The sequence below is a fragment of the Phasianus colchicus genome, chromosome 1 (genome assembly GCF_987193195.1).
Source record: "Phasianus colchicus chromosome 1, bPhaCol1.hap1.1, whole genome shotgun sequence".
Taxonomy (NCBI): domain Eukaryota; kingdom Metazoa; phylum Chordata; class Aves; order Galliformes; family Phasianidae; genus Phasianus; species Phasianus colchicus.
The window spans coordinates 152,895,863-153,040,041 of record NC_143436.1 but is presented as its reverse complement, the minus strand read 5'-3'; the positions used below and the strand labels follow the sequence as shown (position 1 = coordinate 153,040,041).

Genomic DNA, 144,179 nt, shown 5'->3' with positions numbered 1-144,179 from the left:
TTTTAAGATGTATGAGGTTTAGTAGAATAACTAAATGAATATCACTAGTGTATTCTCTTTGCCTTTACTGATTATGCAAAGAATGTTTGCATTCATTTGTTTGTTATTGTTTATTGTATATTGTTTGTTTTATGTATTTTAGGTAGATTCTATACATTGTGTCAATAATTTCAGACACATCTGCAGCAATGACTCTAAGATCTGCTGACCTGTGAGTGCTAGCATTTTTAGTACTGCATACATTGTTTAGATAATATTTTTTTCCTAAAAGCATTATCTTAAATCTTTTTCTTTAACTTCAGACACATGTTCAGTTACACACATAGTTTCTGAGATCTTCTGTATGCCTTTTTGGGTGAAAAATAAAGTTATTAATTTTTAATTCATTAAGCAAAATAATTTTTACTGCCATTTTATATTTTTTAAAGAGATGCAGAGGGTTATCCACTTTAATTAAATCATTTTACAGTTAATATCTGGGGACCCTCATTACTTTCTTAAATCATTGCTCCAAAAGTAATCTTTATTAAAACAAACAAACTAAAAAACCCAAAACAATAAAAAGCCAACTTCCTGTTACATTCACCTTTTCTTTACTTCACTATGCCTTGGAAACTTATGACGTGTCAGCTTGCTATCTTTTTCCTTACTCATGCTTCATCTGGAAAAACAAAATCTAAATTATTTGCTACTTGACAAATAATATTGAATTTTGCTTCTTTACACATTAGTTCAACCTGTCATGATGAAAGGAAACAAAAAGTTAACCAATTAAATCTAATAAAACTTCTAGCCCTACTTGTCTTTTTTTTTTTTTTTTTTTTTTTTAGCTTGTGAATACTTTATGTAGTGCTACCAATAACCTTTTAAGCATTATGCACTTTATTCTATTATAAAATATCTCAAATACATTTTCCTTCTCCTTCTGTGTATTTTCTAGCTTATCTAAACACCTATATAAAATTGTACAATTCTGCATACCACAGTATGGTTTGAACAACCTTATTCTTACATTTTTTCTTATACTTCTCATTTGTTTGCTTCCTATGCTTTTGCTGTTGTAAATACATGTTACTGCTAAACTTAATGAGCAATATAGATATTACATCTACTACTGTATCCCAAACTTAAAGGAATTTAGCTTTTTCTTAGTACTAGCAATCTGCAAAATTGATATGTAATGTACAGGCGTAATTTTTCTGTTCCTTTACATTCAATGCAAATAAAGTCTTCCCCCCCTTTTTTTTAAGAAAGACTTTTAATACTTTTAATATAAGACTAACTTAAACGTACTTAGGGATATTAAGAGCACAGTTTGACTTGGTAACTATTCAAGTAATACTTACAGTATCCGAATATTACAAGTAAAATTCACAAAACTGCTGACTACTTTTGTAGTTGGTTAAAGTCTTTCAGTGGAATAAATAATGAAAGACCAAAGTTTTAACTCATCTTCAATATGAAATGACAAGGATTTGTTCTCATCTTTACCACTAAAGCTTATCTCTCCCTAGAGACTGATTTTTTTGAGAATTTTTGCTAGTTGGAGCAACTCAAAACAGAAGCAGGGAAGGAGGTGGTGAAAATCAAGTGTGACCAAAACAAGGTCATGGGGCTGCGTGTCATTCTTACTATTTAAACTGTATAACATTTCTTGGTATGTTTTGTTCCATTCCAAGTAGCACTTGCTGATGCAGTGCTTGTAAGAATATTAGCAATGGCCATAGTCTGTTCTAGTAGGCAGAATGAATTAAGTCATGGGAAAAAAAAGGAAAAGGAGTTAATTCAAGCAGAATTGTGCCATTTCCTCTTTCATTTAAAGACTAGAACAAAAAACTATTTTTATTTACTGGTACCCTAGTGAAGCACATATGAGAGTATGTTTCTGAAAGAAAAAGAAAATCACACCTCCCACCAGATCATCATGTCCTGAAATTTTGTATGCATAATAAAAAATCAATAGCAATTTTCAAATGTAGAGAACAGCTACTTTTTCTTACCTTAGATGTCTTCCAGTAATGCTGTCCCATGAGTCTGAGAACAATTGGTTAGTAAAAACATATAACAGACAGTTGTTACAGTTCTGGCACAGTTCAGATCAGTTCCACGACTAACGGTTTGGAGGGACCCATGATCCCATGTCCCAGGAGAGGGGAAGAGGTTATGGAAAAAGCAGGGAGATGGGCCTAAAAAAAAAACAGCAATGAACTAAGGGAGAAAACTAATTTACAAAATATGATATAGGAATGCAAGACAACACAACATAATACAATATAATTGGAATTATAGCTAATAAATCAAGTAAATGAGAGTGCACAAAAACTAAAGGCCTTACTCTGATGCTGAAGGAGAGACAGCTATGGGGCACACACAGGAGAGACGAGCAGAAAGAGTATGTCCTGTGACTCGCAAGAAGTTTTGTCTTTCCCTCTGAACAGAAAACAGAAACAGAACAGTAAAAGTCTTCTGAGAGCTGTAGATTTTCTCCTGTGAGACAGGTGCCTGGAATGATCAACAATCCATAGGACTGCAGCATTAAATATTTAAATCCCAGTGTACTACACAGTGTTATGATGTGGAATACTGATAACAAAAATCATAGAAGTGTGATGATGACAGTTTACAGGAATCTTTATCTACTTGGCTTTAAGTATGGTGAGAACATTTTTAATTACCTTTGATTTAGCATGTGTGTCGTTATAAATTATATAGGAACTTAAACTATTTATGTTCATGTTATTAGTTAATTCTAAATTAAAAAATATTTGTTATGTCTTTAAAAACTATTTTTATATACAACACTAAGAAAACAGCAACCACGTGACAATATTATATGAAATATTAATACAAGTCTTTGATTAGAAATAGAGAGTTCTTATTTCAATTTCTAACAGCAGCTGGGAGTATTTCAATAGAATCACTGTTTATAAGTAATTTTAATTACAACAGCTGGGCTTCAAAACTTAACAAAACTTTAACCTGACATTAAATTCATGTTTATATCACATTTTATTTTATTATTAAGTTTGCTTATATAAAATTATGTATGAGCTTTATCACGTTTTTGTTTTAATCTTTGCATTTGAAAGAGATAATTAAAGAAGAGTGATGGTTATTAGACTTATAGATTAAAAAGAAAAATGTTTTTATTGCATCTCATTTATCTTATTCAAATTTGCAGGATAAATTTTGCATCTTATTTATTCTAATTTCAGGATAAGACACGAATTCTCTAATTTTAAATTGAATTATTCTAAACAGATAAGTGAACACATGAGTTCATACTTCAATTTTAGTATTTGCATTTGTGGCCATACCTTTCTTCTCCTTCTTCCTTGCCTTCCCTTTTGCTCTCTTCCCTTAATGCAAAGATTTTATCCTTTTGGTCTTCTATATGGGGAGAGAATGCATGTTTTTATTTCCTTCTCTCTGTTGAAAATGTCTTCTTTTGATTCCCCTGCATAGTCAAAGAGTTTTAAAATGATGATCCATTACTCACTTCACCTTTGCAAAAGGGGAATTTTCCCTGTAGATTTAACAATGCTTAAAATGGATTTTTGGATGCTGATGATAGTTTCAGAGTTTTATTATCAGAGATATTCTCAACTAATTTTTGACTTATTTCTTATACCTACCCTCTTCAATTAGCTAATCTGTTTTTATATATACCCAATTAGTGCAGTCTGTTAATTATATTGAAACATTGTCACAATTTTATTCCTATTTTATGTAATTTTGTTTGCTTCCTTCCCCCCTCCTCCCCCACTCCCACCCCCGTAGTATTTTTGTAATTTTTATCTTTTCCAATTTGTCACTTTTCTATGAAATTTCTTGGTGTACTCACTAAGCTTTCTTGTTATTACTCTTAACCTGGATTTTCATCCACTTTACCTCTACTATTTATTTAGCATTTTTTTTCAGCCTTTGAAAATCTGTTTTTGCATCTATAGTGCCTCATTTATCTACATACAGCTTGAAATGGAATATCAAGGTTTATAAGTTTTAAAGACATAATTTTACTCTCATTTGTTTCCATGTTAACTATGTGTATAATAAGAAATTAAATATTCATCTGATGAATGGCATAGAACAACCAAAGTCCATACTAGTCCAAAATTTTACTCCCTAAAGCAGGTGACCAAACATATACTGTTTATTGGGAATGCTGTCTAGTCATGCTAATTCATGCACTATCCCCAGGAATATTTTGGGAAAATAGCGCTTGTCATGGGAGTTGTCAGGGGCCAAAAGTATTTAAATATGCAGTTCATCTTTTATCAAATGAAGGAACTAAATTGGTTTCCTTCAGTATGTTTGCAAAAGCTCATATTCAACTTTCCTATCTATAGGAACTTCAAAGAAATTTAATGCAATTAATAATCTAAAATGGCATAATATCCCATTAAGATGTAAACCTCTGAGGATAGCAATGGTACAGTGCTTAAGACTTTCAGAAGATTAGAGGGCAAATTCCTATTATAAAAAATAGAAACTATCTGTGATAGCAGATCTTTTCTTAACGAGCTGCTCTGACTCCTACCTTGTCTCCTACCTTGTTCTGACCATGCCTAAGCATCATCCAGTGCAGCAGAGCAAAAAAATAAATCCCTGGGTATATTTTCAATTCATCAGTTTATGCTTTCAGCTTTCACTTGTCTTACATCTTTGATAAAGTATGTAATTTTTTTTTCTTGGTCCTTAAAAAATAAAATAGTTAATTCCCTTTCATAACTCTGCAAAGAAAATAAAATTGTCTTTGTTCCTTACATTTCTTCACTCATTGTAAAATAGAAACTGTCACAGAGTTAACTAGATCAATCAATGTCCGTGACAGAGAGGGCCTTGGGCCCCTGGGCCCCCGGGCCCCCCCAGCCCTACAAAATGGGAAGGACAAGGGAAAAGGGGTAGGGAGATGGGAGCTGGGCTCAAGGAAGGAAAAATACAATGGCAATGATCTATGGAGAAAAACTTATTTTACTAACTATGATATTGGAATTCAAAATAACAAAATAGAATTAAATCCAATTGAAATTGAAACTAATAAATCAAATAAAATAGGAGAGAGAGAGTTCTCAAGACCGAGTCAAACCTGAAAAGCTTGGTATGGCTAGGAAAACACCCTCCAACACCCACTGCAAGACAGTAAGAGACCACCCAACCAGGAAGGCCAGATCCCATGGCTTCCATGACGTACAGCGACAGGTACCTGGAATTGGAGCATTAACATTTTAACTCCCAGTGCAGTACATGATGTTATGATGTGGAATATCAAAAGCCAAAAAAATCACAAAGCCATGACAGAAAGGAAGACGGAAGTCCAGCTAGATGACAGGTCAGAGCAGGTCACATTGGACAAACTCCACTGCCAGAACTTTATCTGTATTCCATATAAAGAACCTTATTTTCTTAAGAGAACAAGAAAATTGTAACTGAGAGGACTGTTTTATCTACAGTGTTGATTTTCTTCATAGTGTCTGGTATGATTATTTCTTTATTTATTTTGTATGATTGATTTGAATTTGACTATCTTTGTCAAAACAAATGAACAACAAAAAAAATATATTATCTAGAATCTATATTCAGTGTGCTAATTTTGATGATTAAATTGGTAGAACAGAATTTTTAAGGATTCAAATCTATAATGATATATTTATATAATATTTTATATATATGATATTTATTATTTATTTATTATATTATTATTTATTATATATTTATTATATGTTTATATATAAGTATATATATGTATATATATAAATATATAATATTTATAATATATTATATTAATATATTATATTTACAAACTTCTGCACAATCAATCAATGTTTATATTGGCTACTGAATTCTGGCCTATTATTTTATGATTCCAGTCTACAGATTTTTTCACAATGTAACAAAATTTTCAAATGTCTGAGACAAATTTATACAGTTATGATGTATGAAAACTAGAGTTGGATCATAGAGGGCAAAATCCTGGGGGTATTTCACTGTTGAATGCACCTTGTAGAATTAATCAGTTTTCTTGAAGATCTATTACTCTTGGATATACAAAGTTTATTTCTCAAAATGGTGTCTTATTTTCCAAATTTGATTAGTTAGACTTGTTTTTTCAAAATAAGATAAATGTTATCAAGAATGAGGTTTATTAAAGATACATTTGTTCTGTAAATATGTACAAATATATCTTCTGAAAATATAAAAATAGTTTTATCTGAGAAAATGTTCAATCTGATTGGAAAAGTACTTTCTAATAATTATTTCTTTCCTTTTTATAGGAAGGATATTGAGAAATTTTGATTGTAATATCTGGGCAAAATAGTTTTCCTCAGGAAAAAAAAAAATGGTTTTGGATTTTTCTAATGCACTGAATATAGTTTTATTCAATATTTTAAAAATGAAAATAATGATAATAATATCCCAATAAAAATTGTGATTCTAATTCTTTTCAAGAATTTGCAGTGTCAAGCTTGTTTTAGATGACTTTTTTTTTTTTTTTCCCCTCTCCTTTCTCATTAATTAACAGATCAGCTTCAGAAAATCTATTATGAAAGATAATGTAACAACATAAAGGAAAATTATATTGATCACAACAAATCAACTTGTTTTCCAAAATTTCACATACTGGAATACAGTACATGACTTCTTCATTCATTAGTGGTAAGACAAGGAGGAAGGGCTTCAAACTAAAAGAAGGTTAAATGTTAGAAGGAAATTCTTTACTCAGAGGGTGGTGATTTTCTATTGCCCAGAGAAGCTATGGACCCCATCACTGGAGATGTTCAAGGCTAAGTTGTATAGAGCCCAGGACAATTTAGTGGGTTGCAAACCTGCTTATTATAGGGGAATTGGAACCTCATGACCAACATCGTTCTTTCCAACTCAAGCTATTCTATGATTCATAAAGCAGAATTATTTAGTTAAAGATAATAATTAATGAAAGATAGCTTTCAATCAGACTGAATTAATTTTAATAAGCATTTTGTTTTTTTCAGAGGGCAAAGATATATTTTCTAACCTGTTTTATTAACCCTAAATTGTTAATGCAAAATACAGTTTAATGTGAAACTGCTTTGGAACCACTCAGACTGTGCAGATAAATCCTTGAGGAAAATTACACGATGCTGCATATATGACCCGTGTAGCACTGAAAGGATATTAAAAGCTTTACAAAGGATATAAATTAATAATATAATAAATGATGTTAAAGGTCTGAATGAAGAAGGATAAAGGAATTACATATCGTAAAGTCAGTTGTTATCATTTCAATACTACTGGAATGGAGGTAATGATTTCCAGGAAAAATAGTTTCCTATAGAAACAGTCAGGTATTTAAACACTGATCAATTAAAGTGAAATTTCTGACAGTTACAAGTAGGTCCCTCATCTATTAAAGACAGATCTCTTTCATTAGAATGAATAAGGGTAGCAGGTGGAAGTGAAGGGCTCATAATTGCCTGTTCAGAAGTGAATTCCATGATTCTTTCCAAGAGTTTTCCTAAGTAATCTAATACAATTTAAGTTTTATATTTACTTTATTGCTTGTTGTTTGGATATATATCTTCAGAGATACATAGCTAAGAGAAACCAGAAAGTGGTTTTTTTCTCTTCAAAAGGAAGGAAAAGATCTGTAATGATACATCCATAGAAGCGTTAAAATAAGATAAATACTACATTAAGATTGATGTAGAATGTATTCTTCCACTTAGTAAGTAAGTAGTAAAGTACAGTAAAAGTAAAGTATCACAGTCATAATCATGGCTGTGACTCCAGTATATAACAAGAGAGGTAAAGAAAACCCAGAGTATTACAGACTTATCAGTTTGATTTCAGTCCGAGGAAGGTTATGATGCAAATGTCATCATATGGTACACAGAATCATAGAATGGCTTGGGTTGGAAGAGACCCCATCCAGTCTTGCCTTGAATGCCTCCAGGGACAGGGTATCCACAACAATTATGTGCAGCCATTTCCAGCACCTTTTGGTTTATCAGACGTTTTTCCAATGCTGAGTTAACTCTCATGCTTGTGGGCATAATAACAGTCCTGTTCATATCACTCTCCCTGAATGTAGTCCTGTACAGGAATAGTAAGCAGAAGGAGTCTCCTCCAGAACCAGAGAATGCTGACTGGCAGGGAATATGGAGAGGTCTAGGAAACATCTTAGAAGCATGGGGACCCGCAATGTCATGGGATTTCACTCTTGAGCACCTGTGGGATCCCCAGAAACTTAGCCAGTATTTGAAACAGGGGCAGTGCGGCTTAGGTAAATCTAATGAGGTACAACTTATCTGGGGAAAGGGATAATAGAGTTTATTGGACTGTGTGGATCCGATGGCCTGGCACATCAGAACCACTGAAATATAAGGCATAGGGAGGATACCGGTGCACAGTGCACTCTGATGCCCTCGACTTATGAAGGGACAGAATCAATCCATATTTCTGGAGTGACTGGGGGGCTCTCAAGAATTGACTGTGTTGGAGGCCGAGATAAGCCTCACTGGTAGGAACTGGCAAAAGCACCCTATTGTGACTGGTTTAGTCCTGTTTTAGGCACTATTCTCCCAGAGAAACTGGCTGCTCATGGTCGGGTATAAATTTCATGGAGTGAACCTTGGCCTGCATCAGAAATAATGTGGCAAGTAGGAGTAGGTAAAGGGACACTACGTAATTGAAAACACTCAAATACTGTATTCAGTTTTGGGCCTCTCACTATAATGAGTACATTGAGTTTCTCAAGCATATCCAGAGAAGAGCAATGGAGCTGGTGAGGAAATAAGAAAACAAGACATGTGAAGATTGAGGGAATTTCTATTTTGTATTCTGGAGATTCTCAGGTGAGATCAGGAGGGTGTCATTCTCTTTTCTCAGGTGACAAGTGATAGAATGCAATGAAGTCATCTCAAATTGCACCAGAGGAGTTTTCTGATGGACACTGAGAAGCACAGATGAGATCCCCTATAAGTACTCAAGAGATGTGTGGATATGGCACTAAGGAAAATGGTTTAGTGTAGGACTCTGTAAGTCAGATTTATGTTTGTATTTTGTGATCTGGAAGATATTTTCTAAAATAGATCATGCTATAATTCCAAGATTATGACTGTTTGAGACCTTGTCAAAGTAAGGATAGGAAACACTGGAACATGTACACCAAACTCTGGAGCAGTAGTTCAGGCCAACTTGTTTTCTCTCATATATTTTGCAAAATAAAATTCCTACTGTCCTTCACTCTATATTTCTAATCACTGCTAAAAATGTGCTGAAGTGTTTTAGGAAATCAGAGAGTAGGATTAATAAAGACCATCAGCCATAAAAGCAAAAACATTCTAAAATGTAGAGGTATGTGAGAATCCTTCTTTGTTTTTTGCCTCAAAGCTTCCTTCCTGAGGTATGTCTCGTAATAAGACTCTGACATATTGAGGAGGCAAGTGACAGGTGCTACTGTGTGACAATCAACATCACTTTGGGGACATCTGAAAGCACCTTCTTCCAGAGCTGCTTGCATCCAGAAGAGAGTGCTCAGGAGCGTTTACTGAGGAAGATCTGGCCTGTGACTAAATAGCTCCAGCTTGGAATGGGAAAATTGGGGAATGATACCATTATGTCCTGTGAAAAACAGGATGTAGATGGGCATCCCTGCTCCCTCTTATCTGCTGGCAAGGCCCGGAAGGTGGGAACAAAGGAGTTTCTGCTGAGATACAGAACCTGCCACTCCAAGGAGAGCTAACTCAACCACTTTGGATTTGAGCTATCACTCCAGAGAGAGCTGACTTGACCACTTTGGACTTATTTATAAGTTGTTAGTACCATTGAAAAGTTGGCATCATCACTGTGGTCATTGTTGTTATCAACGGAACAACAAAGCCTGATGACCCACCACTACTGAAGATCAATGACTGAACTACGAATCATGCTGATCCATGGTGGTGACTATCTCTCTCTTGCTAACTATAAAGACTCCTTGCTTCTTCTTTCTTGTCTTTTCTATCACCCTCCTTCCCTTCCCCGTTACCCTAATTCATAATAGTGTCCGTCCTCCCCTTCCCCATCTCCCTGATTAAGATTTGTAATAAACTGGTTGGGCCAAGATTTGAACCATTGTTTTTTAATCTCACACTAGGTATACAGATATCAAAGAACCTCCTCTCCCTCCTATAAACTGGAGCGAGACAAGGCACTGAAGGCCTTTTCTGTTCTGTTGAGACAGCCTTTTAGAATGTCTGTTCTGTTCTCAGTACAAACCTACTTGTTCAGGACACACAATGGATTTTACCCATTGTGATTAAAATGCTCCTTTAACAATTATTTCAGTTATTGAAAAATTACCTAAGTATACTATCTATGTTCATTAAATATATGCATATATATATATATTTTTTTTTTTAAAAAAGGACCTTTTTTGAAAGAATTTAATTGCAAATAGTATTGAAAGGAAAATGAAATATCACACACACACCAAAACAAAAACAAACAAACAAACAAACAAAAAAAACCACCAAAAAACAGTTTATTAAGGTCACTAATCTTTTATAGCTGTCACCCTGTCTTAAAATATGGTTTAAAAAAATAAAAAATGCAACTATACTTTACAAAATGCTACTAATATCAGTGTGTTCTCTCTACTGATATTAACTGATATTACTGATATTAACTGGTTGCTGATATTAGTCATAAGATCAGATCTTACCAATATTTCACAATATTCAATTGTGTAATGTTTGGTGTTAGTTTAGTTAAAAGGAAGTAAAAATAAATTGATTTTAATCCAAAATATATCATACTCCTGTTTGAATTAAATAAGTCCAACTGCATCACATTTATCTGAGTTAGAGCTACTAAGAATTTTGCTACCTGGTTTGATCATTATTAGCTTCAGAGCTTATTGATCACACTTCACTGATTTAGGTTCTCATGATCAACCTTCAGGTATAGGTATTTTCTCCATCTCCATATTATTGCAGGGAGCCATGGCTCAGATAATAAATTTTAACTCAGGACAGATGTGGTTTATTCATTTCCTGATGACACATAATTATCTGGTAGTGAGCCATACATTCAGAATTAATATCAGAAATGCAATAGATAACCACAATACTAGAAACAAAATGTAAAAAATGCATATACCTACTTTTCTGAATATCCATCAATAATTAAAATGAAGATATTCTACTTTCTTCCTCCCTTACCACTGCAAGAGATATTGATGCCTTACATCCACCTCTGAACAGAAAGTGCCTTAAATAAACCCCAGAGGTAAAGAGTTTACTGAAAATAAACTTTCTACTCAAGTCTCCCATGTCCCCAAAGACTGATTTTAGCTATTTTTTCTGCTAGTTCAGGGGCTTAAAAAGTTCTGACAAAGATTCAGTCTACAGTAGGAATGACTAACAACAAAAAAATTTTACCTGATATGAAGAAGTTTTTCTACAATAGCTTTATTTATTTATTTATTTTATTTATTTATTTAGGGAGGGGGAAAGGAGGGCTTATACATCTTAGAACTAAATAATCAAATAAGAGAGAAGTTTAAATATATTTCAACCTCATTAAGAATTAAGTATCAAATTGTCTTTAATAATATTTAGAAACCAAACAGTTCACAAACATTCTGATGTATATTGTAAAATATTGTATATTGTAAATTGTAAAAGTATTAGATTAAAAAAAATATATATATAAAGTTAAAAATGTTCTTTTTGTGTGTGTGTATGCATGTTTTGACTTGTTTTATGCACCCAAAATAAGTATTTTTTTATTGACATAATTTTTTTTTGTTATTAAATTTATGTAAATACTTATATAACCATAATGTAGGTTTTCTAAGTGTTTGAGAAATATTTTTTCTTGAATACTTCTGAAATCGAATGAGAGAGTTGATCTTTGAAGAAAATGCAGTGACTGTACTACTAATATTGGTAACATCTATGATTTATTTTTAGAAGTCTGAAAAAACTGGAATGTATAAAAAACAACATGATGAAAATTAAAATCTTCAGGTTGTTTTGAAGGGAAAAAGAACAGTAGACAGATTAAAAAGAAAAAAAAAAATAGAAAAGGAATACTTCACAAGGCTTTACTGTGTGTACATTTTAATAAACTACAGTAAAGTATTGTAATAATTACTGTTTTTGAAAATGTGGTAAGTGTAGTATATTGTACCCTGTGCTACTGTTATGTTATGATATATACTGTCAGCAGCTTATGGGCTGGTTTGGTCCAGTTCCGTGACTAGCGGGGCAGGGGGATTTGTGAATCCACACCTCCAGAAAGGGGAAACAGGGGACCCCAAAATAATAAAAAACAACAGCAACGATCTGAGGAGAAACAAGCTAATTTACTAAATATGGTATCAGAATACATGAAAACACACTATAATACAATATAATTAGAATTGAAGCTAATAAATCAAATATAATGAGAGAAAGAGTATCCCAAAACGGAAAGGCCTTACACTAATGCTGAGGCGAAGCATGAGGTCGGGACGAGCAGCAGGGAGGAGAGCTGAAAAAGGGAAAAGACCATGTCAGGTGATATAGCAAGGCCTTATATCTGTTCCCCCTGAGCAGAAATGATAACAGAATGGGTAACAGTCTTCTGGGAAATGTAGTACTTCTCTTCTGGTACCTGGACCTGGAGCATTAACTCTTTAACTCCCAGTGCACTACATGATGTTATGATGTGGAATACCGATAACCAAAAATCATAAAAGCATGACATTCACAAACTGCATTTTGTCAGTGTTCAAAATTCAAAATGATTTATTTTAAAAGATATCATGTTTCAATCTGTAAAAGCTGCCTTGATTTCAGATATGCAAGATGAGAAGTTACAAAAACAAAGTTAATTTTTCAACTGTTTTACGTATCAAAATTTTCAGAATAAGAAAACATGATTGCTCTACTGTAAATTCTACTTTTTCCAAAGGGATTAAACTAATTCATTTTTCAGACTCTAGAATAATAATAATAATTAAAAACAACAACAACAACAAAAAGTGTAGTTTAAAATAATGAATCCTTTTTCTCAGATGTGTAAAAGCAGTAGTGTTCTCCTAGATTAAACCTAAGTAAAGAATAAAAATGACACCCTGGAGCAACCTGACTGTTTCATTCATCATAAAAGTACTATCACTTACGAAAGTGCAATCAGATATTCTCTGGTACAAGAATATATTTAACTTACTTTATACTTTTTCTAGCTAGGCAATAGGTTGAAGTATACATACAAACTGTTTGGGACATAGAACAGATTTTTGATCATTTATGCCAGCTGTTAGAACCTGATCATTATAGTTTCCTACATCTTGGAGCTCTCAACATACTTGACTTTGTATCCCCTCAGTATTAATTTGAACAATATGCACACTAAGATTTTTAGACTGGGTCAGTACTCTGCAGCTGTGTTTTGATAAGAATTTCTGTCTAGATATCACTATTTTAAAAGCTGTAAGGAGCAGGAGTGGGAGTTTCATGGGAGACCACACATCTCTCTCTCATTTCAAAATTATAGACAAAAAACTCTATTATTTAATTAATCTGAATAACAGCAACAATAATTTGTTGTTGTTTTCTTTGGGTTTTTGTTTTGTTTGTTTGTTTGGTTGGTTTGTTTTGTTTTTTGCTTTTTTTTGTTTGCTTCAGCTTTCAGCTGTGAGAGATCTGAGAAAGGCAAAGCAAAGTAGCTGTATGACATTAGCATGTTAAGGATGTCAGGAATGCAAGTACATTAAGAAGCTTCTCTTAGCTTTGTCAGTCATCATATAACCATTGTCAAAGCTTCATAGCTGCGATCAGCTATCACAACAATATGATTATCTTGGGGACGAGGATAAGGTAGTTCAGATGAAGACTTGTGCTCAGGTCTGGGAAATGGCTGTACAGGCACAAGCCCTGGCTATTAAATAAATTCACTGGTGATTTATGATTTCCTGTGAAAATGCTAAGGCCTATGCAGAAAAATGTAACATATATAAAGGCTAGAAATGTGGAATATGATACTGATCTGTAATGCTAACTAGGAAAACAGTTTCCTGCCTGTGATGAAAAATGCAGAAAATAAGAATGGATTTTCGAGCGGGAAAATCGTGGAAACATTCCTTTCTCATTCTTGCTCTTCTGTTGACATATGACAAACACTCTAAACATCCAAGAGCCTATCTTTTACTTTCATATTACTTCATGTTTATTTAATACAGATATCTCTGTTTTCAATAACTATAGCTTTTTTTTCTTTTTTCTTTTTTCTTCTTTTTTTTTTTTTCTCATCTCATGCCATCATGCCTTCCCATGCTTGCTGCTTGAAAGGAATGCTTGCTCAATCTGTTACTTTTCTGTGTAATTGCCTTTGGCACACTTCCTTTATTAGCGGCTATTAAAGAGGATCTGAGAGTAAGGTACCACTTAGAGAAATGAATAGCTTGAAAAGGTCATCATCCACTTTATACAGTTTCTAAAAAAAGCAAAAGCATTTTCATTGCATAGAGGAAATGACTAGAACATTGTTCTCAGTATTGGAAGGCTTTTTTTCTTTTCTTTTCTTTTCTTTTCTTTTCTTTTCTTTTCTTTTCTTTTCTTTTCTTTTCTTTTCTTTTCTTTTCTTTTCTTTTCTTTTCTTTTCTTTTCTTTTCTTTTCTTTTCTTTTCTTTTCTTTTCTTTTCCTTTTTTTTTTTTTTTTTTTTTTTTTCCCATAATGGAATCTTATCCTGCTTTTTTCTGTCACTTCTATTAAATGAATTAAAAAGAATGGAAAAGTACTGACTGGAAAATTCATTCTGCCCTTTACCAGAAATGCTGTCTACAACTGTAAGCCTTCAAATACTTGTGTATCTGTGATGTTCCTATTTACTATCCACATGTTGCAAATCATGTCATCTGAGAAAATTGTTTATCTGATCAGAATGACAAACATACATGGTATTCACAACTGTGAAGGTGCAAAGTTTTGGTAGCAGAGTGAATGGGTTGCAGGCACAGCCTCTATACTAATTAGATTCAGTGAGAACATAATTAAATAAAATTATTATAAATTATATTTATTATTAATAAAATTCAAAATTATTAGGAAATTTCCTCTATTTTTGTATTCTTTTCCATTTCACATTCCTTAGTGCTGCATTATTTATCTTTAGATGAATACTGCACAATCAATATTAAAACATTAGATCACAGTCATGCTGTCCCATGTTCATGAAATCCCAACAAGAATTTACATTCTAAGCAAACATATAATTTCAATTTTTACTTTTGGATGAGTAAGCAGAAATTATGACTCTCTTTTTTTTTTTTTTTCATGAGAACATTTGAGAGATTGTATATAATAAGCAAAGTAATTGAAATCTGTGCACCATAGAGCTTTGGAAAAATTCACTTCTTCAAACTTCTGCTCAAATAAAAACAGTCTTGGGAAAATCTGATTTATTATTATTTCTTTCCATTGTAAATCCTGACAGTCTAAAGTTGAGTGTCCGCAACAGATCAGTAAATTAACATTTTGGATCATCTGAGTGTATGATGCTTAGTTGATAAAAGCAAATAGAGGATATGAGCAAGGTTTCATCCATCTAACATAGCAGTTAGTTCAGTAGCCAATTTTTTGTTTGTTTGTTTGTTTGTTTGTTTGTTTTTAAGTTTGGTTATTTTGTTTTGTTTTTCAGTAATGAAGTACAAAACCCCAAAACTTCAAGTATACTTTTCTATCTGTTAGTCTACACCTCAGTGGACACTTTTTCTGCAAAGGCATTTGTTTTTGTAACCTCTGGTATGTATACCTGCAGACATTTTTGTATATATATATGTATGCATATATGCATACATATATATACATACATACATATATATACACATACCGATTAAAAGGTTGTCACCTGGATTTTTATGACTAAGAAAGATCAGTGATCATTGCCACCGATGCTAAGTGAAAGCTTGAGTTCTCTTGTATTGCATGCTCATAGCTAATTTAGGAAAACTTGTTAAGTGCTATCTATTTTCTGTATGTATTGATAATACTTGATAGTGATTAAGAAGTAGCAAATTACAATTACACGTTGTTAAAAATTTTCAGTCCATCAAAGGATTGCTTTCAAGGTTGGAACAGCCAGATTTATCAGCCCTTTAAACAGTGTCCTCATGACTATTTCTAGTTCCCTAATTGGTGTACTGATCTGCAACCAGCTCTGTGGATCTTTGTATTCACTTCAACTATGTATTTGTTGAAGTATTTCAGTAGGCAGTGGGAGAGAATGCATACTTTATAAACTTCATTAAAACAGCACATAGGAATGTAATTTCTGATCTATTTGTCATCTATACATATGCTTATAAAGTGCTTATAATGTGCTTATGTTTAATTAACCATCCAGTGTCATGATAAATTTTTCCTATTTGTGCAAACTGTTCCAGTTTTTCACTATATTTACCATAAAAAAACCTTTTTTAAAATATCAAATCTGAATCTTCCTTCTTGAAGTTTGAAACCATTTTCCCTTGTTCTTCTGCTAGAGTCTATTCCTTTCTTTTTTTTCTATCGCCAGTCAATATTGCTGACTGACAAATATTTTAGTGACTACAGTGTTATGTTTGATTTATGTGTTTTGTAATTATCACATTAAATTGCAAACCATTTACGCTAAGAACACTAAATTTGTATTGAATTTTTTGTAGGGAATATGTAGAGCCATAAGCTTTTCAAATATAAGAAGCATGATTCTGATTGTGCAATATTTCTAAGGGAAAAAAAAAAAAAAAAAAAAAAAAAAGTCCTCCTAAATTATATTTTTAATTAAGGATGACATATTACAAATATTTCCTTTGCCTCTTATTTTGCTGTTCTATAAAATGCCATCTCTTGACTAAGATATGCCACAGGGTTAGAAAACTGGGGAATCAGAAGTATTGACTGACCACAAGAACTGCCTGATGTGCACAGAAGAAAAAGAGCTTGGAAAATCAGAAAAAAATAATCTGTGTTTTCAAACCAGAAGACTATGGCCAATTAAATATAAATTGTCAGGATAGCCATGCCCAATCACTTGCTTATTTTCAGATCAACATAGCTAATTCAGTATTACAATTATTACAGCTCTCTGCTGAACAGCAATTTCAACATATTAGCAGATGCTTATCACTGAATGAGATACCTTGTTGATATCCACTTAATATAAAAAAGTTGTTGGAGATACTAAAGGTTTTCTAAGACTTGACAGCATTTTTATTTTTTTTTTTCTTGGATTACAATTTATCATTTTGGATTTAAATTGAGGATCAGAAGGGCTTTATAACACTGCTCCACATTGAACTGGTGTTGTCTTGAAAAGACAATATAGATATAGCTCACTCTATTAATCAATTAATAATTGTCACGGAATTAACTAGATCAGTTTAATTAAGGCCCGTGCTGAGTAACTGAAGAGTTTCAGAAGCACATTCAGAAGGCTATAACAAAATATTCAAAGAAGTAAAAATTTCAGTTACCAGAACTACAAGGGGTAACTTGATTGCAATCTGTATACTTATTTCTTCAATATAGAAAGCTCTTCAATCTATCAACAAGAGCAACAGTGAAAGATTTAGGTATTTACAATTATAAAATGTGATAAAAACAGACTAAGACCAAAAGCTTGCCAACTTGTTCTAATTATATTGTCAGCTGACATTACATCTCATTACATCTTAACATATTTTATTTTATGAGATTATAAAAACAATAATGACAGTGAAATTTTAATAGCAAAATCAGTTAAATATTAAAATACTTAAATAAGAAGAATTGATTATCATCTAATGAGCATTTGAGAGGGAAAAAAAAAAAAATAAATGTGTTTTATGTTTTCCATAACTTAATTTTTACTCTAAATAAGTTAAATGATGTTTCACAAATTTGTGTCTTTTGTAGGTTAACTCAAGTGGACAAGAACCTCACAGCCATTTCCTCACACATTCCTGCAGCAAGACAGGAGAAAGAGAAAAGTAAAATTGAGAGAATTTCTGGGTAAAGACAACTTAATAGACAAAGCAAAACTGCAAGGAAAATAAGGAATTCTTTCACTAATTCCAATTGGCAAATAGATATCTACCAGTTTCCAGGAAAGTTGGCCTCATCACACATATTGTTTTTTTTGAGAAAACAAACTTCATGACTCCAAATATTCCTCTTTCCTCCAGTTTTTATTGCTGAACATGAAACCATGTGGTATGGAAGAAAACCTTCTTCTCAGAAGAAGAAAAGGTAGCAAGCTGTCTGACTGAATTGATTGGTGTTATTCAAATTGTGACATAATTAAGATTCCAAGATTTTTTCCTTATTGAAAAAAAAAAAAAAAAAAAAAAGAATCAATGCTGTTTTTTCTAGACAGATCAAAAATTGAAAATATAAATTCTGTTAAACTGGCATTATCTTTAGTATTTTTTGACAGGTGAGTAGGTAATCAGAAATGACTGCCTAAACAGTTACTTAGTATTGTATTAGAAATACAGAAGAATCCTTGAAAACTTAGAAATCCAGAGATGGAATATTTTCACCCAAGAAAAGGCCAAGAAAATTATCACCATTCACAAGCAAAAAATTCAAATTACATATTTTTTTAAAACATTAATTATAAAGTTACAAAATTGCATGCTTGTTTATCAATCAATTGGCTACTGTACATTAAGGAACTGATTTATGCAATATTCAATATTTTTTTCTTGCATAAGTGTAGTTTAGATTACCTCAAATTTATCCAGTTACAACTTCAACAGAAAGTAAGATTAAAAATAAATAAATAAAGAGAGAGAGAGAGAGAAACTAATAGTTAATTCATAGGGTTGTTTTTTTTTTTTTTTTTTTTTTCTTTCCTCTTTCAGATTATAGCTTAAGTACACAGGCATTAATTTTGTCATCTGTCACTGTGTTAGAACTGCAATTTCTACTCAGTAGAGAAAAGTATGACATCTGTTAAAATTTCTTTTGAAGAAAAAATATTTTTGCTTGTGAATAAAAAATAGTTGGGTAATGAACATATAAAATAGGGATTAGATTTATGGGCTCTGCCATAGATACATGTTCATTTGTTCCTTGGTTCAAACCAATAAAACAAACAAACAAACAAACAAACAAAAAGAAAACTGGAAAAAGGATATGCCTAGTCTTTAATATGCATCTGGGGATTCAAGATCTCTGATAGAATTTGCACATACAAATAGTAGCAAAGTTGTGCATGTATTCATTCACACAGGGATATAAAAACATAGACAGACAGACAGACAGACAGATAGATAGATAGATAGATAGATAGAAGCTATATTGAGACAGAAACTATGTTTTGAATCGACATTTCATAGTTGACAAGAGATGACAAGAATTCTAATACTACATCAGTAAATGGACTCCAGTTAATACAATTTTATTAATTTATGCAGTGTAGTTTTGAATGTCTAGATTATCATTTCAAGGTTTCTTACTTTTATAAAGCAACTCAGTCAATAACTAATTGCCTGTCATTTCTGAAATAATTCTCATTTAATCGTGAGTAGAACAAAGAAGTGAAAAGCTTCACGTTCTGTCATCTACTAATACAATTTATTACTGATAAGAAATTTTTTAGATAAAATCAGTGTTTAATTCTTGTGCTATAAATAGATACAATAAATTTCATTTATTTTAATTGAACTGCATGAAGTAGGATTGTTTTATTTGCTCAATTAACAGAATATTTATTTAAGAAAATAACAAGATCAAACTGTTCACTTAATTTGAATTCCTCATGCATTTTAATTAATTACTACCTTGGTAGTTCTTACAAACTGTGAAATTTATACACATCTACCTGATAATTTACTTTCCTACAAAAGTGTGATTACAACTGAATCTTTTCAAGGTGTGCTAAAATATGGAATATGCTATAATTTTAAGCTAGTAGCGTGACACACAAAGAAAGTTTCTGAAGACTTTAAACAGCAACTTGGTGCTGCTAGAAATATATAATTGCCAATATAATTGCCAAAATAACCTAAATTAGAAAATTCAGGGTTGTTTTTTTTTTTTTTTTTTTTTTTTTTACTACAGCTTTCTGTTTTGTTTCCTGAATTCATTCCACTTCTGAAAGAGTTCTATAAAAATTTAAGTGTTGAACTTAGTTGAATATTCTTTGATTAAGGTGCTTGTTCTATTTGGAGGTATATAGGAATATGTTGCTGGAAGATGTTATATATCATCTACACCCCTAAACTCTTCACCACATTGTGAGAACAAAAGATTCCCCAAAAAACATTCCACTTCCTGGAAATGTCCACTTTGAGTTCTGCCTGCTACATCTCCCATTTACTGCCTTTACCTTAACATGCACATTTCATCATATTTTATCTGCCTGTACTGTTGACAGGGAGAATGAAAGAGTGACTGGATAAGCATCTGGAAACCAGCCAAGGTCAACCTATTGCTGTAGGACAGTTTTATTTTCAGCAGGCAATGAAGTGAAATAATTAACAATGAATTAGCTGTCTTTTAGCATTGTTCTTTTTGTTTGTTTCCTTTCTTGTTCTTTAGATGAAAATTAATGGATAAGCAAATAAATAATATTCACTGGTGATTGTCTTGCATAAAGGTTAATTTTCAGAAATTCAGCCTCAGATCTGGTAGTTGTTGCACCTTCAGTTACAAAGTGTAATAAGGCTTATTTCATGATAGCAGTTCTAAGTTCCCTAAGACTTACAGCTTCTTTGACTGATGGAGACTGTCAACAATGCTCTTATTAAATGAATTAATGATCCTAAAATTGCTTGAATAGACTTATATCTAAACATGTATTTTTATTTGTCTTTCCATTAGATTTATGTGTACTGCTTTCATCTATTTCAGCAGGGTTTGCACACACATAGCTAATGGGATAACAGAACCCCAATTCATAACCACATTGCTTACACCAGAAACAACTATTTTTCTCCTCTAATCAAGAAATCTTCAACTTATATGGTTGCTGAATTAATCATATTCAAAATCACTTGCTGTAAATCAATGCAGTGGTAAATATAAACTTAATTTCTTCTTTTATTATTGACTGTGAAGCTATGCATGTTTGGGAAGGTTATGTGTCATGTTTTCAAGCATAAACAGAAACTATTTAAAGATTTTGACTTATAAACCTAATGGAAATAAATCTTTGCTGTTTCATTTTATGTATTAGATCTTCTCCAAGGTCAGACCTCCATAAGGAAGAGAAAAATGAGTCATTTGATTATATGAAGAAGTTGAATATAAAAGTAATAATAAAAAAAAGAGCTGCCTTGACATTTCTTTATGCTTGTAAACAAATTCTATATTTAGTCATCTTCATGTTAGTAGAGTTAGGTATATATTCTTAATTTAATATGGAAAACAAGTAGGCATTAAAAAGATAACACAAAATACAATTTTAAATAATACTGGATATCTAGTCAAAATCCATCCTCTTTCCGTTTAAAACCGTTACCTCTTGTCCTATCACTCTGCTCTCTGATAAAGAGATCCTCCCCATCTTTCCTGTAGACTCTGCATATTGTAAGACATTTCTTCTCTAGGTGAAACAATCTTCACCCTTTCCTCAAATGACAGATGTGCCAACTCTCTGATTATCTTCCTGGGGATTCACTCCAACAGATCTATGTTTTCTATATGCTGCAGACCAAAAGCTGAATGTAGTGCTCCAGGTGGGACCCAATAAGAGTATATTAGAACAGGAGAGTCAAATTCCTCAGCCTCCTGGTCACACTTCTTTTGATGCAGCCCAGGATATGATTGGTTTTCTGGGCTGAAAGAGTATATTGCTGGCTCCTATTTCGTTCTTCATCAACACCCCCAAATTCTTCTTCTCTGGGCTTCTGTTGACCCATTCTCTTCCCAGCTTTAATCTGTGGTTTGTGACTGCCTCAACTCAAGTGAAGGATCTTGCACTTGGTGTTGCTGATCTTTGTACGGTACTCATAGATCCATCTTTCAGGCCTGTGAGGGTCCTACTAGATGACAGTCCTTACCTCCATTGTGTTGCCCAAACCATGCAGCTGATGTAATTGGCTAGCCTGCTGAGGGTGCACTCAATCCTACAGTCTATGTGACAACAAAAATATTAAATAGTGCCAATCTCAGTACTGATTGCTGAAGCAAGCAACTTGTCACCAGGCTCCACCTAGAGAAGAGATGTAGGTGATGCTAAAGAATTTCATGGATAATCTGTGCCCCATAGATGATTATTGCTTTGAAGCATCTCTCATACAAGGAAAGGCTGAGAGACCTGGGAGTCTTCAACCTGGCTAAGACCAAGAGGGGCCCCTATCAATGCTTGTAAGTATCTGAAGTGTGGGTGTCAAATGGATGGGGTCAGTATCTTTTCAATGGTGCTGTGCAACAGAGGAAGGGGTAATGCATGCGTACTGGAACAGAGGAAGTTCCATATGAACATTAGGAAAAAATTCTTTACCTCAAGGGTGACAGAGCACTGGAATAGCCTGCCACTGGAATCTCCTTCTCCATAGATACTCAAAACCTACCTGTTACTTTCCTGTGTAAACAACTGTAGGGAACCTGCTTTACCAGGGCATTGGACTAGATGACCTCCATAGATCCCTTCCAAATCCTACAATTCTGTGCCTCCGTGATAATAATTGGTCCCTCTTTCCCTTGTCTGCATACAGAAACAATAGAGATTTCTATAAGTCTGTAATAATTAACTGTCCGCACTGCATAGTAGTATCTGTCTGAGACTGGTAAGGAATGTCTCAAATTAACATGAGGCAATCAACATCGCTTTGTGGACAGTTTTACATTTGAAAGCATTTCTTTTATGGTCTGCCTTCAAATGAGAGAGCCCAGGAGTGTTTTATTGGCTGAACACTTGGCCTGAGAGCAAATGATTCCAGCTTGATAAAAGAGATTGAGAGAACTTACCATTGTATCCTGTGAAGGCTGGCATCTCTCTGCTTCCATTTATCTGCTGACTTAAATTTGCAATGCCTGGAAGATGGAAACAAATGAGTTCCTACTCAGATCCTAAAGCCAGAAGCTGTCACTCCAGAAAAGCAGGCTTGACCACTTTGGACTATAAGAGTTTGAAAAGTCATTCCTAGTTTTCAGCTGACCAACATAACCTCAGGTGACCCATCTTTACTGAAGATCAGCACCTGACACCAAGACACTGCTGGATCAAAGAGTGGTCTCTCCCCATTTTCTATCTTTTCTTTCTCTTCTTTTATTCTTTTACTCTTTGCAGTAGCTGTTGTCTAATATTATTTTTACCTGTAAAGCTTATTAATTGTAATTAGAAAATTAGACATTTTTACTTCCAAGTGGAGTATTAATTGTTGTTAAGAAAGCTCTCAATAAATTGATGTGTTATTCCTCTGAGCTTTGGATGACTCTATCACAATAAAGACTCCTGCTGACTGAGGGAGGAGTGTCTCAGGAGATAGAAAATTATTCACCTCCCTCAAAACCTACTGAATAGGATGAGACAGTATCTAATGACAGTGATAGCAACTTCTTTCAAAAATTGATAATTTTCAGTAATCTTCTGGCTGGAAGGAAAATGCAAAGCAACATTCAACAAAAACAGGTAAAAACCATGTAAAAGCTAATAGTTTCATGCTACTCATCAGTAGCCTTCTACAGGTTATTATATTTTACCCAGTGAACAGCATATCTATTAAATCTATGAGCATCTGGTTTCTTCAGAAAGTGGCTGTGAGAAACAGAATCCAATACCTTGCTAAAATCCAAGTAAAACACATTTACAGTGTTTTCCTCATCCACTAAGTGGGTAACCGTGTCACAGAAGGAGACCAGGTTACTCAAGAAAAACCTGCCTTTCCTACATATATGCTGACTAGGTCCAATCACTGTTTGTCCTATACTTGCCAGATGATGGTACTGCATATGATCTGCTCCATGTACCCAGCCCACAAGTACTCAGTGCATCCAAGGACATATTTTGAGATATAAATCAGGAGCTTAAAATGGCTTTATAAACAAGCATTTAATGAAGATAACTAACATAAATTGAGAAGATGTGCTGAGCTGACCCTGGCCAGTAACTAAGTTTCTATGCAGCCACTAACTCAGCATTTCCCTCCAAAATGTCCATTTGGTCTCTGAATAATGGCTACCTTGGATAACATCTTAGAAGACTGTATAGGAAACCGTTTTATACATTATTCTTATCTACATACAGTAGTAAATGCTATTCAACAACTTAAATAAGGTTTATAAATCATAGAATCATAGAATCATAGAATGGCCTGGGTTGGAAGGGACCACAAGGATCATAAAGCTCCAATCTCCCTGCCGCAGGCAAGGCCATCAAAAAAATTAAGCATGATAACTCATTAAAGTTCAGAAAACTCTAGTGAGGAAACAAATATAACTATTAATGCATGGAGAGTTCTTTAGTGTTGGAAAACCATTCATGGGTAAGCTGGTAAAAAATACAGGATTTGTGATACTATATTTATTTTCTTTGCCTTAGAACACAACTTGTGTTCTAGGTAGCTCTCCTGAGAAGGTCATCAAAAATTAAGCATTGGTGTGGGGAAAGATGTAACTGTGAGTGAGTCACCAAAGAGCTTATCAGACTCTTGATGGACCCTATCACTGTGAAGGCTTGGGAGACTGGAGTGTAAGACAGAGAGCAAACAGTGTCTGTTTACATCTTAGGATAAACAGGAGGTTTTTTTTGTATGCATTGTTAATCTTGTTACACTTAAGAAACCTTTCATCCTTTATCACTGTTGTTTGGGAGAAGCTAGGGCCAATTAACTGATTAGAGGAACTGTTAGAGAAACAGGAATTTATTGTTTGTAAGTGAATAGTGTATAAGATGTATGTTGAACACAATAAAGGAGGACTATTCTGATGCTACAAGAAACTGTGAAAGCTCTCTAACTAGACTGAGCACTGACACTGATATAACTTCAAGTTTATACAAGATCAAAATGAAAAGTTCATCTGATTTGTAGGATGTTTTTAACACCATTCATGTCATGTTATGTTGACAATGATAATCTTAATTCTGAGAAATGATAATAATGTACTCTTTTAACAAGACATAACAGTTTTGACAATCTGTACAAAATCCAAGTTTATGCAAGCTCTTAGACATTCATCTTCTAGTCAGGATAATTAGAGCTGTCAAATACTATGGTGCCAGGGGACCTGTGTCTAGAAGATTCTTTGTTTCTATTTTTCAATCTTTCATCTTTCGCAGTCAATATATACAAGCTGTCAATGCCAGTGTCAGAATATACGTCAGTATTTGGGGAAGACTAAACACCTGTAGTTTAATGTGCTTGTTTTATAGACAGTCAATCTTTTCACAGTTTTGAAATCTTAGGAGATTTTTCTAAAGTTTGTAATCCTAGTAACCCATCCTGAATATATACTGTATCCAAAGAAAAACAGTTTATTACACAACACGTTACACAGATTGTTAATTGCTTACAGATTTCAGATATGACCTGTGCTTACTGTATTCACATCATCTTTTTGTTATTAATGTAATTCAGTGGGAAAAAAAAAAAAAAAAAAAAAAAAAAAAAAAAATCTTGAATTTTCTAAGTCTTTTGATGTCATAGTAAAAATTAGAAATGAAGGATGCTGGAGAAAGGTTATTCAGATAAAATTGTGCAGAAATCAAACAAACAAAGAAACAAACAAAAAAACCTGACAGAACATTTGTTGTAGTGTATTAGAATCTTGAAGTATGTCAAAAAGAGTTCTACAGGACATTATCAGCCTAGTTCAGGCTGTCATTTATAATAATATATAACTAAGTTTCCACCAAGGTCAAATTTACTAAATTAATCAGCCTACACGTTTTAAATTTCTATATAAGACATATTTGTTACTTTTGGATTTTAAAAAGTTTCCATTATTATGATTAAGATCGTAAGATATAAACATTGTTGAATAATATCTGAAATGGAAAAAGGAAAAGAAGGAAAAGTTTTTGAGATTTTGCAAAGGTACAAAACTGTGTGTGAATTGAAATTTTCACTTCTGTTCAACCAAGAAGACAATTCAAGAGAGGAAGAATCAAAGAAAATGGACATGCAGAAGAGATAGTACAAGATGTTATCTTTCTCATTTGCACTGCTAGACAGAATTAACAACAACAACAATGCTATAATAAAAGTTATGTTTCAGGGTTAGGGTTAGAGTTAGGGCTACTTTTGGCAGTGACAGAAAAAAAAAAAAAATGTCAGACAAAATGTTACTTTTGCAAATACTTTATCCTTCTTGTCTTGCAATCTAAACTTAGCCCATGTAGCTGAATGACTGAGTTTTACAGTGTCTTTAAGAAATATGATTTTAGTATTAAATCTTTTCTCATTCTATTAAACATTGTGGTTTAGCCCTGACAAGCAGGTTAATGCCACACAATTGCTCACTCACTCTTCCCCAGGTAAGATGGGGGAGAGAATTAGAAATGAAAAAATTCAACAAAATGGAGGTTGAGATAAAGACACCTTACTAGGTAAAGCAAAAACTGTGCATGCAAGGAAGCAATTCATTCACTGCATCCTATCAATCCTATCATCCTACAGGCCATTTTGAAAAAGAGCAGAGATCATCATGCTTAATTGTTTCTTGGGATGACAACTGCCGTATCTCCAAAAATCCCTCCCTTCTCCTTTAAAACAGCTTTTATTGCCAAACATGACATATGGTATGAGATATCCGTTTGGGATCAGTTGGGATCAGTTGTGCTGGCTGTGTCTCCTCCTAACTTCACATGCATTCTTAGCATCCTTGCTGGCAGAGCAACATGGAAAGTAGTAAAGTCCTTGCCCCTGTAAGAAAGCCTCTGTAACAACTGAAAACATTAGTGTGTCATCATCACTATTTTCATAAAAATCCAACACACAGCATCATACAAGCTTTTATAATGAAGATTAACTATCACAGCCAAAACTATGACATTGTTACTGTTTAAGTACATTTTAATGCAATATTTGCATTATTCTACTGTTATCCACTAGATGTACCTGTAATTCATACTTCATGTACACAATATATGTGAAACTATATACACAACTTGATCCTTTTTGTGCCCTAGAGTGGAACACTTATTGGAGAACAAAAATAGAACGTGGCCTGGTACACTAAAGTTTTGCATGATATATATATATAATCAATTTAATTAGAACTGGAAATGTATCTATGAGAATATCAGTAGCCTTTCTCTTGTGTTTAATTAATTCTAACCTTTAAAGGACTATTTATTTATTTATTTATTTATAATTCAAAAATCCTCTTTCTCTGTGTCCTAGGCAATTTATTATTATTAAATTAATACTAATCACAGATTTTAAAGTATTTGACACTAATAAATTGTTAAGTTTTGAAATAGAAATATAACCAGACTTTTCAGCACTATTCTAAATGTTTTATTTCTGCAGAGACTGCCTTGTCTAACATTCTTCCTACTTACACCAAGAAATATAAGACCTTTTTCAATTTCTACTGATGTTTAATCTTATCCAAACTTTCCTTGTCGAATGAACAGAAGTTTACAGTTTTCCTTTTAGAAGTGTATTTTTATGATATTATGTTGGAGGAGTGGGAACAACAAGAAGAAAAAAAGACAGAAAAAAGAGAGAAAGGAAAAAGTTACTTTGTGTCATAGTACTGAGGTAAAACCTGAAATGTATCTGAGTTGTTGAACATTATTTTACTCCAGAAGATCTTAAAACAACGGCAAAAGAAGAAACTGAATGCAGATGTGCTACAACAGAGAAAGGGAAGAAATTTATGCAGAAAGAGGCTGATTGTCTCTCTAAACCAAGATGAATGCATCAGACACTGGATTCAAATCAGAGTTTTCTCAATAAAAGCTCTTAATAAAGACCTTCTTCCAGTCCAGAAGAAACAAAGAATTTCACGTATGCTCTTCTTGGCAATTCCCTCTGGTCAGCTCTGTTTCCCTTGTTTGATAATCTAGCCAGAGAGAACCTCACTGTCAGGAATCCAGAAGTTCCAAAGTATTGTACAAAAGTTCAGAGAGTCAATGTGAAAATCAAATATCTTTGAATACATAAAATATATGATTTTATGACACTAGAAAGAGGTTATGTCTATATAAATAAAGCTGCTCATTGCAATATCTGTGATTTAGTTTTGACCTTGAACAGCAATTCAGTATTATCAAAACATAGTCAAAGTTAGTGCTAGTGTAAATATTGGCAAACTCTGGTTGAAGATAATGTGTTTAAAAATATAAGAACCATTGGCTGTTTTGATATGTAAGTAAAGGCACACGACACTTGGCCTTAAAATCCCTTACAGATTTAGGCCATAGTAGCTACCATTTGCATAAGTGCATATATAATATACAATAACTAGTTTAAAATAATTTAATATTATCACTATGAAATACATAGAGGCAAAGAGTATTCTTATGATTAAGAAACTTAATTTAGCAAAACTGGATTCAACTCCGATCTCTGCTGTAAACTGTTTACATTCCCCTGATTGAGATATGTAACGCCAAATTTTCAAAGCTAATTGAGTAGATGGATATAAAAGGGATTTCTGTAAGTACCTGATGTATTTTTCTGGTTCTCAGTTTTGAACTATAAAATTATTTACTTTTTTAGACAGAGTGCTGTCTAAAATCTGAATCTTAACTACCTTATCCTCCACTATGTTCTCAGTTTAATTGTCTGTAAGCATATATAATATGCTTAGATGCACAGAGGTATGAAAATAAATGTATTAAGAATTTCATTATGCTCGGTATACAATATTGGAAGCTCTAGAAGCTACTTTATTTTATGCATAACTCACATTGGGCTACATACAGAAATTATTGTTTCAGTTTGCATGATCCTGCCCCTCACTTCTGTGTTGCTGAGATGTCAGCTGGAGTACTGTGTTCAGATATGGAGTCCTCAGTACAGGAGAGACAGATAGACCTGATGAGAGGAGGGCCTCAAAAATGGTCCAAGGGATGGAATACCTCCTCTACAAGGACAGGCTGAAGGACCTGGGGCCATTCAGCCTGCAGAAGAGAAGGTTCTGGGGAGGGCTGATAGCAGGGTAAGGAGGGGTCATAAGAAAGAAGGGGACAGACACTGTAGCAGGGTGTGTTGTGATTGAACAAGGGGAAATGGTTACAAGATAAAAGATAGGAGATTTAGATTGAATATAAGGAAGAATTTGTTTACAATAAGGGTGATGAGGCAGTGGTACATACAGAGAGGTGTAGATGCCCTGTCCTTAGAGACAGGTCATTTTGGATGTAACTCCAAGCAACACGATGTAGCTGTGGATATCTTTCTTCATTGCAAGGGATTTGCAAGGACTGGATTACCTTTAAAAGTCCCTTCTAACTAAAACAGCTTTGTTATACTATGAAAATATTGTGAATATAAGAAAGACTTTAGTTCATTTGAAAATATGATGATAGAATTCTACCATAAGTCTTTCTCTTTAGCTTATGTCTGGTGTGGAATTCCAGATGTACTTCGAATCTCTCTGCAGAAAAATCACAAAATATTGTTTAATATAATTATCTGTTAATTAAATAAATATTACTCAGGACAAATTAGGATCTTTATGTTTCTTTTTTTTCTTTTCCTTTCTTTTTCTTTTTTCTTTTTTCCTTTTCTTATTCTATTTCCTTTTCTATTTTTTTTTTCCTTCCCTCAATACTTGAAGATCCTGTGATGAAGATAATAACACCAATAATTTCTCTCTCCCACACAATTCTTTTCTCACAAAGGTAAGAAGTTGGACCCTTGGGCTGCAGAGATGCTTTTTGAATAGAGGATGACAGAAAGAAGATAAAGGTTATAATAAAAGCATAGCCTTAGAGAGTGATTCTCACTCTTGGAGGGGGAAGGGGGGGAAGTTTCAAATTTTATCAAAGCCTAAAATCTTAAGCTACCTTTGATCTATTTGAATGACTTGGAAACTAATTACTACTTCTTTCACAAGCTGATAAATTACATCAAAAGATATTGAGGACCTGATACTAAATGTGTGTTACATAAATATCCTTAAATATTTCAATAACATGTGCTTCAAAGATGTAGATTTGCACAGTTCATATCACTTTTTGTTATACAGAAGAAAAAAAAAAATAGCACAGTGAAGCTAGAAAGAAACAAATAATCAAGTGAAAAAAAAAGTATGCATTTCTCTATAAAATCTAGAACTGAGACAATATTTAATGACAATTGGAGGCTTTTTGAAATTATAAACAGTTTAACAAGTCTGGCATACTTGTTAATGCAAGGACTGCTCCAAAAGTTATAAACCCTATCTTATTATGTTGGCCTAAGACCTCAGAGGCAGAGGCTGGTGGTGTGATAGTAGAGGTTGAACCTTCCCACCAATATTTCTTTACATTTTGTTGCTGTGTGACAGATGGTAACAGAGGGGCTGATAAGAAAATATCTAATGTGGAAATACATATAAGACAATGGTGTAAAAATAAATTTTTCAATGTGAAAAAATAAAAAATAATAATAAAAAAAAGGCAGCTATTGGCATTTACTGATGTTTTCTGAACATTTATGGAGACCAAAAAGTGGATGTGAGCATGGTGAGGTGGTGGGTGGTACATTTCAACAGCAATGACAACAATAAGAAAGACAAGTTATGTTCTAGATGGCAATGTACAAATGTCACACCATGAAATGAAGGTTATCTTGAACAGCTCATCTGTGCAGATCAGCAGATTAGAATCAGGGAACTGTGTAGGAAGTTGTGTATCAGCTTCAATGAGTTGGAAGTCATGGTGGTAATACTGAAGCATCATGAAATTTGTTCCATGTTGGCCCCAGGAATGCTCACATAGGAACAGAAAGAACACTGTATGTGAGTTTGTCAGGACCTACTGTACAAATAGGAGGCTGGAGGTGAGAGCTTTTTGGATTACAACATTAGTGGGATAAGACGTGGCGTCAGCACTGTGAGGTCGAGTAAAAATGCCAGTTTTTGGAGTGGCAACATGTGAATTCCCCATTGAAGAATCTCAAGATATGGCCCTCAGTGGGTAAAATTATATGAACTGTGTTTTGGGGTAGGAAAGGGGTGATCTTTCTGGATTTCCTAGAACCATGACAACTGACATCAGTTACATCATGTCACTGACTAAGCTGAAGGCTCAAAGTTTCAGAATCGGGCCACAAAAGATGATGTTTTTTTTCTCTTTAAACAAAAAACTGCCAGGTCCCATACCAGTTTGAAGACTGTGAAGCACACTGACAATCTTAGTGGGACTGTCTTACCACTCCCATTGTATATTCTGATTTGGGCACCTTCTGACTTCCATCTCTTTGAGCTGATGAAAAATTAAATGTGGCCAGTATTTTCCTAACAACAACACCATCATAGCAGCTGTATTATAGTGGGTCACCTCCACCTCTGCAGATTTTTGTGAGCACTGTATACAGGCTCTTGTTCATCACTGGCAAAAATGTACAGCTAATGGTGGTGAGTGCGTTTAAAGTTAGTGTTTTGTATCTGAAAATTTGCACTATCAAACAGTGTTATTGATATTTTTATATCTGTCGTATATTCCAGGAAATAAATAGTAGACATTACTTCGAGAGTGACTTCTCTGTAATCTTTTTTTCTTTTTCCCCCTCATTAATATTTTAATAGTTTCATTTAAACAGTTAAAACATACATTTTGTAATTTTGTATAATAACAAGATTGCGTAGAAGGGAATAAGAATTTCCTGAACCAATCTCATAAATACTGTTAATACAGATACCTGTTTCTTTTGAGGCAACTCGCTCTGTCACACACATGTGTCTAGCACAATCTGAACTTTATCAGGGTCCTTTTGTGATATGTTTAGCCGCCAGAATGAAGTTGGTTACCTTACAGGTATATACAATATCATAGCCACCATAAAAGAAGTTTTATATTCCCTACATTATGAGTGAATAATAATGCATACTTAGGTATACATAATTAAATTGGGCTCAGAGTATCTATGCTTCCACTGTAAGTATGTTAGGACTTTGTTGATTTTTATAATTTTTGTGAGTATATCCATATCTGCATGTATATATCAAAGAAAGATAATCTCCAGAGACTTATCAGTATCTAGTTCTGTTTCATCTTAAATGATATTATGCACATAAGAGTTACAAGTCAATTGTCAATTGGCTGCCTAAACTTTATAGACCCTATATAGATGGGAAAAAAACAAAACAAAACAAAAACACATTTCTTGAATAATTTTAGACATTTGTTCAGACTAAATTACTCTGTAAACATTTTCTGGAAATTCAGAAGTTGGAGATTCCACCATAAGCTATCTAGAAAACACTCAACAGATCTCTGTTACTGTCACAGTTTAAACAAAGTAGTAATCTTATGCTAAAATGTTTTTTTTCTGTATTTCTTCTTATTGTCTCGTCTCATGACTGGGAACCAATAAAAAGAATCTGTCTCTATCTTCTTTAGCTTCCAGCCCTCAGTTCATCTTCTTGCTCCTTGTATAAATTCATGTAATGCCTCTGAGTATTCTATTTTAAAGGTTGAACAGCCACAGATTTCTCAATCTGTTTCAGTGTGACAGATCCTCCAGAAACTTAATTTTTTTTATGGACTTTTGCAGGACTCACTCAACTAAGTATATGCCTCTTTGCACTGAATTTTGGACACAGAAATTTATCTGTGACATCATCAGGGATGGATAGAGAAGAAGGATCACCTCCCTTGACCTTCTCACAAATGTCCTTTTAATGCAGCCCAGGATACTGTTAAACACCTTTACTGCAATTGTTCATTGCTATTTCATGGTCAATATATTATCTACCAGGACTCTTAGCTCTGTTTCAGTTGAACTCCTTTATAGATAGATGCTTCCCTACCCCTGGTGGAAGACCTGTTACTTCAATTCCTTGAAATTTATCAGACTTCTGTTGTCTCATTGCTCCAGCCTCTTGAAAAACTGTTATTTCCAAATAATTCCAAAAATTGTACACTGTTCTACCTAATGGCAGTGGAGAAATCCCTCTTGTAAAATTTTGCTTTGAAAACTGAATAAAATAATTGTAATAATTAGTGTTTTTCCTGTTGTACTGTAGGAAAAAAAAAAAAAAAAAGAAAGCATTCGCTCAACTTTTTTTTTTTTTTAATTATAATCTGCAAGATTAATGAATGATATAAAAAATGATAATGCTCCATGGAAATCACTGGAAATGTAATAGACAATGCAAATTAATTTCTTTGATTCAAAAGTATGTAAATCAGCATACAATTTATTTCAAACAATTTACCTCACTTGCATAGTGTTTTCGTTTATTAACACAAATTTCCTGTCTTTGGCAGTGCTACTGACTGATGACTCAACAAATCAGTTCATCCAGCAGCTTTACGAGTTTATCTATCTAGGTAGTTGTTCTATGATTTTTAGTGGAAAGACACTTCATGTTGTATATGGAGACAATTTAATTCTTTATCATACATATTTGAAGCTCATCTTTTAGAGCACATAACCATGAATTCTAATTTATCCAAATTATCATACACTAAACTATATTCCCATCTCATACAATTTCCTATGATTTTGAGATGTGCACTGAAATATGAGGACACAAACAAACAAACAAACAACCTGTGGTTTAAAGTTAATAAACATGCTGAGTGATGAAAGGTTCAAAAAATCTTTATCTTACTGTAGATAGGATGATGAGAGGAGAACAAAATGTCTTGATTACTTAAATATGTTAAACAGGATGCTCTTAACGTAAGTATTTGACATGAAAATATAAGGTTTGAAATTAATGTTTAGTTTAGTTAGTGGAAATGTTTCTGTCCCTTTTAACAAAGACTCAGTAGCTATAACTATCAAAATGAATATTACTTTAGAATAAGTTCTTATTGCATATTGTTGAAACTAAAATGCTAGAGATTTTTAACAGATAATCTTTGTTTAAATATTAGTAAAGAAAGAAAGAACATATCAGAACTATTTTTTGCCTTCTGTCAAAAACAATTTATATGCAATTCAAAAAAAAACAAAACAAAACATTATCATTGAATATCATTTAGTCAATTAGTTCCTATTATGCCATCTGTTTCATGGCAACAGAATATAACAGAATATTGGGGAGAAATTTCAACATCTGCTATCATACTGCCAACTGCCAACATCCACTTCTGACACTGTGGGCCAACATAAGGAAGAATTGTTTGCAGAGCAGGCCTTTGAGAATTGCTCTGGATTTTGAGCAGTGAGGAACAGAAAAAGCAGGAAATATGAGGATGAGACAATAATAAAAATAAATTTGGATTCCAGAACTGAGGGCAGCTGAAAATTAAAAGGTTAAAATGTTTAATTTTTGTAATGATTATACATAGCAGGAATACTTGATCTAAATTTTTAATTGTCCATCCATAGTGCTTTTCTCTTTGGCTATGATGTCCTTTCAGTAATTAGTATAACAGTTCAACAGCCAGTTTAATGGGAAAAATACCTGCTTAGGAATAGATGATTGTTTGCTAGTGTCTAGGCTAGTTTTGAATTTCTCCAAAGACGACTCCACAGCATCTCTGAGTAGCCTGTTGCTCTGTAGCTCTCAGAGCAAAGAGCTTTTCCTTACGTTCATATGAAACCTCATATGTTCCTGTTTGTGTGCATTGCCCCTTGTTCTGTTGCTGGACACCACTGAAAAGAGCCTGTCTACATCCCCTTGACTATTTCTCATTAGACATTTGTAAACATTAGTAAGATACTCAATTTCAAGCTCACACTTGAGCAGGGGAGGTGCATGAGAATGAAGGACTGCTAGCAATGGAGTGTTATGAACTTTGCTGAATTGCAGAGCTAACAGTACCGCCTTTAGCTCTAATTGTTGGGTAGATGCGTCTGGACAGATCTCAGCCCGTTTGCACCACTGCTTCCCATTGTGCCACACCACAGCATATTTCCCAGTTTTCCCTGAAGTGTCAGTGAAAAGGGTCCAACCCAGTAGCAGCTGATCACTGACTGGAACCTGTGGTATAACTGTTACCAGCTAACACAGCATCCCCAACAAAGTAGTTTGCACTGCTCTTACCTCCCTGAGAAAACGCTCCAAACTCGCCTGTACCGCAGGACTATTCTGAAGATATTGCGCCCAAATGTCCCCTGCAATCTCAATGGACATGGACTCGGGCTCCTCCCCCATGAGAGCAGTAACCTTTTGCTGGACCCAAGAAATGGCTTGACTAATAAGAGCACCCCATTGAGGCAAAGCAACTTTGGGCACTGCCACATCGTCCTATAAGATCAGTTGCTGTATTCCCCTTAGATGTAAGACTATTATGGCTCCCTCCCAGTGCAGACCAATGTGACTGTGCAGTCTCTCCCCTAGAACCTAGATAGAGGGCCGTGGGTTCATGCAAGACAACAGACAAGAGATAACACATTTTTGTTGCAATAATAATTCTTATGGAGCTGCTAGATCCGTGTCACCTTTGAGACCGTCGGTTAGGATTTTTATATCTGCCGGTGCCAGTGGCACAAACTGTCAGAGCCATTGTGTAGCCCCTATTAGAACCTGTAGTTCATTCACGGTTGTCACGGCCATATCCGCCAAGATGACCTTCTGCGGCCCAATCAGGTGCTTCTCTACCAGGGTACCTAAATACTTAATAGGAAATACTCTCTGGGTCTTGTCCTCCACCACTTTGAGGCCTTTTGCTAATAACCCCTCCCAAAGGTCCTTTTCTATGTTAGACATCAGATTTTCCCCAGCTACCAGAATGTCATCCATATAGTGATACACCATGAGCTGTGGATACTTCTCTCGAAAGGGTCTCAGGGCCAAGGCGACATGCATCTGACAAATGGTGGGGAGTTTTTCATACCTGTGGTAGGACAGTCCATTGGTACTGCCTTGACTGTTCTGCATTGTTAACAGCTAAAACCATCATAGTGAACCAATGTGAATCATCTGGATGTAGAGGAATGCTAAAGAAGCAATCCTTCAGGTCAACTAGCAGACATTGCAGGGATCAGGTACCATGGATGGTAAAAGCAGTCCTGGCTGTAAAGGCCCCATATCCTGTAAAACTGCATTGACTCCTCATAAATCGTGCAGCAGTCACCATTGACCTGACTTTCTTTTAATGACAAAAATAGGGCAATTCCACGGGCTGGTGGATGGTATCAAATGTCCCATAGCAACCTTCCAATCAACCAATTTGTTAACAGCTTTCAACTTTTCTTGAGTGAGGGGCCACTGAGAAATCCATACTGGGTCATCACTTTTCCAGGTCATTTTCCAGCAGGTTACTTTCCCAGCAGCCCCAACTAAAAACCCGGACCACCATCTAACTTGCCTTCAATGGAAATGCGTGCACCAACAGCAGCAAGTGTGTCGCACCCAAGCAGCGGAATCGCAATGTCCATGACATATAGACAAGTTGGGCTCAACTCCTTTCAGCTGCTATTGTCATCTGGATAACTAAGAATAACGGGATATATACTACGCTGTCCCACCAAGATCCCGCCAACCCCTCTAACCATGGCTGTAGACGCCGTCACAGGCCACTGCATTGACCACCTCCCTATGGGCATGGCAGTCACATCCACCCCCAAATTCAATAGCGCATCACAGTACCACTTATGGGGCATCGGTGTCAACAATCCTGTGATGCAAACCTGAATTTGAATGAGGGGTCTATTTTTATCCAGCTCAAGAGAGAGGGCCATAAGCAGAAGTCCTGCCTGCAGTGTTGGTAAACAGCCAGTTGCCCTAGCCAGGATCTGGCTGCCATTTGTGGACTGGGGAGGTACTTCCACACCCAAATCTCCTGCCACTGCCCCAATTACAACGGTTCTAGGTGCTACTGGCTGTTCTAGTGTTTCACAGCTCCATGCCTGGGACAATGGGGGACCTTCTTTGACCCTTAATCATGCTCCTGATCTGGCCCTGGCCCTGGTGCTCCCCATGAGAGCTGGGCCACTCCATTTTTCTCCTTTGGGACGATTGCACTGCACTGCTGGGAGCAACATCCTGCCCTCACCCCAGCCGATTTGTTTCCCTGATACCTATTTGGACAGATGCAAGCTACATGAGGACTGCCACAGACCCAACATGTTACTGTTCTATGTGTAGCCCGTGTTTGAGTTGGAAACTCCTTACGGATGTGATCTGTCTTCTCGCACCCAGAGCACTGCGCCCTACCTAAAACTACCTGCTGTAAAGCCACCACAAGAGGTGCCTGTTCCACATGCCTACCGTGCTGAACTCCCCATTCTATTAATTCTGCTGCTGTAGCTGCCGCTGGCAGACTGTCTAACACGTTTATACTCTGGCATCGCTCCTGAGCACAAGCAGTCACGCAAGACAGCGTCTCGAGCCACTGTGGGCAGGTTACTACTACTCTCTGCAGCCTGGAGGCAATCGGCAAAGGGACCAAAACCCTCACCAGGCTTCTGTTGTACCAAGGTATAACTGGGTTCCTTCATTAACATATTACCCATGCGGTCAAAGGCATCTCTCCCTATCCCAGCCGCAATCATCAGTGCAGACATTGGCAGCTCTAACTGCTGCTGCGGTGATATCCAGTGGCCCTGCCCAATTTTTTGATCCAATTCCAACACATGGCCCGGGTGCTCCACGTCCATCTGTGCTTGTATAATAATCGCCTGTGCATGAGCCCTCACTTGCTGCTCCTACACTGTACATTGTGCCGATGTTAAGATGGCCCTGGCCGTCTGCTGCCAGTCAAACATTAGCGGTCCTGACGTCGTGATGGTATCTAACATCAGCTGCACCCCTGATTCTGATATCCCTTCTGACTGAATAGCTGATCTCATTGCAACAGAATTTTATAATCTACAGGATTCCATTGATGGGTCCCATCTGGACCCACCAGAAGCGGAAACACCAACGAGGGTGAGGGTGCATCTGGTCCAATGGTCCGCAGCTCACAGCCTGTCAATACACAGTCCTTAGCCTCGATAAGCCACCCCCTTCCAGTTTCCTGCAGGGCATCATTTAAAGCAGCGCCCTTGGTGGTCGACGCCACCCTGCTTGCCTCCCACACCACGAGCCGAGCAACCCCACTCATTTCTTTTACCATTTTCTACATCTTGCACAACAGCCACTGTGCTGCTGTCCGTGAGGCTGCCGCCTCTTCTACTCTCAATTCCTGCTCCGCCTGCCCAGCCTCTTCTCCAATCACTGGCTCTGGTTACTCCAGCCTCTCCCTTTTTTGCTCCAACTGCAGGCCAGCTGCTTCCATTCCCACGGCACTCCCTCCAGCATATGGGGGAGGGGCTGTAGGCACCACCCCTGATACAGCGGTGGGCATAGCCACTGTCTCGGGGACATACGAGAATGCTGGTGTAGTCCTGGGGACACCCCAACTAGACACTGCAGGACGCCAGACAGGTGCTGCCAAGGCACAGCACCCTCCGCCTTTGGAGTAATTCCCCCACCCTCACTGCTCCTTCCAAGTGTGTCAGCCCCCAACTCCTCTTTTTCCTCCCCAGCCTCTGATTCCGCCCTGCTTCCCTGCTCAACCTCCGCAGCATCCTCCTCACCCCCCATCGCAGGCTCCTTCCCTGACTCCTCACCTTCCTCCTCAAGTCAGCCTAACACCAATTCCCCAGCCAGCCCCAACACTGCGCCTCCAACGCCAGCTCCAAGCTCCCTAAGGTGGCATTATCCACTGCACCCTTTGTTCCTGCTTTCACTTCTTCCCACAACTTCTCTGCTGCCTTTTCTAAATTCCCACAGGAGAAGCACTCTGTGGGAGTGCTCCCGCAACCACAACGCTGCATCCATTGGAGCAACATCATCAGGGCTTTCGACAATAGTTAAACCCCTGCCTGCTTCCCCAGCGTCTTCAGCATACTCATCACCTGCTGCATAGAAACCATATTGTGAGCTGCTATCCCCTACCCGTGCGTGCACGCCTGATCACGTCAGGGTCACCAGTTGTCACCAACCTCCATGCAACTCTGCCTGGTCAGCAACACTGCACCAGTGCCCCACCATCTGCACCCCACCCAGCACAGGGACACGAGAGACACACACATAGGGTACTGTAGCTCAAGTGCCAATCTATTGCAGCGCAACAGCTGCTTATATACCATGACTTGTGACCACCCCGGGTAATCGTGACCCATTAAGCACTACCCAGAACCACCCCCTGTATCTCCCACCCATCATAGCCCGAGTACTGCCCACACTGAGTACCGCCCACAACTAGAATAGTCTCAATATTTTAATATCCTAGAGATTAAATCCTTTGTAAATACAAATCCTATTTCATGTATTCATGCTTATATCAAGTATTGCTTTCCTACTATATTGTTATGTTAAATCATTATCTCTGTATTCTTACTATAAGATGTACATAATATAGATCTAAACTAACAGGCTCTAAATTATTCTGCATAAATCATTCTGTAGATCCCTTCTAGAAAAGATAGTGAGGGATAGCTTCTTGAAATGAGGAAATAGCTGCCTCAAAATATAACTAAATATCCTTAAAATGGAATTAATTTGTTCTCTGCTTGAGTAGGGTTGTTGCAAGAAGTCCTTCAGAGGTCAATTCCAACCTCAACTATTCTGTGATTTTGTGATTCTCTAATTGGAATAGCATACTAATGTAGCTAATTAATAATGTAGTTTTCTAGAATGACTATTTTTTGTTCGGATGTGATGTTGTGCTATTGCTATAAGTAATGTAACTCTGCTACTCATGTAGAGATTTAAAGAAATGTCTGCTTCTGTGGCAAGATAAATGTTTTTTGCAGTGTACTGATCCTATGGCACCTCATGTTAGAAATGTTACACTTAAAAAAAACTTTTATTTTCACATGAAATTGCCTTTCTGAAGAACTCTTGTTTCATAACTCTTTTTTGGGAGCATTGTGAATGATGATTAACTACGGATACTATGGTTTCCACTCTAACCACTGTGCATAAGTTGCCTGTATAAAAAGCCCTCACGTTAATTCCTGTGATTCTGTCTAGGGGGGAAACACAAACAAACAAGCAAAAACCTGAAGTTTAATTTTATTTTATATATATATAAAATCAACTGTCTGATCTGAGGACAGAATTTTGTCCTGAAAATAAAGTATTTCTTGTTTCCAATGTAACTTCCTTCCATTTAAGGAGAAAATCAATGGAAACCTGCAGGTATGTGTGAAGATCACACACATACACACACAAAAAGCTGCATTTATTAAAATAAATAATATTTATATGGAAAACAACAACAACAACAACAACAAAAAAACTATTATTCGCTCTGTAGGGGTAGAAGATCCAGACTTCTGAATCTCTATCATAAAGAAAATATCATTTTTCCATATTTTTACACTTAGTATCTGTAAAAAATATTGTACAGATTACATGCCAAAAAAATCTGACATAAATCCCACTGAGACCGATATCTCAATAAAGAAAGCACAGGGATGGATGAAGAGAAGCAATATGTTATGAGAAAATAAGGAGGTAAAGAGACTTCTATAAACAATAACTAGACCCTCTATCTAATTTAATAAACAAACTTTCTCTGAATTTGATTAGAAAATTAGAAATTCTAATAAAACTACTTTTTTTTTTTTCACAATTTAAATATATATATTCCAGGAATATCTTTCTCGGATTAGTAGAATTAATTATACCAGGCATTTTATTATTTATCATTATGCCTGGAAAGCAGACAATAGACACATACCTATATTTGAATTTGCAGATGTAAACTAGCATGAAATGTGTATACAGAATTATGGAAAAGTTGTGACCTGTTTGCAATGTAAGAGCAGCCTTTAAATTCACAGGTTAATGATCTGGTGTAAATTGTCATGTGTAAAATATTTTAAATAAAAATCTCATAAAGATATGTATTTAAATTAAGGCCATAGTTACTAAAGGAAATAAATACACTTATGAAAGGATTTAAGTCCTTGTAAAGCTCCATCAGATCACTATTACTGTCCTCAAAGCATATTAAAAATTCCTCTACTCAACAACTATACAGTTGGGATCTCTTATTGGAGCTGCATGTCAGTAGCCAAATGTTACATCTCATCCCTATTGAAGTGTTGTGCTTTGCATCAGTGCCTAGCAACAGTCTTTGCCTTAAGGTAAATTGCTCTTGTTTCATGGAAATGTCTTTTGCCTGTTACCAGCACCTATCATGACTGAATGATGTTCTGAAAATCCTAAATAAGAAGTACTGATTGTAATGTTTATGGGAGCTACTGCCCAAAATAAACTACTTAAACACTGGAAAATTGAATATAGAGGTGCTGACCCAGTGAAGATTACAACACTTAGGCCAATATTTCTGAATACATTTCGAGCTCTGAAGTTCCATAAGCAAAATAATAAAAATAAAATTTTAATACAAATTATAGAAGAATGTGGGAATTAGGAATATTCATTTATACATGATAAAGAGTTTGACCATCTCCTCAACTGTAAAGAAAGATACTAGAAGAATGAATGAAAGTGATAGTGATTCCTCAACATAGCCTAAAAAAATGAATATTGATTGGTGATATGGTAATCTGTTATGAACACAATTTCATATTAAACACTAGTGAGAAAGAGAAATACATAGTGTGACGGGTAGTATGAGTTCAAACAGAATAGATAGAAGTTAACTCTGCATGTCTTTGAACTGTGAAAAGAAACTGTGAGGACATTTAAAATCATGATTTAATATTTGTAATGCTGTTGAAACGTTTTTTTTGTTGTTGTTGTTTATTTTCCAGAGTATACCTGTGATTTAGGCCAGTGAAACCATTCAAGGGCCTAAAAGATTTTTGTTGTCTGTGTTTGTCCACAGAGAGAAATCCAGAGTGCTGGTAGTTCACTAACTGCTGAAGCACATAAAATTGGCTTCAGGTAGAAAAAGAAAAAAAGTGTCATATGGATTACATTTGTCATTATAATAGTTTTGAGGAACCTGTAGGGTAGCTGGTGTTTTTTACCTGTCTGAGATCACAAGATCATCAGTTCTACTACCAGAAATAAATTTCTCTAAGGTCAGATTGTCTCACAGTTAACTGATTAATAATAACTTAATTTCTTGCCTGCATTATTTTTAATTAATTTTATTCCTCTTGTTTTCCTGTGATAGCTATTTATAGGTTTCTAATCTTATAAAAATTTAAAGCAGTTTGTATTCACAAGCTTTAGAAAAAAAGAGGATAAACAACTGTGCTGGGATGCATTCAAGGTCAGGTTCTTTGGGGCACTGGACAAGCTGATGTAGTGAGTAGCAACTCTACTCATAGCGCAGGGGAGTGGAACTAGATGATTTTTAAGGTCTCTTTCCATCCAGTCCCTTGTATGATAATACAATGCTTTCGATGCACAGGATGTATGGTATATAGATGGTCCTGGGTTATTACAGTGAACAAAACTAATTGATCATAAAATGTCCTTAGGTTAAAATACTCTTTAAAACATCCAAGAATTGTCTGAGAATATTTGTGGCTGGCTCAGGAAAAAGCTGTAATTTAAAATCGTAACAAAATGTATGATTTAATTTCAGTATCTCCAAGAATGTTTCTTCCCTCTCTTTAGCATATTAATACAACCCTAAGCATATTGTTCTACTATTTGGTTTACCACACTCGATGATTGCAAAGGTTTTGCCAGAGGGCAATCATTCAGAATTTCAGTCTTTATTGAAAAGAGTGTAATAAGGAATATTAAAATTAGAATGTATCTATCTAATGCAGCTGGAAAGGAGATGTTCAAAGAAACACTAGTTTTCAAAGAGTTTGAAACAATGGATTAAAATTAGTATAAATTAGTCTGTTAATTTTAAAAGATCAATTTTATGTATGTAGCTATACAGTGCATATAGACACTGTATCTACAGAGTTAAAAAAAAGTAAATGAACTTGTATACAACATGTGATGCAGATTTTTTTAAATGTATTTAAACTCAGGAAATTAACTGAAGGTTAGATTATCTTTCAAAATCTGTTTTTAACTAAAATTATAAGTGTATCTAAAAAGACAGTATTTAATTCCATCCAGCCATTATATGAGTTGCAATGTTAAAGAACTCAATTTACATTATACTGACTGATTTTATTTTTTCTTTTCTAGAGTAGTTCTAGTTCACTACTTTACGGGACTATAACTGTGATCAAGCTACTCCAGTATGAGAAATCTAATATAGCAAATAATCATGTATTAAAGATTTAACCCAAATAAACATCAGAAATTAATAACAAAGGGAACAGAAGATAAGGAGATGGATATTTCCACATCTGGGTTTTTATTTTTCCATTGTAAGTCATAAAGCTTACACTTACAGTTTATTATCAGTAGTGGTTGTTTACTGGCTTGTAGTTATTTTCCTCCCTAGTTTATTTTCAGAAGAATGTTCTTCTTCAAGTTAGTTTTGTTGTCAGTTTTGTACACCCAAGGGGATAGGTCAGATAACTCAGAATATTTGGAATTTGGAGCTTGTCTTTTACAATATTTTGACTTATTAATATCCACATGTTCAAATGCTTAAAAAAACCCACACCTTTTCATTGATGGTGAACAAGAAAATTCATAAAAATAAATAGAAAACCTCAATATATTTATCCATAATTTTGCTGAGTTACTTTTCCCTACAATGTCTTTGCTATTTTTTGCATATGTCTTTGAAAGAAAATTAGACACTGGTCAAGTTCTCAGAACGCACTTGATTTCATACCGGCAGATCATGTGATTTAAGCCTATGAAAATTGTTATGAACATTCTTGACAAGCAGAAAATTCATTTTCAAAGCAAACTTACTGGCTTGATCAACTTGACAGAAATACCCCCAGATGACCTTCACTTTGGTCTCAGGTGTTCTATTTTGTGGTAACATTTTTTTTTATCATTATAATTTATCTGATCGGGATTTCTTCACAGCAGCCTGTACAATGTTGTATTTTCTGTGATCAAAGGTGTTTATCAACATAAGGATGTTTTATATATTGTCATAACAGTGCTTGTATGATGACAAGGCTTCCTGCGTATTGCCCTGACCCCCATCAAGGAGAGTTTTGGATTTTTTCTTCTTTCTTACTAAGTAGCCAATTCCCAAGGACTGGCTGGATTAGGTCACAGTTGGAAGATGAACAATGGTTGCTTTTACACCTCTTACTTGGACTTTTATCTATTTATTGTTATTTACCCTTCACCTGTTAAACTGTCTCTCTTGACCTATGAGTTTCCTCTACTTAGCCTTCCATATCCTTGAGGTCCCTTCCAACCTGAGTAATTCTATAATTCTATGATTCTCTCCACCATCCCACTGAAAGAGAGTAAATGAGCAACAGAGTGAGGGTTAACACACTAGATGGTATGAATTTACCACATTTGCAAGTGGCTAACCAATGGAATTTCCTAGTGACTGCTCAAGAAAATTACAAGTGCCTGCTCTGAGATCATTTTACAAGTCAAAAAAAAAAAAAGCCCTATAAATCCTAAAGTGAATTAGAACACTGTCAGTGATCAGAACTGTGAAGTACTGCAAGTGCTACTTATTTGTCTTTCTGTATGTCTGCTTATGTCAGAAATAAAGTGAGATAAGGAAACCATAGATATCTCAGAATATTTTAGATGAGAGAGAATTTTCTATTTGCATTGGAAGTGTTTTAACAGTTTTGATTTACCTGCATGCTAGCTAAAAATCTGTTACTCTCTGAAAATAGAATCATAGAATCATACAATCCTTAAAATTGGAATAGACCATTAAGGATCACCTAGTCCAACTCTCTTGCAATAAATAGGGACATCAACAGTGTCAATGGTTTACAGGCTGGTTCGGCCCAGTTCCGTGACTAGCAGGGCTGAGGGATCCACAGATCCGCACCTCCGGAAAAAGGGAACAGGGGACCCCAAAATAATTAGAAACAGCAGCAACAATCTGAGGAGAAACAAACTAATTTACTAAATATAGTAACGGAATGCAAGATAACACACTATAATACAATATAATTAAATTCGAAGCTAATAAATCAAGTATAATGAGAGAGAGAACGTCCGAAAGGTGGATAGGCCTCACCATAACGCTGGGGTGAGATGTGCAGTCTAGTTGAGCAACAGGGAGAAAAAAGGAAAGAGCCGATGAAGAGCAGGCAAAAGAAGAGCGCATCAGGTGACCCTGCCAGGAGTTATATCTCGAGATTCTCTGCGGTCTCAAAGTCCCCTGGGGAATGTAGTAGTTCTTCTCTTTCAGGCAGGTACCCAGAGCTTGAGCATTAACAGTTAAACTCCCCACATGATGTTATGATGTGGAATACTGAAAACCAAAAATCACAAACAAATTGGAATAGATAGGTTTGTATACTAAAATTAAAGTCAATGTCATATTAAAGTGCCTGGATGCTTAGTGCAACTTTTACATGTTTAAGAGCTTTTCATCCCATTTGTCTTCTTTGAATGCAAAGTTGTTATATTTTGTCTAAATTCCTTTCAGTAGGCATAGATCTTCCCAAAGGTTTCCTACATGTTTTATAATCCATGGTATTTTTAATGGAACATTTTATTTTACTTCTAGTTTCATTTAAAGATGCCTAAGCTCTGAAATAACCACCAATATTTACTACCCAGCAATTCAGGTGGTCTTCTTGACTATGTCAAGATCCTTTGGGGGAGCAATGATATTTTTTTTTTTACCCATTTTCCAGATACCTGCTAGCAATTGTACATAACATATAATTTGTGTTTAAAATTGAAAGCAAGGTAAAGCAGCAATACAGATATTGCAAAACCATTTGGCTTAAGAGACTTTTTAAAGTGAGAGAAATATGTTTTCAGAATGTCTACATATTTTGCAGGAGATTTTGCCTGTAAGGTTAGAGAAATTCATGCTAGTTTGACTTGTGTTCAAAAAAACAAACAAACAAACAGCAAGATTACTGTGTTTTTTCTCTCCTTGAAGATATACAAAAGCCTCCTGGACATAGAATTACAGAATCATTTGAGTTAGAAGTGGCCTGTACAGCTCATCTAGTCTCCCCAATTCCCCTGCAATGAACAGGGACACCTACAGCTAGATCAGATTGCTCAGAGCTCCATCCAGCCTGATCTTAAACATCTCCAGGGACAGGGCATCTACCACATCTGTCACCCTGTTCCAGATCTTCACCACCTTTATTGTAAAAAAATTTTTTCTTTATATCCAATCTAAACTTTTGTTTTTTAGTTTGAAACCATTTCCCCCTGTCCTATCACTACAGACCCTGCTAAAGAGCCTGTCCCCCCTTTTTTTTTTTAAAGCCTTCTTTTTAGATACTGAGCAGCTGCTATCAAGTCTCCCTGGAGTCTCCTCTTCTCCAGGCTGCATAGCCCCAGGACTCTTGGCCTGTCCTCATAGGGAAGCATTTCATCCCTTGGAACATTTCTGCAGCCTTTCTTGAAGAACATGACAATGATTATTCAAGCATTTTGCTAAAATAATTGTTAAAGTTGTGAGATATTTTCAATACAATACTCTTATCTTACACAGATCCAGTTTTTTTTTTTTATTTTAAATAACATTATGATCCTATTTTATTTAATAAAAGAGCTTATTAACATTTACAAAAGAACTATCTGATGCCTATTTTCTTCAGCAGTTTCCACAGCATAAAACTTGATCATTATATCTGACTTGTAATTAATGCTGTCATTTCATTAACTCTGATCATGCTGTTAATCCCAACAAATTTTAAAAATTTTATGATCTGAAAACTGCTCAAAACTGAAACAGCAAGAAATCATTTTACCTAGATTTATCATTTTATGCAAAAGATAACACAGTGTTTAATATTACTGTGTTATCATGCAGTGCTTCCAACATAACACTGGAAGATTAGGAAGCATTGACCTGCCTGAGAACTCAAAATAAATATTGAGTAGGAACAGAACAGCAAAGCTAAGGGCAATCATGCAAGTCTCTTTCTTTTTCCTTTTTTTCTTTTCCTTTTTGTTTTCCTTTTTTCTTTTCTCCTTTTCCTTTTTGTATAATCAAAAACAAATAGTAAGATGTTATAATTATGAAATAAACAAGAGAGTTAGGCAAAGCAGATTATAACACAAAGAGAATAGATAGGACACTTACCCATACCCTGGGCTCACTCAGGAAACTCCAGCAGAGTGGATCTCCAGAAGAGATTCTCCCCCACTGCTAGTCAGCTCTTAAATGGGTCTAGAAGAAGTGGAGCCAGGCTCCACCCCTTCCAGCAGCAGAGGTTAATTGCCTTCACCTGCGCTCCCATGACTGACTCATTGCTCACCTTAGGTGATCAATCAGTGGTTCAGGCTGTGACTCAGCAGTTCCCGTACACTTTTTCATTTCTAAACCTTGCTATATGTTCTCTAATGCTCTGTGGAATTTGTTTCTGTGTAGGAAACCCCTTGTTCCTCACGTTCCTATGTTCTGCTCAGGGTTCACGCCATCCCCGCTGTGACCCGACCATCTCACCATGTGCACACCAATGTGATGTTAGGCAAAATAGCCTTTATTGCAAGCGAAACAGCGATCTATCTACTTTACATGCTTATCTACGTTCCTATGTCCACGTGCGTTTAATTGCGTCTAGTGCGTCTACGCCCCCAAGCATGTGTCACGTCTCTTATCACAGAGCAGGGGAGGTCCTATTGCGTCACAGCCCGCCTCCTCGTAAACACCTAAGACAACAGAAATTTTCCTAGATTGATCTAGTTAACTCCGTGACACAATCAAAAATTCTTCCTCACTTGCTTGTTCTTTGCAGGGAGTGTGTGTGAGAGTGCTTCCTAGATGTTCCAAGCTTTCAGGTTTGCTTGGATTTGGAAACTCTCTCTCTCTCCTATTTTATTTGATTTATTAGTCTCAATTTCAATTAGATTGTATTATATTGTGTTATCTTGCATTCTGATATCATAGTTAGTAAAATAATTTTTCCTCCATATTCCGTCGTTGCTGTTTTGTTTTGTTTTGTTTTGTTTTGTTTTTCCCTCTTGAGCCCAGCTCCCATTTCCCTATCCCTTTTCCCTTTTCCTACCCATTTTTTGTGGGCCAGAGGGCCCACGGGCCTATTGCCCCCCTGTCACGGGCATAGATTGATCTAGTTGACTCCGTGACAATACCTCAGAGGACTTTGCATTCAGAGGGGAAGATAAAGGTCCTGGCAAGCCACGGGACTCACTCACTTTCTCATTGGCTTGTGTGCTCCTGTTTTGCCTTCAGTTTAAAGTAAGGCCTTTTGTTTCAGACACTTTCTCTCTCATTTTAATTGATATATTGTCCTCAATTTCAATTATATATTGTATTATATTGTATAATATATTATCTCCTTTAGATAATGAAAGGCCACTATCAGGTCACATCAGAATCTTCTTTTCTTCAGGCTGAACAGCTGCAGCTTTCAGTCTACTCTCATAAGGGAGGTTTTCCATCCCTGGGGTAATTTTTGTTGCCCTCCTCTGAATGCACTCTAATAGATCCATGTTTCTCCTGTACTGGAAACTCTATGTCTGGACACAGTTTTCCAGGTGTGGTCTCACCTGCACAGAGTAGAGGGGCAGGATCATAGAACCAAGCAGAATCATAGAATCACCAAGGTTGGAAAAGATCTCCAAGATCATCTAGTTCACTGTCCACCTATCACCAATATTTCTCCTCCAAACCTTTGTTTCTTAGTACCACATCTACACATTTCTTGAACATCTTCTTGGACGATGACTTAACTATCTCCCTGGGCAGCCCGTTCTAGTGCCTGACCACTCTTTTGGAGAAGAGATTTTTCTAATATCCTGCTGGAACTTTCCCCGACAACTTGAGGTCATTCCCTCTAGTCCTATAAGTACTTATGTGAGAGAAGAGGCCAACACCCACCTTACTACAGTCTCCTTTCAGGAAGTTGTAGAGAGCAATAAGGTCTCCCCTGAGCCTCCTTTTCTCCAGACTAAACGATCTCAGTTCTCTCTCCCGCTTTTATTAAGACCTGTGCTCCGGATCCCTCACTAGCTTTGCTGTCCTTCTCTGGACACTCTCCAGTGTTTCAATATTTTTCTTGTAGTGAGGGGACAAAAACTAAACCTCCCTCCATCTGCTGGCCTTGCTTCTTTTGATGCAGCCAAGAATACATTTGGCTTTTTGAGCAGTGAGCTCCTGTCCAGCTTGCCAGCCACCAGTACCTCAAGTACTTCTCTGCTGTATATTTCATCTTAAAGCTTGTAGTGTTAACAGAGGTTGCCAGGGCCTAGGTGAAAGACTTTGCACTTGGATTTTTTTAATTTCATGAAGTTTCTCCTTGGTCCATTCCTCAAGCCTTTTGTAGATATCTCTGAATGGATCCTGTTCCTTAGGCACATTGACCACACCATCCAGGTGTCATCCATAATCAGTCTCACATCACCTCCCTCTCGTAATGTATGCCTTAGCATCACTTCCAGGAGGACGTGTTCCATGATCTCCAAGGGTGGCTTGATGACTATGTCAACCAGTTCCCTCAGAAATTTGGAATGCATCTCATTGGGATCCATAGAATTATGAGTGTTAAGGTTCTTCAAGTGTTTTCAAACCTGGTATTCACGTGCTGTGGGATCGACATTTATAATCTCAGTCCCCACCTTCTGACTTATTTGCTCAAGAGATTTCAGAAGAGCACAACTTGGGTTTGTGACCAACTAGTACAGTATTACATCCTCCCTGGTGGGACTGTCTACTAGTTGGTTCAAGGAGCTATTGTCAATGCATTCCAGGAACTTCCTGGATTGCTTACAGATTGCTATGCTAGTTTTCCAGTAGAAGTCCCCCAACAGGATCATTATTCCTCCTGTAGCTAGAGGAAAAAGGCTTCTTCAGCAAGCTTTGCTTGATCTGACAGCCTGTAGTAGACCAACAATAGGGCACATTTTTTGTCTCATTTTTTAACTCTCATGCATAACCTTTCAGCTAGCTTGTAACCATTCACACTCTATTCTTTTCTTGATATAGTGGCCAATGCTTCCTCCCCTTCTAAGTATCTTGTCATCATCAATAAACACATTCTGGTTATAGAAATCGTCACACCATGTTTCAGTTATGGCAACTACGTCATGGTTTTCTGGTAGCACTATAACTTCCAGCTCCTCTTTATTTTATTTTATTTTATTTTATTTTATTTTATTTTATTTTATTTCATTTCATTTCATTTCATTTCATTTCATTTTATTGTTCCAAGCTGCACACATTAGTGTAGGGGTATTTCAGCTGGGCAGCTGATCTTGTCACCTTCCTGGAAGATAACTCCTTAATTCCTTTTAAGTATTTCACTCGAGTTTCCCTGTAGTTTTCTCCTAGTGCCTCAGTAGTCCCTTACTGCCTTTAAGATTTTAAGCGTGCACCAGTATTATCAGTACATCTCAGAGCACTGTTTATCATTGCTGACATTAACCTAGGATTTGTTATGGTTTTGCCAGTTTATATATAGCATATTCTCTTGTGAAACTCTTTGTGAATTTGTTCCATTATTTGTATTCAGTATTGACACCATCTTTTCAGTTCAGGAACCTTACTATGGAAACTATTAACAAGGGCAGTTCTTATTACGGATGAGTTAAAACAGTTTTTGAGAATTTTGAATAGTCTTGAGATGCTCAAATCAACACGAGCCTTTTTGCTATTTCTCTTGCATGTGTTTCCATGTTCTTCTTAGAATAAACAGCTGTTTAAAAATACTACCCATAGATTCACCCTGAAGCAGGATGATTATGGGTGACAGGGGATAAAGGAGGACATAGGCAAATATCTATCACAATTGTCACCTCTTAAAATTTTTGAGTTTTCCACTGGAATTCACTCCTGGACAAGTGTGGAATCCTGAAAAAAAAAAAAAAAAAAAAAAAAGAGATTATAAAATCATGAGAACAGGAGGAGGAAGACGCAAAAGCTATTTTTATTTTGCTTGCTTACAGATTATTTTGCAGGCTTTGCAGAAGAAACAGAATAATAAAACAGAAGAATAATGTTTTTCCCAATGTAAATCTATACCTTTAAACTCCTTCTTTAGTAGGAAAAAAGTGTACACACAATTTTTGAGAACTTGTGCTTTGAAGATATAATATATTATTTACCTAGACAAATCAGAGGAGCCTGGAGCCTCTGCTGTGAAAATGTGATCCTCAAGGCTTCACACCATATAAAACGTGCAATTTATCACCAAGGACTAACTGAATAAACATAATGAAATTTTATGTGGTTGCTTTAATTCAAATCAGAACAATTTTAATATTTTGAAATTCTTTAGTTAGACTTCATTAATTTATAGAACTGAAGAAATTCCATAGTATTAAAAATATGGGGATGTAACAAAATACAAAGCATGATGTTGTATAACATAGTACAACTGTTCCTTTTGCTGTAAAACAAATCAGAAAGATATGAACAACTATGGGAAAATATGACCTATTAGGCAAAATGTAAGTCTGACGCAAAATTATCCCACAAGTTCTTTTTTTTTTTTTTTTACAACAACAACAACAACAAAAGTAAATAATAATGATCTAGAGGTAAATATTAATCATTTGGAGGTAGCTCATATGCTAGAGTGTTGGAAGGTAAGGAGGTCCATAATACCTGATTGTCACTTAAATACCACTTCTTCCAAGATCCAGATCAGTGCATTCCTAAGAGAAAGATACTGGGGAAAGGTGTCAAGAGGACTGTGTGAATGAGCAAGAAGCTCATGGATAAACTGAAAGGAAAGAAGGAAGTACCTGAAATGTGGGAAAAGAGCCTGTCCAGCTGGGAAGAATATAGGAATTTTGTCAGGACTTGCAGGGATGTAATGAGGAAAGCTAAGGAATTAAACCTTGCAAAGAAGGTAAAGGTTTTTGTTTGTTTGTTTGTTTGTTTGTTTGTTTGTTTTTCTTTTTTTTTGTTTGTTTTAAGTATGCCAGCTGTAAAAGACAAGGGAAAATGCTGGTTCCCTACTAAATGAAGAGGATGCCTTGTTAACAGGGGACACTGAGAAGGCACAGATTCTGAATGCCTTCTTTGCTTCAGTCTTTCATGCTAAAACTAGCCCTCAGGAATCCCAGACCCTGGAGGTAAGAGAGAGAGTCTGGTATAAGGAAGACTTTTCATTGATTGAGGTGGATCTGATCAGAAAGCATGTAGCCAAAATCAACACACACAAATCCATGGGCCCTGATGAAACACACCCATGTGTACTGAGAGAACTGGCAGAAGTAATAGTTGAACCGCCCTCTATCACTTTTGAAAGGTATAAATGGGAGGGGTGCCTGTAAACTGGAAAATAGCTGATGTCTTCAAAAAGGGCAAGAAGGAGGATTTGGGAAACTACAGGCCAGTCAGCCTCACCTCCATCCCTGGAAGGGTGATATAACAACATGTTCTGGATGCCATCTCTAAGCAACTGAAAGAGAAGAAGGTTGTCAGGACCAGTCAGTACAGATTTACCAAAGGGATATCATGCTTGACCAATCCGATAGCTTGCTATATTGCCATCACTAGCTGGGTAAATGAGGGGAGAGCAGTGGATGCTGAGTACCTTGGTTTCAGCAAGGCATTTGACACCATCTCCCACAAAATCCTTGTTATGAAAGTTAGAAAATGTGGGACAGATGAGTGGATGGTGAGGTGGATTGAGAAGTGACTAACTGTCAGAGCTCAGAGGGCTGTCATCAGCAGTGCAGAGTCTGATTGAAGGCCTGTAATTAGCAATGTTCCCAGAGTCAGTGCTGGATCCGGTCTTGTTCATCATCTTCATCAGTGAGTTGGATGAAGGGATTGAGTCCACTCTTAGCAAATTTGCTGATGATATGAAGTTGAGTGGAGTGGCTAATACACTTGAAGGCTGTGCTATCTTTCAACTAGACCTGAACAGACTGAAGAGTTTGGCAGGGAGGAACCTTATGAGGTCTAACAGCAGCAAGTATAGAGTCTTGCACATGGGGAGGAATAACTACACGCATCATCACAAGCTGGAGGATGATTTGCTGGAGACGATTTCTGCTAAGAAGGACCTGGGTGTCCTGGTGGACAATAGATTGGCCATGAGCCAGCAGTGTGCCCTTGTGAGCAAGAAGACCAATGATATCCTGGGGTGCATTAAAAAGAGTATGGCTAGCAGGTCAAGGGAGATTATCCTCCCATTCTTCTCTGCTCTGGTGAGGCTATATTCAGACTACTGTGTCTAGTTCTGGTGTCCCCAGTTAAAACAAGAAAAAAAAAAAAAAAAAAAAAAAAAAGCAAGCAAACAAACAAAAAAAAACCCACACAGGAATCTCCTAGGAGTACAGAAGAAGGCCACAAAGATGATAAAGGACATGGAGCATCTCCCATATGAGGAAAGGCTGAATAACATGGATCTGTTCTGGGGAAAAAGAAGACTGAGGGGGAATCTGGTGTTTATAAATATCTAAAGGGAGGTGGGAGGCAAATGGATGAGGCCAGGCTCTCCCTGTATCACTATTTATGAATGAATAATGGCCTAAAACATGAACATAGGAAGTTCTGTACTAACATCTGGAATTATTCCTTTATGGTAAGGTAACAGAATACTGGAGCAGGTTGCTCAGAGATGTTGTGGAGTCTCCTTCTACAGAAATATTCAAGACCTATCTGGACGCCTACTTGTGTGACATATTGTAGGATATCCGCTACAGCAGATCTCTTGAGATCTCTTCCAACCTCTGCTATTCTGTGATTCTGTAATCTATGGAAAATTTTTTCCCTATAATCATAATCTACACGTGACCAGTGTCCTATATAAAATATGGATCTTTTTTTCCAAGCATCTATTTCAAAGTTTATCATGCTATCTCCATAAGTTTCCAAATCTCTGTATCAAACCCTCCTGAAACACAATCATTATTATACATTTTCAAGGAAATAAAAACATGTATCTGTTCTAAGTTATTTTAATACACTTAAATATTGCAATACTTCACTATTAAGTTGCCCTATAGTCAAGAATGATGGAGAATTTTCTCCCATAAAGAGACCTAAAATCCTGGCTTAAGTTACTTCAAGACTATTGGGTATTATGAAAATAACTACATATTACCACAGACTTACTAAAATCTGGGCAGTAGAAAACAGAGTTTTAATCATCCTAGACTAATTTTTCTGTAAAGTAAATCTAAACATGCAACTGCATTTTACACAAGGAATTGGCACAAAATATTTTTTTTTTTCCTATAAAGCTCTGGGATGAGAGTTAGGTTATTCTTTGTTTGATGGGCTATGTCAGAGTTTATTATGCTATGGAAAAGTTTATTATTTGCCTAGAATCAGGTCATAGACAATGTTTATTGACATAATTTAAAACTGCCCAGTCTTTCCTGATGGTCATAAAGATATATGTAATTATTATATATTAGCATACATTTTTATTCTTTGTGGCACATGAGATAGTTAAAGTATGACATGCATAAAGACAACACAGTACAAATTTTCTGTGGTATAGATATGGAACATTTGCTACATAGTTCTCTGTAACTGTTTATACAAGGTTCTGAACTGCAAAATTTGTGGTATAAGTTTAAATTACATTCAAGCACCCTGGCTACAGAATAGATAGTGAAAGAAAGAAGCCTTGATCACCTTAACCTTAAACTTCCATAGTAAAACTTCTAAAATTTGCATTCAATAAATATCCCTATTACTAGTCTTCTTGTAAGAAAGAAAGACTTGTGCTTACTATAGAAAAAGCAGGGAAGGAGAAGGAAGTCCAAAAAGCCCTGTAAAATCCCTTCAGCACTGGTCAGGATACAAGCTGTTATAACAACAAAAAAAAAAGCCAATATTCTATTTTCTGCCCATATGATAGTTGAATTCAGACTACAGATATTAGGGGGGGGGGGGGGGGGAGTGGAGGGAAGTAATTTTCTTAACATTTCCCTGAACTTTCATATGTAAACTGATCACAGAATCGTAGGATCATACAATAAACCAGGTAGAAAGGGACCTCAGAAGGTCCAGAATCCAAAGCACTAACAGATCTGAGATCAGAACCGGTTTCTCATACAGGTCTTGAAACTTTCAGAGATCTGAGACTGTACAACCTCTCTGGGCAGCCTGCTTCACTGCTTGACTACTGTCATACTGAAAATGTTCTCCTTGTATCTGGTCTGAACCTCTTTTAACTTATGCTTGTTGCTCACTATGCATTGTTGTGAACAGCTTGGACTGATTTCCTTGATGACCTCTTTCTTGGTACTGATAGGCTAGCTTACAGTAAATTTTCAGTTCTGATATCAAGATGTGTAGTGAAATCCATTAACAATATATTTGTTGTTGAAATAATGGGAATGATGGCTAAATGGGAGCATGTTTTTACTCCTCTGTCACTTTACTATCAATCTTTACACTGAATATACTTTTTCTAATATATTTTCCACAATTAAATGGATATGATGCTTAATAGAATAATAAAAGAACATATTAGAGGTCATACCAGGTCAGCCAAGTATTCTGAGTCACATTGTGGTTAAAAGAAGATACTTGTGGAAAAAATACAGTCAGCATGCACATTTCACATTTCATTTCTCAAGTATTCATCTATTCCCCAACTGTTCTCAGCTTAGAGGCTTCCTCAGACGATATTCTTCTACGCCCTTTTATATCTCCTAAATATTATCAGTCTCATTTATGTCGCAGGTAAATTTGTAACATTCACAGAACTCAGCAGCAAGTGAATCTACTGAACAAAGACATGCTACTGAAAAAGATGTATGTTCTACTTTTTATTATTATTGTTGTTGTCTGGTGTGACTAATGAGGTTCAGGTACTTATTTTTAGACTGGAAGAGTATATTAACTGTTGATCCTCATCCACCCTATCAAAGCAGCATGAAGCTGCATCAGAGAACAGTTCAAGTTTGATGTCAGGAAAACGTTCCTCATTGAGAGGGCGATTGGGCACTGAAACAGGCTCCTTGGGGAGCCACTAAGACACCAGAGTTCAAGAAGTTTTTATACAATACTCTCAGAAATATGTTTTTATTTTATACAGTACTCTCAGAAATATGTTTTTATTTTAGGTGATTCTGTGTAGATCTAGGAGTTGAATTCAATAATCCTTGAGGATCCCTTCCAACTCAAAACAATCTATGATTCTATGACTCCTACTTCCCTTCTTTCCCTCTAATTGCGCAGGTGGATGAGGAATGGAGGTTGCAATATGTTCATAACAGTTTATCTTCATTCTTAAACTTTCCTCCTCAAACGTGGATCCTCTCCGTGGTTGCAGGGGAATCTCTCTTCTGGCACATGGAGTGCTCATTCCTACACCTTCTTAACTTCATGGTTTCTGCTGAACTGCTTCTCACACTTTTTTCTTTGTTGATTGTGAAGTGCTTTGCCCTTTCTTAAGTACATTTTCTCTGAGAAACAACTGTCTTGGCTGCTGGGTCCAGCTGTACCCTGCTATGCAGCATACAGGTAGAGACAGAATGTTATCCAACTTAGATCACTATTTTAACATAAATATACTTCTAAATAGATTACAAACATAATATAACTAGTGAAAACAGTCACACTCTGTATTAGATTCAAAGTATTTTACAAGAAATCACTTCTGATACACTTTTCAGTTCTTATTTCAAATTTGTTCTCACAGTTTAGTTTCAGGAATAACAGACATTCTGTTTGTTAAATCTAAGATATTGAGGTGAACAGCTATTTTCAAGTAGAAAATATGAGATAGAAATATATATTGTATGATTATTTTATGTGATATACTTTTTTAATATGTTCCATGAAGTCAATATGGTGTTTTAACAGCATTTTTTTTTCCAAGTAAACAATTAATTTATATGCAATGCACTCATTAAAAAAGAAATTTCCCAGTATTCCCATGTAAGTGTTCACAATTTTTCGTAATCCCCAGTTTGGAAAGCACTTTTGTGTCCAGTACAATGTGTATGTATTTCATCATATATACATGTTTTATTCTCTAGAACCTGCCCTCAGAACTAATTCACTGATGGCTTAGATGTCCATATCTGTCCTTTGTGTTGAATACAAAAAGATTTTTGAAGTAATTATTTTCATACTTTTTGTCTTGTTATAAGATTCATCAGGGTGTTCCACTGACAAAGTGGAACTAATTAGAAACTGTGTAAAGTACTAACTCAGTGAGTATATCTTATAGAAGGAACAGGTTGATCTAAGATAAGATACTTATTTAAGGTGTATCTTCTTTATCTTTACATTCTCTTCTAGAAGCTAAGAATGAAGAAGGAAAATAGGTAGTAATTTATTTGCAGTGAACTACAACTAATTCCATATTATTTTAGTGAAGGGAAGAATAATCTCACACACAACACCCTCAAATATAACGTAGTATAATTCTGACTAAAATGTTGACTATGTAGTTACTAAGCTTATTTTCAGTGGTTACAGGTGATGTGATAAGAATAAATAGGTGCATGCTAAAACACAGGAGATTACATCTGAATGTCAGGGAACACTTCTTTACTGTTCAGATGACCAAGTATTGACACAGATGTCCCGGAGAGGTTGTGGACTCTCCTCCCCTGAGATATTCACAAGCAAGTCCTGGGTGACCTGCTGTAGGTGGGAGGTAGTCCTGCTTGAGCAGGGTTGTTGGAACTCTAAAAACCCCTTCCAATCTCTACCATTGTTATTCTACAATTAAAGCCTGTGTGATATCACTATTTTTTTATTTTTTTATTTTTTTTTACTTATTTATTTGTTTTGGTAGGTATATAGTGCCATCCAGGTTCCTGTTTTTCTTTCATTTTTGTTTTTGAGTGATTTTCTTTGCAATTTGATTTTCTCTGTCTGAATAGCTTGTAAAATTTAGAAGCAGAAAAATATTGGCATGTTGCCTGAAACACATTCCTTCTACATAGTAAGGGGAAGCAAGACAAAATTATTTCATTTTTTGGATGTCTCTCAAATCTAAATAATGACAAGGAGTTAAGGAGATGGCAAAGATATGTAAATGACTTTTTGAAGTGAGTATATCTGAAGAATATCCTCTTTTCAAAACAGGAACAAGCAATAGGATTGTGATGTACGTAGGAGGAAAAAAGCGCAGAAAAGAATGTACAGTAGCTGTACTAATTCTCAATTATTAATTCATTTCAAATACAGTGTTTCCAGATAATTCAAGGCACATTTGGGAATTCAAATATTCATCAAAATTTGTCTCACATACCATCAAACAATACTGTTACTGTCCTCTTCCTTGTTCTCTGTATCTTGGCAGTCTTTTAAAGATACCAAGCAGCAGATGAGCTGCATCAAAGTCTGCTGAGGTCAGTACGAAACTTCTGACAGTCTCCAGAAGAAATGAAATAGGGAAACACAAAGGCAAAAGAGGTTGAAAGGATAGAGATCAGAGAAAATTAATTTCTCGTCCAAAATATTCTATCTTTTGATGATTTGCTTAAAGAATTTGTAGATTCAGAGAGAGTAATCATATTTGTGTGGTAAATGGTTGTGTGTAGGATTTTCTTCTACAGATATGTCATCTTACCAAGGCAAACATAGTTCTCAATTCTATAATACACTGTGACAACAAATTCTGTAGTCAAACAGTTTGAAACTGATGTTTGATTGATTTCTATTATGTCTCTGTACTGAATAGTTTTATGCTCAACAAATACTTTTTTTTCCCTCCATTTGATTTATAAGAATATATGAATTGTTATACCTTCATCTCTTACCTTAAATAATAATAATAATAATAATAATAATAATAATAATAATAATAATTGGAATAAATTTTAAAATTTGAAGAAATCTTGGCATGAAATCTTAACTTTTACTAGGATATTTGCTTTTGAAAACATTCATTCAGTGATTTTGATGAAGCTGACTAGAGTTGATCACAAACACAATTTTTTAGTATCATTGTAGATAAAGGTCTTACAGTTAATAACAAAATATATTTTTAAAATGAATTCTTGTTGCATAGCATTATCATATATGCATGCATACTCATGATGAGTAAGATACTGTACAGACTAATATGTAAGATAAGATCTTTTTCAGAGTTGTGCATGTCACCCTTTAACTTGTTTGACAAATATTATTAACAAACTCTTCTATTTAAACATCTAGAAAAACGTTAATGCTAAATCTTACTTTTCCTGAAATATATACAACAATTTCTGCTCATTTTAACTGAAGGCAAAAGTTGCAAATGCATTTTGTTTTTACAGAAGAATTAATGTGTACATAAATATTCATAGATGTTTAAGTGCTCTGACAGATTAGTCCATAGCAGAATTTTCCAGCCTTTAGGAGGAAGGGGATGACTTAAGTATTAAACTGTTATTCTTCATGTAATAACTCCATAAAGAAATCTTGTTTGCAGAAATTTATGTTCAATACATTTTCAATATTTTTTCTATTTTATTAAATGTTTTTCCCTAATAATATTTGAATAATTGCAAATAGTTAAATTTTCCCAGAGTTAAATTTTCCTGCAAATTTGAAAATAATATAAATTAAATCATCTAGCAATTTCCTTTTGCTCAGGTTTTTTTTTCTTTTTTTTTTTTTCTTTTTCTTTTTTTTTTTTTTTTCCACTTTTGTAATCTTTTGTAAGCAGGTTGTCTACAAAATAGATTTTTTTTTCATTACCACCATCTAGTCTGTCAAAATTTTTATTTCTAAACAACTCTTTTAATCGCTTTGGGCTTCCATGGAAGATTCTTTATTACAATAATAAAATATCCTTTCAGTTGTAACTTTTCTTGTTCTGGTATATCCTGAGAGAATTACATATAATTGTTAGTGGATGCAGCACCAAAATAAATTGTAATATATATTTTCACCATTAACTACAAAAAATATATATATACACAACTTTTGTAAATTTTATTTTAGTCGCATTTTTCAGCTCTTTTTAGATGTTTTTATGTCCCAACTACATAAATAATTACAGATAATCTAGAACCAATCGATGTCTTTACCTTTTCAACTTGCTTTTTTTTTGTTTTAGCTTCTAAGTGCATAATGGTGTGTTCAACATACCTATAAAATTTTACTCAGATATAGACTGTTATGCGTCATGGTTTTGTTATTTTACTACTCTTTTTCTTTCTTTTTCTTCTTCTTCTTTTTTTTTTTTTTTTTTTTTTTTTTTTTCGTATTCTGAAATGTGAATGAAACATCAAGTAGATAAATTCAACAAGACAGAAGCAATAAATAAATGTTGCATTCAACTTTTGCATGAGCCACATAAAAGAGGAACCTGTACCTGTGTATAGTACAATAAAACTGACAACCTAGATAAGCTGAAATATTTTGAAGTATGATAACATAAACTTAGAAGTCAGTTTACACAAGAGTTTTCCACATTTTTTCTTAAAATAAATTTGATTTTTTTTGTGTGTTGTTAAAATATTCATGGCTCCTGTATTCTTACAAAGATTTAATTTTTGTGCATTAAAATTATTTTTGTTTTCATTCCTTTATATGTATATATAACCTTTGTATTTCTTTGTTTGCTCAACTATGAAAACTTAGGGTTTTCATTCAAGTTAGGAAAATAATATTATGAAAAAAAAACTGAATTATTGAACTACTCTTGGCATCAACAATTCATAGACGCTTCCACAGAGTTACAAACAATCTTTTTTTTTTTTTTTTAGTAGTCTCTGCTGTAACTGTACAGTCATTGTTAGAATGAAAATATGCACTGGGAGGAAGATAAGGAGCAGAAATTACACCAAAATCAGTAAAAATAAACATGATTTCATCTTTTTACTGCACATTTCTCTCACACAAATTGAAGAGTACTTGTGATCTGAAATGTGGTTAAGTTGTCAAAAATTAGTAATACAATAAAACTGTTACTAGAGTTCTAATACTGAAGTCTATCTACCTGACTGTGGAGCCCTGATAGGAATACTTTAAGAATGAAACTGTGAAAGGCTGAGGGCCACTGCACAAATTGAGATCAAAGGATTTGCTTTTATCCACTTCAGACTTCAATCAGAATGAAAGTTTAAAAGGCACCTTAGAATTTAGCTTGCCTTTAACGCTAAGGTCTAGATGAAGGTAACAAATAAGCAGCTTAAATTAGTAGCAGGTAGATACATTTTTTCTCAAAAATATATTTGATATTTCTGTTGAAAGAAAGCTTTCAGAATGAAATCCGAGTTTAGACAACATTAAAAATTATGCAATTTCAGGCAATGTGTGAATTTACAAGAATTGCAGCATATATAGGATTTCTTAAAGTGAAAATAAGCATCTCTATATGAACCACTGGACGCATAATTAAAACAGATTCAATACAGTAGAAACTTACAAGTGGGCTTACCTGATTATATGTAGATATGCTGTTCCTTTAAAATTAAAGAGATAAATAAACACTTCTATAATCCAAGATAACTCATGTGAAAACTCTTGCCCGAATTCTCTTTCCTCCTAGAAAAATTCTCTACTTCCACCAACTTTGGAGAAGGAAGTCTTTGTACACTTGTATATTGCAGAAGCTCGTGGACATGAAACACACAATATACCATGTAAAATAGAGTCCAAGTAGATGATGCCAAATTCTACATTAGGACTTGTTATAATTATCTATTTATACTCTATTCTCTCTCACACAATATATTTTAAAGTTTTTTTGTCTAATAGGACATTCTCAGCCTCCCATAAGTGTTTTGGTGCCAATGATAACTAACTAATATTATAATCTTTGATTAAAATAATGATAATAATAATGATAGTTTGTAGGAAATGACAAAAAGAATATAAGAGCTGCATTGCTTTGTGTACTCTAACCTACAGATTATTGAATATCACATAGCTGTGGTAGTGAGCGTAGTTCACTTCTATTTCACTTTCTACTTTTGTATTTTTGTTCATGAAACAAAATTTGAAAAACTGAGAAAAGATAACGAGTACCTAATGTGATTTTTTTTTTTTTTCTTTTCAAAACATATTGCAAAGATAAATAATTAAGGGAAATAATTGGGAAGCACAAACTTGGATTTTCAAGTATTTTCTAATGCAGACATTTTATACTTCCTTGGAAAATAAGCGGCTTGTAACTCCTATTTACAGAATGAAAATTATAGTATTTTCTTATAGCACTGATTTATAAAGATCTGGAGGATTGTTTTCAGTAGGATATAATAATAATGCTTTCAGTGGAAGGCTCCCAGTGAATTAAGTGGCTAAAAAAGAGTTGTTCTTTTTCCTCAGAAAAAGCCTGAGAAACAAATTATGAGTGGGAAATTATGTGAGGGAACACTGATGCTAATGAAAATAACATATATAGTATGTTTTCTTTTCCTGTTTTAAGTTGATTTACATCTTTGTCTTCCATATGTATTTCTATTACATATATGCTGATGTATGCACATGTAAATTACATATATAATGTGAAATGTATCTTATATGGTGTTACTCCTTTCCTTGATTTCAGATATCATCATTCTTCAAAACAGATAAATAACTTAAAATCACAAAATTATTCGGGGGGAAACAAAACAAAACAAAACAAAAAAACAGTTCACAAGTCACTGACTCACAAAGAAAATCTTTTCCTGATGGCATATTTCTGGCAGTCTCAGAAGTTAAAGTCTAAACAATTTATCCACTCCTAGAGATTGTCCTTAAACATGCAGAAAAAAAAATGTATTTTGTTACTTATAGAAATTGTAAATTGCATCAGGAAACTTCTAACCACAATTTCAGTGTTCCTACCTGGCAGTACTCAGTTTGCCAACTTTTGTCCAAACTGAATTATGGGTCAATCAGAAATAACTTTTTTTTTTTTCTTTTTTCTTCTTTTTTTCTCTTGAATAACAGTACTTCAAAAGCACAGAGCTGGAGTCATCATATAATCCCTAGCGACATTATAATACGCCCCCATACCTGGGAGTACTGGTCGATGTTCAGTTGAACATAAACCACCAGAATGCCTAGGTGGCCAAGAAGGCCAATGGCATCCTGACTTGTATCAAAAATGGTGTTGCTAGCAGGAGCAGGGAAGTAGTTGTACCTCTGTACTCAGCACTGGTGAGGCTGCAACTTGAGTACTGTGTTCAATTTGGACACCTAAATGCAAGAAAGACATCAAGGCCCAATAGTGTGTCCAGAGAAGGGCAACAAAGCTGGTGAGGGGTCAGGAGCACAGGCCTTATGAGGAGTGGCTGAGGGAGCTTGGATTGTTCAATTTGGCTCAAGGGAGACCTTATTGCTCACTATAACTACATGAAAGGAGGTTGTAGAGATGTTGGGGTCAGCCTCTTCTGTTGGGTAACTACCAAAAAGACTAGAGAGAATGGCCTCAAGATGCCCCAGGGGAGTTTCAGGCTGGAGGTGAGGAAATACTTCTTCTCTGAAAGAGTCATCATGCACTGGAATGGGCTGCACAGGGAGGTAGTCACCAACCCTGGAGGTGTTCAAGGAATGCTAGAACGTTGTGTTGAGGGTCATGGTTTAGTGAGATCTATTGGTGATAGGTATACGGTTGGACTGGATGACCTTGTAGGTGTTTTCCAATCTTGGAGAGTCTATGACAGATTGAAATAAAATTACTCCTTGTGCACAGGGGAATAAGAAAAAGCCCTCAGGTCATACATCTTTGTTTGTTTGACTGATTGGAGAGAAGGAGAGGGAAGCTTGAGACATGGACTCTCGTCTTGCCAGAGTTGAAGTTTACATTTCAGTTTATTTCCAGGTGAAAGGAAAATGAGGTTCATCTTACACTTATTCTATGATGCTCCTACAGTCATATTCAGTTCTATGAAGAAATGTGCTTCCAGATAAAAACTCAACATATACCAAATGGAGTCTTCATTTTTTTTTTTTTTTTTTTTTTTCAGCAGCATTACAATAGTTTGTGTCTTCAGCGTTTTTTATTCAAAAGCTAGCTGGGATATTAGGAGTTTTAATATCTGACTCATTTGTTGCTAAGAGATTTAACATGACTAAAGCTAAATCATAGCTTATTTGTATTTTATAGATAGCAGAAATGGTATTTGAATGAATTATACTGTGTTGGAAAAAAAAAAAAAAATATATATATATATATATATATATAAGAAGTATGTTCTAATTCTGTCATGATCGTAGAATCATAGAATGATCTGGATTGGAAAAGACCTTAAAAATCATCTAGTTCCAACCTCCTGCCATGAGGAGGGTTACCACCCACTAGATCATGCTGTTCAGAGCCCCACCCAACCTGTCCTCTTCAGGGATGGGGCATCTGTAATTCTCTGAACAGATATGTGATTATTATTTAGTTTTGTGATTTGTTGCATTATGTTTCTGTGATAGCAATTAGAACATCATTTGCTAATTTCACAGTGGCTTCCAAATTCTCTTGCCTATTTCCCATGCTGTGTGTACTGGTATTAGAAGCATTACAGCTGGGTCATCAGTCCCCAGTTCTTTCCTAGATGAACCTGCCGAAAATCCTCCGGAACAAATCTGAGGCTTTCCCCTGCTGCATTTTAAAGTGGCACTGTACCTTGGATCTTCTCCATCACTCAGCAGCACACCTTTTTCCCCCATCAAATCTAGTTTAAAGGTGATAAGACCAACCAGCTCCTGATCCCTTTGACATGTTCCCTAAGGGCATAAAGTCTTCATTAATACTTTATAATTTCCAGTTGCAGCCTCCTCTGACTCGGATTGAAAGAGCAGGGAAAGATAGTAGTCCTCCAGCTTTATCATATCTGGTAGCCTCATCCTGTTGTCCCAAACGTGGGCTACTGGCAGGCAGCAAACATCACTAGAGAGATTATCCAGGCAGCAAATGGAAGCCTCAGTGCCCCTCAGCATGGAGTCCTAGTTAAAAATACCCTCTATTTATTTATTTATTTATTTATTTATTTATTTATTTATTTATTTATTTATTTATTTATTTATTTATTTATTTATTTGGGGGGGGGGAGGGGACAACAGAAGATTGGTAATTAGAGAGTTGTAGTTGCCAAATACATCTTGACAACAGAGACTAGATTAATGTGGAAGAGATCAGGTCTTGTATGGAAATGATAGATGATAAAACAAAAAGATGCTGAAAGCTAGAAAATATAATTTTTTGCTATATAAACTAATACTTTCATTCAGCATTATGAAGTTTTACTGAATTTTACCTGGAGAAAAAATTGCTGTAGGTAAGAAGAGGGTGGTGAGTGCCACAGAATTTGTTGAGAAAAACAAAGAACAGTGAAAATATGAAGAAGTGCATCTGGAAAAACAACAGAGAATAAAGAAATGTGGTGGCCTATATCTAGCTTAAACATGAAAAGAATGTCACAAGACACAGCCCTGAAATATTTCAATTAAGAATCTAAAAACAGTTCTGAATTTGATAAGTTGAAATTAGATAGATATTGAGATTGTTGCTGAAATCCATAGCAAATAATGCTATGAATTTTAATAACAGTTTTTGTTGTTTCAGGACTTGATACGATATGCTTATCATTCTATTTTAATTAGAGATATCATCAGGGAATAATATTCTCCACACAAAGTCATTGTTTTGCAAAATTTATGTGTATGGCACAAAACAAAATCAGTCTGTGGTGTGTTAAATTTGACTGGCTGCCATACATCCACCAAACCATTCTCTTACTCTCCCTCCTCAACAGGGTAGGAGGAGAAAATAAAAGCTTGTGGGTCAACGTAGAGAAAGGGAGTTAATTTAGCAATTAGCATCATAAGCAAAACAGACTTAACTTGGGGAAAATTTGCTTAATTAAGTGCCAATTAAAATAATCTGGATAGTCAGAATCAAGGCTAAAGCTAAAGATATGTTCTGTCCTTTTTTTCCAAGCTCAAATTCACTCATTCATTACTGACTCTTCTGACTTTTCCCTGCACCTCAAGCAGTTTGAAGGAAACAAAAAAATGGGAATTGTCTTCTTAATAGTTCATCATTTGCTCCTCCTTCTTTCTCACATACATATTTTTTCCTGCTCTTGTATGTATCCCTTTCAGACCTCAAGGAATTGACTATTCCAGCATGTCTTACTCAGGGGCTGCAACTCCAGACAGGTTACTGGCTCCTTTGTAAGTTCCTCTCCATGAGGCCTCGGTTCCTTCCAGGATCCTCCTCGTATGTAGGCTTTCCACTAACTACACTTTACCTTGGGGTATGTTCTGTGGCTTTGTGCCTTACACTTGCTGCAATGTGGATATTTCTTGCAATGGGCTGTTGAGATACACAATGTTTCACCACGGTCCACAGGCTGCAGGTGAATTGCCTGGAGCACATCCTTCCCCTCCTTCTCTGACCATGCTATCAGCAGTTTGTTCTCACACCTTTTTTTCCTCACTATTCTTTCTCACTGTTACTTTTTTTTTTCTTTTTTTCTTTTTTTTTTTTTTTTTAATTTTCACTTTCTTAAATGCATTTTCATAGAAATGCCACCATCTTGATCACCAGACTCAGCTGTGTCCTGAGGTGGGTCTGCTGGGGCTATCTGTAGCTGGCTGTATGTGACATGGTGAAGCCTCATGTTTCTTCTAAAAAAAGCCACCACTTTGGTATCCCTCTGTCTACCCCACTGCCAGAATCTTGACACTTATACTTAATACAGAGATAAACCTTGCTTGGTGACTACACTATTTCATGTGTTAAGTATGAATAATTTTTGCAATTGCACTTACCCAGTAGGAACAGATATATATAAACATATTATGCATGCTATGTTTTCCATCCAGTTGCTAAACGGATATTGACTCATTTCATTGTAATATGACATTATTACTTATTTCGTTCATTCTGCAAAATACAGAGCTAGGAGACGCATAGAAAGAGCAAGATACTATTGCACTTCTAATCTGAAACAGAAATGGAACACTGTAAAAAGTATGTCAGCCTCAGGGTATTTTTCTTTGTATGGTGACTTTCTTTATTTGCAGTAATTTTACTTTAAGGGCTAAGCAATCAAACCATATAAAACAAACGGTATTCAAAACAATGTTCATATCAGTGCCTATGAAAATACATGCTTATAGAATAAGAGTCTGCAACAAAGTAAATATAAATTCTTAACACACTTGAGTGAGTCCTGCTGATGTAAAAGGTTGAGCAAAAGCTGGGTAACCCTGAGAACAAATCCCTACTATAATTTTGTCTGTTTATATTTTCTATGTTTTTTGAATTGTGTTTAGTTAGTTAGTTACTTTGTTTTGACAATTATTTTACAAGATTAATAATAATAAAATTACTATTCTTCAGGCTTGTTTTTCATATACTGAGGTTGAAAGGGATTTTTATGACCAAAATAAAACACAAAATTGATGTGAAGCTTCTGTCTGAAATGAAGCTAAGGATTCTTATACCATGCATCTTTTGTCATTTCACAGGTCAAATATATTTTGACTGGTTTAACTCCTCTTTAGAATCCCATTTTAAGAAAAGGCAGTACTTTCCCCTTAAACTGATGCTGAGTTCTTAGAATTAAGAAAACCTAACTATTAGAACTCAAAGTATTTCAAAAGCAAATAGACAGGAATACATCCTGGAAGAAAGAAACTGTAGAATCATAGTCAAAGTCCACATGAAATAATACAGGAAAAATACTTTCCAGAGTCAAAATACAAACACAGAAGTTTCTGCATAAACTAATGCTTTTTTTTTTTTTTGTTTTGTTTTGTTTTGTTTTGTTGCTGTTATTGTTGTTTTTAATGAAATAGTGGTGAAAAACCTCTGTATATCATTAAAGTAAGATATCATGACAGATTTCATTATAAACCAGTAACATAACTTCACCATGGTAAAAACTGTTATATCTGTGCCCTAAGATTGGATAAGGTAAATGTTACAAAAACAACCTCTACACATTCACTCGTCTGGGAGCTGGACCTGATGACACTTGTGAGTTCCTTCCAACTCAGGATATTCTACGATTAGCTAATGATTTCTATGATTTGGATACACAAATTATCATATTTATTCCTTAAAAAAATAGGATGAGTGTTTTGTGCAAAAGGTGGAAATACAGAAAATATTATTCCTACACTAGACTCCATTAATTTCTATTATTACCTTTAAGCGTGTATGTATTTTAATGTTTTCAGTTGTGTGTGAATATGAGTTCTGAGTGGACATTGTTTCTGAAAGTGTTCAGCCACATGCAATTGATTTGAATCTCATACACTTATTTATTATTGGAAAAGCAACATGAGTCTATTTTTATCTCTTTTCTTTAATTCTCTAGTTTCAAAGGTTCTTCTTTTTAACAAAATGATGGTATTACTACAGTCAGTAACTTTTTTTTCCTCCTCCAGATAATACCTTACTTTCTTTGTTATGCCACAAAGTTCAATGTTATACGCTCTGTGATACTGAAGGCAAGATGTATGATTTAAGACAGACTTTATACCATCAGTGGAAGAGTACTATCTGAATATAATGTTTAATTGAATTTAGATTTTTTTTTTTTTCCCCTTATGTTCAATGATAAGTGTTATGCAGATTGATAATGCATTCATTCTATAGTTTCTAAGAAGAACCACAAACATTTAATTTTTTCTTTTTCAACATTCTATACTGTGGCTATTATTTACATGTTCATAGTTAAAAATAAAAAAATAAATAAATAATAAAAAAAGGCTTATTAACTGATCAAAATGATTAATTTATTTAAACTTAGCATTTTTCTCGGCATAAGGGAGGGTGAATTAAATTTGTTGTGAGATGTTACTGAAAATAAAAATAGCTTTCAGAGCTTTCAGACCTATATTTATCCTTTCTAATACCGGTCATCCCATGTAATTGCCTTGGTTAAATTAGCTGATTATGGGCATGCTGTTGTTTATACCAAAATAATCTATAAGTTTACTCAAAAAGTAAGTATTTCTTACCTCACAATTCTATAAAATTCAGAGTTTTAACCAGTTCTAGGAAATACGAAACACACACACACACACAGCATAACAGTTAAAAAAAAATACCCTGTGGATATGTGAATCACCTAATTACTTGTATTATAAAATGTGATCTTTTTTATTTTTCAGTTGTTTTTAAAACGAGTCAGAAGTTCATTTTTCTGTCTAATATTAACATTCATTTTCTTTTATGTTGCATTACTGTTTCTCTGGCAACTGATTTTCACTAATGTACTGCCCACTTTTGCTAGTGGTAAAACTTGTTGTTTTTATTGTTTTGTCTCTTGCCTTTTCTGTTTAATTTTCTCTCATTTCCTTATTTACAGAGGTTATTATTATTAATTTCAAATGCTGTGTGGAATTGTATGATTTCTGCAGAGTTCATAGAATCATAGAATCATAAAATTGCTCAGGTTGGAAAAGACCTTAAGGATCACTGAGTCCAACCACCACCTAACCATACGACTCTAACTAACAACCCTCTGCTAAATCATGTCTCTAAACACCACATCCAAACGGTTTTTAAACACATCCAGGGATGGTGACTTAACCACCTCCCTGGGGAGCCTATTCCAATGCTTAACAACTCTTTCTGTAAAGAAGTTTTTCCTGAAATCCAACCTAAAGTTACCCTGGCACAACTTGTGGCTATTTCCCCTCTTCCTGTCACCTGTCACCAGTGTGAAGAGACCAGCCCCACTCTCTCTGTAAGCAGCTTTCAGATACTGGAAGAGAGCAATAAGGTCTCTCCTCGCCCTCCTCTTTCCCAGTTCCTTCAGTCTCTCCTCATAGGGCATATTCTCCCTTCACATAGTCTCCCTTCACACGCCTCGTTGCCCTTCTTTGGATCTGCTCCAGCACCTCAATGTCCTTTCTGTACTGAGGTGCCCAAAACTAAACACAGTACTCGAGGTAAGGCCTCATCTCTGTTCACAAAAGATGTTTGCCAATCAAACACAGTAGTTTTTAGTTTTTGGACTGGAAACAGATTTTAAAAATTTATTGGAGATCTGAGTTCCAATAATTTAAACTCTTAAATAAGTACTTATTATTGCTAAAACAGTACTTTGTATTGTACTTTAAAATATCTGAGATAATCAAAAGAAATAAAAATTACACTGAAATACTGACAATGAAATTATCTGAAATGTAATACTTATAGCCAGGAGAAAACACAATATAGAAACATGTAGCAGCATTCAGGAGTTAAAGAAAGCAAAGCAATCATCTCCAACACTTGTACTGAGATAGACAAGCAAACAAGAAAACCTTTTTTTTTTTTTTTTCCTCCTGAAGAATTTTGTGGATAACAATAGAAAAAGAAAATAGGAAAAAAAAAAAAAAAATATATATATATATATATATATTTATATTATACTTATTTTCTGTGCCTTAATCCTAGTAGTACTTTACAGATCTGGGACACAGCTAAGCCTTAGGCTTCAGTAAATCTCAGTCTGAACATGTCAAACTGCTCATAAGTGGTATTATGATGCTTCCTTACCAGCTCTGACATACAGGTATTCCATCTACTTTCAAATAAGCTTCTTCCTCTTCCCAGATTATATGTGCTTCAGCGCTTGCACATTCTATATTTAATAATTTCTCTTTTTTTCTTTGTTTAGGTTTTGATAGAAACAAAATTAAACAAACAAAAAAAGAACCAAGTAAACAAAATGAAATTCAGTTTCATATTAATCTTCACAGGAAACAATGTGAAATGTAAAATATTGACTTTTATTTGTAACATAAAAAGCTGAAAGGCAAAAGGGAAGTAGACATATCATATTCCTTCTGATATTTGATAGGATGTATATGTACTATTACTACAGTGTTTCCAAAAGCTTACAGTAAATCTATAAGTTTTAAGTTTAATGTGCATGTTCCTATGATTGAACTTGTATAACAACATAGCTTTGGATCTCTGTTGAGACAGTGGAAAAGGGAGGATAAACAATATAATACTCTCATCAAAATTAAGGCTCTATTTGACTAAATAACAGTTATATTTTTGTATTTTATTTTAGTAGAATTTTAACAAATGCCTTACTTATTGTCTAGTATGAAGAGTAATGATGTATTAGGTATTTTGCACGTAAGCATCACAACCAGAAATAGTGAGGATAGTTCTCCACTGATATTATACTCTACTTAGATCCACTGGTAGATAACTCTCTCACTATTTGTGTTACATCAACTATTATAGAGATGGCTTTTCTTTCTTTTTCTTTTCTCTCTCTCCCTCTCTCTCTCTCTTTTTTTTTTTTTTTTTCTTTTTTTTCCTACATGAAGTTAATGTACCTGTTTAAATTCCAGGTTTCTTTAGTGCACTGCACAATTAAATTTTTAATTTGGAGTTTACCCATCTAAATACTTCAAGTATTAACTTTGGTAACAAGTACATGCTCTAGACAAGGTGAGTTCAGCACAGTGACAAAGTGACACTCTACAAGATCTTTTCTGGAGATATTCATTATTCCTTTGGCAAATGTACTTAGCAAACAGATACTGTACAAAAATAATTGTGAATAATTACTTGATAATGATTGCAGCAACCTAGATAAGAACATTCTGTATTGATGCAGAAAAATTACTATCTGAGATAAAAAGAGCAGAAGAATTTTTTGGCACCTGAATAATTCTGTTCAGTACAGTAGGTAGTGATGTTAGCTACTTTCTATTCACAAGATCATTTCCTAGGTGCTTCTAGATATCAGATAAAACAAAACAAACAACAACAAAAAGTGTTTTGTCCTTCTCTGCCGAGCTCATTCCAGCAGATCAGCCCCTAATCTGTATTGTTGCATGCAGTTCATAATCGCCTGGTGTAGGATTCTGCACTTGCTTTGGTTGAACCACTTCATGTTCCTCTCTATGTCCAACACATCAGCCTGTCCTGTTCTTGCCAATGGGCAGAAAAGCCACTGCTCTCAGCTTCATATCAGCAGAAAACTTGCTGAGGTTGCACTCTTCATCTAAGTCACTGACGAAGCTGCTGAACATGACTGGCTTTTATCAGAAATAGTCTAAGACAAAAGGAGAAGGGAGATCAGCCCCCTGTACTCAGCTCTGGTGAGGCCACATCTTGAGTACTGTGTTCAATTTTTGGCCCCTCATCACAAGAAAGACATTGAGGCCCTGGAGTGTGTCAAGAGAAGTACAAAAAAGCTGGTGAGGGGTCTGGAACACATGTCTTATGAGGAGCAGCTGAGGGAACTGGGATTGAGAAACAGCTTTTACACTTGCACAGTCCATTCAAAATATTGTACGCTATAATATATTACAGAGGAAGTGAGAAGTACATCATCTTATCCCTACGAAAATACATACAAAAATATTCTGTACAAAGTCCATGCAGTTATCACATTCCAAAAAGGTAAGAAGCATTCTGCCTGCTTTTTCTTTAGATTCTTTAGATTTTTTTAATTGTACTATTCTGAACATTATTCTGTTCTTTTAATGCAGATGGTAAATCAGATATCCAATATCACATACGCACATTATAAAATAAAATGCCAGATCGTTAAATATTATCAATTTCTATCTGTAATTAGGTAAATATATATGTATTTTTTGTTAGGAACTATTAGTACTGTAGAAACAATATTTATAGACTTTATGAAGACTGACTGCAACCAAATATTATGCAAATATCATAGAATCATATCATAGAATGATTTGGGTTGGAAGGGACATTTAAGATCATCTAGTTCCAGCCAGCCTTCTGTAGGCAGGGATACCTACCACTAGACCAGGTTGCTCAAAGCCTCCTCCATCCTGGCCTTCAACACCACCACGGAGGGGACATTCACAGCCTCACTGGGCAACCTGTTCCATGGTCTCTACCTTCACAGTAGACAATTTTTTCCTAACATCTAGTCTAAAACTACCCTCTTCCCTCTTCCACCCTAGAGCCATTTCCCCTTGTCCTATTATTACATATTTTTATAAAAAGGGTCATCCCATTTTTCCTGGGCTCCCTTCAGGTTGTGCAAGTCTACTAAAAGTTCTTCCCAGAGACTTCTCCAGGCTGAAGAGTTCCAGCTCTCCCAGTCTGTCCTCGTTGGGGTGGTCTCCAGCTCTCTGATCATCTTTGTGGCCCTCCTCTGGACCTGCTCCAACAACTCCATGTCCTTCTTGTGTTGGAGGCCACAGAACAGGATGCAGTACTCCAGATGGGGTCTTACAAAAGCAGAGAAGATGCGTAGAATCACGTTCCTCGACCTGCTGGTCATGCTTCTCTTGATGCAGCCCAGGATACAGTTTGCCTTCTGCGCTGTAAGTGCAGATTGCCAGTTGAATTTTTAATGGATTGACATGCTCCTATCCGCCTTCTCAAGGCTACTCTCAAGCCATTCACTGCCCAGACTGTATTTGTGCTTGGCATTGCCCAGAGCCAGGTGCACAGCCTTGCCCTTGTCCTTGTTGAACTTCATGAAGTTGCCACTGGCACCTCTCAAGTCTGTCCACGTCTCTCTGGATAGCATACCTTCTTTCTAAAAAAAAAAAAAATTATTATGTATACATTGAAAACTCGTTGATATATACCTGTAAGAGGAAGACCTAAACAACGTGATTATTTTCAATTGTATTTATATATTGTGTAGTTTTCTCATACAACTGTCTCTAAAATAAGTATATGGATATATGTGTTTATATGGCATGGAATGACAAGAGAGGCGTATGTATATATATATGTAAATGTATATTTGTGTATATATTTATGCATAGCATGTGCTTTTTATCTGTATGGCATATATAATTTATATATGTATTATATGCATACATGTATATGTATACATGTGCATATGTAAACATATGTGTGTATGTGTACATATTTATGCATATATTCCATATATATATATTACATATACAAAAGTACACATTTACCTGTAGTCAATTTACCTGTATTCAATTTGTATTTATTAACCAAAAAATAAAACAGCGAAACAACAGCAAAACAGTAAAAATTCCATTAGATTCATGAATGAGAGCATAGAAATTTCTTTCACATTAATCACATATTCTTCATTGAAATATTCAATTTTCCCTAAGAGCAATGCTAATAATTCTATTACTTATTGTTATCATTAAAGATTAGTTAATACTGTTTTTGTAAGATTAAAATAAAGATTCACCCCAAGTGTTGTATTAAACACAATAGGTAATGCTGTAGTAGTTTATAACATTGCTTTAGTTTAATAAGCTTGGACAAACACTCTTAAGTGTGCAGTTTCTTTGTATAGAACACAAACTGAGGCAAAAAAAAAAAAAAAAAAAAAAGAGAAGACTATTAAAAAACAATGGCAAAGAATTGAGTAGATGAAGAAAGCAAAAATTATGTTTTCATTTTGCCTGGTCCTTCTTGAGTTGTTTTTACACTGGCATGGCGTTGCCAAGTGAAATAGATAGAATTCCTGGAATAATTCAGACTTCTGAAAAAGCCTGGTGAATATTATGACCCACATTATAAAGAGCTGTTCAACCAGGCAGTGGATGGATAGCATGAAGGGAAACTGTAGGGAACTTACAATAGAAAATACAGCGATGTTCTTATCCAAATATCCTTAGAAAAGAAAAACAAACAAACAAAAAGAATCACAGAATCACAGAATGGCCAGGGTTGGAAGGGACCTCAAGGATCACATAGCTCCAACCTCCCTGCCACATGCAGGGCCACCAACCCCCACATTTAATAACAGACCAGGCTGCCCATGGCCCCATCCAATCTGGCCTTGAACACCTCCAGGGATGGGGCATCCACAACCTCTCTGGGCAGCCTGTTCCAGCACCTCACCATTCTCTCTGTAAAGAACTTCCCCCTGACATCCAACCTAAATCTTCCTCCTTCAACTTAAAAGCATTTCCCTTTGTCCTGCTGTTATCTACCCTTTGAAAGAGTTGATTCCCCTCCTGTTTGTAGGCTCCCTTTAGGTATTGAAAGGCTGCAATGAGTACACCCTACAGCCTTCTTTTCTCTAGGCTGAACAAGCCCAGCTCCTTCAGCCTCTCTTCATAGGGGAGGTGCTCCAGTCCCCTCATCATCTTCCTGGTTCTCCTCTGGACCCTCTCCAACAGCTCCCTGTCAAAAAAAAAAAAAAAAAAACAAAAAAAAAAACCACAAAAACAAAAAGAATTTGATACAAATTTTGAAGGTGAAAAATAAGTCTGTAGAGAGAATCACTTGAAGGATATTTACTTATGGATCTTAGTATGAAAGACAAAGGTCGAAGCACATTTTACAATTTGTAACTGCTGGGATTTGGTAAAATAAAGCTTAAGTAGGTGAATACAACATAAAAATCTTTAAAACAAAGCAAATCAAAAACAAACAAACAAACAAACAAACAAAAAACCCTGTACTTAGATTGAAAAGGCATTCCTACTTCAATCAACAGTGGTGTGTTATACTGATTTTTCCTTCTGTACCAGAAGGATGTTCTTATATTTCAACTAGGGGCTTGTAACTTCATTGTGATACTACAAGGTTTTTTTTTTGTTGTTGTTGTTCATTTGTTTTGAAAGATGAAAAGGGGCCCCATAAGTGAAAGTAAAGGGCAAGGAAAAGGTTTCACAGTAACTGAGAATAGGGGAGGTAAAAAGGGATAGTTAGAGATACTTTATCGAAGCAGGAATGTAGAGCTTGTTAGGTGATTAGATGTCCACAGGTCGAGACGAAACTGGTTACCTCCTTTTTAGTTCAGGAGTTTATGACGAGAAAAGTCAGAAGCCTTCGTGAGGAAGACAACAAATCTTCATCCCACAATTCACTACGCACGTGCAAGAGGGGAGAGTCTGCATGCTAATGAACTCTCGGAGGTGTAATGACTATGTATCCAAATTCCAGGAAAACTATTGATTATGTATTAGTTTGACCTATATCTGTAGCACAATTTTTCCAGATGGTTTGCAAGCTTGGAGGAATTATCCCCCTTGTACCAGTACTTTTGCACAATTGCCAGTAAAACATATCTTCTCTATATTCTTACAGGTTATAGGGTTTGATTTCCTTACAGGTTATAGGGTTTGATTTCTGCATGTCAGTTTGTTTGTGTATTTAAAATCAGTTTTAGAGCATATTTAAATGTATGTAGAAAAACAATCTCAAACATGTTTCAGAAATTAATGTTGAACTATTGAAGGTATTCTAAAAATAGATCCAGTTGTAAAGGCACAGTCTAAACTTTTTAATTAACATGCCCGAAAACCTTAGATAACACATAAAGACATCCCAATTATTCCTTAAAAATTACTTGAAGAAGTGAATGACATGAACATTCTAGTAGGTCATTATATATATTTCAAGAATTATTATTTTTAAACCCTTTGTTCCTATACATTTGAAGTACTTCAGATGTAGTTTACTGAAAACATTAGCAGATTAAGTGAAGTCAGCAAACCTAATTTTACAGATCTTTGTGATTTCATATAACAGACTTCTAGAACAGCTTGGGTTGGAAGGGTCCATAAAGGCCATTTAATTCCAACCTCTTTTCAGGGCTGACACCCACTAAATCAGATTGCTCAGGGTTCCATTCAACCTGATCACACCTCCAGGGTGATATGATGTTATGTTCAGCAGTAAAATCTGGTGGGAAAGAAGGAATAAAAAGGGAAGTTTAATATTAATGGTATTTGTTTTTCTAAGTCATTTTTTTCCTGGAAATGGCTAAACATCTGCCGGACAGTGGTAAGTAGTGAATTAATTCCTTATTTTCTTTTGCTTGTTCATGATGTTTTGTTTTACCTTTTAAACTGTTTTTATGTCTACCCACAGGTTTTCTCACTTCAACCTTTTCAAGTGTCTTCCCTATCCCATTGGGGGAGAAGTGAGCAAGCTGCCGTGTGGGGCTGAGCTGCCTACTTGGGTTAAAACACATTTAAATGCCAATAAAAGGCATATATTAGAAGGAATTACTTTATGCTTCTCTTATATTTCATACACAAAGACAGCTAGAAAAGGCAGAAGTAGCTACATGATTGCTTACATACATGAAAAAAAGGCATCATTTGAAATACATAATGAGTATATCTACCATTACATAACCTCAACTGAGTGTTTCTGCATTATCTGATAATTTTATGATGGAGTATATAATCACATTAATCAGCCAGTTCTGTTATTTCTTCACTGAAGTAAGTGTTTGTTGCAGAAAGTGTGTTTCATATCTATACACAGTCAGGGGATTAGAGACTGCTAAGAAGGGAGTGTTCAGAAGGCTGACAAATCAGGCATGTCAAAAAGTTTAAAAAACAACATTATTCAATTAATTAATCTATAGTACACTTGGTGCAAATGATTCACTCTCATATTGTTATTCATTATCACTAAATATACAAAACCATCAAAATGTAATTCTTATGGCTTAAATTAATGTCTATATAGTACCATGAAACTGATGTCATAAAGGCAACACTGAGATCTGTAGGAGTCCCTTAGCTGCAGAGGTGATGATGATCAGATTTGAGAGCTCTTTAGTGAGAGAAATCACTACAAAAGTAATAATATTTTTTTGTTTCCTCTGCATCTTTACTCAGTCCTTCTTGGTCTTTTTGTTTATATTATTATTCCCAGAGAGAGTATCTTATTTGCTGCCAGCAATGCTTATCTTGTTTTTGATTTTGCCAGCTATGCTGTTTCTGTGTTCAGCAGAAATTCTGTGCGTTCCTGCCTCTCACACTTCTCTTGTTCTTTGTTTTTAATCTTGCAATTTGAATAACTGGATGTGAAATTATATGTCTTTGGTCCTCTGTTGGTCACAGAGTTCAGATATATATATAGAATCCTTATTCACTGTGTCTGACTGTAGTAGGCGTGGCGAGGAGACGGTGTGTGACGGGGTCAGGTTCCCTATGCTCAGGGCTTGCCAGGTGCTGTCCCATAATAGGACAGCGTGTATGCAAGGGGTGTAGACAAAGCGGGACGAGAATATTTAAGTGCCTGCTACATTTTAATAAACGCCATTTTGCTTCACCTATACTTGGGGTCTGTGTGAGCATTTGGCTCCGACCTGGTTAGGGGTCGGTTTCGCTGGCAAAGCAGCATCTTATGGGGTGGAAAACGAATGATGCAGAGAGAGCGGCAACAAGTGGTGACCCCGACGTGATTTGCCCTGTGAGTAGTAGCTGCCCGGCGTGCCCGTAAGGCGGTGGAACCTGTGAGGTGGCGGCAGGTCGCCTACGGAAGACACACTGCGGTGGAACCTGTGAGGTGGCGGCAGGTCGCGTGTGTAACTAAAATTAAGGTATTTTTACATTTCTGTAAAAGTTATTGCGGTAAGACCGTTCCTTCTAAGAAGGAGATCGCGGCCGTGTTATCGCGGCTAGAAAAGGAGGGTGAGCTGGACTCCCCTCAACAGGTGCTCGATTCAAATAAGTGGGACTCACTTACTTCGGCGCTGTGCCAGCGCGCCATGTCCGACCAAAAAGCCTCAGAGCTTAAAACGTGGGGCTTGATACTTGAGGCTCTCAAAGCGGCAAAGGCAGAAGGAGGGTTCGGGGAGGATCGGAGCGTGACGGGGCCTGCCGGGAGCGGGTCTTTGCTTTCTCATAGATCCAACGAGGCCAAGATGGCGGCAACGGCAGAGAGCGGAGGCGGAGAGACGGAGAAGAAGGAGTCGCCGAGTCAGTCATGTGAGCCGACAGCTCCGCCCCCGCTTTACCCTGCCCCGTCTTTATGCCCTTCTTTGGACAAAAAGTCTCAGCCAGAACCGCCCCTTGAAGAACGCGATAGGGCGGTGGGCGGAGCGGGGCGGGGGAGCCCGTGGCCGGGAGGGAGCCCGCGCCGGGGGGGGAGCCTGGTTACTGACTGGGCTAAAGTTAAAGAGAAAGCGAAAGAAAAGGGCCTAGCGAATCCAGCTGCGTTTATAGTTAGCCCTACAAACACGGGCGCTTTCTCTATCGCATTGGGTTATTGCGGAATCCGATTGGCCCTCTACATGGCCTACAGGGGCGGCACAGATGATAGCGGGAGTGGGAGGAACAACGCCCACCCGGAGGTCCGCCCAGATGGTTGAGATTATCGTAATCAACAGGGATGGTTCCCTGGAAAGGCCTGTTCTGCTTACCCCGTTAGTGGCGCAGGTGCCGGGAACCCTCTTGGGGAGGAACTTTCTGCGGAGTGTGGCAGCAGGCATAACAATTTATAGTGGGGGCCACGATCTGCCAATTGTCAGCGCAGTATGCGATCCCACTGCGCTGGAGACAGGAAGTGCGACCTGTCTGGGTGGATCAGTGGTCCTTACCGACCGAATAGCTTGTAGCGCTTCACGCATTAGTACAGCAAGAGCTTCGCTTAGGTCATATAGAACCCTCTCTTAGTCAATGGAACACTCCTGTATTTGTGATAAAGAAGCGGTCAGGATCCTATCGCTTGCTGCACGACTTGCGCGCAGTTAACGCTCAGTTAGTGCCTTTTGGTGTAGTTCAGCAGGGTGCGCCCGTACTATCCGCCGTGCCTGCAGGCTGGGGGGTTGTTGTTATCGATTTGAAGGATTGCTTTTTCTCCATACCCCTGGCTGAGCAAGACAGGGAGGCTTTTGCCTTTACGGTTCCTGTCCGTAATAACCAAGGCCCGGCTCGTCGGTATCACTGGCGAGTGCTCCCACAAGGGATGGCGTGCTCTCCCACGATCTGTCAGATAGTGATTGACAGAGTCCTGAGTCCGGTCCGACAGTCCCCTAGGCAGTTCCTCCTGCTGCACTATATGGATGATCTGCTGCTATCATCCCCGACCCCATCGGGGCTCCAGTCATTAGAAGCCCAAGTGGTGACGCTCCTGACATCAGCCGGCTTCACTATTTCTGCTGAAAAGATCCAGAGAGGATCGGGGGTCCAGTTTTTAGGATATCGGCTGGGAGACAAAACTGTCCACCCAGTCGGGGTTGACATCAAACCCCGGATACGCACGCTATGGGATGTGCAGAAGCTAGTAGGAGCCCTACAATGGATTCGAGGGGCACTGGGGATTCCTCCTCGCCTCATGCAGCCATTTTATGAGCAGCTTAAGGGCTCGGATCCGAACGAGGCGCGTTCCATCACGCCCGAAATGGCAGAGGCATGGAAGGAAATAACAGAATCCTGTTGTCAATCGGCTCTGTCTCGATATGATCCTGGAAGGGAGCTGGAAGTGGCTGCCTGTAAATGCGAGAGTGGGGCGGCTGCTGTTATAGGCCATGACTTGGGAGCCAAACCGCAACCATTGTGGTGGCATTTTTCCGTTCAGCCCACGCGTGCGTACTCCTCCTGGCTGGAAATATTGGCTAGGCTTCTTCGTAAGTGCCGTCATACGGCTGTCAGAACCTTTGGACAAGAACCTTCTATTATCTATCTCCCTACATCATTTCGTGATTCTTTACCGCTCCCAGAGCCCATCTTGCTTGCTTTGGAAGGGACGTCAGCTTCCCTCACATTTGCGGACTCGCCCCCTATTTTCGAACTGGCGAGACCATTGCAGCTGTCGTTACGGTGCAGGGTGCAAGACTCGCCCGTGGAAGGGCCTACCCTGTTTACCGATGCATCATCATCAACGGGGCAAGGGGCAGTAGTGTGGGAAACAAATGGTCGCTGGGATTCCATAATCTTCACAGATCCGGGCGCCAGCGTTCAGATGCTCGAGGTCAGGGCTGTTGCGATGGCGATTGTTTATTGGCCCTCCCTTCCCTGTAACATAGTCACAGATTCTGTTTTTGCAGCTAAGCTCGCTTTGAAAATAGGCCAAGAAGGCATCCCTAGTACGGAAGCAGCGCTTATCTTAGAAGATGCTTTGTGCACCCGAGTAGAGCCTATAGCAATTTTACATGTAAGAAGTCATTCGGATGTACCAGGATTCTTTTCAGAGGGCAACGCAGCCGCAGATGCGGCTGCAGGGTCCCGTGTCCTGACGATCCGAAAGGCCAGAGACCTCCACTCCACGCTTCACATAGGCGCCCGGGCACTCGCTCGAGCCTGTGGTATTTCCATTACAGCTGCAAGGGATGTGGTGCAGGCCTGCCCTCACTGTAATTCAGCTCCTGCTATTGGGGCGGGGGTCAACCCCCGCGGCTTAGGGCTGCTGCAAATATGGCAGACGGACTTTACGTGGGAGCCGCGAATGTCACCTCGGTCGTGGTTGGCAGTTACTGTTGACACAGCCTCCACGATGATCGTGGCTACCCAACACGGAAAAGCTAATTCTACCTCGGCCCAGGCCCACTGGGCTGTGGCTATTGCGGTCCTCGGCTTGCCAGTGCAGATTAAAACGGACAACGGCTCATGTTTTACATCACGGTCTACCAAGAATTGGTTAGAGGCCTGGGGAATTCAGCATACTACGGGTATTCCGGGAAACTCACAAGGACAGGCCATTGTTGAAAAGGCCAACCGCCTCCTCAAAGAAAAGATCTATGTTCTTGGGGAGGGGGAGGGATATAACGACAGAATCCCAATAGCAAGACAAGGAGAGATACTGGCCAAAGCTCAGTTTGCCTTAAATCACTATGAAAGAGGGGATGCCAGCAGGGCACCAGTAGAAAAGCACTGGCGACCCAGAATTCTAGAGGAAGGCCCTCTAGTCAAAATAAGAACGGAGGCAGGAATATGGGAGCCAGGATGGAGGATTCTAGTATGGGGTAGAGGGTATGCTGCTGTAAAACATGTCAATACGGGAAGTGTCATGTGGATCCCGGCGAGAAAGGTCAAACCAGATCTGATGAAAGAGAACAGTAATGAGGGACTCTGAGTTTTGCAGGTATGGCTCCTGTGAACGCCGAAGAAGGAGACAGCCCAGGGACCCCGAAAGAAGGCCGGGAGAAGCGTGGAGGAAACTCAACCGTTGCTGCCAACGAGAAAACGCGTTTCTAACAGGCAAATGCTATGTTTAGTGTGTGTGGTGGTTATTGCTTTATCACAGGGAGCGAGGGAATTCACCTTTTGTCACTGTCAGGGAATTTATGGGTTACTTAGGTAAATAAGACGAGCCAAAACGACTTTTGCTTTAGCTTGCAATCGGCAACCTCACTCTTTTGCACTTGCCTAATGGGCATCCCTCAATACACGTTAGAAGCCTTTGCGAGGTACACTACAAACCATTCCAGCTGCCGTAACAACACCGATCTAGCTAGCCAAACGGCATGTTTGATAAAATCTCTGAACGACCCTGGGGTTGCTGCAGCACAGAGCTTGGCTCAGATAGAACGCCTAGCATGTTGGTCAGTTAAGCAGGCGAATTTAACAACATTAGTATTGAATGCGATGCTAGAGGACACAAACAGCATTCGGCATGCGGTGCTGCAAAACAGAACAGCCATCTACTTCTTGCTCCTGGCACAGGGGCATGAATGTGAAGACCTAGAAGGAATGTGTTGCTTCAATCTTAGCGACCACAGCGTATCCATCCATAAAGCGCTGAAAGCCCTGCGAGACCATACGGAGAGGATCCAGGTGGACGACGACCCCATCGGAGACTGGTTCAAGAAGGCGTTTGGCAACTTCGGGAGTTGGATCGCGAAGATCGTTAAGGACATAGTATTAGCACTCTTGGTAATTGTGTGTATTGCCGCTATTCTGCCGTGTGTGATTATGTGCTTTCAGAATTGCTTGCTAAGGATTATGTAGTAGCTTATGGACCAATGCATAGAGTATAGAGTATCACAGGTATCGGGAACAATTGTAGCGTTTGCGTTCGCGCTGTTACGGGATATTACTGAGCATAGGGAGGGGGAGATGTAGTAGGCGTGGCGAGGAGACGGTGTGTGACGGGGTCAGGTTCCCTATGCTCAGGGCTTGCCAGGTGCTGTCCCATAATAGGACAGCGTGTATGCAAGGGGTGTAGACAAAGCGGGACGAGAATATTTAAGTGCCTGCTACATTTTAATAAACGCCATTTTGCTTCACCTATACTTGGGGTCTGTGTGAGCATTTGGCCCCGACCTGGTTAGGGGTCGGTTTCGCTGGCAAAGCAGCATCTTATGGGGTGGAAAACGAATGATGCAGAGAGAGCGGCAACAGTCTGACTATGCTATCACAGTATTACTAAAAAAATTAGATACTGTTGTAGTTTATACCATTTTAATGGCCTTACATCATTTGATTTCGAACTAATTTCAATTATATATTAACAATTTTTTATTATTCATTTATTCATTTATTTATTTTAATTTACAGGTGTCACGAGTCTCCATTTTGGCTACATATTTAACAGCTCAAATTTACAACTCATTGTTAGAATTAGGCTCTCTTAGAATGAGTTACAGTTCAGGTACACAGTTCTTAAGATTTCCTAGTTCTTTCCTGAAATTTGTGCAGGTCAGTGGTTTTGCATGCTCTTTTGGAGCAGCTATTATTTGGTCATGCATAATGTTTACAGGCATGTCTGTATTTGAAATCTGAGATTTGTCTGCAGGGTTCTCCAGTTCTACTGTACATTCTCTAAATTCCACTCTCTTTGCTGCTGGTGTCTAGAACAAAATCTTTTACAACTGTCATGGTGTCTGCCATGACAGCATATAACTATACATCTGCAGTAATCTTGTACATTTTCATACTTTTCCACTAATTTGAATATATGCATAAATATGAATACTTATACATCTGTGAAATATTAAAGATTATGCTTTTATTTTCTTCTCCATATAAGAAGAAATACAAAGCAAATAGCATTCTTAGATGTGTATGGAACTGGGAGCAGAGAAACAAAAGTAATTGGTTTGAAGCATTATCCAATCTGTTTAGGCCAAGATTAATAAGAGCAGGCAGTGATGAGAACCCTTTGAATCATTCAGTATGAGCCTGATTAATGATTGACTTTAATAAAGCAATCCGTATATAACAAAAGTGTACTCAATTATATGCCTAAATCCCGTGATTACGTAGGTTGCTAAAATGTAGTGTGTTGTGTAGGGTGGGCAGGGATTTTTTATTTCAAATATATTTACATCAGAAAATGCCAATTTATCTTAATCATTTCTCTCCACCATGAACAAAACTGGTTTGATAAAATATTAACTGGGAAAAAAAGAAATTGAAGCCAGATCAGAGCAGCATAGCAGCTGTTGCTGTGAATCATACATTTAACACAAATAGAAATATATGTGGGTGTGTTTCTCCCCCATCATACAGCTGCTTTTTGGAGTAGCCATGAGGAAGTGCCTGATACCCATCCTGTGACATAAAGGGCTGTTGCATACCCTTACCCCCATCCTGCAGTTCACCAGAAGGGCCACCTCAGCAGGGGTCCCCACCAGGCAAGGCCACCATAACCCCTGTGGGAAACCTGCCCTTCCTCTGCCAAGGCCATACAGGCACCAGGACCGCAGCGGGACAGCATGGGGAGAGGTGGTAGTTCTCAAAATTTTCCAAAATCAGTTTTTAAAGTATTTTGCTAGTCATGTTTCATCCTTTGCTGTCTTCTTAGACTTCCATTGTCCAAAAATAATTACTGAACACACTCTCATGTGTGCATGGAACAGGATTCCAGGGAGGATGACAGCATCTCCTGCAAGGCCAGAGATGGCAGCCGGAAGAGCAAGCACAAGGCATTAATCAGCAGGGTACTTACTGCTAGTCCCTGCCCATCCAATGCAGTTGTGTTTGCTGCTACTTTATCAGCAGAAGGCAGATTTTTCTCTCTGCATTTCTCCTCATGCTTATCAGGTTAATCTTAGATCTTCAGAGGAAAAGATGGAAACAAAACTGATGAAGTCAATATTTTTGGTAAATACTGCACTTCTGAAAACCAAAATAAAGCCCTAAAGAATAAGGAGGTAATGAGGAATGCTTCCTATTAATCTTAATACAAGGTGCATCTGCCATCTTCAATATGTAAAATAAAATGTAAAATAATAGTAGGATTTAAAATGTGGGGCTTTTTCTTCTTGTTTTATTTTGTTTTGTTTTGTTTTTAAACAAAACCTTTAACAAATGTTCTGTCTCTAATGTTTCTTGGAGCTCTTCTGACTTCATTAATCAATTTATTGATGAAGAAAGTGAAAAGTTTTAGTCTCCAAGTCTTTGAAGATGAACTAATGGTCTCATTACTGATGAAAAATGCCTAGAGGAAGCATAAAAAAGAAATACTAGTAATATCCAGTGATACATCTTGCTTGTCCAGGATTTTTTTTTTTTTTTTTTTTTTGATAATTTTGCAAATTGGATATCTAGAAGTATAAAAATGCTTTCTATATGTTGTTGTTGTTGTTGTTGTTGTAAAACCCTCTTTCTAAACCATACAACTGAGTCTTTAGAGATTTCCATGTGAAGTTAATTAGTAACCACTGTTGTGCTGGAGCTCTGGATTTCAGTGATTAGAAAATTATTCAGTGCCTTTAGTGTCCAATTAAGATCTTCACAAGAATGTAGAGAAAAAAAATAAATAAATAAAAAATCATGCTTGTCTCCTAAAGTAGTAAAAAATGTTTGTCTATGTTAGAAAACAGATCTTATGACATCATCACAGACAATTTATTTAGAATAATTTCTTTTCCCTTCAGAATTAAGTTTAGAGCATAATTTTACTGACTAATTCAAATACTGCTTCAATATATTTGCTCAGAGATTCATCTAAACTTTATAAAAATGTTGAAAAGCTTTTATGCTTAGTTACTATGGAAGTGCTAGTTTATAAATATCAGGACTGATGGAAATCATAGATTTTTAGATATAAGTTAGCAAGACAGGATGTGAAATCTATCGCTCTTCCAGAAGTAAGACAGAACTGAATCAGAGATTCATAGAATGGTGAAGATGGGAGGGCACTTCTGGAGATCGCTTTGTCTAGCATTCTTGCTCAAGTAGACATCTAGAGCCAGTTCCTCAGGTCTGTGTCCAGACAGCTTTGAAAATCTCTAAGGAGGGACGCACTACACATTCTCTGAGCAGCCTGCTCTAGTACTTGATCATTATCGTAGAAATAAGCTTTTCTCTTATGTGTAAGTGCAATTCCTTACCCGTATTTTTGCACCCACAATGAAAAATGTCTGGTCCCTCTTTACTGTCCCTCCCTGCTGTGGTTTTGTGATTTTTTGTTGTCAGTATTCCACATCAGAACATCACGTGAACCAGTGGGAGTTAACAAGTTAATTTTCTGGTTCCGTTTACTGCCTTTTGTGGGCCCTTTGAGTATCCTGATGGGAGGGGAGGGGGCAGTATCCACGGAGGACCTGGTGGGAAGAAGAAGAGGGGTGAAGCTCCAGAGAGAGCCCGAGTGTCTGCTTCTCTCTCGCTGGCCCCAGCTCAGTCATCTCAGCTAGCCGTGGAGAAAAGCACGTGCTTTCCCTTGCACTAAACCACAAATGTGGTTTGACACACATTTTGGATACTCTCATCTCTCTCATTTAATTTAATTTAATTTAATTCAGTAAATTACCATTCCTCCTCAGATCATTGCCATTGTGTTTTCTCTTCATTAAAACTATCTGCTAGCGCTCTGCCCCCTTGTCATGGACTTATATCTAGGGATAACCCCGTGATACTCCCCTGCTTATGTGTTTATACACACTGCTAAAGTCCCCCTGAGCACCCAGCTCTCTCGTGCTTTCTAATATGACAGATATTCTAATCTCTTTTTGCTTAAACTAAGAGATATTTAGGCCTGTTAATGAAATGCCTATATTTCTTAAGAATTGTAAGAACCTTATTTTTCTTAAATAAGAGTTATATAAGATCAGGTGAAAATAAAACAACATAACTAAGATATTTTTTTCTCTGTTTAAGTCAGCCACGACCATCTCTGCTTCTAGACATATAGCTACATGCACACATGCATATAAATGTATATATATTGTGCTTTTTTTTTTTTTTTTTTTTTCCTCCTTTTCTCTATGGATTACATTAAATTACATGAGCCAGTCTGATTTTTCCAGTTAGTAAGATCCAGCAATAGCTACTGTTAGAGAGAATGCTTCTGAAATCTTCCACAGTGTCTTTCAAATATAGCTTCTAATAATTTTTCTTTATTGGCAGATTCATGATTGTGAGTTTTTTCTAGGAAGTAGGTCTGTAGAACAGCTTCTGGATCCAGAGAGCTATGGTCTTTTCAGCTACTGACATAAGAACTACTGACTGTTACCACAGGCCGTGCAGTGCCTTCATCCCAGGTCTGACTTTAGTAGCTGACACCAAATTTCAGTTGCATACACATGGACCTCACTAGTAGCTAGCAAAGAGTCCTTACAGTACACACATAAACAGGATAGATAGTGAGAGAAGACAAGTAACACAGAAACAATTTAATAAGATAGGGCAGACTGTGCAAATCAGGCACAAGACTCAGACAGGAAATCATGCTGACTGGTCCTATTTTACACATGACCAGTCCCTGTTCTACTTGTTCACCTCTTTTTTTCCTCCCTGGTCCTCATCCTCTTGTATATCCTCTTCTGGGTTTGTATGGTCCTGTCAATTTTTGCACCCTTCTCAGTCCCATGTTTGGGATCATTTGAAGTTTACAGTCTTACTAGTTGCCAAGTCCAGTTTGATCTTCCTGGAAGTGGTGCCTGATGTTTTTTGATAACTCATTAATTAGTATGACTGGAAGATATATTTCTTATCATTGTCTCTGTTGTGTTAATTTTGTGTTCATATGTTTTACTTCTGATTTCCCCCCTTTCTGCCATTGCCCAATTGACAAGGTTTCCCAGTTTGATAACCCAGCTGGAAAATTATTCTTAAACTCCCAAATATCCATATCAATAAGTCTGACTGACCAGGTTTCATTCTCTCAGTCTTGTTTATTATATGCAGTCATTACAATCACTCATGAGCCAACACTGAAATAAACACTGCTTTTTGGGTTGTAAAGAACAATTTCATTATGAATGCATAATTACTAGAGTGATCAAATATATATCACCTTTTTCCTTACGATGACCTAAGCTCTTACTTTTTCCTTGTCACTTGTCATGGTTTTGTGATTTTTGGTTTTTGGTATTCCACATCATAACATCATGTAGGGCAGTGGGAGTTTAATTTTAACTGTTAATGCTCAAGTTCTGGGTACCTGCATGGAAGAGAAGAACTACATTCCCTAGGGGACTTTGCGGCCACAGAGAGTCTCGAGATATAACTCCTGGCAAGGTCACCTGATGCGCTCTTCTTTGCCTGCTCTTTGTTGGCTCTTCCTCCCGTCTCCCTGCTGCTCAACTGGACTGTGCATCTCACCTCACTCTCCGCGTTGTGGTGAGGCCTATCCACCTTTCGGACACTGTCTCTCTCATTATATTTGATTTATTAGCTTCAAATTTAATTATATTGTATTATAGTGTGTTATCTTGCATTCCGATAATATATTTAGTAAATTAGTTTGTTTCTCCTCAGATCGTTGCTGCTGTTTCTAATTATTTTGGGGTTCTCTGTTCCCTTTTTCCAGAGGCACGGATCTGCAGATCCCTCCGCCCTGCTAGTCACAGAACCAGGCCAAACCAGCCCATAAACCATTGACATCACTTTATGATTTTTGGTTACATAAATACAACTGTGTCAACATAACAGTAAATGTTGCTTTACAGTTCTTTCCTTTGTGTGTGTGGGGGGGGGGGGGGAGGGGGAGGGGGGTAGAGTGGACCTAGTCAACATTATTTTGGATGCAAATTTATGCAATTCAGTTATTTAGGTTAAAAACACCACATTCAGGAAGCAGAATATAATTGAGTCCTTATTATGTCAGATAAAATGATTAGGTTTAAATCTGCAAAGGAATTTTTGGGGATAGATTAATTTACCTCTTATTATAACAACCATCTGGCATCTTAAATTTAGGAGGTACAAACTTTTAAAATTCATTTATGATCTGCACTATTTCTCCAAATAGAAAATGTTTCTAAAAACTTTTTTTTTTTTTTTCCCAAGTTGGGAATTGTTTGTAAGAATGTCTTGAAGACCTTTGTATATTTTATGTTTTATTTTATGCAGCACAAATTATGTTTTAATACAAACTACAATAAAGAATCAAGAGGTCTTCAAAACTGTACAACTTTGAAATAATTAAAGTAATTAAAATGAATAATTTTTGCACATTAACTATGAATAAAAACTGGAGCAAAAACACATGATAATGAGAGTTCACACAGATGAAATTGACTAGATATATTAAAGGTTTACTTACTGAATTACTTTTTATTTAAAATGATAATTAAGAGAACAACAAAGCAAAATAAACAAACAAGCAAACACAAAATGACAAACAAGAACAACAAGAAATTAACTCCTTCTGTAGTGGTTAATAATTTCCATATAACTTAGTAGTTAGTTAAGCCATTACAGAAACATGTTTAGCTATGTCAACTGAACACTATCCAAAGAATAATTAAAATGATTTCACCGGTCCTTTAACTGATCACTGAGATTCAAGAGAATTACATATTGTCTCCATTAAAGTAAATGAGAATTTATGTGTACCTGTAGAAAATATCAAGTATCATTCTGAAAACCTAACTTACTTGTTGAAAATGTAAATAAACTTTTAAAAATGTTTTCATTTAGGTCACGTGAGTGAGAATACAATAGGGCTAAAAACAGTGCAGATGTCTAACAGGTAAGAGGTACTGTTTTGAGAAGACAACAGATTTCAAGGTCATAGTTCTTTTGCCTTTGCCAGCTAGCATCATTAGTCCTAGTTGAATTTGATATCTATGTGAAACTGGAAGACATAATAAAGGTTCTAGAGGAGATCTCACTTTTCTGGTGGAACAGCTGAAATTCAACAAGGACATACTAGACTGCCGTAACAGTATGTGACATTAGATATCTTTCTGTGTTCAACTTAAAACAATCCTCTCATCTTTCTGATGCCAACCAGTCACAGAATTCTGGAAATATTCAGACTACACTAGTAAATAATAAGTTGACAATCCATTTTTATCTGAATGAAGAATTATGGTTTTATATTTCTGCTGTTTATTGTTTCCAGCTATTCCAAAAAATGTATTCAGTTTAAAGTGACTCTTTCAGCTACCAAAGGTATTATAAAGCTTACTATTCATTATCCTTTGTTACGAAACCTGCTTTAAGATATTTCAAGACCGTTTTTAAAAGAAAATGAACCAATAAACATGAAGAAGTGCAGCTTCAGTTAAATTATGATTTTATTTATTTATTTTGTCTTGTGAATATGGCATATGTTGTAGTGTGGCAGCAAAATATAAGACAATTTGAGAAGATCGTTTATTACATTTAATGCATAAGGACATAAGGAATTCTAATTTTCTTTTTCCAACTATTAATATTAATTAGTTTTGAATCAAACTAAATTTCTTCAATGAGTAAAAGTCTTCTTTCAGATGAGTTTGTTCTTCATAATGTTCATTGTCATGATCTTGTCTGATTCTATGTGTTTTGTTATTGTTATTTTGACATTATTATAATGTGATGAAAATGGAATAGGACTCTGACTAATGAAAAAAAAAAAAAAAAAAGACTTAAAATCCTGAAGTGGTCTCTTGAAGAGGCATCAGAGTCAATGAAATTTAAATGTTTATATCAGCCTGATGAAATTGTATCAATATACAAAACTGGTCTTGAAAACAAATATATTTCAATCTCTGTCATGAACTGACAGTTTTTAATTAAAATTTCTAGATATACATTTTATTCTTATTTATATATAATTTTTTTAAAATATACTTGGACAAAGGCTGATGAATCTAAAAAAAGATTTTGTAATCTTTTTTTAACCATTTCATTATCCAAGGCCAAAGTGATGCCGGTGTGAATTCTGACAAGTAAGCTTTTGTATACATCATAGGAAAACTGACTCCCAAACAGCAGTGCTTTCCATTGAAGCAGGCTAAATAGCAAAGAATCTTAAAATTCAGACAACTTTCTCATATATAAATATGAATCATCTTCCTTCTGCAGTCAGTATGTAAAGAAAATTGAAATCAAAAATAAAAAGAGACAAATCTTCACAAGGACAAGGATGCAAACAAGATCAATGGTAATTAGATGCATGACAAGTACAGACTTAATAACAAACAAGTATTTAAGGAATACTGTATATACAGAAAGCGTTATCTGACTCAGAAAATGCACAGCACTGTAATTCCTTAGGTGTTTGTTCTGTGAGCAATAAAATTGACAGTCTCTTCTGAATAAGCAAATAACAGAAAATAGATGTTTTCCTGAAGTTCTCTTGAAGCCTAAAGGGATGCAATGTTAAAACAACCTACCTTCCATTCTTTTCAGCTTTGACTTTTATTATACGGAGAATTTTTTTCAGTCATGAATACAAAATAAAATGTGAAGAGAACTCAACTTCTCTACAGATTCTATTTATTCTTAGCAAATGGAACTATCCGTTCTTAATGAAGAACATGTTATCTGAGACCAGTCTTGTCTATCGAGTGAAAGGATTTTAAAAAATAATTATTTTGGCATATTGGAAGGTTTTTGTTTTGTATATATATACATATATCTATATAATCGACTCCCTCAGTTACACCATTAGATTTTTCTTCAAAGAAACATCTAAGCTTCCCAGTCACTCTCAGCAATAACATTTGTTATTTTGTCAGCAGTGGAGACAATTTTGATTTTTATTTTATCTTTGTATTAAATTTGCAGAAAAATATTGTTTGGAATGTATTATAAATGAGTCTAGGTCAGAAAGAGAAGTTGTTTATCTACGTTTCCATGCTTTACTTTATGCAGTAGGGAATGTGATCACTATGGAGAAGGAAAAGATTGAGGTTCTCAATGTTTTCTTTACATCTGCCTTTAACAGTCAGATCAGTTATCCTCAGGGCACTTTATGCCGTGACCTGGAAGTCTGTGTTGGAATGCAGAATACACCTCTGGCGATTCAGGTAGAGACAATTAGAGAGCTCCTCCTCCATCTGGATACTCACAAGTCTGGGATCAGAAGGGCTCCACCCTAGGGTGCTGAGGGAGCTGGTGGAGTTGATTGCTCAGCTGCTTTCCACCATCTATCAGCATTCCTGGTTTTCTGAAGAGGTCCCAGAGTATTGGAGACTTGCCGATGTGACTCCCTTATACAAGAAGGGCTGTAAGGAGGATCCAGGGAACTACAGGCCTGTCAGCCTGACCTCGGTACCAAGGAAAGTTCTGGAGCAAGTCATTGTGGGTGAGATTACACGGCACATGTGTGGCATTCAGGGAATCATGCTTACTCAGCATGGGTTCATGAAAGGCAGGTCATGCAACCTCATCTCCTTCTATGACTGTGTGACCAGACTAGTAGATGAGGAAAATGCTGTTGATGTAGTCTACATAAACTTCAGCAAAGCCTTTGACATGGTCTCTCATAGTGTTCTCCTAGGGAAACTGGCTGCCCGTGGCCTGGACAGGTATACCCTTCTTTGGGTAAAGAACTGGCTAGAGGGCCATGCCCAACGGATAGCAGTTAATGGAGTTAAGTCCAGCTAGTGACCTGTTACAAGTGGTGTCCCCCAGGAGTTGGTACTGGGGCCCATCTTGTTTAATGTCTTTACTGATGACCCAGATGAGGGGATTGAGTGCACCCTTAGTAAGTTTGCAGATGACACCAAGCTGTAGTGTTGATCTTCCTTAGGATAGGGAGGCCTTTCAGAGGGGTCTGGATAGGCTGGATCGCTGGGCTGAGATGAATGGGATGAGATTCAACAAGGCCAAGTGCTGCATCCTGCCCTTTGGCCACAATAACACCATGCAGCACTATGGGCTTGGGGCAGAGTGGCTTGATGACTATGAAGAGGAGAGGGACCTGGGGGTGTTGGTCAATGCTCAGCTGAACATGAGTTGACAACGTGCCCAGGCAGCCAAGAGAGCCAGTGCTGTCCTGGTTTGCATTAGAAATAGAGAAGCCAGCAGGAGCAGGAAGTTAATCACACCCCTGTACTAAACTCTGGTGAGGCCACAATTTGAATACTGTGTTCAGTTTTGGGCATCTCACTATAAGAAAGATTGGAGGCCCTGGAACACGTCCAGAGAAGGGCAACAAAACTGGTGAGGGGTCTAGAATACAAGTCTTATGAGGAGCGGCTGAGGGAACTGGGATTGTTTAGTCTACAGAAGAGGAGGCTCCATTGCTCTCTACAACTTCCTGAAGGGAAGATGTGATGAGGAGGGGGTTGGCCTCTTCTCCCAAGCAACAAACAAGACCCTAGGAAATGGCCACAAGTTGCACCAGAGGAGATTTAGATTAGGTATAAGGAAAAACTTTTTCTCTCAGAGAGTGGTCAGGCACTGGAATGGCCTGCCCAGGGAGGTGGTGGAGTCATCATCTCTGGCGGTGTTCAAGAGGCGTCTGGATGAGGTGTTATGAGATACGGTTTAGTGGCTTAGTGGGTAGTAATGGTGGTAGGAGGACAGCTGGACTAGCTGATCTTGTAGGACCTTTCCAACCTGTGATTCTATGATTCTGTACATTGTGGATACATAAATCATTCAAAATATGCACTGTAGTTAGTTAATAACAAATATAAAGCAATGGTCCTAAGGAGTCGTTGCTGAAAAACAGTTAAGGTAAGTTAAATATATTTAAAATAGTGGAGTAGAATACTCCAGACAAAATTTAAATCTATCTTGATTACTAGAGTATCTTGTTTCTAATTTTTCAAAATATTTGGCAAAATAATTTAAGAAAGGCCCAAAGTTTTGTGAAGCAAATTTTAATGTATAATTTGAATATATTTTATTAAATACTTATACGTATCTGCCCTTACTATCCCACAAAATGTTTTAGCTAAAGATTTTAAATTACTGGAATTATAGTAAAGCTCCTACAAGATTAAATTGCTCTCATTCATAAAAAAATAATTCAAAGAATACCATGAGCTTAGAAAGAAAACAGTGGTTACAAATCTCATGAGGATAAAGCATACCCTTTGTTAATTTACCTGTGAATCTTAATTCTTATTTTCAGGAACTAAAGATCTAAATTTCCAAAGGATTTAAGTTAGAAATATTAAGAATGACAATCACAGTTTAATGAAATTTGCTGTTCTGTTAAGAACAAACAAACAAACAAAGACAGCATGAACAAATTTAATATGTTGATTATGTCAGATGTTGAACAGATATAGCTAGGACCACAAATAAAGTGTATTCACAGCTCTATTTTGTTATACTGAGTGTAATAAAAGTTTATTAAAGTATTTGAATATAATCCTAGGTACTTATTATTTTCCATTTTATAGTGTTAATTAGACCATTTTTTTGTCACTCTTGAATGTTCATCATCAAAATTATGTTGCTCATATTCACATTTCTTTGAGAAAAAAAGTCCGGCAATCAGGCTTAGAGTTTGTTGTCTCTTCTTTTCTTTTCTTTTACACAAGATGACCATTTTAACAGGTGAACTTCAACACCTAACATTTCTCCTTTTCCTATCCACTCTTTTTGCTATCTTACTGTTTAGTGCACTCAGCTGAGAAATGGAAGCTACAGCTTTGATTCCCTTTGATTTCCACATTGTGTGTATGTTATGTATGTATTACACCTACTATTCAAAAAGATTGGTAGGAACACTTTCATTACTGTTTATTAATCTACGTGTCTGTTGCAGCTGTGTTTAATTTAGTGCTTCTAGCAAATGTGCTTCTGCTCCATGTACTGCCAATGATGTTAATAATGTGTTCTTAATCATGTATTTATTGAATTTGGCATTTTCTCCTTGAACCCAATTATTTTTGACATCTTGTTGCAATTTGACCCCTAGATGCCCAAAATAAGTGCTTTAAACTCCTCAGATTGAACATGTAACTTTATGTGACTTGTGTCTGAATGAAAACTTTCAGACTAATCAGAAAATTATTTATTATTTGCATGTTTTTACAACTGTATGGCTGTATGATGCTGGCCTGAAGTTTCTGCTGTATCAGGCGTGAGGTTAGACTTAGATTGGGTGTAAAGAAGAAATTTTTTATGATGAGGGTGGTGAGATTCTGGGACTGGTTGCCCAGAGAAGAAGTACATGCCCTCTTAAAGTAAATCAAGTTAGATGGGGTTTGAGCATCCTAATCTAGTGAAAGATGTTTCTGCTTATGGATGAGGGGTTGGACAAGATGATCTTCAAGGTTTTTAAAGATCTCTGAACCAAAACAATTTTATGATGCAAAGATTCTATATAAATTCTTCCTCAATTCCATTTCTTCAGTATTCAAATGTAATAAAAATCTGGTAGTCTAAATCTTCTCTCAATGTATATCTGTACGAGCAGATGAAGAATCTGCATCATTCTAATCTTAACAGATACAGTGAAGTACACATAACACCACCACCAAAATAAAAACAACAATAACATACGGCAGTAGCTTATTTCCTTTTGCAATTGTTTTTGTTATTATTAAGAAATAACAGTATCCATAATATGTCTAAGCTGCTATGTAATGAATTATTGTTTTGTTGTTGTGGTTATTTTCTAATGAGGAGAATACTTGATCTTTTGAAAGAAAAGAAACCTTACATCTTGTGAAGCACAGCAAGATTTTCTTAGCAAATTGAACTACCTGCAGGATAACAAGTAGAACATTTTATATTCTGGTCAGTAAGTAGAACACATTTATTTTAAAAATGCAGCACTCACCATTCTGGGAGGTTTTCAGAATCACAGAATTATAGGTGTTGAAAGGAACCTTTGGGAAACATCTAGTTAAACATCCCTACTAATGCAGGTTTCCTACAGTAGGTCTCACAGGAAGGTATCCAGACAGTTATTGAATATTTCCACAGAAGGAGACTCCTTGGTCTCTCTGGGCAGCTTGTTCCAGTGTTCTATCACCCTGACAGAAAAGAAGCTTTTCCTCATATTTGTATGGAACTTTCTATGTTGGAGCTATTGCCTGTTGCCCCTTGTCCTGTCACTACACACCCCTGAAAAAATGCCTGGCCTCATCCATTTGGTTGGACTTAAGGATTTTTAAGGTCTTTCCCAACCTGAGAGATTCTATGATTTTATGATTTGACTCCTGCACTTTTTTTTTTTTTTTTTTTTTTTTAATATATATATATATATACAGTGATTTATGTCTACACCGTAGAGATCTCCAATCTAAAAGTACTCTTCTCCACACTGAATAGTCCCAGGTCTCAGCCTTTCCCCATAAGGGAGATGCTCCAGACCCTCCACTCTGGAAGATCCCTATCTTTTTTGTACTGAACTGGAGCCCAGAACTGGATATGATACTCGAGATGTGGCCTATATGCAAATATTCAGTTCTATAAATCTACAGGTCAGGATAAATTAGACACTGGAATAAACAATAAGCAAAACAATAAAAACAATATATTCAACTGTGAATATAAAACTATAATGTTGATTTTTGCCTTATGGATTATTAAAAAGTTGTGGTGATTTTTTGTTTCATTTCATTATAATGATTTTTTATAGAATTTGGAATCTGTTCATTACTCTATAACTTGAAAAGTGATTTGGTGTATAAATGTAAGAATGGCAGGTTCATTATATTTAGCTGAAGACAAACAGGAAAAAAAAGGCTGTTTCTGAAGGAAACAGCTAGTGAGATGATGTAAGGGTTTTTTGTTTTGTTTTGTCCTGTTTTTTTTAATTCCACTGTTTCCAGTGAAGATTTACTGTACCTTACAGAAATAAATAAAATAAAATAAAATAATAATAATAATAATAATTAAAATAAAATAAAATAATAATAATAATAATAATAATAATTAAAAAAAAAAAAAATCACTGGTGGAACTGCCTGGGAATGGCATGTTCCAGACACAGGTCAGCTATACTTGAGACTGAATGTTAATCCTAGAGCAGCTATCCTACATTTGCATTTCAGTTTGAGTTTAATCCTTAGAGGAAAATTATTGAAGTTAGAAGGTGATACAGGTAAAAATGATCATGAAAACACAAAATGAAAAAAAAAACAAAAGAAAACAACTGGCTTAAGGAAACTAAAAGGTTGGAGCAGTAAAATAAGATGAATGAACTAGTAACGAAATACCCTATTGCTGACAAATGCTATGAGGTATACTGAAATAATGTAATGAACTCTTAAGGACTTAATCATGTTTTAAAAAATAAACTGTATGAAACTGAAAACAAGGACTTGACTAAAGATTACTGAAATGGAATAGGTTAAGCAAGTATGAATCTTATCAGAAAGATATACCCAAGAAGCCAGTTACAACTATGCAGAGACATTAAACAAACAAACAAACAAACAAACAAACAAATAAATAAAGCAGGAAAAGAAAAAAGTTTTATAAGTACACATCAGAATGAAAAAGTAGTGAAAAGAACAGTTACATGAAAACATAAAGAGAAGAAAGGAGGATTGTAAGCTGTTTAAAAGAGCAGTTTGAATGAAAGGAAATTATCAAGGAGAGTTTTGCATGGGGTCGAAGACAAACTTAACACAGTTGATGAATATGGTGACAAGGACTGCTGCCCTTCTCTAGTTACAGCCTGGAAATAGCAAAGTGCTGCTTGGAGATAGGATTGTCAAAAGCAGTTTTGCCTACAATCATCCTAAAATGTTAGACACTATGATCTTAAGAGGCAAGAGAAAGATAAGCAAAGGAATAAGTTGATGGACTTGAGCAGACTTCAACTTGTTCAGAGAATTGTTAGGAGTAATCCCTTTGGAGTCTGTTTTGGAGAACAAAACAATGTCAGAAGTGCTGGGAGATTTTCAGAAACAGCATTTTCAACACTCAAGTGTGATCCATTCTCCTAAATAGAGTAGAAGGAACAAAGAAAAGAAAAAAGAAAAGAAAAACAAATAAATGGTTTTAAAAAAAAATTAAGAACATGCATACTAATTAACCAATGTTATTAAATAGTGAGATACTGGGAGATCTCAAATGCAAAGAAAAGTAGCATTTGAGATATGAAAAGAAGGCAAGTGAGGAATACCACAGTATTTTCTCAACATGCAAAGATGAAGTTAGGAAAGCAAAAGTTCAGCTGTAACTCAAACTGTCAGGAAGTACTTCTTTCCATATGTTAATAGTGAAGGCAGGCAATAGGGAGACATATGATTGCTGCTAGTTGTAAGTCAGTTACAAATGGCATAGACAAGACTGAAGTTCTCAGTCCTATTTTTCCTCTGCTTTTAAGGGCAGCATCAATTTCTCAGACTCTATGGCAAGAAAAAATGACAAAGAAAATAGCAGCCCACCAAGCCGCTACATAAGAATTGATTTTGATGCAATCACAGAATCACAGAATTGCCAGGGTTGGAAGGGACCTCAAGGATCATGAATCTCCAACCCCCCTGCCACACGCAGGGCCACCAACCATCCCACCTAATGCTAGACCAGACTGCCCAGGGCCCCATCCAATCTGGCAAATTGGACATTTACAGGTCTGTGGGACCTGACTAAATGCATTCAAGGACAGCAGAACGTCATCATTACAAAGCTCTTTCAAATTGGGAAGATCATAGAGAACAGAGGTGGTCCCAGGTGAGTCCTCCCCTTCCAGAAAGAAAAAAAAGGAAAGTGTATGCCTACAGGAAATACATATTGACAGCATATCTACATGTATGTATCTACAGGAAAAATCTGGAAGACTATAGTTACAGTAGCCTCACTTCAGTTCCTGGAAAAATTATGGAGATTACCCTAATGGAAGATATTTCCACATGCACAAAGGACAAGGACGCTGGAAAAACTGTAGATTTACCAAGGGTAAACTATGCTTGACTAATCTGACTGCCTTCTGCAATAAAATGCCTTCCTCATTGAGTGGAAGAGAGAAGTAAATGTTCACCCACCTCAGATTTTGCAAGGCTTTTGACATGATCTCTCATGACATCCTTGTTGAACTTGGATAGATGTGGATTGCATAAACCAACAACAAGATGAGTGAAAACTGACTGAACTGTCCTGACAGTGGTTAATGACTCAAATTCAAATTATCTGTTGGTCATGACTGGATTACCTTAAAGGATCCTAATAAGACCAGCACTATTGAGTAACTTTATAAACAATCTGAATGAAGGGATTATATTCATTTTTGGCCAAATTTACAGATGATACTCTCTCGCTCCAATTTATAGAAGGGAGAGAAGGTTATTTTAATATAACATATTAAAAGAGTGAGATTAAGAAACAACGGTTAAAATGTTGGTCTGACCAGTCAGGGATCCAAGTCAGGGAGATGGGGAAGGGAGGGACAGTGACTATTATGAATTAGGGGGACGGGGAAGGGAAGGAGCGTGATAGAAAAGATAGGAAAGAAACAAGAATTGCATGAAGCGGGGATCGTCACCACCAGGATCCAGCAGCAGTCCCGTTGCACACCATTTCAAAGGTCTGAGGCAAAAGCAGCAGAGGGAGAGCAGCAGAAGTGTGGCCGGCCTTGGGCAAGCAGGCAGCAGGAACAAGTCACCCAGCCAATCCGGGAGGAAGCAGCAGGACTCAGGTATCAGGCCCAGGGGAGAATTCCAGCATGCAGGAATTCTGTAGTGAGGAATCTGATGGCAGACACCTTTGTTCTTCATCAACATGCTGGTAGATTGCAGAGCAAGTCCAGGAGGGAGAGAGGCAGGTCGTGAGGCTTCTGATGTCAGAAATTTCTTCATGAGGAATCTGTTGCCAGGAAGCCTCACCTGATTTTATCCTTCTTCTTCTGCCAGCGTGGCATTCCTGGGCGCTTGGGTAAGAGTCATGTGCAGCACCTCCTGAGACGGCCATCTTCCTTGACATAAGCCCACAGAAAAGTCTGCTTCCTGGCCATTAATCTGCGGCTTACCTCTCTCTCTCGTTGCCCCTGGCCTTGTTCATCTGTGTCCCTCAGACAAAATATTTCACAATCCTTGCCGAGGACTTGTCCGTCAGTGTTCTCCAGACAAAGGATTTCTCAACCTCTGCCCAGGATTTGCTTGGACTTGTTCATCTGTGTCCCCAGCAAGCTTTGAGACAATGATGTAAAAGAATAATCTCTTACAGATACCAAACCAGAAGAAGTAGATGGATTCACAAGAAGGTATATAGAGATACCTCAACAAGCTAGAAAATTTGGCCAAGAATTCCATGAGACTTTACAAGAATAAATATGAAGTTCTGCAGTTTATATAAAATAAACATAATCAGCAGTACAGGCTACTGTGTGACTGGCTATGGATGCTGATGAACAGTGAAATGAATGTGAACCCATCCAGCAATGAAGGCAAAGCAAGTCCTGGTCAGCAATTATAACTGTGTGACCAGCAGATCATGCAATAAAATTATTTCAACTTTTTTTTTTATATACTAGATATTATGCATTTGTATGGATAAAATCAGAAGAGATAAAACCCATCATTTAACAGAGTTAATTGTAACACTAAAAAGAATTAGCAGATTTGGACAGTATTATAGTATCAAGAATTTGATGGAGAAACAGAATGCAAAAGTTATACATATGTCACGGAGGTAAATAGATCAATCTATGCCTGTGCCGGGGGGGCAGTAGGCCCCTGGGCCCCCACCCTGGACCCACAAAATGGGAAGGGAAAGGGAAAAGGGGTAGGGAAATGGGAGGTGAGCTCAAGGAAAGAAGAAAAAAAAAAACAAAAAACAGTGGTAACGGTCTATGGAGGAAAACTTATTTTACTAACTATGATATCGGAATGCAAGACAATGTAATACAATCTAATTGAAATTGAGACTAATAAATCAAATAAGATAAGAGAGAGAGTGACAGAGACTGAGTCAAATCTGAAAAACTTGGAACGGCTAGGAAAGCACCCTCCAGCACCCACTGCAAGGCAGTAAGAGAGACTGCCCCACCTGGAAGGGCCAGATCCCATGACTTCCGTAAATGGATAGGGGAATAGGCACCCCAAATTGGAGCATTAACACTTTAACTCCCAGTGCACTCACTACATGATGTTATGATGTGGAATACCAAAAACCAAAAAAAGTAAAACCATGAAACATATTTAAGTGGGCAGAGTCTGACCGTGTTTGTTCTAGACTATTAAAAAAATTGACTGAAGCAGTCCATGAATCTCTACTACTAAGGACAAAGGACAAAGGAGTCAAAAGAATGAATAGTACTACATATTCTTTAACTTGAATGAAGAAACATTAAGTATTATAAATAGTCAATATAAGTACAGCCAAGAAGAAACTGTTCCAGACAAATGTCATTTATTTATTTCACAGGATAGCTAGCAGATAAAGGGAAATTGTCAGTGTTACATATTCAGATTTTAGAAGGCTTTTCTTGATGTTTCACAAAATTTTATGTCATATTTGTACTGCTAACTTTGAATTAAGTAAAAAACCTATTCAGTCACTATATCAAAACCTGTAGCTCTTTAGCCATATTGACTTTTTTTCCTGTAATGTGGATTTGATGGGATTAGTTCAGAGCAAATTAAAGTCTAGGTTTTGCACCACTGTAACCTGTATAAGAAAAATCAACCCCCAGAAAAATCTCCCATTGAATCAAACACAGCATTGAATTCATACACTTAGAAAACTGAACTGACATAACTTGAATGAGATTGACAGGGGAAAATTGTGAAACTCATGAAAGGGGAAAAAATAAAACAACAAAACAAACAAACAAACAAACAAACAAACAAAGAGACAATGCTTGTAGAGGAGTCTGTGTTTTCCTTCCAGCTGAAGGCATGTTGTTTGGCACCACAGTACCATTGAAAGATATAAAACCTAACTACAATAAAAAGGGAGAGAACACTGGTATCTATCTAAAGCCAAGTATCAACCGACAAGAAAAAAGTGTCTGGGACTCTGCAACTTCAGTCTTGCCACCCACCCTCTGCAAGGACCTACAAACTATTTTCTCCTTTGGATGAAATCATGGTTATGAGTTCAAGATTAAGGAAAACTACTCATAGGAGCATGTGTATTAGAAATGCAAAGCAAAGAGAAAAAATGAACTTTGTAGGAAACACATAATTTTTGTATCTTTCTATTTAAAAGCAAATATCAAATCTGGGGGATCCATTAAAAAGCATCAAATATTATTGGCTACATCATAACATTTATTTATTTATTTATTTTACTGTAGTACCTTTTGTCACTGCTTATACAAAACAGCTGAACATATCTGATATTGTATGTACTTATTTTAACGTGTATATATTTTTTATATCCAAAGATAAAACTACATATTCAAGATTAAATTAATAAGTTAGATATTCAAAAACATTGGAACAAATTCCAATATCATTTAGACACCCCATGAGCCACACTCAACAGAAGAATTCAGTACAATGTTTATTTCATAATCAGTAATTTGTTAATAAATTATAACTGAAAAGGTCATATGAAGTGACTCAAGTGAAACTTAAGAAGCTTGAAAATCCACAGAAAACAACAAGAAGGAATTTGATATCTGACAAAGTATATAGATAAGAACTGAATAAAGTAGCTTATTTTCCTTGGTTAGCAATCTTACTTGTAAAGAAAAGAATGACATATACTATAATCATGATGCATTCCATGACAAGCACGCAGAAAATTTTTAAAAATATATATATTTTTTTAAAGTGAAGGGTGATGAGTAATGATACAGACAATTACAATGAGTTATGTTCACAAATAAAAATGTGATAATTTAGACCTTAAAAAACAGAAGGAAATGGATCTGAGGGTATTGATTGATGCTCAGCTGAACATGAGCCAAGAATGTGCCTGGGTGGCCAAGAAGGCTAGTGGCATCCCGGCTTGCATCAGGAATGGTGTTGCCAGCAGGAACAGGGAAGTGATTGCCCCCCTGTACTCGGCTCTGGTGATGCCGCACCTTGAGTACTGTGTCCAGTTTTGGGCCCCTCACTGCAAGAAAGACGTTGAGGCCCTGGAGTGTGTTCAAAGAAGGGCAACAAAGCTGGCGAGGGGTCTGGAGCACAGGCCTTATGAGGAGTGGCTGAAGGAGCTGGGATTGTTCAGTCTGGAGAAGAGGAGGCTCAGGGGAGACCTTATTGCTCTCTATAACTACCTGAAGGAAGGTTGTAGTGAGCTGGGAGTTGGCCTCTTCTTTCATGTAACTTTTGATAGAACTAGAGGCTTCAAGCTGTGCCAGAGAAGATTTAGGCTGGATGTTATGAAATACTACTTTTCTGAAAGAGTGGTCAGGCACTGGAATGGGCTGCCCAGGGAGGTGGTGGAGTCACCAACCATGGAGGTGTTCAAGGAACGTTTGGATTTTGTGTTGAGGGATATGGTATAGTGAATACTATTGGTGATAGGTGGATGGTTGGAGTGGATGATCTTGAAGGTCTTTTCCAATCTTGGTGATTCTGTGATTCTGTGATTCTGTGTTTCACATGGAGATTTGTGTCAAATGGTACCCATTGGCTGCAGGAGGACAGTCAGCTCCTCCATGGACCTCTCCTGAGCTGCAGAGAGCTTCTGCTCTGTGCCTGGAGCATCACCTGTCCTCCTTCTGCACTGACCTGAGTGGCTACAGGGCTGTTTCTATCAAGACTTTCTCACTATGCTCTACCAGCTACTGCTGCACAATAGTTTCTACTTTTCTAAAATCTACTCTCCCAGATGCATACCTACTGTCACTCATGACTCAGCTCTGTCCGGCAGTGTGTCCTATTGGAGCTGGCTGGAGCTGGCTGTGATCTGACATGGGAGAGCCTCTATGTTCTGTCCCTTCCCCCAGACAAAACTATGACACTAGAACTGTTTGCATTTTATTGAAGAAGGGTTTCATTCTGTAGTGCAATTGTGATTGTACTCTGACAGCTCTAAAATTTTCAGATTTTTAAAAATGATGACTCCTCTTTGTTTTTTCTAATCTTGCTATTAGAAATATTAATTTCAATATTCTAAGCACAATTAATATATTTCTAAGAGTATCTATCGAGATTTGGTAAGAAATGTCATAACAAATGCTGTTTGAACTTTCCTTAGCTTTCTTCACAGTAAAACATTTACCTTTCATCTGCCAGTCAGATTTCTAATTATATTTCTTATTTGTTATGATGTCTAGTTATGAGAAGAAAAAGTACACTAATCTTCTGTTAGCAAAGTAAAGTAAAACAGTAATATTTTAAAACAGTAATATTTTTTGTGGGTTCATTTTTGCTTGTTTGGTTTTTAAACCAAGTGACCAAGTGAGCAGATTCCAGTGGGGGGGTGGGGGGGGGGAATTCTTTTCATTTTTATGGACAAGAACTTCTTTGGATCTAAGGGAAAGGCTGAACACAATACTAATTACCTGACAAAAAGTCCTCATTACCTTTTTTTTATATTAAATTTTATGCAGATGCAGAATCCTTAGGAAGCAACCTATAAAGGTCACCTAGCCCAACTCTTCTGCAATGAACAGGGACAAACACAGATAGAACAGGTTGTTCAGAGCCCTGTCCATTCTGATCTTGAAAGTATCCAGGGACAGGGCATCCACCACCTCTCTAGATAGCCTGTTCCAGTGCTTCAGCACCCTCACTGTAAAAGACTTTTTCCTTATATCCAATCTAAATCTCACCTCTTTAACTTTGAAACCATTTCCCCTGATCCTATAACCAAATATCCTTCTAAAGAGTCTGTCCCCTTCTTCCTTGTAGCCCCTCTTTAGATACTGAATGTTCACTATCAGATCAACTTTGAGCCTTCTCCCCTCCAGGCTTTTTCTGTCCTTGTACAAGTGTTCCAATCCTTGAATAATTTTTGTGGCCATCCTCTGGACATGTTCCAACAGATGTATGTCTTTCCTATACTGAGGATTCCACATCTGCATTCCAAGTGAGTCCTCACCAGCACAGATTATGCCATGTACAACAAAATAAATTTTTCAGCCTTCTAGGCACCATATCTGTTTCATCCTTAGTCCAGTGAAGTGCAAGAGTCAGTGGAAAATATTAGTAGCAAAAACTGCACAAGAGCTGCTAAGTGTCTGATACAATCAGACCACTACCTACCATAGCAGGAAACAGTTCTTCTAGGGATAATTTATCGAGCTCTTACTTCTCCCTCCATGCATTTGTATAGCCTAGTGTTTTAAAAAAATTTCACTTAGAGTTAATTGCCAGTTAGCTTAAGTTAAATATAGCTCGAGAGCTGAAAATACTAGTTTAGGTACAAATTGCATACATTTCCTACATTTCCTCCACTGGCTTTTTTTTTTTTTTTTTTTTTTTTTTTTTTTTTAATACCTGGTTATTATTGTTATTATTCCTATCAAATAAAATAACTGCATCTTTTTTTTTTTTTTTTTTTTTTTAAAGGAGATTTTTTTTTTCAGGACTAAAATACATATATAGTAGTAAATTCTAATGTTTGGAGTTACTTCAACTTTATTTTGAGAAGTTTTTCATTAGAGGAAATCTGAATGAGCAATTTTGAGAGTTTTGTTGGCTCATAAGTGTTAGAACTCAGGAGAGGTACAGATTATCTTTTTCAGAAATGTATGGAGTAGTTTTGAATGGGAATTAAGTGAGGAATTTAGGATGCTGAATTAGTCCTCAGCTTTTCATACAGTCCTCATTACTGAAGATAGATCCCTCAGAGTGTACAGTAAATAGACTCTGAATTTATTTGTTTAATTATATTTATATTTATTTATTAACAACTTATCTAATGAACTGTAAAAGTATTCATAAATATACGTTGTTCACTGATTATTTATATATTTATTTATTAAGTAGAACCTGGTTGAAGAACTTGGCATTTTGGAAGTTTTGTTTTCTTTTGTTTTGACTCTCCATCGGAGTCCTCTGACCTATTTGGTGCACTATCTGTGCAACAAATTTGAGAAAAAATAGCTTCAAAGAATAGTAAGGTTTATCTCACAGACCCTGATTCCTTCAGAACGTTCTTTAAATCTGTTCCTCAATGTTTAGTATTGTCAGTAAACTTTTATATGGATTTTTTTTTTTTTTGTAATTTTTAAAAAATTAGTTTATAAAATTGCTATCTAACTTCAAGAATGTTACAGTCAATCTCTTGATATATTCTAGGTTGCATTAGCATTACTGAAAAATTTTAGTTTTTTTTATTTTTCTACAAAGTAGACATTTCTGTATTTCTTTCAGACTGGTGGCAATATAACAGCTTATGCTTGCCAGTAGTTCGGTTATACTAAAAGCAGGACAAAAAAGGGAAAATTGATCTATATTTGCTTTAGTTATAGTTTATGAACTAAGTAGAAAAAAAAAAAAGGAAAAATGCAGGAGATGTTATATTCATATATCTTGGCCAGACAAAACAATTTGCTACAAGCATCAGATAATCCACCTGCCATGTAAAAAGAGAAAAATTACAGCTTTTCCTTTAATATAGGGCTACGAAACTGCAAAGTTATTTATTAAGTAGCAGCTTCTAAATGGTTTGTCTTTTCTGAAAAATGTGCGACAAACACTTGTTTACTGAAGTGATATTTTCAAAGCAGCATGTAGATAGGGATGTTATTCTTTTCAAGCACTCTTGCAGTGACAAATGTGGTCATCTGAGTGCTTTAAAGTGAAATTAATTATGCCTCTGCACATTAATTAAGTTTCTGCAAACATCTTGACAGGATTCAGTATTGTCAATGCATTATGGATGAGTAATTACAAATTCTATTCCTATGTGATTTTTAACATACTGTTAAGGAACCTTCCTTTTTATGGTATGACATTTCTTGTTCATTTGAGAAAGCTAGTGTGAGGCTGATGGGCTTTAGATGGCTAACTATTTAAAAATAATGAATATGCTGTATTTGTGATGAAGTCATTGCTGCGGAGACTAGCTTCTGAGCAGGTAAGTCTGTGCTGGCAAAGGATCAGGAGTAAAAAGGCCAACCAAAAGGCTCTTTTTAAGGCTTTTTAAGGCTTTTTCAAGGCTAGCAACAGCACCACGCTTGTGCTGGGGAGCTGGCAGCTAGTGGGTGGGCTCCTGAGTCACCGGGAATAGAGCTGGCACATTAAAGGCATGGTTTAAACACCCGCCCTTAACCTTCACACCTGATAATAAGCTTTAAATAGCTTATTAAAACTATTTAATAAGAGAACACACCAGGTGAGAAACCATTGTTTCTGCTTACTGAGAAAGGGGAGGTTGAGTGAGTGAGCACAGCCCACACTTCCCATAGCGTGCTACATCTGTGGGAGGTGGGTCTAGTGGTAAGAATTGTAAACTTTGGTCCCTCCTTGCTCAGGAGCCCGGCTTTCCTCTCCTTGGCAGCCTCTAAGACCACAGGCCACAACATGGTCTCCACTAGACAGCGGGCTTATTCTAAGAAGACTGTGGCAACCCAGACGGAGAGCTTGCCAAGAAATGTTGCTGTTCAGGTCTCTGGCTGCAGGGAGTGCCTGAGCCTGCTGCTGCCCGGGGAGAGTGGCAGGAACTCCACCTGTGCAAGATGTGAGCACGTGGATGAGCTGCTCAGCCTGGTAGTGGAACTCAAGGAGGAGGTGCAGAGACTTAGGACCATGAGGGAGTGTGAGCGGGAGATCGACTGGTGGAGTGACTCGCTCGTTTACCAGAGGGAAGGGTTCTGGGAAAATGCCCCGAGAAAGGTGGTGGGCCCTCTGCCCTGTCACAGTCAGACAGACCTGACTGATGAGGAAGGTTGGAAGAGAGTCCCTACTCGGTGTCACAGGAGACACCCCCGCCTGCCTAGCCCATGTCCCCAGCTCCCTCTAAGCAACAGGTTTCAGTTGCTGGAAATTGAAGAGGAGGTGGGTGGAGAGGTAATGGAGGATCTGCCTAGAAGAGAGCCTAGTGTGTGGCGGTCATCTCCCTGCTTTGAGACTGCCTCCATCAGGAAAGAAAGAAGAGTGGTTGTGGTGGGTGACTCTCTTCTCAGAGGAACGGAGGGCCCCATATGCAGACCTGACCCAGTCCATCAGGAAGTGTGCTAACTTCCTGGGGCTCGGGTCAGGGACATAACCAGGAAACTCCCTAAGCTGGTTGAGTCATCTGACTACTTTCCATTGCCTGTAGTTCAGGTGGACAGTGATGAAATTGCTCAGACATATCTACGAACTATGAAAAAAGATTTCAGGCGTTTAGGGCATTTAGTTCAAGGATTGGGAGCTCAAGTGATCTTCTGCTCTGTACCTTCAGGGGGTGCAGTAAGGGATACTGAGCGGGATTGGAAAGCCTGAGCAATGAATAATTGGCTCGGAGGCTGGTGTCAAGCCAGAAACTTTGGATTCTTTGATTATGGGGCAGTTTACTTGGCCCCTGGTCTGTTGTCTGTCCATGGAACCCACCTATCTCAAAGGGGGCAATGAAAACTAGCGCAGGAGCTAGCGGGGCTTATAGAAAGAGCTTTAAATTAGCTATGAAGGGGGAAGGGGACAAAACAGGTCACTCCTAGGCAGATCCTCCATCACCTCTCCACCCACCTCCCCTTCAATTTCCAGCAACTGGAACCTGTTGCTTAGAGGGAGCTGGGGAAGCGGGCTAGGCAGGCGGGGATATCTCCTGTGACACTGAGTAGGGACTTTCTTCCAACCTTCCTCATCAGTCAGATGATTAAGCTGGGGGGGGAGGCAGATGACTCGACTGAAGTGCATCTATACCAATGCACGCAGCATGAGCAACAAGCAGGAAGAGTTGGAAGCAATTGTGAGTCAGGCTAATTATGACCTTGTTGCTATTACTGAAACATGGTGGGACCACTCCCATGACTGGAGTGCTGTGATAGGTGGTTACAAGCTCTTCAGAAGGGATAGATGAGGAAAGAAGACTGTTTTGATATTGAAGAGCTTGGGGTTAGTAATGACAGAGTTGAGTGTCGGTGGGTAAGGATCAGGGGGAAGGCTTGTAGTGGCTACATCTTGGTGGGGGGTCTGCTATAGACCGCCTAACCAGGATGAAGAATTGGACGAAGCTTTTTATGAGCAGCTCGCAGAAGTCATGTGATCACCAGCACTTGTTCTCATGGGAGACTTCAACTTCCCTGATATATGTTGGAAGTACAATACAGCACAGAAGAAGCAGTCCAGGATGTTTCTAGACTGCGTGGAAGATAGCTTCCTTATGCAACTGGTAGGAGAGCCTACCAGGGGTGGTGCCCTGCTAGATCTGGTCTTCACTAATGGAGAAGGACTGGTGGGAGAAGTGAAGGTTGGAGACCGTCTTGGGCAGAGTGACCATGGAACTGTACAATCGTCTATTCTTGGGGGTATCAAAAGAGTGACCAGCAAAACTACTTTCTTGAACTTCCAGAGGGCGGACTTTGATCTGTTCAAGGTGCTTGTAGCACGGGTCCTGTCAACGGTTTACAGGCTGGTTCAGCCTGGTTCTGTGACTAGCGGGGCAGAGGGATTTTGCCCAGAACTTGAGCATTAACAGTTAAACTCCCAGTGACCCATATGATGTTATGATGTGGAATACCGAAAACCAAAAATCACAAAACCATGACATTCCACCCCTTATTCTACATCACTTCATCATGCTTAATATATACAAAGAAAATATAATTCCCAGGGGTCAGCCTTGGGTCTCTCCTGAGGCTCTTTGCCACAAACTCCAAGTGGGACCTTTCTCTCCAGCAGCAGTGTAGAGGATGTTCTTTATACCCTGTCCTGTCTGTACTGGCCCCAGGGCCACGGCACGGGCTATCTCCTACTTAATCTGCTCGAAAGCCTGCTGCTGCTCAGGACCCCACGCAAAATCATTCTTCTTCTGCATCATCTAATACAGGGGGCTTAAAATGAAGCTATAGTTTGGAACATGCATTCTCCAAAAGCCCACTACACCCAGAAAAGATTGTGTCTCTCTCTTGCTAGTGGGTGGAGACATAGCAGTGATTTTATTGATCACATCTGTCGGGATGTGATGACAGCCATTTTGCCACTTTATACCTAGGAACTGAATCTCCTGAGCAGGTCCTTTCACTTTGCTTCATTTAATAGCAAAACCAGCATGCAGAAGAATTTGGATTATTCGCTCTCCTTTCGTGAAGACTTCTTCTGCTGTATCTCCCCAGACAGTGATATCATCAATGTAATACAAGTGCTCAGGAGCACTGCCCTGTTCCAGTACAGTTTGGATCAGCCCATGGCAAATGGTCGGGCTGTATTTCCACCCCTGGGGCAAACGATTCCAAGTATATTGAACGCCTCTCCAGGTGAAAGCAAACTGTGGCCTACATTCTTTTGCCAAAGGAAAGGAGAAAAAGGCATTAGCAATATCAGTGGTGACATACCATTTGGCTGCTTTTGACTCCAGTTCATACTGGAGTTCTAACATGTCTGGCACAGCAGCACTCAGTGGAGGTGTGACTTCATTCAGGCCACGGTAGTCCACCGTCAGTCTCCATTCTCCACTGGCTTTACGCACTGGCCATATGGGACTGTTAAAAAGTCTTGCTAATCAATCCCTGATTCTCTAGTTGAGAAATCTACTTATGAATGGGAAGCAAGGAATCCCTCTTGGTGCGGTACCGCCGTCTGTGCACCATTTTTGTAGCAATTGGTACCTGTTGCTCTTTTGCTTGTAGCAACCCCACAACAGATGGATCTTCTGACAGGCCAGGCAAAACACAAAACTGCTTAACACCTTCTATGTCTACAGCAGTTATTCCAAAGGCCCATCGATATTCTTTGGGATCCCTAAAGTATTCCCTTCTGAGGTAATCAATACCTAGTATACATAGAGCCCTTGGGCCAGTCACAATAGGGTGCTTTTGCCAGTCTTTACCAGTGAGGCTGATTTTGGCCTCCAACATAGTCAGCTCTTGGGAACCCCCAGTCACCCCATGAATATAAATTGATTTTGTCCCCTGGTGACTTGAGGGCATTAGAGTACATTAAGCACCAGTGTCCACCAGGGCCTTATATTTCTGTGGTTCTGATGTGCCAGGCCATCTAACCCACACAGTACAATAAACTCTATTATCCCTTTCCCCCCCTGGTTGTGGGCAGGGCCCCTCTATTTGTTACCTCCGTTGTCTGCAGCAACTAGAGCAATCACTTTTTTGGAGAACTTCATCTTGGTGGTTGATTTGTCTTGTAATTCTTTTACCTGTGCTTGAAGTGCAGGAGTAGGTTGTTTATGCCACTTCTTCATATCTTCTCCATTGTCACATAGGTAATGCCACAAGGCAAAATGTGACATAGTCTTACTGCTGTCACTTGCTCGAGCAGGAGGACATCTTCTTTTGATAGTTGAGATGTTGGATGACACCGGCTGGGAGGAAACCAAGTTGATCAGCCCCTCCAGTAGGCTGTTCTGGGAATTCTGGTCCCCATTGGATGTGTCTGTTACCACCGTGGATCCATCAGCATTAGGCACGGTTGACAGTTTGTCTATTATATCTTCTTGTTTGCTTTCCATTCTGTTCAGCTTTTCGGCTACTTTTGCGATGGCTGAAACACAAGCTCATAGAGGGCTTAAATGTAACTCAAAGTCTTGAAGTTTATTAATCAGTTCATTTATAAGGGGTCTTCTTCCCCTCTGCCATACATCGCTGCAAATGTACTAGTGTACCTTTCTGGTGCAGTATTTGTGAATGTACGCCACATATTTGGTGAACACCTAACTCTCTCAGGATCATGCTCTTGGTCCGGCTCATCAGGAATGAAATTGGGGCTATGTAGCATTTCCACCACAGCATATTCTCTCAAATAACGGATGCCTTTTTCTATATCAGTCCATTTCTTTTTCTCAGGCATCAGATCGTCTTTGAAGGGGTTTCTTTCTTTTATAGCTAACAGCATCTTCTTCCAGAGGGTGAAAGCCTGTACTAATGTACAGTACTCATGTACTGTACCTCTGTCAATGGCTGAGTGCCTAGCAATGCCACCCAGCTGGCGACCTTCTCTACTATCTAGCCATACACTGTTGGCCCCATTGTCCCAGCATCAAAGTAACCAAGTAGCAATAGGCTCATTTGGGTGACGTGAAAAGTGTTTTCTCAGACTTCAAATTTCATTCATTTTCAGAAATCGATCAACAGTGGTAACAATATCTTGCTCACCTCTTATTCTTTCAGGACTTCTTGTTGCCCTCGTAGGCATTGGTGACTGTGGTCTTACTAAGGGTCCCTCCCCTGGCCTCAGGGGCGCTTCTCCTGGATCTTGGAGCCACTCCTCTGGACCTCTTTGCTCCTCTTTCTTCTCTTCTAACTGAGTTGAGATTCATTTCATTTTCCATCCTCTTACAGGAGCAACTGACATCAATTGCGATGCCTCCTGTAGTTGACCAGGTTAGTCAGTTCCGATGCTCTCACCTTCTAGCTCAGCTCGGAGTCTGTCTTGTTCAATTATGAGATTATTCAGTTCAGACTGGAGGGTGTCGAGTTTAGATTGCAGGGAGTCTCTCTCGATTCGGAGGGCATCCTGTTCTGACTTGAGGATATCCCTCTCAGACCGGAGGGCATCTCTCTCAGATTGGAGGTCTTTTCTCTTGACCAGGAGACTCGCTCAGCCCAGAGATTCTCCCTCTCTGCTTGGAGTCTCTCCTGGAAACTCTCCTTTTCAGCTTGGAGACTCTCTCGCTCATTTTGTACTGTTATCCCTGAGAGTCTTCCTTTCAGCTCTCAGACACTCTCTCTCAATTTCACAAACTCTCTCCCTCTCTGGGACACTACTGAATAAGGCCCGATAAGCATTAGCCAGGCCCCACATCATTTGTGCCTCCTCAGATCTGCCTGAGCCAGATCTGCAACATTCCTGTCTCAAATATGTGTTTAATCTCTCAGGGTCTTTCAGCTGTTCAGGAGTGAAGTTCCATGACACTGAAGATGTCCATCTCTCTAAGGTCTCTCCCAAGCCCCTCCACACTCCCTGCCACTCAGTATTCTCTGGTTTTGGGGAAGGCTTCCTCAAAATATGACAAATACAAATACTGAGTGAAATGATGAACAGTACGTTTAGGGAGATTGACGTGATCAGATGAGCATTCAAAAACTGCATAAAGGATTCAAAGGAGAGACTGGGAGTCTGCTTAAAAATCCCAAGTTCTGTAAAATTAACAGCTCCCTCTGCAAACAGGTTTAAAAGAGAAAGCAAAATCTTTTTTTTTTTTTTCTCTCTTTACAGAAGCAAGATAGCAGTGCTCAAAGTTTACAAATATCCCAGAATATTGGCAGTCCGCTTAGACTTTCAAGGTCAAGTTCTCAGTGAGCACTGGTGAAAAAGATAAACTTACCCAACGAAACTCTCCAAGAGCAGAGAGAGATTCGTTCTAAAAAGCTAAAAAGCAGCTTTTGCCCTCATTCTCCACCAAGAATGTCAACAGTTTAAGGGCTGGTTCAGCCTGGTCCTGTGACTAGCGTGGCGGAGGGATTTCACAAAATCAGTGCCTCCGGAAAAAAGGGAACAGGGGACCCCAAAATAATTAAAAACAGCAGCAACGATCTGAAAAGAAACAAACAAATTTACTAAATATAGTATCGGAATGCAAGATAACACACTACAATACAATATCATTAAAATTGAAGCTAATAAATCAAATATAATGAGAGAGAGAATGTCCGAAAGGTGGATAGGCCTCACCACAACACTAAGGTGAGATGCGCAGTCCAGTTGAGCAGCAAGGAGACGGGAGGAGAGCTGGCGAAAAAGAGCAAGCAAAGAAGAGCACATCAGGTGACCTTGCCAGGAGTTATATCTCCTCTCTGTGACCGTGAAGTCCCCTGGGGAATATAGTACTTCCCTTCCGGGCAGGTACCCAGAACTTGAGCATTAACAGTTAAACTCCCAGTGCCCCACATGATGTTATGATGTGGAATACCGAAAACCAAGAATCACAAAACTATGACACAATAATAAAGAAATGATATAGATACTGAGAAAAAAAAATGACAGGATTTTATGACTTTTTGTTTGTTGGTGGTTTTAACTTAATTCTTCACTGAAAATTAGTGACATGAAGGAAGTATTGTTGGCTGATATATACTTCATATTGTAGAAGGTAAATACATACTTTATGGATGTTCCTCACAAAGTAGAAGTGAGGAACATCCTTATACTTTGCAAAGAAAATTAGTCTTCGCAAAGAGTCACTGGTGTTTGTTTCTAGCTATTTTCAGGTGCCACTAGTCCAAGATTTCTTTATGCTCCAATGGTGTAGACTTCGTCATGTGCAGATGAATAAACAGATTTTACTTTTTTTCTCATCCTTTTCTGCAAGAATACAAGAGGAAAGGTTTGCTACAGAACTTGTTGAGTTACTTAACATTAAAAAAGTATTTTTAAAGATTACAAATGTTATACTATAGACCTGTATTTCCCCCTAAAAAAAAAAAAATAAAATAAAAATAAAAATAAACCTTTCCATCTCTCCCTTCAATTTGTTAGGTAAAGATTTAAAGCACATTTGCATAAACAAAAAAAAATTGTAATCAAAATACTCAGATACAATTGTCAGAATAAAAAGTACTATATAAGAAGATAATCAGAGGTTCATGATTAACAGTTGTTCTGATCATCTGCTGGAGAGCCCTTTAAATAACTGACCTAGTATAAAAATAATAATAATAATAATAAAAAAACTTTGAAATATTTACAAGTACTTTTTAGCAATTCATTGTATGCAAGTAACTTGATTCAGCACAGAGGATTAGGTGTGTTTATGTACAATATTAATCTTTTCCCTAAGGGAAGAATCTTTGGATAGAGATGTTCTCTTTTTCCATTTACTTCCTTCTGTTCTCTCAAAAACATAAGAAATCTAGAGACATTTTCAGTCTCTCCTATGGCCTCTAAAGAAGACTGTGGAATCTTGTAGAAGAATACTGTAGAATCTTGTAGAAATTTCTGTAGTTACTTCCTTTTCCCTACATAGAATTTCTGGTTCTAAACATCACAAAACTTGTAGATAGTAACCAGCCTTTTGGGATTAAGTACTTCATTAAGAACAGGCAGAGTTTAATTGACAATGCGTGAAAGTTCAGGGTAAGGACAATAATTACTGTCATGCATTGTAGTTATTGCCACTGTCTCTAGCATTCACCCTCTTGCACGATATAAAAAGAAGCAGCTACATAACACAAGTTAAGGAAGACAGCAGTAGTGTGTATTCACCTATTGTTCTTGTTGTCTGTTTGTTTGTTTTTTGTTTTTTTTTTTTTTTCTCCTTTTTGTCCTTTACAGAAGGTGAATATTAACCTAACCTAAATGTTATATATTTTCTAACATATATTCTCTACATGACATCTAATTTCACTGCAAATCTGGTCTAACAAACAAACCAACCTCCAAACATTAAAAAAAAAAAAAACAGCCAACACACCAACAAACCACAAATACACACCAAAAGTAAAAGCAGAAACTATCTAATGGCAATTTTAGTTACATGGAGAAGTAAAAATATAGTCTCTATAGATCAAAAATCTGAGATAAAATATCAACTTGTTTAATGAGTAAATAGAATTCTAAAAGCAAAAAGGAAATATAATATTTATCAAAGCTTTCACCGTGAAAGATTAAAAAAAAAAAAAAAAAAAAAGAAAACAAAGAAAGAAAGAAAGAAAGAAAGAAAGAAAGAAAGAAAGAGCTAGAAGATGAAAGACTTTCATGTTACTTTATTATAAAAAAATGTCAGTTTGCAAATCCGATCTGTGAATAGCTCAGCTCAGGAGAAAACAACAAGCAATTATCAAGTAACCATATTCACAGTTAATAGCCAATGCGAGCCAATTAAGTTTATCATAAAAGTGGTTATTTTTGTAGACACTGTTTTTAAACAATCCATCTCAATATGCTGTACAACCACAGTACTGAGAACTATTTTGGAAAAAATAAAAAATAAAAAATAAAAAAAAATCAATGCACAAGAAAACATATTTAGTACTTTACAAAAGAAATTAGGTAAAAATAATCATTCTTCAGCACTTATGATCATTCTTAATTACCTAAAAAGTTTTAAAAAAATATTTGCTAGGGTAAGAAAGATTGAGTAAAACAGAAATGAATAACTTTTTAAGCAGAAAGTTCATACAGTCTATATACTCCATTTTGGTCCATGATAACAGCAGACCTAAATCAGTAGATGTACTATTTTCATTATAAAATTGAGGTTGGTGATTCATTCAGAGGCAGCTTTTTTTTTTTTTTTTAATCTCTATTGCTTTAAAAACTTTGCATATTTTCACCACTGTCATTTAGTGTTTTATAGGGATCTCTCACCCATGCCTCAGAGTGATTGCTGAGTCCATTAAAATGACATAGATAAGGAGAAAAGCGAAACAAATGGAGGACTAGAGAAATAAAAATGATGAAGTGCTACATTACTTTATCAGAAGAATGTTCTTATACTTTTATTTGGAGAATTATGTGGAAGAAAATGAGAAAGCAATAACAGAAAAACTGGTTTTGAAGAAGAACATTATGGTGCAGACAAACACTTCCATGTGAAGGAAAGAGGGGAAGGAAAAAAAAAAAAAGCCTGAGAGATGAAAAGCAAGATATTCATACTACAAAGAGAGATGTGCTGAGAGATCAGATAGGAAAAGGAAATTAATAATCACTCATTTCAATGGGGTAAGGGAAAAAAAAAAAAAAAAAAAAAAAGTTTAGACTTAGGGAAGGGAAGTGATACTCGGGGGGGAAAAAAAAAAAAAAAAAAGAGAGAGAGAGAAACAGAAAGGATATAGAAAGAAAGGGCCTGATGTTAGAAGTCAGAAGTAAGGAATTCTGTGGCTCTAGGTATTCCTGACTTTCATATTGCAGGAGGGGGGCAAATGAGAATAAGGAGGCTATAGGTTAAAAGCAGGCTTTGGAGAAAAAAAAAAAAAAAAAAAAAAAAAAAAAGAGGGATATGAAAAGGAGAGGAAAAGTTGGATGTTGCATAAAAAGACTGAGTATGAGGATATGATAAAAGCAATAAAGTTGTTTCGTAGTTTAGATTTTGGAAAGCAGAGAAATATGTTCATCATATATCAATGCAAATTTCAGTGTGAAATCTCAGGAACATCTAATTAAAATATCCTAGTATTTTGTTAACTTCAGGATTGTGGTGACAAGTTCTTTGGAGTACTCATTCATGTTTGTTATCCCTAATACATTTAGCTACTTTCAGTAAAATACACAGTAGGAAATTTGCTTTCTCTTGCTTGATATAGAGGTGAGATTCAGCTGGAGAAAAAGTTTAGAGTCCTTTTGGTGAAAACTCATTTCAATTCCTCAGTCATCTGATGGAGGGGAAGGGGAGTCTGCCAGTAACAAGTGTGGTACTTCAACTTCAGGCAATCACGGTCTGCCATCTCACATTTGACATCATCTAATTCATGTACTGTCTCAAGTTCTACGTGAACAAATGTGAAGGCTGCAGTGGCAGCCAGTAATCTCTAGTTTAAGAAGAAAAATAAGCTCAGAAATTTCTGTTTTAAAATTCTGGGGGGGAGATAATTAAGGAAGAAAGTAACGTGAAAGTAGTTTGTTTCCCTTGCTTTTTTGCCAGTTCCATGCTGAAACAATTAGAGCCTTCCAGAAGAAACGTGTCTCCTCAGCAAGCAATGAACAGAGTTAAGATTGGTAGGGAACAGAATAAAAAACGGTAGCATGAGAAAGAGCAAAAAAATGCATCTGCTGAGAAACTGCTGAGAAAAGCAGGGAGCAAACAGGAGAGAACAGGACTTAAGAGATAGATTTAGAGATTACAATTTAGAATAGTTCAATTGGAAAAGACCTTCACAAACCACCAAGTCCAATTGCCTGATTTTCACAATTAAAAGTTAAAGCGTGTTATTTAGGGCGTTTTCTAAATGCCTCTTTAACACTAACAGGCATGGAGCTTTAGTCACTTTGCTAGGAAGCCAATTCCATTGTTTGACCATCCTTGTGGCAAAGAATTTTTTCCTGATATCCAGCCTAAACCTCCACAATGAAACTCTGTTCTATTCCCACATGTTCTACTGTTGGTTACCAGTGAGAAGAGATTAGTACCTTCCTCTCCATTTCTTCTGTTCAATAAGCTTAGAAAGCAATTAAGTCATCTCTTAGCCTTCTTTTCTCCAAATCAGGTATCCTCAATGTCTTCTCAGAAGATATGCCTTTTCAACATCTGTACTGCTCTCCTCTGGACGCATTCAATGATCTTAACATCCATTTTATAGCATGGAGCCCAGAACAATATTCAAGGTGTGGCTATACCAATGATAAATATAGCAGGTGAATCACCCCTTTTGACCAACTGGCTATACTGTGCTCAGTGAATCTCAAAATGTAGTTTGCCCTCTTGGCAGCTAGGGCACAATGCTGACTCACGCTCAGCCTTCTGTAAACAAGCACTCATATCCCCTTCCGCTGAGCTTTTCTCCAGCCACTCACCTCTCAGTCTATACGTGTCTGGTATTACTCCATCCTCGATGAGAGCCTCTAAACATGCTGTTAATCATTGTCCAATACTCCAATTTATCAAAATCTCTCTGCCAAAAACACCTCTCAGTTTAGTACTGATAAAAAACATTGAATAGGACTGGCCTTAGAATGGAGCTCTGGGGATCATTACTTCAACCAGAAACCAGACAGATATTGCCCCAAATGCACAGGCTGAGCAACCTGGGTCTATTCAGCCTTGAGAAAAGAAGACTCAGAGAGGATCTGATCAATATCTATAGATATCTAAGGTTTGGGGGGCAAAGGGATGAAACCAGACTCTTTACAGCAGTGTGTGGTGATAGGACAAGAGGAAATGGTCACAAACTGAAGCATAGGAAGTTCCACACAAATGTGCACAAGAACTTCTTCGCAGTAAGTATGATGGAGCACAGGAACAGGTTGCTCAGAGAGGTTGTGGATTCTCCTTCTCTGGAGACGTTCAAGACCCACCTGGACACTTACCTGAGCAGCCTGCTTTGGTAGGGGGGTTGGACTCAATCATCTCTAGAGGCCCCTTCCAGCCCCTACAATTCTATGATTCTGTGTGATTCTGTAATTCTGTGAGTATTACAGAACGCTGGAACAGTGTAGTATCCTTCTCTGGAGATACTCAAAACCTGCTGGGACATTTTCTTGTGGAATCTGAAGAAGTTTTATGTAGAGATCCCTCTCAAAATATTGGTCTGCTTGGAGTAATATCAAGATTTTTCTCCTCTAGGAACAAATTATATAGACTGTCAATTAAATTAGCCTAATACAGGAGTGTCTGACATAAACTGGATTATTTATTTTGTACTAGAAAAGTATCTATCCACTCATAAAGAATTCCTATACTAATTTTGATCGTGGAACATGATGAAGTTTAGTTTGTAACTTTTTTTTTTTTTTTTTTTTTTTCCCGTAAAAGCAGAAAATTCTGAACAAAGGTAGTTCACAACTATTACAACTGAATGTTTTTCATCTGCATGGCTATTTTTGTTTTAGTAGTAAATAAGCTTGCTAAGTGTAATGTTTTAACTGCAGTGATACCAACTCTGGAATTTTGTATCACTTACAATATTAAGAAGGTCATTTTTTTTTCTTTGGATGGCACTAAGTAAATGATAATGATTGCATTAAAGAAATAGAGCAACACTCCCTATTGAAAAGGGAGAATACAGTGTGTAAATAACATGTATTTCTCTTCTAAACTGAAACAAGAATACTTTATTTAATAAAGTTGTTTTGTATATTATTGACTGCCAGTCATTTTTCTACTTGTTCAATTCAACCTATTCTGTAGGTCTATGCTGAAGAATAACATGAACTAATTATTCCTTTTCATGTAACTAGAGAAATTGGATTTAAACTGGGGAAGCTGTGTCCGGTTGGAATTAGAGATTCCATTGACAAGGCATTCAATTGCACTTTTATCTTATTACTCTTATTAAAAACAATGAATTTCAATATTCTGAGGAAAAATAAACACACAAATAGGATATTTTATTTGTATGTCACTCAATATTTTTGTCTTGTACCTGTATTTTATTCCTAGGCTATGAAGTCTACAACCCAAAACTTAAACACTTGAAGTTTGATGCTGGATTCAAATAATTACACAGCCATAGTGGTGGAAAAGACTTCTGGAAAAGACACAAGCTACACTTAAATTAAACACTCAGTTGTTAGCCATAATTGATAACTTAGCTGTCCACTACAAGTGACTGCCAAAACGAGTTACTTGTCTAGATACATTTTTGACTTGAATGGTACATCTGTTAGTACACTTAAGGAGATCTTCATTCCCGTCTCCATAAACATGTAATGTTATAAAGCAAGTAGTATCTAATTTTAATTGTGTCTCCAGCTAGAATACAGTGGACTTATGCCATTCTCACTGATAAGACAGTTTAGCTGCTTGATCTAGAGAGAGAGAATATTTTTAAGAGACAAGTGATACAGGCAGTAGAGAAAATAAACATTTTTAACAGTATTGACTTATGTTGCTACCCAAGCAAAGCATATGAGGTAATGTAAGTGATGTCAATCTTAACTTGCTTCCAAGAAGAAAGGAGTTAAAAATAAATGCTTCCTTCTTTTGACTCATTAACCATCCGTAATAGGCCAAGCCCATATCTCATATTGTTATCTTTTGAAAAGTTAAATTGTATGCAATGCAATTGCATGCCCAATTAGATAAGCAATTGTCAGTGTCAGCTGTGATAATCTCATCTTTTTGAAAATGCAGTTCTAAGAATTGATATAACACAAAGATAAAACAGAGCGAAGTAATATGATTTATATATGTATTTCTCTTTCTCATGAGTTCATTCCTAGTTTATACCCTTATGCAATATTTTCAAACAGCACTAACAACATGGTGTGAAAAGCTATTTTTAAAAAGGACTCAAAACTACATCTAAGTTACAGGCCATTTTCCTCAAGAGCTCTCCCGATAAATGTGCTGTAGCCAAGTGGAAAACATATTCCTTTTCCTGCTGTGATTGCACATTTGTACTCTTGAGTGCAGACACGTGTATTTGCAATTCCTTTCTGACAGCTTGATTAACCTTGAAAAGTTGCAGAAGGAAAAAAATAACTTTGTTGGTTAACTTTACAAGTATACTTAAAAAATGGAAACTAAGAGGATATAAATAAAAAATGCCAAACTAAAGAGTGAAGACTTGCAGAGAGATATGTAAAATTTGTATACTGGCCCATACATCAGCTGCATTGGCAGTGGAATAATTTCTTGAGCCAAGAAATAGACAGTCCAATCAGAGAGGATGTAATACTGAACTTGTTGCTAACCAGTGAAAATTAACAGACTGGTGACATCAGAACTGGTGGCTGCCTGGGTTGTAACGACCATGCTATGGTGAGGTTCACACTCCTGAGGGGGAACCACATAATTACGGAATCACAGAATGACCTCAAGGATCATGAATCTCCTCCCCCCCTGCCACATGCAGGGCCACCAACCTCCCCCTTTAATACTAAACCAGGCTGCCCAGGGCCCCATCCAATCTGGCCTTGAACACCTCCAGGGATGGGGCATCCCAACCTCTCTGGGCAGCCTGTTCCAGCACCTCAACACTCTCTCTGTAAAGAACATCCCCCTGACATCTAACCTAAATCTTCCCTCCCTCAATTTTAAACCATTTCCCCTCGTCCTGCAGTTATCTACCCTTTGAAAGAGTTGATTCCCCTCCTGTTTGTAGTACTGTTTGTAGTACTTCAGGTACATTAGATACTTTAGGTACTGAAAGGCTGCAATGAGGTCACCCCACAGCCTTCTTTTCTCCAGGCTGAACAAGCCCAGCTCCCTCAGCCTGTCTTTGTAGGGGAGGTGTTCCAGTCCCCTGATCATCTTTCTGGCTTTCCTCTGGACCTACTCCAACAGCTCTCTGTCTTTCTTGTACTGGGGGCTCCAGACCTGGACACAGTACACAGTACTCCAGATGGAGCCTCTACTCTACTCTGAGTAGAGTAGAGGGGAACAATCACCTCCCTGTCCCTACTAGCCACACCTCTTCTGATGGAGCCCAGGATACCATTTGCTTTTCAAGCTGCAAGAGCACACTGCTGGCTCATATTAAGCTTTTCGTCCATCAGGACCCGCAGGTCCTTCTCTGCAGGACTGCTCTCAAGGACCTCTCATTCCAGTCTGTATAGATGCCTGGAATTCCTCTGACCCAAGTGCAAAACCTTGCACTTTGCAGTGTTGAACCTCATCAGGTTCACCCAAGCCCACCTTTATAGCCTGTTGATGTCCCTCTGAATGGCATCCCTTCCTTTCACCATGTCAACCGCACTTAGCTTGGTGTCGTCAGCAAACTTGCTGAGGGTGCACTGAGTTCCATTGTTGATGTCATTGATAAAGATGTTAAAGAGCACTGGTCCCAAGACAGACCTCTGGGGGACGCCACTCATTACCGGCCTTCACCTGGATGTAAAACCACTGATGACCACCTTCTGTCTGCGGCCTTTCAACCAATTTCTTATCCATCAAGAGGTCCACCCATCAAATCCACATCCCTCCAATTTGGAGATAAGGATGTGGTGGGGGACCATGTCAAAGGCCTTGCTCAAGTCCAGGTAAATTACACCGATCATCTTCCCTTGTCTACCAGTGACATCACTCCATCATAGAAGGCCACCAAATTGATTAAGCATGACCTACCCCTGGTGAAACTGTGCTGGCTGTCTCAGATCACACGTTCATTCCTCATGTGATCAAGCATGTCATCCAGGAGGATCTGTTTCATAATCTTCCCAGATCCAGAGATGAGATTCATCAGCATGTAGTTCCCTGGGTCCTCCTTGCTCCCTTTCTTGTAAATAGGAGTGACATTACCCTTCCTCCAGTCATCTGGGACCTCACCTGACAGTCACAACCTTTCAAATATGATGAAGAGCGACTCAACAACCACCTCAGCCAGCTTCTTCTGAACCCTGGGATGCACGCCATCTGGCCCCATAGACTTGTACGCATTCAGTCTCATGAGGCAGTCTTGGACTTGCTTTGCTCTTACAGTGGGGGGGGATTTACTGCCTCAGTCCCCACCTCGATGTTTAGGGATGCAGGGCTCAGTGACGTGAGAAATACTGGAATCCTGGCCACCAGTGAACACTGAGGCAAAGAACTCATTTTGTACCTCAGCCGTACCTCATTCCGTACCTTTTCTTTGTCCATTGAAGCCAGTTCTCCTTTTACATTTACCAAAGGAGGTACACTTGCTTTGGCCTGTCTCTTCTGGCAAAATATACCTGTAGAATGTCTTCCTATTGTTTTTCAGTTCAGTTCCGCCTGTGCCTTGGCTTTCCTGATCCCACATCTGCAAGACCGGACAGCATCCCTGTATTCTTCCCAGATGACACACCCTTATTTCCCGAGCTGGCACACACCTTTCTTTGCCCTGAGTTTGCCCAGCAGGTCCTTGCTGAGCCATGCCAGTTTCCTACCTCCTCTGCCACTTTCTTATTAAAGAGGGACTGAGAGCTCTTGTGCTCTCAGGAAGGCATTCTAGAAGAATAGCCAGCTCTCCTCAACATCTTTGTCTTTCAGGACAGCATTCCAGGGGATCTTGGCCAACAATGCATTGAGCAGCTTCATGTTCACTCTTCCAAAGTTCAGGGTCCTGACGCCTCTCTTTGCCAGGCCCACATTCCTTGAGATAATGAACTCAACCAGGGCGTGGGCACTGCAACCCAGGCTGTCTCCAACCTTAACACCTTTCATGAGATCCTCTGCATTGGTGAGCTGCAGGTCCAGCACCCGGATACACTAAGAGTAAAATCAGGGTGTTAAATTTTAGGAAAGTCAGTTTCCAGATATTCAGGGAGTTAGTCAAGAAAAAAACAGTGCAGAATTTGTTATACTGAAGCTACCATATCAACTCTGGAGGTAACAGTTTTAACAAATTTATGCAGTAAAAATACCCATTTGAAGATTATCAAGAGGTCGTCGGGATCCTCCTTAACCACTGCGCTAACAGTCTGTAGAGTTGAAAAGGGGAGTTAATAATGAAGAAACTGATAGGATGATTGAGTCTTCTTCCATGTGCTGTCTGACAAATCATTTTTGTGATTGCAGTGTGTAATGCAGCTGTGGCTGTAGGTGTTAGATGTCGTGATGACAGTAAGTCGGGATCCCCCTTGAGTAATTTGAAGAGAGGATGAACATCTTCTGTAGAGATCCCTATAATGGGTCACACCCAATTTATGGTCTCCAGTAGTTTTTGCAGATCGTTTGAAGTGTTGATTCTGGTTAAAGCCTGTGGCTGAATTTGAGTTTGAGAAATTCTCCATCCCAGATACTGCCAAGGGGTGTTTTTTGAACTTTTTCGTGTGGAATTTGCAGTCCTGCCTGAATTGTTGCTGCTATAATAACCGACACAACTTCAGTCACAGTCATCTCTTTCGGTGCGGCTATCAAAATATTATCTATGTAATGATATGTACAAACATCAGGAACCAAAGCAGTCCTGCCCTCTGGTCACACTTTGCTTTGGTAGTTTGTCCCTCTATACCTGTTAGTGCCGCATGGGGATTTATAAGAGGCCATTGTGGTGGCCAGAAAGTCACAGGTATAACAGTAACATCAGCACCACTATCAAGGATGCCTGTCATTTTAAGCTCCCCTTAAACTCCCAAGTTTCCCTTGTCTCAGTAAACAAAGCAGATTTGGTCTACTCTGTGAGACCTTCTGAGACCAAAAAACTTCCAGCACGCTCGTTGACCCAAAATCGCTATTGCCCCATGAGACTCTCAGAGGAGGCTTAGGCTGAAAATAAATCAGTTGTGCTGTGCGACTTCCCGTAGGGATAGTACAAGGGGGGGGTTGGTGTCCACAGCATTATCTCAATTTCACCAATATAGTCTGAATCAATAATAGCAAGCAAAACAAAAATACCCATTCGAGTAACAGAAGCAAAAGTAATTTTGTTCACAAATGCTTACTTTCATCCAGTGAAAGGCAATCAAAGAAGCCGGGGACAATAAGACTTCTCTCAGTCTTGCACTTCTTTCACCAGGATAGCGTCTCCATCAGTTTGTTTCTCCAACTTCTTCTCGGGCTTCTTCCAGCCCGTTCTCTTGCCTCGGCTTCTTTCAGCCCTTCTCGTTGGCCCAGGCTTATTGCAGCCCATTTTAGAGCTTCTTTCATCTCGTCTCTTCGGCCGGGACTTCTGGCAGCCCCCTCTTTGGCCAGGGCTTCTTGCAGCCCATTTATAGCTTCTTTCAGCTCGTCTCTTCAGCCAGGGCTTCTTTCAGCCCTCTCTTCAGGCAGGACTTCTGGCAGCCCCCTCTTCGGCCGGAGTTTCTTGCAGCTCCCTCATCGGCTGGGGCTTCTGACAGTCCGTTTTAGAGCTTCTTTCAGCTCGTCTTGTTTTAGGACCTTTTAGCCCAGCACTTTTCTCTGCCCACTTCTATCCTATCTTTTCTGGTCCCCGTCTGTGCTGGTCCCTGTTCCTTTCCCCTCTGTACTGGTCCCCGTTCGGGCACCAATTGTCATAGGGCTGCCCCAGGTTCTCCTGCTGGAGAGGCAAATGAGGTGTGGACTCATTTACAGACTGCAGAACAAAAAGGCCTTTATTCTAGGTGCTTACCACCTTTTATATTTGTGCAACGCATCAGTTTTCCCGTGCAACCAAGGCTGGTTACATGTGGGGGTTAGGCACATTGTAGGTGTATATGTATACGTTTTGCTCAAGTTATTGTTTAGCTTTACCACTCATTAGCAATACAACAACCTTCTTTATCCCACACCCAATAACCCCCCTTCTCTCCAAATTCAAAACATGTGGATTTGATTAGTGAATCATTCAATGGACAAGAAATAGGTTGTGAGACAGTATCCAGAGACTGGTAGTCTGGATGGAAATCACTAACTAGTGGTGTTCCTCAGGGGTCAGTACTAAGACTGGTTGCTACTTAATTTTTTTATCAAGGACACTGATAGTGGGATTGAATGCACCCTCAGCAAGTTTGGAGATGGCACCAAGCTGTGTGGTACAGTTGGCACTCCCGAGAGATGGGCTGCAATCCAGAGACAGACTTAAGCAGTGGGCCCAGGAGAACCTCATGAGGTTCAAGAAATTTAAGTGTAAAGGTTTTCACCTGGGTTGTGGCAAGCCCCACTATCAATACAAGCTGGGGGACATGAAGACGGAATATGGCTCTGTCGAAAAGGATCTAAGGATACTGGTGAAGGGCAAGCTGGACATGAACCAACAATGTGCCCTCACAGCCAAGAAAACCAATCATCAAAACTGGACTGGACTGCATCAAAAGAAATGTGGTCAAGGGAGATGATCCTGCTCCTCTCCTCTGCACTGGTGAGAGGATACTGTGTTCAGATGTGGATTCCTCAGTATAGGAGAGACATGAACCTGTTGGTGAATGTCCAGAGAAGGACCACAAAAATGATCCAAGGGATGGAACACTTACCCTACAAGGATAGGCTAGAGATCTGGAGCTGTTCAGCCTGGAGAAGAGAAGGCTCTAAGGTGACCTGATAGTGGCCTTTCAGTATCTAAAGGGAGACTGTAAGGAAGAAGGGAACAGGCTCTTTACAAGGGTCTGTTGTGATAGGACAAGGGGAAATGGTTTCATACTAAAGAGAGAGGACTTACATTGAATATAAGAGAAAAGTTTTTTATGGTAAGAGTAATGAAGCACTGGAACAGGTTGCCCAGAGAGGTGGTGAATACTCCATTCCTGGAGATATTCAAGACTAAGCTGGATGGGTCTCCGAGCAACCTGATTATAGAATAATGGAATTGAAGAATCCTAGAGTTGGAAGGGACCTTTAAAGGTCATATAGTCCAACTCACCCGTAATGAATGGGGACATTCATAGCTAGACCAAGTAGCCCAGAGTATGGTCCAGCCTCATCTTGAAAGTTTCCAGGGATGGGGCATCCACTACATCTCTGGGAAAACTGTTCCAGTGCCTCACCACCCACACTGTAAAATAATTTTACCAGAATTTTCAAAAGGAATTATCAGCTACAGGCAAGTTTGCTCCAGGACTCTTTTCTTCTCAAAGACAGCATTAACGTTATGAAGTATAGTGTTGTCCTATTTAAAGAACTTGCTACAGGGCTCTGATCTTTTTTACATGTGCAAAACTGAGAAGTGTTGACATTATTCTTACATAGGCAAATGCCACATGGAAAGTAGGATATTCCAGTATTCTCAGCAACATAAATAATGCAAATATCAGTTGTTTTTTGTTTGTTGGTTTGCTTGTTTTTTCTCCATATATGATCTTCAGATGAATCTATGCCTGTGACAGGGGGGCATTAGGCCCCTGGCCACTCCTCCAGCCCCACAAAATGGGAAGGGAAAAGGAAAAGGGATAGGGAGATGGGAGCTGGGCTCAAGGAATGAAGAAACAACAGCAGCAACAATCTATGGAGGAAAACTTATTTTACTAAGTATGATATTGGAATGCAAGATAACACAATGTAATACAATCTAATTGAAATTGAGACTAATAAATCAAATAAGATAGGAGAGAGAGAGAGTTCCTGAAAACAAGTCAAACCTGAAAATCTTGGAACAGCTAGGAAAACCCCTTCCAGTACCCACTGCAAGACAGTAAGAGACCACTCCACCCTGAAGGGCCAGATCCCATGACTTCCATAAATGTATAGGGGAATAGGTACCCGGAATTGGAGCATTAACACTTTAAGTCCCAGTGCACTACATAATATTATGAAGTGGAATACTGAAAACCAAAAAAACATAAAACCATGTCATCTAGATATATAAAAGTTAAGTTAATGCTTAAGCTGAGATTGAACAGTATCATAAAAGTCAATCAAACCTCTATTGGCTCCAAGACATCTCCCACCAGACCTTCTTTGTTTGTGAACAGCAGGTCTAGCGGGGCAGCTCCTCTTGTCGGCTCTCTCACCAGCTGCACCAGGAAGTTATCCTCAGAACACTCCAGAAACCTCCTAGACTGCTTCTTCTGCGCTGTGTTGTATTCCCAGCATATGTCAGGGAAGCTGAAGTTCCCCCATGAGGACAAGGGCTGGCAATCGTGCAGCTTCTGCCAGCTGCTCATAGAACACCTCCTCTGTCTCTTCATCCTGGTTTGGTGGACTAAAACAGACGCCTACCAGGATGTCTGCCTTGTCAGCCCTTCTCCTGATCTTTACTCATAGGGATTCAACCTTATCATTCCCGGCCACGAGCTCAGTAGCATCAAAGCACTCCCTAACAGAGAGCCACGCCACCACCCCTCCTTCCTTGCCTATCCTTCCTGAAGAGTTTGTATCCATCCATTGTAGCACTCCAGTCATGGGAGCGGTCCCACCATGTTTCTGTAATTTCTGAACCCCACCTCACTACAACCTCCTTTAAGGTAGTTTTAGAGAGTGATAAGCTATCCCCTGAGCCTCCTTTTCTCCAGACTGAACAATCCCAATAAAAGTTGTAACCTGAGCTAGGTAAAAAAATTATCCTTGAAAATTTTATGAACTTTATGAACTTTAAAATCAGTGACAAATTACATAAATTCTTTTTTTTTTTTTTTTTTTTTTTTTTTTTTTTTTTTTCCCTATCTCTTAAAAAAAAATGAAAGAAAGGCAAGGCAAGGCAAGGCAAGGCAAGGCAAGGCAAGGCAAGGCAAGGCAAGGCAAGGCAAGGCAAGGCAAGGCAAGGCAAGGCAAGGCAAGGCAAGGAAAGGAAAGGCAAGGCAAGGCAAGGCAAGGCAAGGCAAGGCAAGGCAAGGCAAGGCAAGGCAAGGCAAGGCAAGGCAAGGCAAGGCAAGGCAAGGCAAGGCAAGGCAAGGCAAGGCAAGGCAAGGCAAGGCAAGGCAAGGCAAGGCAAGGCAAGGCAAGGCAAGGCAAGGCAAGGCAAGGAAAGGCAAGGAAAGGCAAGGAAAGGCAAGGAAAGGAAAGGAAAGGAAAGGAAAGGAAAGGAAAGGAAAGGAAAGGAAAGGAAAGGAAAGGAAAGGAAAGGAAAGGAAAGGAAAGGAAAGAAGGAAAGGAAGATTATTCTTTTATTGTTTAAATGAGAAACATAACTGTTCATCATTTAATCTGGTAGCAGTTCTTTAGAATAATACAATCATATAATCTTTCAAGTTGGAAGGGACCCTTAAATATCTTCTAGTCCTTCTTCAGACAGCCCAAATACAAGGAATTCAGAACTTAGCTTGAACTTTAGAGCATAGTCTATTCCAACAGAGTACAGCTATGAACAAATATTTCTGTTTAGATACCAATTTGTTGTATTGCCCTTTGCAATTAAGCTCTGTATGCATGTGTAATGGTATTTTCCTATTTGAAAATTGCAGCATTTTATTTTTTTCTATATTATTGAACCAGACGTACTGAAGTGTTTCTTGTATAACATATAGAGATGCTCTCTTTTATAGCATGTTCTTAAAAGGCAAGACACTCATGACAAAACCTAATGAGTTCTTTAGAACACTAGTGTCACAGATGGATGCAACTACACTATAACTTAGAAAGAAGCAGGAATATATTTCTTGGTATAATAACAAATTAGCAAATAATCAAATTAATATACTTGATTATTTACAGATGACATGTTCAATTCAACCCATGGCCTGCACATGGCCCTGGACATCTCATAATGTGGTCCCAAAATATTGTAAATATTTGTCAAAATAATATTTGTCAAAAAAATATTGTCAAAATATTTTTTGTGAGTGTGTGTGTGATATCTTTCATAAGACAATTCCACATAGCTTAAGCACTGACTTTGTAGATGATAATGGAACACTGTGGAGGGGAGGATGCAGTACAGTGCTAACTCCTAATATTACTGATAAAATGCTTATCAATGTGTGTGTGTCTGCAAAGACACATGTTGTTTGTTAATATGTAGAGCTCTGGGGGAAAAAAAAGAGCCCAAGAAAGCTGGTTAGTAGTCAAAGTTCTCCTCCAAACCCAACAAAGAGAGAGTCAGGCAAAAATGCCATGGATGAACAAGTTGCTCCTGGCCAAACTGAAACAAAACAAAAGCATACAGAGGGTGAAAGTAGGGACAGGTATCCTAGGGAACACAGAGAAATTGTGTGAGCATCCAGGAAACAAGCTAAAGCCCTGATAGAATTAAATCTGGCGAAGGACATCAAGGACAACAAAAGGGCCTTCTACAAGAACAAGTAATAAAAGGAAGACTAGGGAAAATGTGGGCCCACTCCTGAAGGAAATGTGATACTTGGCTATCCAGGACATGGGAAAGACTGAAGTACTCATTGACTTCTTTGCCTTTTTTTATTTTTATTTTTTCCTTCACTGGCAAGTGCTTTGGTCATCCAGTTCACAGAATTTGAAGGCAGTGATGGGAAGAATGCACTACCAGCTATTGTAAGAGACGACCATATTTGAAACTATCTAAAGAACACGAAAGTGCACAGGTCTGTGGGATATGATGATGCATATCTGAGGAACTGTCAGATGAAGTTGCCAAACCATTACTCATCATATCTGAGAAGTCTTAGCAGTCTGGTAAAGTTCCTAGTGACTGGGAAAGGGAAGACATAACCTTAATTTCTAAAAGGGGAAAAAAAGGAAGATTTAGGGAACTGCATGCCAGTCAGTTTCCAGGTCATGGAGCAAGATCATGGAGCATATACTCCTGGAAACTATGCTAAGGCATGCAGAAAATAAAGAAGTGACTAGTGACAGCAAATGTAGTCTCGCTAAGAGCAAGTTGTGCTTGACAAATTTGCTGGTCTTCTACAATGAGGTTACAATACTGGTGGATAAGGAAAGAGCTGTCACTGGAAAGCTGAATCTCATGAAGTCAAGCATGAAGTAAGTATGGTCAGCTATTTGTGCCAAATGTAACTGTACACTAAATTAAGAGACAACAGAATTATTTTTTTTATTATTATTATTTTTTTTTCCCCTTACATTCTGAGCAGGCCTACAAAGTCAGACCGAATGGAGTTAAAAATTCATTAGGTAAAATCACCTCCTATAACTGAAGCAAAAGTTTAATTCATTTATAAAGCAGTGTAAGTATTTACTGAGTCAGTTCAAATGATGTTGAACTTTCCAATTACTGAAATATCTTTTCATGTGAAGAGGCAAGAATGTAGGTCATAGTAAGACTTGAAGGTGTGTTCTTTTATGAGGTCTTCACCTGAATTTTTATAATGTTCCAGTTTTGGTCTTTTCTATCGTATGCAACAAATTCAAAAGACTTTGTGAGCCTTACAGTCTCAATATAAATTAGGAGTAAGGAGTAAATGTCATACCTAGACAATTAGGAGCATTCTTAACAAACTTAAAGATCATACAGTCATTTCTACTTTCAGTTAAGTTCAACTCTAATTTCTGTGTGGAAAGGAAACTGGAGATCTGGGCATGAGATCTCACAGAAAGTTATATTTAATGTTTGTAATGAATTTTCAGCTATCTTTCTATAGAGATAAGAAATCCATAATGTCTAGACTTAATTTTCTCTCATTCCTTGATAGATGTATAGAATTCAGGGATTGACTTGAATTGCTTTTTTTTGTTGTTTGTTTGTTTGTTTTAAAGTATTCACACATTTGAATTCACATTCCAGAAGTCTTCACAGAAAATTTCTAGAAGTATACTTTTTTTTAGATGCTACTATAACAGTTTTCATTCATGTTACAGAACAAAAATCTCTGTATTTAAAATGATAGGAATTACTCTCTTCTTTGAGTTTTCACATCTTTTGGGAGATCAAGCTTTGATCTTACTTGAGAAATAATTTTAGATGTAGATTATTATAATTCATCAGCTTACTGGAAAATCTGTAGTTATTTGATCTTGTGTTGTTTTAAAGCATACATTTTGTTTGGTTTGCAATTAATTACTTCAGAAGTTAAAACTTATTTTAAATGCAGTGAGTTATTCTTGAGGAAAACCTGATGAAAGATCTGAGGAATGAGTAAGTACATGCTAATCTACCATGTATTATGCAACTTCCAGTTACACAGGTTTGAGTAAGCAGGAGTAGTGAATATGCACTAAATCACATTTCTGTTTTTTTTTATTATTATTATTATTATTTTACATATTAATATTCACAAATTGCATCTAATAACTCCATGTCTTCCTTACTTTTGGCAACAGACTCATACTACTCAGTCTATGAACAAAAGCATATCAACTGTCCAAAGATATCCAAAGACTTAGAAGTATAGAGTACCATCAAAAAAATAAATAAATAAATAAATAAATAAATAAATAAATAAATAAAAAGGAGAAAATGTCATAATCAGTAATGGAAAAGTTTACTAAGTGAAAATGTCAGATCATGTTAGAAATGCTATTAGGTTACATGCTGCAGGGAAAAACACAGGAAAGTCCTTAATTCTTCATATCAGATTTGGTGAGTACATTAACCCCAGCTGCATGAGAATACTAAATGTATAGGAGTTTTCTCAGTGAAATTCCATGATGGCCAACATCCTGTTATTGTTAGGAAAATGTTACTAACTTTAAAAGACTTTTCTGATTTGGATGTTTACCAAGTTAAATAGGCAATGATAAATGCTGTTAATATACAGTACAAAATAATCAGAAAATATTTAGGTAGACAGCTGTCATTTTGTTAGATTCATACTTTTCATGAAGTTAAAGATTTTTTTTTCATGAAATATATCCTTTAATATATAAATGGCTTAGGATATTTTGTGAAGAAAATATCAGACTGTAATATCTGGGCAGCACAGACTTATAGAAGAATAAGTAAGCATCAGTCACAAACAACTGTATGTATAAGTTAATGTGAAAAACTGATATCCCTCAGGCAAAGTCCACTAGTAATGTATTTGAATGCCAAGTATAAATAGGTCATTCAGTTGTGGGATTTGTTTGCCTGTTTTTCTTTTTCATTCTAATTTCTTCTTTCTTTTTTTTTTCTTTTTTTTTTTTTCTTTTTTTTTTTTTAATAAATTCTAACAGGATTTCTTTTCAGCTTTCACTAATCATCTATGGCATTTAATCAAAAGTACTGCAAATATATAGACGTTTTCATGAACACACACACCAAGACAGAGATATATATATACATAGAATATATATATATACACATAGAATTAATATATAAATCCTTTATCAAAATTATGAGTAATTTTTTGTATTTTATTTATTCAAAGGGTGTAGATTGAAGCAAATTGGCTATTTGTCCTTCAGATACAGCAAAAAGTCCTTTCATTTAAAACTACATGTTTTACTGCCAGAGATGAAATTGTGTTATGTAGGATTTTTTTTTGCTGGAGCACAGACAAACAAAAACACACTCATCTTCACACAGCTTTTAAAATTAGACAAAACCGTATATGTATTATGTATTTGAGCAGTAATATAGTAAAGTCTTGAGTCAGCCATATTTCTAATTGTTCAGTTTGATTATACACTCAGAGAAGCAAATGTGAACTCCTGTTATATTTAGAAAAAAAAGAAAAAAAAAAAAAAGGAAGAAAATAATTAAAATATCCCTTTGGAATAATACCATTCGTAGTTAAGAAATCAAGAGCAAGACATTCTATTTATACTAATTTTTGAAAACATAATTTTAATGACCACGGATGACATGACACAGTTAATGTGAATGCCAACATATCATTTCTTTTTCATCTTACCTAGGTTGTTCTGTAAGCAATGCGTCCTATTTTATTACCATGGAAACTGTAACAGATACAAAGAGTGCAAGAACACTATTTGATAGACTAATTTCTTGGCTATAAAACACTATTTTTCAACATAGCCACCACCACTTGCTATGCATTTTCACCAGCGATGAAAAAGAGCCAGCATGCAGCACTTAGAAAAATCTGCATGGCTCTCCAGAATGTGCCTTGTCTTCATATCGCTGACATCACTGCGTAAACACCCACCACCTCATTATGCTTACATCCACTGTTTGGCCTCAGTAAATGCTCAGCAAGTGTCTATTAATGCGAGTGGTTGAAATTTTTTTCCACTTGAAGGAATTCAGTTGCATACCTTTGCTTTATATGTACTTCCATGTTGTCAGTGCCTCTGTTGTCAAGCAGTGCCTCTGCTGCCTGCTCTTTCAGGGCAACAAAACTTAATGGAATATTGTCAGGAAGGTTCAGTCTTCCATAAACAATTGCCTCTGACTTTGTGAGTCAACCTAATAACATAGGAAACATTATTTTCATATAAGCCCCCATAGGAAAAAAAAAGAAAAAGAAAAACAAACAAACAAACAAACAAAAAACCTAAAGCATTTAATTTTCTATCAAGAAAACAATTTGTCCTCAATATTTAAATACAGTTTGATATTATAAAATAAATAAAACTATGTGAAACATTAACATTTTTTAATAAACATTATTTTAGTAGTGAATAATAATCTTTTGGTCTGTCTAATGGAAAAGAACTGCACTGTTATATCTAATGAAATATCTGAAACCACTTTTTCCTAAATAATTGTAATTAAGTGATGTTAAGTAGAAGTCTTTACAGCCATCTGACTCTGTATTTTCATGTAATATGTATAATTATATATAATATTATATATATATATATATATAGCAGTTTCATACTCATGACTACCAGCATTTTAAAAATATTTTTCTATTTTAAAAAAAAAAAAATCTGTGTGCTTATATTGTATCATAGTGGTAAAATTTACTTTTGGTCAGAGAAGATAGATTAAATGAAAATTATCTATAAATATTTTATAAGTATTTTTTTCAGTTGTCAATAGCAATGTGATTATTGCAAACAGTATTCTCTGACCATACTATATTTGTGTAAAAATAAATAATTCAACATTTTTTTTAAGATTGTGCATTAATACAACATATATAGAATTTATAATACATATTACATATTACATATACACATAATACATATTACATATATATACACTTCTCTCCAAATCTATACTATAAATGGAGATTTGACATAATTAGTTGAACCTGAAGAAACACATTCTTTTCACAAATGTTTTGTTAATGTCTAAACCAGACTTTCATACAAATGTTTGAAGGAATATTCTAATGCAAAGGAAGTTGATAATACTTGTCATTAATCTCAGTATGGTTGTATGGACTTCACTTGTTTATTTATGGAAAGAATCAAGATGCTTCTTTTTTAGACATTTCGTCAATAGAAATTTCAATTTTGAAAGCTATTTCTTTCATAGAGTAGGAAATGTTCAGAAGGTATTTTTTCCCTGTAGACGTTACTAGAAGGAAATGGAAAATATATTTCTTTTCTACTGAATTGTACTTAAGTTTTTGTTCTCTACATTATTTTTCACTTCCACTTGTGTTATAGGTAGTCCAAATACATGGTGATCATTGGCTTTAAGTTGTCCAGAATTTTCACACAAATGTGACCATAGAGCATGACACTGCCCAGTAGCTGGCACTCAGACCTCTTCTCTTAGTGGCTGGTTCAACATAAATTTCACACACTGTGGATAAAACAGGGAGGGCATCCTCATAGAAGGCAGTTAGAAAAAAATATTTAATAAGAATGTAGAACAGATCATGGTGATCAAACTAAAGCCTCAATGTGACCAGCTTCTGCTAACATTTGATTGTCCCATCTTATTTCCCTCTTCCAAGCTAGTGGGTCTTGATCCTCCAATGTTCCATAAGAAAAACATTTACTATCTTAAAACTCACTTCTAAATTCCAGAATTGTCTTTCCTTGCATCCCTTAGTAGATCCTTCATCCTTGAAGGCAAACCTAAGGTTTCTTACACTTACCTGCTAACTAAGATTTTGCTTACATTCAGTGATTTGAAGTTGTACAATCATGAAGACACTTGAAGTAAGAAATTCAATTACTATAATGGGAAAATGATATTGTGACATTTATGCTTTTTGAAAGCTCTTAAAAATGATTCAACTTTATTGCACTTTATTTTTGGTGTGTCTCACATTTTCAAGACCAAGTTAATGCACAATTACTGTATTTATATCAGCTATCATTCTGTAAGAAATATTACCACTTTTTCAAGAGTGTATTTCAGTGAAAGTAGAGGTCCATAACATTTTAAATTAGGAATGCAATAATTAAGTCACAATACTGGCTTGCCTTGAGCCCAACAGAAGCATTGTAAAACGGAGCAAAACTCACTATAGTTGTACATACTTTGAGACAATATATATATATATATATATTTTGCAATAACATGAAGGCAAATTCAGAAATGATACATAACCATTTAACTTAAGTCTGTGATCAAATGACTACCAAAAGGCCAAAGAATTGTGACACTCCATGTAGTAAGAGGTAACTACACTGTGAAACACTGGGTTGGGAAAAGATTTTACTTCAGTTTTATTCAAATCAAAATAATAATTAAAACAAAAATAACTTTAAAATCTTTTAGAATTCTTGTAATGTATTTTATTTTTAAACAAAGAATTTAACAATAATAACTAACTTTGGAGAATGAAGAGGAATTAAGATGGAGAAGCAAGACATTCTCAAACCTGTTCACATTAGTATAACAGAGCTTTTCTCTGTAGCCTCTTGAAGTACTACACTGAAAAATTCTGAACTGATTTTTTTATATATATATATATTAATGTAATATAATAAGTACAAAAACGTCTAATATTTCCTTGTTTATTTTCTAAATAATTCAATGGTAAAGTTGAAGATTATTCCAGTTATGATTAGAACAATAAAACTGTGATCTATTTGTTACTGCTATTTTGAAAGGTATTTAAGGAATTTAAGGATGTAGCAAATTACTGAATGTACTGACTTAAATGACCCCCTCATAAATAAATAAATGAACAAATAAACAAATAAATAAATAAATAACCTGTCTGTCTTTTACTTTTCTAAGAAAATATGTATTAATAATAATAATTATTATTATTTTTAATCCTAAAATCTTTTAGTAAAATAGAAACATTCTGTTTTCATACTGTCAAAAATTAAAGAAGATAGAGCAGTTTAGGTAGAAAAACTAAAAGCTGGAATGAATCAAAAGTAACTGCAGAAATTATCAATTTTATTGAAGATGTTTCAGATTTTGTCATTTGAAAGAAAGAAAGAAAAGAAAGAAAAGGAAGGAAGGAAGGGAGGAAGGAAGGAAGGGAGGAAGGAAGGAAGGAAGGGAGGAAGGAAGGAAGGAAGGAAGGAAGGAAGGAAGGAAGGAAGGAAGGAAGGAAGGAAGGAAGGAAGGAAGGAAGGAAGGAAGGAAGGAAGGAAGGAAGGAAGGAAGGAAGGAAGGAAAAGAAAGAAAGGAAGGAAGGAAAAGAAAGAAAGGAAGGAAGAAAAAGAAAGAAAGGAAGGAAGAAAAAGAAAGAAGGAAGGAAGAAAAAGAAAGAAGAAAGAAAGAAAAAGAAAGAAAGAAAGAAAGAAAAAGAAAGAAAGAAAGAAAGAAAGAAAGAAAGAAAGAAAGAAAGAAAGAAAGAAAGAAAGAAAGAAAGAAAGAAAGAAAGAAAGAAAGAAAGAAAGAAAGAAAGAAAGAAAGGAAGAAAGGAAGAAAGGAAGAAAGGAAGAAAGGAAGAAAGGAAGAAAGGAAGAAAGAAAGAAAGAAATAGTACTTACTACATCCATCCAGGTCTTAATTTGTTGTTCATGTATTATCACTATGATTTACCAGAACAAACTATTACCTAGAGAGCAGAGATGAAGTACAAAGGAAGAACTCATAATTGAGAATATGCTTCATGAAGGCAAATTATAACTCCCAGAATTTTTATCTAAGGCTATAACTGAAGCTAACTCGCATAAAAATGCCATCCAGTGGAACTTTTTGCAAGAAAGGAAAATGAGTTTACTACCATTTCTGAAGGCTGCCTATGTTTTACTGTGATTAAAACTGACAACTGGTCTTCCCCCTCTGCTGTGCATTGAGTTACCTTCTTGTGATTTTCCTGTATGCTCACATATTTACACTGACAATAAAGCTTTGTAAAGATTATCATTGGTAATTGCCATTTGTAGCCCTTCATGCCAGAAATTTTGCTAAATTTTCTGTATTGCTCAATGATTAATAGTTCCAATGTAACATACAAATACTGAGAAAATAATGTGATTTTCTTTTTATAATCAGTCTTTAGTGTAATTTCCATTAGTCCCTGATAAAGTATGCCCTTTGTTACAGAAAATAAATATTAAACACATAAAAAACCAATATTTTGGAATGATAGCTATTTCAAAAAATACTGGAAGCTGAAAGAACAGGATGTTTTCCTGTTCTGTAATTATGGATATACTTTTTTTTTTTTTTTTCCCCCAAAAAAATCTGAAGAACCATTTTATTTTTGTTTGATATGAAGAAAGAAAAAAAACAATAACAGCAAACAAATTGTGATATCAACCTGCTTATGAACAGGGGAAAAAAAAAAAAGAAAAAAAAAAAAAAACATCAGGACATAGTGCAATGAATCAGAAATCTCTTTTGATTTTTTTTATTTACTTTTTAAGTACTTGCATTCCTCATTTCTATAAAGTTCTATTTATTGCCCTATGCAAAACCATATCATTAATAACGTTCAGTTTTGTAAGAATGCATACATCATAGCTGAGTCCTGTAGCAGTTTATATGCACTTTTTATTCTTTTGTTTGGACTTGTAAATTTAAATGCTTTTTTCAGTTATTCTGCTGCAGTTATTTTTTAACCAAACCATATACAGAGAAGTTAAACCTAGATGTGCATACGCATATAAGCGCAGCACAGCTGACTAGGCAAGGGCACCAACCTATTAACACTGAGAAAATTCTGGACATGAGAATCCAACAGTCTGTAGCTATAGCACACTTCTTAGATGATGAATGTATTAAAATTTTCCTAAATATACTGAGAATGAGAACCTAGATTTGTAGCTTCAAAACCTTGAAAGTAATTCAGAGTTATATTCTTGAGTTACAAAGATTTAAAGGCTATATTCCATCATCCATCTTTCAGTCTCTCTTTTCATTACCACTGCAATATTTTCTCATATACTTCTGAAAAGTTTCACCTTGACCAAACTAGTAAACATTAGTTCTGATATATCAGCATATTTCTTCCCACTGTAAACAAACTGTTCTACCAAAATATTAAATGCAGTTTTGCTTCCCAACAATAATTAGACACTAGTTTCATCTCATTTATAGATCTTCCTCTGATGTTTTACACATCATAAATCAAAACTCTTCAGCTGCATTAAAAGTCTCAACTGGATTTCAACATATATCTCTTCATTACTCCAAATATGTATGTATGCAACAATTTAAACAATGCATTCAAGTACTGGAGTATTGGGTAAAAAAGGGTAGATAATAGGTTTTTTTCATTTGTTTGTTTGTTTGTTTGTTTTCCATTAATCTATGATCTATTGGTCTATTAGATTAACAATCCATCTACTTTAATTTCTTTTTTTTATTATTTAGTTATTTATTTTCAATTATAAAACCAGGAAACTACCCTCCACTCCTATTCTTTCAAGTGGAGTCATAGAAGACTTCAACAAAGATACTGAAAAATATTTAGAGTCTTTATATTCCTTGGGAAGATGTTGAAGGGATCTGGAGTACAGGTTGTGTTTGGGGGAAGATGTGACTGTGAGTGAGTCACCAAAGAGCTTATCAGACTCTTGATGGACCCTATCACTGTGAAAGCTTGGGAGACTGGAGTGTGAGACAGAGAGCAAACGGTGTCTGTTTGCCTTTGAGGGTAAACAGGAGGTTCTTTTTGTATGCATTGTTAATCTTGTTACACTTAAGAAACCTTTCATCCTTTATCACTGTTGTCTGGGAGAAGCTAGAGCCAATTAACTGATTAGAGTATCTGTTAGAGGAACAGGAATTTCTTTTTTGTAAGTGAATGGTATATAAGATGTATGTTGAACACAATAAAGGAGAGCTATTCTGATGCTACAAGAAACTGTGAGAGCTCTCTAACTCCATTGAGCGCCGACAGTTGTGTTCTCTTTGATCTTCCTGCTTGGTGACAGGGACCTAGGTATAAGAAGAACAGACCCATTGAATGAATGACTGTGTAAATGGCGTCACACTCAGGATTTGGGGATAATGAACTTCTGATTGTTTAAGGAGTTGTTGGATGAGATCCTCTGGGGATTTGTTTGTATGGGCATAGGAACAGAACAGAGCTGGAAACTCTCTAAGGACACCTTTCTGAAAGCAAACAGCTCTCAATTCCCCAAGATAAAATGACAAGAAGAAAAGGCAAGAAAACAGCATGGCTGAGCAAGGATGTGCTAGTCAAATTGAGGGAAAATAACATGTACAGGCAGTGGAAGCAGGGTTACATGGCCTGGAAAGAATAAAGGGATGCTGTCCGGACATGCAGAGATGACAAGAAGAAAACTAAGGCACAGATGGATCTGAACTTGGCAAGGGATATGAAAATTAACAAGGGATTCTACAGGTATATTCATCAAAAGAAACAGGACAAAGAGAATAAATCTCTCTGATAAATAAGAAGTGAGAAATGGACATAGAGAGGGCTGGGGTACAAAAGAAGTTATTTGCCTCAATCTTCATTGGCAGTCAGGCGACTCACATCTCTAATATCCTCGAAACTCTAAGTTAGGAGTGGGGGAGCAAAATCCTTTGCACTGCAAGCAAAGAGCAAGTTCAAGACCAGCTCATGAGTGGTGGAATGTGTACAAGTCTACCTGGCCTGATGACATGCATTCCAGGGTTCTGAAAAGAAAAAATCAACAAGAAACCACTTTGTGTTTGAATAAATTCCAATATTCTTTCAACATGTATCCTATGTAAAACTGAATATGAAAAGATCCATGTCCTTTTTAATATTAAGTGCTTTTATGTCTGTTTTATTTAGGTGAAAAGTAACTTGCTTTTGTTTTTTATTGCAAGAGAATATAAAAAGTAGGCCATGTTGCATCCTGTTTTTAATAGCCAATTCTCAACGTAATGTACCAGACAAAACACCGTAATTTTTAAGTGAGCTACAGTAAAAAGAATATATACAAAGCCAAGAACTTACTGGTGGTCCAATTAAAGCCGAGGGTCTATTCAAATAAATATTACTAGTCTGATCAGAATAATACTAATACTACTATTTGAAATCATCCACTTATTACTGTTAATTGACAATGGTAATATAGTTAAAACTGATACACCTTTATACTTTTTTTTTTTTTTTTTTTTTTTTTTTTAGTACTGATTTCCTCTCTTCCATAGTATTTACATTCTTCTTTTTCTCCTCTGCATTCTACACTTGATGTTTCTAGTTTTCAGGAAAAAAAAGGAAAATGTTCTGGAAAATCATCAATCTTTTCCACTAAAGTAAATAAAATGATGGTGTTTATATCAGTGATTTCTCCCCAACCTGGAGTGAGCTTGGAGATTCTTACATGTTCGTTACCTGTGCTCTTTCTTTACTGATTACCTTTAGAACTGGTTTTATCTGATTAATGAGATGTCATCTCTTTAGTGACTGGTGCAAATGCTTTTATTTTCAGGGCTCCTTTTATAATCTATTGTTTCTATTTTTTAGGTCTCCTGCTACTGTCTTGTTCTTTTCCTCAACAAGCTCCAGTATCTTGATATTTGTTCTCTTATTAGTATAGCTTAGTCAAAAACATGCCTTTGGTCAAAGATTATTGAATACTTCACAAGACTAAGGATTCATTACAAAAAATGTGTGTATCGACAGCCACAGGGTTTGGTGACTGCTTATTAATAAAAACTAGGACAAGGGGAAATAGTTCGGGACAAGGGGTTATGATTCGGGACAAGGGGAAATTGTTTGAAGTTGAGGGAGGGAAGATTTAGGTTGCATATCAGGGGGATGTTCTTTACAGAGAGTGGTGAGATGCTGGAACAGGCTACCCAGAGAGATTGTGGATGCCCCATCCCTGGAGGTGTTCAAGGCCAGATTGGATGGGGCCCTGAGCAGCCTGGTGTAATATTAAATGGGGAGGTTGGAGGCCCTGCATGTGGTGGGGGGTTGGAGATTCATGATCCTTGAGGTCCCTTCCAACACAGGCCATTCTGTGATTCTATGATTCTGTGACTAGGTGCAACAGTATTGACCTTATTTTACCAAAGCTACTTTACAACAGCCAAAAATGAAAATTATGTATCTCAAAGAAATAAAAGCAGTGTTAAATTGCAGCATTGTTTGGAGAACAGCAAATGATGTCATCTAAGAAAGGAATATAATTATATAAAATTGTGTCATATAAAACACAATTAGTTCTGCATTATTTGAGTAAATTGAGTTTATTTTATTTATTTTTTCTGCCAACAAGAACAAGATGTAACCAAGAACAGTTTACTCTGTAGTCTGGCACTTATCAGTTAATTTACTTTGGAAATGCAGACTGCATCTACTTTGGAAAAGCAGAATGGAAAACTGGAAAGAAAGAAAAAAATAAAATTGTGTTCTTTTAGAAAACAATGATTTTAAATTTCAGAGTAAGAGAAAAGTTCATTTTAGTTCATTTCTGAATGACTATATGTCAACAACTTTAAACAGTAGTGATGAAAGAGATTTAAGATATATTAGTTGAAGTATATCTGATACAAATGGTAAAATATTTTCATAATTGTTCAAGATGATAAGATGAGACATTCTGGAATACTACTGTTCAAGAAACAAACAACTTGAATTGACAATGAAGCATATTTCTGGAATGATCAGAGCATGAGGATTTAGAAATGAAGATTTAAAAGAAAAGGCTAAAAGCAGCTAAAATTGTTTGTGTAATGAGACAAAATTAAATTTCCCCATTGAAAATTACAATGCTCAGAGAGCTGTTTGATATATATACATATATATTTTTTTTTCAGAACTGGATCATTATGCTGTTTAAACATACATTAACACCAAATTATTTTGCCTTATGTTTGAGGTGACATAAAATCATTTGAGTTCTTATAGATCATGACTCTTATTTTAAGTGTTGAATCAAAACAGAAGAAAACATAGCCAAATAAAGCAGGAAAACTTGTGTATAAAAGAAAGTCGAATACACAAATTAGATGTGTCTATAGGTACGCATAAAAGCAAGCATTACACAAACAATTACACAAAATTCCTACACCTAACTTTCCATTATATTAAGGTCTAATTGAGGCTCTGGAAATACCAATTTTAATGATTCTTTCAGAATCTCACAGGTGATACTATCTGAATATCATTTATGAGACATTTTGATATATGTAATTTATGTGAGAAAACAGAATTGACTGTAGAATATTAGGCAGGAATAAATGAAGGATTTATTCATATGCACACTTATGTGTTCAAAACTGTCCCTGGTTACCTATGAAAATTGAATCCTTCCAAGAGAAATTCCTGTCTGTTAACTTGAAACATGAAGAAATTGTACATTTACATTTAATTGCTACAAATTTTGAAGATAAATATGGCTGCTGAACAAGTAGTTCTTGCCCTGCTGCCCTAGTTCTAGATAGATTACTGGACACATCAGTGCCTATATGGCTATAAAAGAGGCCTCTTCTGATTAAGCTCAGATTAATCCCATCCTCCCCAGTATCTTGGTATTATACCAAAATAATAGCAATAATATAAAAAAGTATCCCTTCCCAAGCTATGAAAATAGTTGATGTTGGTACTTTTGCTCAAGTCACAGTTTTGTGAATGGAAGAAGTAATTTTAAAAAAATGAAATTACTTTTGTGGCCCAAGGCTTACACTAGTACAAAGGGATGATTGTTCCAAACAGAAGAAATAAAATGGTAATGAAAACCATTTACATTAATGGTTTGCATGAATGGCTTTTCCTTCAACATCAACAAGACTAAAGAATATATAGAGACAAAAATGTATGAGATAGATTACATTTATATGTCATATTAGAGGCAATCTAAATAATGATTAAAACACCAATAGAGTTCTCATGTGGTGATATCTGTCCATGGTGCGAATTCCTGATTTTTCTGACAAAGAGAATTCATTATGACAGAACATTTCATGAAGAGTAGGCATTGTTTCCAATCTTCATTTTGTGATAACTTTCTTCTTTATGCCCTCTTTTTTTTTTTTCCCCCAGTAGGTTTTCATGCTGGGATGCTAAAGAATATAATTTGCTGAATAAAGAGTAAGACAGCTTCATCATTCAGCCACAAAGGAGACAAGTGACAGCTTCATTCCCTGCATAAGTGGATGGAGGAAGTTACTGTTACTGTCACACATCTGGCACAGATCACTGTTTACAAAATAGCTCCCCCCTCAAAAAAAAAAAAAAAAAAAAAAAAAAAAAAAGTTATCAGACTGGATGTGTTTGGTGTTTTTATTATTATTTATTTATTTATTTATTTATTTATTTATTTATTTATTTATTTATTATCTTCTAGAGCTATCCAACATGATTAAAAGATTTTTTTGTCATGAGCCCCAGTTTTTCAGATTATTATGAAGAGTCAGTGCACCATTACTAAATAGGACATTTCACTTGTGCAACCTGGAATGGATAACAAAATTATTAAAAACTACTTTGACAATGTATAGCTTATTGTTGTCACTACACTTTAGGTTACAGTATCTGCAAACTGTTAAAGCGGATTAAAAATCATATGTAAAGCTGAAGAATGCTGCTTTGGCTCATTTGTATTTTACATCTTATATTCTTTTTTTTTATTATTTTTATTTTTATTTTATTTTTATTTTTATTTTTTTCGCATAAATGAAATTCAGCCATAAAATAAATCAAAAGCTGTCAGTAAGTGATCAGGAATCTGTAAGATAAGAAGCAGCTGACTGTTTGCAAGCCTAAAAATAGCAGTTCTTTTCAGTATTCAAGGAACAACATTCAGAAAGAATACAAGTATAAAATAAGACTTCTGCTTATTTAGACTTTATACTTCACTTACGATTATACTAATATGTACATTTGAAGCATATCTCATGAACCTCTTC

The 144,179-nt window shown here is 36.9% G+C and overlaps 1 protein-coding gene and 1 long non-coding RNA gene across 3 annotated transcripts; one reads left to right on the top strand and one right to left on the bottom strand.

Moving 5' to 3' along the window:
• Positions 1-12,321: 12,321 nt before the first annotated feature.
• LOC149920155 (uncharacterized) lies at positions 12,322-47,089 on the bottom strand. 2 transcript variants are annotated; one of them, XR_016467922.1, is made up of 5 exons: positions 47,030-47,087; positions 44,990-45,226; positions 22,891-22,956; positions 22,494-22,627; positions 12,322-12,498 (listed from the first exon to the last, which is right to left on the bottom strand). It is a non-coding gene; the product is annotated as an uncharacterized LOC149920155 (long non-coding RNA). The 2 variants fall into 2 exon arrangements; XR_016467931.1 differs by lacking the exon at positions 44,990-45,226 and having other exon boundaries at positions 47,030-47,089.
• A 5,531-nt stretch (positions 47,090-52,620) lies between these two features.
• On the top strand, positions 52,621-126,080 carry LOC149920154 (uncharacterized). Its single transcript, XM_090144263.1, has 4 exons — positions 52,621-53,030; positions 102,344-102,553; positions 118,071-118,199; positions 125,969-126,080. Exons 1-4 carry the CDS (start codon positions 52,621-52,623, stop codon positions 126,078-126,080), a joined length of 861 nt encoding a protein of 286 aa, XP_090000389.1.
• The last annotated feature ends 18,099 nt before the right edge of the window (positions 126,081-144,179 follow it).

Bases quoted from the DNA above. Each gene is read 5' to 3' on its own strand.
- LOC149920154 (XM_090144263.1), top strand. From the start codon at position 52,621: ATGTTCCCAGAGTCAGTGCTGGATCCGGTCTTGTTCATCATCTTCATC. The intron at 53,031-102,343 runs GTCAAGGGAGAT...TGTTGCCAGCAG, and splicing joins AAAAAGAGTATGGCTAGCAG to GAACAGGGAAGTGATTGCCC. The intron at 102,554-118,070 runs GCTCAGGGGAGA...TGAGAAAAGAAG, and splicing joins TTCAGTCTGGAGAAGAGGAG to ACTCAGAGAGGATCTGATCA.